This window comes from Lepidochelys olivacea (genome assembly GCF_965140295.1).
Source record: "Lepidochelys olivacea isolate rLepOli2 genome assembly, chromosome: 7".
In the NCBI taxonomy this organism is placed as follows: domain Eukaryota; kingdom Metazoa; phylum Chordata; order Testudines; family Cheloniidae; genus Lepidochelys; species Lepidochelys olivacea.
In genome coordinates, this window is record NC_140417.1 from 9,066,508 (window position 1) to 9,182,481 (window position 115,974).

The 115,974-nt window shown below is 41.2% G+C and overlaps 4 protein-coding genes across 5 annotated transcripts; 1 reads left to right on the forward strand and 3 right to left on the reverse strand.

The window, feature by feature from the left end:
- Nucleotides 1-4,134: 4,134 nt before the first annotated feature.
- On the reverse strand, nt 4,135-37,314 carry TMF1 (TATA element modulatory factor 1; the record flags this gene model as incomplete). The annotated part of the gene is made up of 17 exons (XM_084633468.1): nt 4,135-5,227; nt 6,998-7,123; nt 8,156-8,302; nt 9,029-9,148; nt 10,544-10,636; nt 10,721-10,790; nt 12,699-12,891; nt 13,852-14,008; nt 16,541-16,633; nt 17,285-17,441; nt 17,642-17,808; nt 22,255-22,397; nt 25,387-25,492; nt 27,315-27,441; nt 27,904-28,007; nt 31,003-32,246; nt 37,023-37,314. The coding sequence occupies 17 exons, from the start codon at nt 37,312-37,314 to the stop codon at nt 5,084-5,086; spliced, it is 3,483 nt and encodes a 1,160-aa protein (XP_084489594.1). The 3' UTR covers nt 4,135-5,083.
- A 2,127-nt stretch (nt 37,315-39,441) lies between these two features.
- Nucleotides 39,442-63,763, reverse strand: UBA3 (ubiquitin like modifier activating enzyme 3). 2 transcript variants are annotated; one of them, XM_084633469.1, is made up of 18 exons: nt 63,648-63,751; nt 63,492-63,533; nt 60,220-60,340; nt 58,316-58,396; nt 56,057-56,139; nt 54,249-54,329; nt 52,953-52,996; nt 52,604-52,668; nt 46,107-46,262; nt 45,881-45,983; nt 43,967-44,080; nt 43,648-43,701; nt 43,130-43,166; nt 42,973-43,054; nt 41,587-41,687; nt 41,387-41,450; nt 41,223-41,277; nt 39,442-40,283 (listed from the first exon to the last, which is right to left on the reverse strand). In XM_084633469.1, exons 1-18 carry the CDS (start codon nt 63,665-63,667, stop codon nt 40,195-40,197), a joined length of 1,392 nt encoding a protein of 463 aa, XP_084489595.1. In that variant the 5' UTR covers nt 63,668-63,751; the 3' UTR covers nt 39,442-40,194. The 2 variants fall into 2 exon arrangements, with proteins under 2 accessions (XP_084489595.1, XP_084489596.1); XM_084633470.1 differs by lacking the exon at nt 63,492-63,533 and having other exon boundaries at nt 63,648-63,763.
- A 3,138-nt stretch (nt 63,764-66,901) lies between these two features.
- Nucleotides 66,902-83,487, forward strand: ARL6IP5 (ARF like GTPase 6 interacting protein 5). The gene is made up of 3 exons (XM_084633472.1): nt 66,902-67,209; nt 80,936-81,153; nt 81,560-83,487. Exons 1-3 carry the CDS (start codon nt 67,034-67,036, stop codon nt 81,730-81,732), a joined length of 567 nt encoding a protein of 188 aa, XP_084489598.1. The 5' UTR covers nt 66,902-67,033; the 3' UTR covers nt 81,733-83,487.
- Nucleotides 83,488-87,424: 3,937 nt separating this feature from the next.
- LMOD3 (leiomodin 3) lies at nt 87,425-96,479 on the reverse strand. The gene is made up of 3 exons (XM_084633680.1): nt 95,617-96,479; nt 91,870-93,261; nt 87,425-87,778 (listed from the first exon to the last, which is right to left on the reverse strand). Exons 1-3 carry the CDS (start codon nt 95,905-95,907, stop codon nt 87,752-87,754), a joined length of 1,710 nt encoding a protein of 569 aa, XP_084489806.1. The 5' UTR covers nt 95,908-96,479; the 3' UTR covers nt 87,425-87,751.
- Nucleotides 96,480-115,974: the final 19,495 nt, after the last annotated feature.

Sequence of the window (115,974 nt, forward strand, 5' to 3'; positions counted from 1 at the left end):
CACCAGGTTTAAGGTGCGGTTTTTGTTGTTAGCGACAAAAGGGAAAATAGAATGTTGCTACCGAAGAAATGCCAGAAAACTTAGGAGTTGAGCCTGTCTTCAAGGAAACACATATTCATCAGAAGAAGAGACCGGTTGGTTATGAGGGCAGAGATGAAGTGATGGGAACCTTAGAAAAAAAGGTTTCAAGAGGGAGGTTTTTTGCTTGCTTATTGACACTGCTCAAGTGTCCATCAAAGAAAGGTTTGGACAAATAAAGCACCACAAAAAGACCTAGGGTTTTTTGTATGACCTTAGTAAGCTGCCGGCGGACAGGAAAACATTCTTGAACAATTGTGTGAATCTTCACCGGAGGCTGACGCATGGGGAATGTTTGGACGTCAATGATAAAGACCTCCGTGTTGAATTGGACAACATCCGTTACATTTTGCAACATGGAGTGGAGAGTGCTTCCCAAGTTTTCCCATTCATTCACAATGCAAAGCTGAAGGACACTTTTCCTAATGTGTGGATAGCTTTGGGGATTCTGCTCACACTGCCATTCACAGTAGCAAGCGGTGAGCACAGCTTTTTGAAGCTCAGGCTAATTAAAACATATCTTTGATTGACTATGGCGGACGAGAGAATGACATCACTTGCTATTTTATTGCTTGAAAATGCCATTGGCCAGTCTTTGGATCTCTCTGATGCTGTGCTTCAGTTTGGAAGGGCAAAGGCTAGAAAAGGGACCTTTGGAACTAAAGGACTAGGGTTAACATTCTAGGACTGTCACCTACAGTAACATTATTTAATACTGGTCCACCCAATGTTGGTGCACAGTTCAATTTATTGATGTTAGTACATTTCCGTTTTTCTTAAAATTAAAAAGTGTCTATAAGCTAAGAGGAAACAAAATTCCCATAGGAGCTGAACACCTCACATCCTTTTAATATATTATTGCAAGACCCCTGTGAGGTAGGAAAGTGCTATTATCCCCGTTTTACAGATGAGGTACCAAGGCCAAACCATTAAGTGATTTGTTCAGGGTCACACAGGAAATCTGTGGCACAGCAGGGAACTGACTCCAGCTCCTCCAAGTCACAGGCTAGCACCCTAACCACTGGACCATCTGTCTTCACATCTCTATTCAGCAAAGCACTTAAGCATAAATTTAAGTCCCATTAATTTTAATGGGTCATTTGATAGATATTTTACATTTACAGCCTAAAGGGAAGTTAGTCCAAATTCTGCATTATCTTAATCCTGTAACAGCATTAAAATTCAGAATTACATTTGGTAAGCCATCCTCTTGTGCCTAGATATTGGGGCACAAACAAAAATTGCAAGTGTTCAGAAACCCTGGTTCAATTCAATGTTCATTTTTTTGAGGGCTGCTTATTTAAATTAGCTAAGATATTTTCTTTGCAGGCTGCCATGTTGACATTTGCAAAGAATCATCTACCATCAGTTAGTTTTCAGTCTTCATTACAGAAAACTAGGAACACACTATTAGCATCCATTTTTATTTTACCCAACCCCTTTTTTATACAGGTTATTTACATTATTTTACAATCAGAATTGAAATATTCAATTTTCATAGTATATTAATCCACTTTCTGTCTTATATTCAAGATAGTTGTAGCCCTTTACATAACCATAACAAAAACTGTCTTATAACAGGACAAATTAACTTTTCTTTAGCAAAAATAAATTTTTTTACACACATACAGGTAGATGGTATTTGGAACATCTACTCCGGTTGTTCATTAAGGATGCAATGCAATGCTCATTAAAGTAAATGAGTGTTGGACTGAACCTTCATTTCTCCCTATTAGACATCCATGGAGCTAATCCAAAGCCAACAGGAGTCTTTCCCTTGCCTTCAGTGGGCTATAGAACAGGCCCCATTTGAAAAATGTACTTTGAGCAAGTCTTGAAATGGTAATGTTTCTTCACACTCATATAGTATTTATTACTGGAGACTGTAACAGATACAGACAAAACAGTTATTCTTTGGGTAATATTTTGATCTATTAATTTGAATAGAAGTTAGACCTTTCCAAAATCTTTTTATAATCCATTTTTCCCCAAAAAAATTTCTCTTACACAATCTCAAGAACAGCACTGCATCTAAGGGACACCGGTATATTAAAATGTTTTAAAGAAACAACTAACAATATTACACCCAAGATCATTAAAACAAAACTTTTAAAATGTAGTGGTGAAAATTTTACTTTTTACCATGTATGTTATTTACTTTTTATGTTTCACAAGGCTTTGATGATTAAAGTATATTAGACGGTTTCATTTTCTGAATTTACTGCACTAGTATAGTGAATGGTTTCACTGCAGGAGAATGGCTGAATTCAAAGTATTTATAAAATCTCTGTCAAGTTTTGTAAAACTTAAATTCTGGGCCTGAAGTACGTGACATATCACTTTATATCTAAAACCAATGAAGAAACAGTGAATGTAGAATGTACACTACTTTTTCCCATTTATTCACTCTCTTCAATACTGAAAAGAACATCTGAAAAATATTTGCAGTTATTAGTGAATAGAGCAGTTGCTATATCAGTTCTTTTGACTGAAAATTACCCCCTCATATTTTAAGCATGGAACAGTCTCTTAGAAAAGCACCTGCAATCATGTCAAATAAAAATGCCAAGCTAGATGCATCTCTCTCTTGGGAGTAGTCCTTGACTTGTCTACTAAGAATAAATCACTATTAGTTTATCTTCATTTTTTAGATACCTGTTCATTCTTTTTACTGGATGAGTGGCTGTCTCATTTGTAATGGGAAACTACTATGTGAAAACAATTCTTAATTGCTGCCCTAAACTAAGTTTAACTCTACTAGAACATTGGTTCCATTACAAATGGCTCAATTTTTAAATATTTACATATCAGAATTTAAACCGATTTAACCAACCCGTAGATGATTCACCCTCTGCAAAATAAGTGAACATTTTTAGTCTGTATTTTGTATTTACCAGCAATTGAATGTCATTTTAAGAAAGCAAAATCGTAGTTTGTCTTTTAGTATAAGAACTATATTAGTTTCCATGATGAAAAAGAAACTATAAGAATTCACTACCCACAAGACAAAACAGCTATTTTAAATTGTTTTAAACATTACTATAACAGATGCAGGCCTTTATAACTTTTAGCATCCTTACAATTCTCTATTGCTTTATTAGAATCCTCTAAATATTTCATTCTAAACCTTAGTGCTAACATTGGAGATTTTTTCCTGTCGTGCAGATCTCCAATCTAGAGATGTTATTCGTTTGAAAGTGTAAATTGCACCAGTGCAAACGCCGTTTTACACGTGAGTAGCTACATCAGTGCAGAAATACCTAGTGCAGGCAGACCCTGAGAAGAAAAGCCCTACTACAGAAGTATCTCTCTAGAAGAGGCTGATTCCTCAGGGCTTGTCTACAGTTAAAAGGTTGCAGTGGTGCAGCTGCACCGCTGTAGCGCTTCAGTGAAGATGCTACCTATGTCAACAGGAGGGCTCCCAAGCCCTCCCATCGACATAGTGCTGTCCACACAAGGAGTTAGGTTGGTATAACTGCATCGCTCAGAGGTGTGGATTTTCCACACCCCTAAGCGATGAAGTTATAACCAATATATGTTTCTAGTGTAGACCAAGCCTCAGTCAAGTCTCAATGTCCCATTAAGTCCAACTAATGCCGAGCTATAACACATTAGGGACTATTCTCTGACACTTAATATGCATTTGTAACTTAACAGGAAGAGAGAGAAATCTCTCAGATTGCAGGCAGTGGTATGATAAGCAGCTAATTTCATATGCAGCATAGTTCACACTGTAAGTATCCATCGTTGCTACAAATCTGAGATGTAATGAACTATTTGCTGTCTGGAATGCAAAGAGGAAGAAGGCAAGCTAATTCTCAGCACTCCCAAGGGTCTGATTCAGAAGTTCCCTCTGACACATGACCTGAAATGTAGCTCTTTATACACTAAGCTATGTGGTTGTTATCTGATTCCTAGCCAATGCCTTTCCTAAATGGGAGATCTTTTCTAACCACTTCAGGCTATCTTAAAAATTATACTACATCAGAATCCACTTTTAAAAATGTTTAAAGACAGACAGACTGACCAAGAATGGCTACAGAAGAGCAGCAGCAATTATTTTGTGTCAAGAGAATTTTATATACATGTTTTTTGTTTTTGTTTTTTTAAACAGTACTGTTAAAAAGCAGCACCCAAAATTACAAGAACCAAAAGAATTGTCTTGCTTATTGCAGTTGACATTAGTTCGATTTACAGTTACAGGCAAAACTGTCTCTAAATGGCCCCGTTATGCTTCAGGAATGCAGCACAAAGAGTATTCAAGATGGAGCAGTGGGTTTAAGAACAAGAGTAGCAGTCTTGAGTCAATCTCCTTGCTTTGGGGAGTGAAGATAAAAGATGTTATATGAAGATAAAATTTTGTCTACAAACATGAAATTGTTACTCTTGCATGTTCAAGATCCCCAAAGTAGAAATCAGAAATTTTCACTTAATAAAAAAAAGCTAAGCCTAAAATATCTACCCCCTTTAGTTTCACACAGCAAGTCATTGCTATTTATAGTCATGTTAAAAAAACAACTATTATTTGTACTATAAAATCATACAAAAAATGTTCAGGACATTAAAAAAATCCTCCAACATTAACTCTTATCTGTACACCCATGAAAGCGTGTAAAACAGTAATCTGCAAATTATCAGGGGCAGGTCTAATAAAGCCTCATGCTACATTATCCTTACGCCTTCCAGTGCTGTATGGTTAGGTAACATTACATTAGTCAAATAATCTCTGTGCTACTGTCTGTACATAATGGTCCACCTTTTGGTTAACCTTAAATAGAGAGGGATGGTTTTATTTAAACACATTTTAAATAATGCACAAATAATTTAACTGCCAACAGTACTAGACACTGTTAAAGCGTAATGATTTTTCCCCACAGAAGAACTCTACAATATAATCCCATTTTTATAGTACATTTTTTTACAAGGCATTTGAATTTTGCATTTACATAAACATCACTCTTTACAGTTTAATGTCATTGTTGGAAAGTTACAGTTTCAGCAGGAATTAGTTGTGTCTTTGTTTTAAAAGTTCATCTATTTGAGTCTTGTACATATTTTTCACATCTTCTAGATCCAGTCGAAGTTCTTCGGCCTCTTCTGCTTTCTCTCCATACATCTGAAGAATAGTATTGTATCTTTGATCCAAATCCTAGAATAACATGGGCTTTTGGTTATTTGGCTGTTTCCCCAATTTAAAAGCAGTGCCATATATTTGTTTTCATTATTTGTCTAACACATTGCCTATCATGCTTTAAGTATTAAAAAAGCTGAAAAGTTAAACTAATGCTAACCCATATAAACACATATTGCATTGTGTCCTGAATATCACCAAATGTGTGCTCTTGGGAACTGTGAAAGGAAGCAAATTCCAAAGGCAGGATTTTTAACTACAAAGAGCAAAAAGAGGTGAGGGAGTAAAATTTTCATAAATGACTCTGGCTTTAATGCCCAAGTCTCTATAGAAAATAGGCACTTTTTGCAAGTTCTCTCTGGTATATCAGATAACAGGCCCCAGACCACTAAGGGTTTTATAGAAGACCACTAAGCTCTTGAAATGTAACTGAAGGCTTAAACACAGAGGTTGGCTGCTCACAGCATTCCATTCAGCAGGTGGGCAGCTGTAGTTTCTATATGAATTTCAAAGTAAAATAATCTGGAAAGGTCCGCAAATCATCATCTAATGAAAAGGCATCTACTACATGATTCAGGTCACTTTAAATTACAATATTCAATTTTAAATCTCTCTCACATCACAGATTTTACAAGCGCTTGTACACATGAAAGCCAAAAACAGTTTCAGAAGTGCTTTTCCTTCATTTTTGCGTAGTACAAAGCAGTCTGAACATTGTGCAGTTGTTAATGTTCATAACTTACAATGAGTCAAGGAGAGAACATTCAGCAAACCATCACTAGATTTTGTTGTAGGAAGAAGCTTAGTGTCAAAAACTTTCTGGTTTGAAAATTTAACATGCTGCATGTATAAAAAAGAATGAATCATTTTCCAGAATGAGATAATTGCAATTCAAAAGATTTGCATGTGTGTGTTCTCTTTAAACAGAACAACAACAAAAAAGGACCCAAGAAGTTAAGTAATAAGAGTGGATTAAAAATGTGCAATATTTATTTTATTAGTTCCATGAGTATCATGATCAGACAGGATCAAACCTTTACTGTGATAGGTTATGTTTTGCTAAACTCATATGGAATACTCTAATTCTTATGCTGGCTCTCAAGACTTCCAATTCACTCAAAAATTATGAGCTCCAAGCCAGATGTTCGGAATGCTCTGAGCACAAAAATATGCATGCCTAATTTCAGTATACAATTATGACAACTGTGTGTGCAAGTGACTATATGGCTATGAAGTGGTCGTTTACACATGCAATTATACTGATGATGTGACATATTTTAGTATTCCTGACAGTGGGCATAATTATGAAATTATGGCTCTCTCTGCATATCACAATTCCTAACTCTTAACATGGATTCTTTTATAGGTATGCACACTCACTGAACTGTATGTTTACTAGCATAACAATTTGAAAATCAATTTGGAAAGTAACTGATAATTGCCATGCAATATAGCAAAATCTGCTGACAAAATCCATCCGTCTCTAAACTGCATCGTATGAAGTTACAAACCAATTTATCAGTTTTACTGTAAAAAGAGCACTTAATTTTCAAGTCTAAAATTGTATTACTTTGAGTTATTTTTCCACTGCCTAACTTTTAATAATTCAATATACTTTGTGATTCTTACCACATTTTCAACTTTAATGAAAAGAGATTTTGTATTAAGTATCACAATGGGCATCTACAGAGTTACATATTTATTTATGAATGATTAACTTAGTAAAAAGAGTTTTCATAAATCACATGTCAATCTCTCACCTGATTTATATAAATGAAAGCCACCTACCCTTAGCTGTGCACGTAGTTTCGGTATCTCCTTTACCTTTTCTTCAAATTCATCATTTTGATTTGTTAATTTAACCAGCTCTTCTGCCATTATTGATCGAGTTCTTTCAAGGTTTCCAATTTCCAGCTAAGATAACAGGCATTTAACAGTTAGAGCTTTGTGCTGGGAGTGACATACTAAGTTACTAACTTTGTTTTTCATTAAAAAAAAAATTAGAATGATTGATCTTGGAAGTCAATTTATTATACAGACCTGTGATACTCAAACCTCAGTGGTTCAAGAGCCAAAATAGCTATCAACATTACCCAAAAGAGAGAGAGTGCTGCAAAGAGCCACAGGAGACACATTAAAGATACACTTGCAGCTCGCAAGCCTCAGTCTGAGTATCACTGATATAGACAGTACCAAGCGGATGTCAGATTTATAAAGTAAGAAAATAATATAGTATAGGTAAGACAGTATTTGCTGTGGGGTAAGGTGTCAATTTAAAGAGCTCTTTCATACATAAAAATTGAAGCTCAAGGTTAATTTGCTAAACTGAGTACATACACCTTAAACATGAAAAAACACATTATTCAAGTTTAAGACAGGTTTACAATGACACACGTTTAAGTGGTTTCTTTATTTTCCAACCTGCATGCCACATAAATTCACATTAGTATTCCTTACGCTTCCACTATGTTAAGTCTTGGGGATTTTCACTCCCAGATCAGTAGAAACTAGAAGCAATCAAATCAGGTAACACAGAGATGGACAGGGGAAGGAACGTTGATATACTGCTTTTAAAGCATCTTCAATTAAGTGCCCTATGAAACAGCATTCAACACGAACTCCTCACCTTTTTCTTCACCTTTCCCTGGAACCCTGATCAATGTTGAGATAGCCAGGTAGAGTCTACTTGATCCACCTCATCCAAAAACTAGGTAATGCATGCTTACGTCTCTTGTGATGGCCCATTATGACTTTAACAGAACTGCCTGGGGGATGGGTGGGGAGGAGTGTCCCTACATCAGTGCAAGACAAAACCATTGTTTGCACATCCAGACCCTACACAGCTATCAGTAAAATAAACTTTGTAAAACAAACCAGTAAAGTAAAATCATGTTCATCTTTCTACTTATGACACACACAATAAACTTAAAGTGATTCTCACAGTACCTGTAGGTGAGAAATCTCTCCTTCCTTCAGTTTTAACTGCGACTGCAGGTTTTCAATTATACTTGAACCTGCTCCCATCCTTACAGCATCATAAAGATTGCTCCCACTTGTAGACATTGACCCAAATGAATGATCATGAGGGTCATCCTACAAATAAAAAGTGAACCAACCACAAGATCGGACATTGAGATTATTTCACGTTTGAAGACTTTAGCACTAGAAGCAAGAGCCTACTGATTCAATACAAACAGCAAATGAAGACCGTCATCATTAGAGTCAAAAGTTTCAATGCTTCAAATATATTCCTTCCAAACAAAAGCTCATTTTGAATAGCTAAACAAAGCTGCTTGCTGTCATGTCAAGTTTGCTTGCTGTCATGTCACCCTTACCACTGCCATTTGGCTAGCATAGATCTCTATATTCTCATAGATAAAGTCATCAGAAGCAACTGCCTTTGGACAGATTGCATCAAGACAGTGGCAGTGTGTCACGAGTGAGTGGTGCACTAAACTAGAATCACTGGATTAACAGTCGAGTCAACTTTAGATATAGTGTCAACTTATTTTATAAAGCACTTTGGAACGAATTACATGAATAGCACTTCAAGTTTATATTCTCCACATTATTCTACTATATTTTTTTAAATGTGCTCTCAGGCATCCTCGTTCAAATGCTATGCAAACCTAGACATTTTGTAGGTATGTTTAAGAAAGCAAAATAGCTGAAATCACTATTTTTTCAAAGCAGTTATTAGCTAGATAAAATTAACATGCCAATAAAACTATTTGAAGACTCCAACATAATTCATTGTAAACACACAAAAGGTAGCAAAATGGTTTATCAAAAAACATCAATTGATAAATGATACATTACCTGAGAGAGGAAGGATGCCTGAAGCCCTGCCATATCAACTCCACTTATAGAGCTTGAGCGTGACAATGTTGGAGTACTCGAAACAGTTTCCACTGTTGATAAGGTAAATGACTTGCGCTCCTTTGAAAAATACAACAGCTAGTTAAGAGAAAGTGAATACAAGGAACAAAGATTGTTGAGGAAGAAGACAACAAACAGACCTTTTTGCATATAATGGGGTCTCTTTTTTCACTCCCAAATGTAGAGCACAAATTCATTTTTTCTGTATATTAACTGAAGTTTAAACAGTGAAGTGGATTTAACAGTGTCACTAGTACATCTAGCCCAAGTTCAATTCCTTAGGTCAGTGGTGGGCAACCTGCAGCCCATCAGGGTAATCCACTGGCGGTCCACGAGACACTTGTTTATATTGACCAGCCCGCAGCTCACACTGGCTGGGAACGGTGAACTGCGGCCACTGGGAGCTGCGGGCGGCCATGCTTGCGGATGGTCCATGTAAACAAACCGTCTTGCGGCCCACCAGTAGATTACCCTGACAGGCTGCAGGTTTCCCACTACTGCCTTAGGCTTTCCTGGCTATGCAGAAACAGACGTTACTACCTACTGCAAAGGGAAGTGGTCTTTCAGTAGCCACACCGCAGAATGCTGGCCTAAGACCACAAAAGTACATGAGCCCTAGAGACAATTAAGTGTTTCGCTGAGCTCATGTGCCTCACAGAAATTACACCCTAAATAAAAAGTAGGTTCTTCCCTGGATGAAGGACAGTGAAGAGATTTTTTAAAAAGCGTTACAATGCTCAAACTCAGGATCTCTGAGGCTAAACTCTGTTACTGACGAGTTTTTCTAAATAGGCTGACATCCTCTGCAGTCAGCAACTGAATACATGTTGACTTAAGGATGAAGTAAATAACTTTGAACAGGACTTCGATTTCAGAACTGCAGCAACTAGGAGATTAACAGCGAGGACAGAGTGGTGTTAGAATATCAACTGCTGACTGGTAGTGACGGAAAGCTGTTGCCAACTGATGGGCATTTGGTAACCTATGCTAAACAAAGTGAGTCAGGGCCTATAGACCAGCATTCATATCACACAGACGCATCACAACTAGAATTAACCGGCACCTTGCTGGTAGTATCAGCAGAGGCAAGAGTTTTTCAGTGGCCCCAGACATTGAATGTCATGCCCCTCAAGGTAAGGACAAAGGCACACTGGTGCAACAGTGTGGATCAACCTATGCTGATACTATCCCTGTTTCATTTGTTCTGTGACTAAATAGAGGAATTATTCAGGACTGTCAATACAGTGCCTTTCACACAAGCATTGAATTCACAGGAAAAAAAAAAAGATGCAGAGAAGTCCCAGACACTTAGTTTCATGCCATTACCATGCTAGATCCTCTAAATCCTTGTTTGTTGTTTATATGACATTTTAGCATTCGAGACTTGCTCGGTCATCATGTGACCCAATAAGATTTTTGAAACACATGAATTAACATTAAAGCAAATTTAAATACCTTTTCCTTTGCTGTTTCTTGTACAAAAATTACTCTCTTTTTTTCTTGTTCAACTTTCATTTTCTCCATTTCCAGTTGAGTAGCTAACAGCGTCTAGAAGGAGGAAATGTGGATTTTTAATCCCTTGCAAACTCAGAATTTTATGATGAAGCAATGCAATATTGAATTAACCAATACCTTTTCTTTCTTTGCTTCATCAAGAGTTTTCATACACTCCTCTTTCAGGTTTTCTAATTCAACCTCATATCTATATTGAAAAAAGGGAAAAGTAATGTAATTTTATGAAAGACAATCTTCTCTTCATGTTTTTATTTTAGGTTCCCACAAAGAAAAATAATTTACTGAAACTGACAAAAGCATTATGCACAATATTTGTTTCCTATACAAATATATATCTATATTTAAGCTTAATATTTAACTGCATCAGGAACAGAATTGATTTGTATTACCAAATGGAGAACTAAAACTATTTCTCTACGATGTTAGAAAAATACCCTCACACTGATTTGTAAGTAGCATGTGGCTACTAGAATGTTTGCTAATCTTAAGAACCTCTGTTTAACCACTTGTTATATTTCCATGCAATATCCTCTTACGCTTTGTTTGTTGTGTGCATGCTGCTTTAATATTCTGGATACTTGGTCTACTATTGCATGAACCAATAATACTTACATTAACCTTAAAGCAACTTTCAATAACTTATCTTTAACTATTTCTCATACAAAAAAATAGCGTAAGCATACTACAGAAGTGGACATATGACTCCTCAAATTAACACAATTAAACTCAGAAACCAGGAGGCAAAACTATCCCAGGTGTCAGAATTTCTTAGGACCGGTAGATTGCCTGGGAAGAAACTGTAGTTGACTAGATAGGATGAAGTCTACTGAAAGATCACCAAAGTATTTTGATCCTCCCAATGTACCACCAGGATGCTGAAAAGGGAATTTCCTGATATGAACTGGAATCCCAATGCAGGAAAGCACACCTCCCCCCAGGAACAGCCCAGGGGGTTAAAAGGGAAACAAACACAGTTTGTTGGAGACATAGTCAAGAGGAAGAATTTCACAAGGGTAATTCATAGTTACTTAATATTTTTGCTACTGACTTCAGGTTTGCTTCTACAATAGTGTCTGTGCCGAGGCAGAGGTGGGAGGCCTGTATTGGATGTTGGTGGAAATGCATCAAAGCAGAAGTTCAGAAGGTGGTGGCGTGGAGCCACCAAAAAGCATTAGTCTTCAAGGGACATGTTTTCTTGTTTTTCTACTATTAAAAGCAGGAATATGTTTAAGAATATAGTCGTTGCCACAGTTCAACTTCTTAGCATGCGATAACTGATTGATTTAATTTCTTTTTGGAGAAGATGTTGGATGCTTTCTAATGTCCCAATCCTGCAAGCTGCTCTGTGCAGATGGACCCTTGTGCCTGCATGGAGGCTCACGGACTGCAACTACACAAAGCAGCTTGCAAGAGTAGGGCCAAAGAGATCATCATCATGGGTGGCACATGAACCAGAGGCTGGGGAAAGCTAGCCCTCAGCCCCACCCTTTCGACCCGAGGCCCCGCCCCTTCCCCCACTGCAGCCACCGGCTCCAGCCCCAGAGCACCGGGAGGGTGGGCGGCATGCGTAGACATAACCCCAGCCCCAGCCATGGCCAGTACTGGCTAGGGGACTGGAGGGGCGCATGCAGAATGGGAGGAAGCAGGGGGGGCAGGGCTAGGGGCAGAGCCACATCTGGCTGTTTGGGATGGCATAGCCTCCCCAAGCCTACGGTTCCTGCCACCAATGATCATTATTTAATATTCTTGTCAAAAGCAAATAAAGTAGGTGAGAGTGACTGGTCCTGGGTGAGGTGAGAGATTTAAGGCTCAATGCATAAGAAGTGCCTCTAGGAACCCTAAGGGTACATGGATAGCCCAGAAGAGCTGAAGTGACCTGAAAGTAGCAGGTATCAAATAAAGAAAAGGATCTCTGTATGTGTCTTCCTTCATAAAACTTGGCCGGCAACACAGTCAGTATTTTATATGGTAGTTATCAAATACATACAAAAGGGCAAGTCTTCCTATTCAAACACAAAAACTTGATAGTATATTCCTTTCATTTCCATATGAATCTAAAGAAACGTGTATGAGCCAAGAACTTAACCCAATTCACCTATTGTTTTCATTTTCCAGTTTCTTGAGTCTGGCTCTCTCTGCTTCTAGCTGAGCCTGAAGGCGACTGTTTTCCTGCCTCAAGAGGCTATTCTGTGATTCAGTGGAAGACACTTGAATTTTATTGGAAAGAAGTTCTTCTGTAGCAGCACGTTCTCTCTCAGCTGCTGCTGCCAGGAGGGCTTGAGATTCACCTAATTCCCAAGAAAGAGTAAATACACAATCCATTATAAAAAAACAAAACAACTGTTAGCTGACTTTTACGCCAAAATAGTCAGTCATCCAAAACTTGAGCCAACTATTTAGGTGTCTAATTGAAATGTTTGGCATATTTGCCAAATGTTTAGATGCAATTCAGATATTTTTCAAACATTATAAAGGTTTATTCTTGTACTATTTCCAGGCTTCACGAGAAATGTAGTCTTTTCAACAGCATTCAAAATATTGTAAGCAATTACATCTTGGCATTAGCCATGAGAAGCACGTAATAGCAGGGTAAAGGCCTCATTGTGGACGAGTAGATACAGCACTGTTTGAGAACTGATTGGTGGCAGTATGCCTGCCACCAAACAAGAATATACAATTGGCGGTAGAGAGGATTGCCAGGCAAGGAGGATTTGAGATTCTAGTTTTGAAGAGTACATAATTAAAGGAAACATTTACATACCCTACCTGTGGCTTTGGACATTTTATTCCATTGTCATTTTGTTCATCCAAGGGGCAACAGTTTTTCATTACAACCCTCAACGCAGCTGAAATATATTTGTTTCACAGCCTTGGACAGTCACACAGTAAATTATACTAGCTGAGCCCAGGTCATGGAATCCAAAAACCACATCTGACAATTCAAGATGTTGGTCCATTTTCACTCCTGCCCCTCTCCTTTAAAATTCTATATATACACATACAGTGCTCTTCACTTATATAAATCACTACTACCATACCATCTCAAGTCTTTTACAAATTCAGTAAATCACACCTCACAGCACCCTTGCAACACACCTATGTATCATCCTATATTACTGATACACATTTGAACCCAGATCTCCCATACTTTAGACATAAGTCTATGCTCTTCTCACTACATTACTGCCATCTAGTGTCTCCCCGACAGTCACACAATACATTAAAATCTACATACAAGCTAGACTTACCAAGTCTGTCAGAAAGGTTCTTTTCTAACTTTTCCCATGAAGAGGTTTGTGCTCCCAGTGTTGCTTGCAGATTTTCGATCTGCCGAAGAAGTGGCCTGGTGGCAGATGTAACACTGTGACTCAGTTCTTGGTTCCGATTCTCTGCTTCTTGGAGTCTCTGAATTATGAATTAGTTCAATGCCATTAAACCTTAACACGGCATGACAGTTTAAGTTTTACCACAAAATTCAGCTAAAAATGTAACTACAATCCTTACATGTTCTACAATAACTACTATTAAAACTGCACTTTTTTTTTTAATAAAGTAAAGTTAGAGGAGAATAATACATCATCAAGAGCTGGAGTGACTTTTTAGACAAGTCATTAGGAAACAGGTCTGGTGTTTAAAGTCAGACAGTAGAAGAAGATTTAATTGCCAAAGGACCCTTTTTCTGATGGTAGTGTTGTGTTAGTATATAACTGGAGTTTCCAGTATTAAGCAGAAGACAAGCCTCATCTAGCAGGCCTTAATACTTAGCTGACAGCATATTATGGTTTCAATTTTAAAAATTGAATTCAATTTTAAAAATGCCATTACTTGAGAAGAAAGAAGAGCACTCCATTCTGGGGGATTTCTCTCCCCTAATTAGTCCCTACCAAAAGTTCAAGTTTTGACTCTTTACTAACCACTTCACACCTCAACAGGATCTGCTATCAAGTTATTTCCCTCCTGGTGCTAACACATTCATTAGGCAATACTCTCTCCACAGGCCCCAGGAAGAGGCCACATTTAGACTAATCTCTGGACTATTCCTAAAAGAAAAGGATGAAAAAGTAATCCACTCTTCCAGGGAAGACAGGAAGGGATTTAAGTGTCCATTTGCTGTAAGTTTTACAGCATAATCACAACCTTAATGGCTAAATTTTGCTTCATACTAAAAAGATCCGTCATGCTTAAAAAGCTGGCATAATGATTTTCAAAGAAATATATTGGTTGAAAATCAAAGAACAACCAAAGGTTTTTCCTAACATTTGTTCCTAATGTTCTTCTGCACAAGACATGGCCTAAAAGGTATCTTGTGACCTATGAACTTTCAAGTTATTTTAGCATTTTGTATTCCCCTTTTAGAAGTCCCTCCCCTAAACAAATAACATAATCCTAGGTATGTAGTGTAGTTGTAGCCGTATCGGTCCCGGGGTGTTAAAGACACAAGTTGGGGAGATTAATATATTTTATTGGACCAATTCCTGTTTGTGAGAGACAAGCTTTTGAGCCACACAGAGCCCTTCTTCAGGTCCAGGAAAGGCACTCCCACAGTAACAACAAAATGTAAGCTGGAATGGTTTGTTTAGCATATGTAGTTAGCACATATAGTAAGGGACCATTCAAGGTAGAGTGGCTCGTTAACACCTCTGCAGTCATAGGACAAAAAGAGGGGGGTTAGTGGGTTACAGACTGTTTTAATAAACCATATATCCAGTATCTTGGTTCACATTTAGTGTCTAGCAGAGACATGAATTTAAACTCCTAGGCTCGTTTTTTTAAAGTGTTGTGCAGTTTCCTTCGAGGATGAGGACTGATAGGTCAGATATAGAGCGATCGATTTGTGAAAAGTGTCCATCCCACCGGTGATGGGGTGTTTTTCTCTCATAGCATTTTCCTTTGTGAGTTTGAGTGCGAAGTGATTGTCTGTTTTCACCCACATACCTTATTATTTGGGCATTTAGTGCACTGAATGAGGTATACCACACGTGATAGGCATGTGTAGAATCCATGGACCTTGAAATATGTATTGTGGGGGGTGTTGATAACTGTAGTAATGGAGATATGTCTGAAGCTTTTCCATCTGTTGGTCTGGCAGGGTCTGGTGCCACTTTGAGTGGCTGTATTTTGGTCTGTCAGGCACTTGCTTCTGATGATGAGCTTGGAGAGTTGTTTGAAGGCCAGAAGTGGGGGTTCAGAAAAGACACTGGATTTATGGCTTGTTACAACAATCTGTAACCCACTAATCCTCTCTTTTTGTCCTATGACAACAGAGGTGGTAAGGGGCCGCTCTACCTTGAATGGTCCCTTACACTATGTGCTAACTACGTATGCTAAACAATGTGTTCCACCTTGCATTGAGCTGTGACACTGGGATTTCCTTTCCCAGACCTGAAGAAGTGCACTGTGTGTCTCGAAAGCTTGTCTCTTTCACCAACAAACAGAGCTGGCGCTAAACATAAGCGGATTAAGCAATTGCTCAGGGCCCCGAGCAGCTCAAGGGGCCCTTTTATTCGCTTTTTTAGTATGAGCTGGGGCGGGGGGGTGGGCAGGCAGGGAGGGAGGGAACATTCCTGCTTAGGGTCCCCAATGGGTTATGGGTTAGCACTGTCACTGCCAACTGAAGTTGGTCCAATAAAAGACATTACCTCATCCACCTTGTCTATCTCGGTATAATCCTTGCATTTTTTATTTTGAACCAAACGAACACGGAGCAGCTAGAAATATCAATGAAACAAATGGGGGGGGGGAGAGACACGGATAGCTCAGTGGTTTGAGCATTGGCCTGCTAAACCCAGGGTTGTGAGTTCAATCCCTGAGGGGGTCATTTAGGGATCTGGGGCAAAAATTGGGGATTGGTCCTGCTTTGAGCAGGGGGTTGGACTAGATGACCTCCTGAGGTCCCTTCCAACCCTGATCATTCTATGATTCTAATTGTTACTGCACCTGTTGTAATTCACTGATTTCTTGGCGCAAATAGTCCTCCTTTCTTGCTGCTTGCTGCTCGGCTCGCTGAAGTGCCAGTCTCAAGTCTGCCACCTGTATCAGCAGGAAGTAGAGAATTACTATATTTCATTAATTCTGAATGAAGAATTCAGTTTCCACTTGTCACTGCTACAGCCACGTGTATTTGCATCAGTGAATATTGTACCTGGGGCCCCAGTTTATGAGTTTTACAGGTCAGCTATGCATACCCACACACAACATGTGCATAATAGTTTCACTAGTTTACCCACCCACTACTAGTTACACAGTGCCCAGTTCAAGGAAGTAACACTTAACATCATAACAAGAAAGGCACAAGCATGAACTGTGGCTTACCACCAAAATTATAATCACGAATTTAGACAAGATAAACATATTTAAAATAAAGATTACGACTTTGGACAAGTGGTTTAGTGCATTATGACATTTCTCCTCCTATGTTTTGCTCATTGTTAATTGAATTTATGACTTATCTGGTGTTCATACTATTTTCTATTTACTAGGTTACAAAACAGTCGTGCTAGATTTGTTAAGTATTTTTTTCAAGCTGTTTTTGGCAAAAGCTGTTTTTTGGAGGAATGGAGGAGAATTTTGACATCCAGCTTGTACAAAGCCTGGTTCCCTTCAGCAGAGCACATCATTCATAGCCCAAAGTGCACTCTCAAATTAGAGGAGAAAGCTTTAATCCCCAGGCTTAAAGCTCACCTGAATTGCTAAAGCCTCTTGCTGCTGGCGGGCCTCGTCTTGGGCCTTCTCCAGAGCTAATCCAAGTTCTTCCTTAGCTTTCATTTCACGACTTAATGCTGCTTCTTGTGCTTCACTATCCTTTGTAGCATTAGCTTTGTGAAGATCAGCAAGTTCCCTACAAACCAAGAATTAAAGGCACCGGAATTTTATATCATAAAATTCAAATTAAGTAGAAAAACTACAGTGATCTTCACAGTTTATACCATCTGACTTAACAAGTAATTTTTACTACATATTATAAACATTTCTCAGGCACCACACACAGGAGTTTCTAAGTGTAAACTTCTTGATTTTTACATGCAAGTATCCGCTTACTTGTATGCGCTGTCAAGTGCTGCTTGAACACTTCGGTTCCGTTCTTCAAGCTCCTCCATGTCGACCTGAAGTCTGCTGAGATCCTTCTCTTGTCGCTCTACCACACTGTTCAGTTGTTTAATGTTCTCTCGATGCTGCTTTTCAACCTCCTCCTTGCCATCAAGCACCTATTAGAGTGAAAAAAAATTGATAACAGTCTACCAAAATAACTGAAAAAACTCTTCAAATTTAAGATGGAGCATTTTATTAAGTCTTCCTGAGTTAAATTCCATTAAACCTGAAACGCCAGCTCCAAGACAACAACATTTTGCACTAGAATGGTGACAGCATACCTGTGAGTCAATACAGACACAGGCCTCTAGAGTGACATTTACTTCTAGGCACGGGCATAGACAACTGGTGACAATCAAGTTCAGGGCCAACAGAAAGCCTTGCTGCGCACTAACGTAAGTTTCAGTGAGTGAAATATCAAGAGCCCAAATAAGACTTACTAAGACCACTGAATAGTCTTTAAATTACTTTTGATGACTGAAAGCCTAAAATGTAAGATTCCTGGAATAGAGCTTTAACTGAAGTTGAAGAAAAAAGGGAGAGGAGTATGATGCTGATGTGATGGTGCCCCCCATAAGGCTTTATGGAGATATGCTTATGAATGTATATATGACATAACTAGAATATGTTTTATGCTACATATGCCATGTAACATCTCTCTGTAAAGGTTATGATCTAATGAATCTATTAATCCTATTTGTATGCATGTGTCATTTTTGTATTCGAAGTTATGAATATTGGCTGTGTACTGACTTGATTTTTAAGTAACCTTTGTAAAGCATTTGGTCAGCTTCTTAAGGAAGGAATGTGTAAATCAAGAAGCACTTGAAGTACAATAAGAAAAGGAGTACTTGTGGCACCTTAGAGACTAACAAATTTATTTGAGCATAAGCTTTCGTGAGCTACAGCTCCAATCCACATAAGAAGTCTACTTGAGGATGTTCAAGGTAGCATGTGACCCATGGCTGCTACCTGGTAAGAAACTGTGAGTCATGCATGGACACGTGACTTGCCCAGGTGACTCCAGAACTCCATCTTGGAGCTGGACTTTGCATAGGAGAGAGGAAGGGGACTCCACCCACAAGAGAAAGTCAATTTAAGCCCATGGGAGACCCCCTCCATTTGGTCTTCAGCTGGCTAAAGAGATAGCCTCTCCACCCCCAAGGATACCGGAAAGAAACTGGAACAAAAGACAGTAACTACAGGGGGTGTGAGCGATTGCTGGACCCAGACTAGAAGGAGATTAGTCTGTAAAAGGAAGCTTACTGGAACTGGTGAGGTTTCGTCTATATTCAGTTTTATTAGACATAGACTTGCAGGTTTTATTTTATTTTGCTTGGTAATTCACTTTGTTCTGTCTGTTACTACTTGGAACCACTTAAATCCTACTTTCTGTATTTAATAAAATAACTTAACTTATTAATTAACCCAGAGTATGTACTAATACTTGGGGGGGCGGGGGGAGGCAAACAACTGTGCATCTCTCTCTATCAGTGTTATGGGGGCGAACAATTTATAAGTTTACCCTGTATAAGCTTTATACAGGGTAAAACAGATTTATTTAGGGTTTAGACCCCATTGGGAGTTGGGCATCTGAGGGTTAAAGACAGGTACACTTTTGTAAGCTGCTTTCAGTTAAGCCCACAGCTGTTAGGGGATGTGGTTCAGACCTGGATCTGGGTTTGCAGCAGGCTAGCGGGTCTGAAGTCCTAAGCTGCCAGGGCAGGAAAGCAGGAGCAGAAGTTGACTTGGCACATCAGATGGCAGCTCCCAGGGGTTTCTGTGATCCAAGCCATCACAGCTGGGATGCCTAGTGAGATAAGGAAACTACCACCATGGGCGACTCGTGAACCTCTGGCTGGGGTAGGCTAGCCCCAGCCCCGCCCCTTCTGCCTGAGGCCCTGCCTATTCTGTGCGCCCCAGAACCCAGAGCCCCCCACACCGTAGCCACCAGCCCCCGCCCCAGACTGGCTAGTGCTTGCAGTCGCCCCACCAGCCCCAGAGCACCGGGAGGGAGAGCACGCAGTGGCACCGCTGCAGCCTCCTCAGCCCCAGGAAAGCGGGCGGCATGGCCCCAGCCTGGGACCCTAGGGGCGGAGTGTGGGTGGGGCCACGCCTGACCATTTGGGGAGTCTCAGCCTCCCCCACCCACTGCCCATGACTACCACTGTTGACTAGGTGGCAACTGTGACACTGGCAGACCAGGTGTCTGCACATGCCAAGGCTCCCAGGTCTCTGCTGAACACTGATGAATACATAGTTGGAACCCATCTGGCTCATCTGTGCGTTAGTACTATTAATATAAGTATTACAGTTATAAAAATGTGTTTTGTATTTAGACTTTATGAAATTCTTGTAAGTTGCTGCCTGCATTAATCTCACTTATAATACCTATATCCCACATTATAAGGTAATTCTTACGTGTTTGCTCTGTAACAGTAAATTACCAGACAGGACAGAAGCATTAACACGTGTGAAAAACTAGGCTTTGTCTACACTAGCATTTTTGTTGGTAAAACTTTTGATGGTTAGGGGCACAGGTGCTGACTTTGTCCTTTCCGGGGGAGGGAAGGGGGGGAAGAAGAGGGGGAGGTTTGTCCCCTACTCCGCCCCAGGCCGCGCCCCAACTCCACACCTTCCCGTAAGCCCCAACCCCTGCCCCACCTCTTCCCGCCCTTGCCCACCCCCTACCCCAAGGGCACCTCACCCTCTCTCCTCCCCCTCCCCATCAGCTCCTCCTGCTAAACGGTTGATCTGTGGCAGGCGAGAGGTGCTGGGGCTGCCAGTGGGTGCTGAGCAACCACCATTTTCCCCCCCCATCGGTGCTCCATGATTGTGGGGGACGGGGGAACACCCCTCAACTAACAAAAGCTCCAGCGTAGACAGCAGCATGTCGGCAGGAGAGCTTCTCCCACTGACATAGCTACTGCTGCTCGTTTGGGGTGGTTCAATTATGCCAGCGGGAGAGCTCTCTTGCCAGCATACACAGGAGATCTTACAGCGGCACAGTTGCAGCGGTAAGGCTATGCCCCTCCAACAAAAGATGGCCAATCAAACACAAGATGTACCACTGCAGAACATCAGAAGACAAAAGGTTTTGTGGATTGTTTCTCCCACCCCACGAAGAGGAGACATGCATCTGAATTCTTCCCAACAGTTGAATTTGCAACTTGAAGCAGAAGGGGGAAAGGAATAAAAAGCCCTAAAAACGAGAATTATCTTTTATGCTGCTTGGACTCTGAGGGGCAAGCATTACTAAGCATAAGCAAAAGATCCTCAGTGCTTGGCTTAGCCATAAATGACATACAGAGCTTGTTTATTATAGAAGCTTCTATTACCATTTGAAATTTAAGACAAACATATACACACACAAATGGTTAATCTGCTTTAACTTTGTAAATAACTGTTATTTCCTTTTCCTAGATAATAAATCTTTAGATAGTTTATCAGAGGATTGATGTGAGATCTAAGGTGCAACTGACGTGGGGTAAGTGACTGGTCCTTTGGGACTCAGAGTAACCTGAACATTCTTGTAATTTTTGGTATAAGGGACCATCTATCACTAAGGCAAGCTTGACTAAGTGACAAGATAGATCAGAGTATCCAAGAGGAATGTCTGTGACTCCATGATTAGGCTGTTACACTGCCTGAGGAGTTTACACTTGGTTGGTGAAATCTAAGAGCTGCATACCTCAGCCACTTTGGGGTTTGTGCCCTGCTTCCTGACAGTCAGCCCTGAGGTTGGTACTCATGCTACTGAGCCACCGCAGGAACGCTTGACAGCAACATCGACGAAGAACTACAATAATATCATCAAACTTCTCTGATTGCTCTAATATACCTCCACTCCAAAGTATGAGAATCAATAATGTCTTTAATGCAGATGACATACTAAAAAGAGCCCTTCATAGGAGTGCCATAAACCTAGGTCTGGAAAGCTAAACTGGGAATTTCACATCTGATCACCAAGGTTAAACTAGCTACCTGTTATGGCAGCCAAGAGGATATTAAGCTTCTGAAAACATGACGTGACATTTGTGTCCTGATCTTTCACAGCAAATCACAATAAAATAAACTAAGTCTGATCCTTGTAAGCGGGCATTAGAGATGGACGTTGTTCATTCAGGACAACATCTGCAACTACTGAAGTATTTCAACATCTCAACTAATGCAATAGTGAAACACCAATAAAAAATACAGTTATTTCAAGTGAAAGTTTTCTAGAAAGACCCCCATAATGAACTGTATAAAAAAACCTAACTACAGCTACATAAATTTATCCCCCAAAGGAAGACTGAGAAAGAGTGCAAACAAAGAAGAACTACAGAATTAGAAACAAATGATGAAGAACAGTTAATGTACTGAGTGAAAGCATCCAGAAACCATATGCCCCAAACTACTGAGAATCAGAAGAGGGACCACGATCTCCAAACCACAATGAAGTACAAGGGAACAAAAGCTATTATGAAACCTCTCAAAAAGACTACCTTCTATAGTCAGAGTTAAAGGCACCAATATCAGAATAAAGTGATTTACAGAATGTGACTGCAAATATATCTAACCTGTTTTAAATGCTGCAACTCCTCTTCTAACTCCTTAATCTTTTTGCTCTGTTTTGTATTAGTATTTTCATTTTCCTTCTCCTTCATTCTTAACTTCTTAATGATGTTGGAATTGTGTAGTTGCTGTTTTGAAAGCTTTTCTCCTTTAAAAAGAAAAATGTGTATAAAGTTAAGTATTAGCATGCCCTTCCATCCTCCAATGTAGTGCAAGATTTGTTTTCTCTAAGGAGTAACAGTATCACCAAGAAATATGATTTTACATTGACTTCTCTATAGTGCTTAATTTCAAATATTAGGGCACCATATAGCACCTATTGCCATAGTACCTGCATGTTACACTGTGCTATATTAAGGATAATTAATGCCACTGCCGTATGGACTACATTATTTACTATAAAAAGACATTGGAATCTACATAAATCATCTATTATTCCAGTATTAAACTAACAGTGAATCAGTGCTAAAGCTGCTTATTTTCTTCTCTCCCAATCACTTCAACCTATAGTATTTTTACACTGCTACTGACATGGCAGGCTTATAATGTTTTCTATTGTCAGTGGATTCTGGCCATCTTAAATGTATAGTCATCATTCCTCCAATCCCATTGGAACAGGCGTAGTGATGTCACAATGCCTGAAAACTTCCCTCTTAAGGGTATTTCTACAGTACAAAATTATGCTGACTGCCACCACAGTTATTAAATTGCTTTTTCATGTCCATACTACACTCCCTCTGTCAGCGGTGCGCATCCTCACCAGGAGTACTTGCACGTACTGTCAGGGTGCGACAGCTTCTGAAAGGCAGCAACAGTCAACGTAAGCAATGCGGTATCTACACTGAAAATGTGTTGACCTAACTACATCTACATTGACTCTACCCCTCTTGTGGAAGTGGAGTTAAGTTGGTGTAGTGGGCGAGTCACACCAGCAGAAGCAACATTTTAGTGTAGACACTTAGAGAGTTAGATCGACGTTAAATTGCCTTACATCAACCTAACTCTGTAATGTAGACCAGGCCTTAGTCCCCTTACTCTATAAAATACACATTTTTTAGTTTAGTGGGTTGGGGTTTTTTTACATGAAGTCAGCATACAATTATTTATGTGAATGAATACATAACCCCTAATAGTATTTCACAATCATTAATATATCCTCTACGTGGTAAGTAGGAACTCCCGTTAAACAGATAGGTTAGTAACTGAGGCATGTAAGCAAGTCACTTGATGCCCTAAGTCAACACAGCCAGGATTTGAACTCAAAAGAGTCCCAAGTCACAGTCCTATACTCTATCCGCTAGGCCACACTTCGATATGAATTATAACTGTTTCGCTATGTTGTGGATAGATAAAATAAATTAACTGATATACAAACTACACATCACTCCCAAACGGAAGGAGTCAGTGCATACTACAGAAATGTGTCAGGGTTGGTATGAACAAACTATCAAGAACTGTCAACATATGAATGGAGGACACTTGGAGATACAGTTGAAGACTAACACCTGTCTACATTAGGGACTTCTGCCGCCAGAATAGCTATGATCAGGAATGTGAAGAGGTGTGATCCCTGACCAACACAGCTGTGACAGCAGAAGTAGACTTAGCTATGCCAGTATCGCTTTTTTCGTTCATGGGGGGTAGTTTTACTATACCACTACAAAGCCCAGCTTTGCTGGTATAGCTGCATCCACACTAGGAGCACTTGGCCGGTATAATAAACTAGTAGTCCTACACCAGTAAAGCATTCCTAGCATAGACACAGCCCAACTCCCACCATGGGAGTTGGGCACCTAACCTGCTTAGGTAATTTTGAGAATCCCACTAAGCACCTATATGCATCTTCAGGCACCTAAATACCTCTGAGAATCTGGCCCATGTTGACAAATTGTTTCCTATCACTTCACTATCTACAGTTAATACTTGTTTGTTCAATAAATCAGTTTTAAATTCAAAACATGTTTTGATAAACTTGTTTTTCCTTCTTATGCACCCAGCACATTAAGGTAATTTTATTTAATCAATAAAAATGGTTTTAAAATGTTATTTATATTCACATAATTGAATTCCAATTTCAATCCAAATGCAGCTTGACAAAAATCCCAAGTAAAAAAATCACCTAGTAAACAAGAAATGCATCATTCACCATTTTCTAACGATAAAAAAAGCAAAAGGAAAGAATCTGAATAAACATATGTTAAGCTATATAACTGCTTAAATGAATATGTATAGATATAGTGGATCTTCCTGGCTTCACCAGATTTAGTGTAAATGCTGCATCTGGTTGCAATTCAACAAGTTTTAATAGTTACACCAACTAACAAAAATTAAACTTTAAGAAACGAACTAAAAAGTACAAATGCAAAACAATATTTAAATCAATTATTTAAATCAAAGTTTCCTGCTTACTGATTTAAATCATTATTAAAATTTGTGATTTAAACCACTAATCTAAATCAATCCACACTGGCAGGTGGGGACAGGTGAGTAGCTACACGCATGCCGTCAACAGCAGCAAGAATGCCAGGAACTTTTCAGGAGAAGGCACATCACCAGCATTGAAAATGGCTCTTTACAAGTAGCTCCATTCAGCTCTCAGCCTAACTTTTGTGACTCTTGCCCTAAGTCACTAAAAATAACTTCTTTGAACCCCATCAAGGGCTGTGAAAGACTAACAGTGAACCTGACAGAGGCCAACACGCATTCAAGCAAAAGGTACTAGACATTTTTCCAGGGGATCTGGAGGATAGAGAATTTGACACCTGCTGTGACAAATCTCATTTTCCTAATGTAGATGAATGTATCCCATGCTGCTGATCTAATTTTGTTTGTGACAGAACAAAATATTTACCATATCTACCTGTACAAGGCTTCTACACACAGAGTTCCCTGTCAAACCAGAACGTAGAGACAGGGGATGGAAATTCCCAAGTTCTCCCATCAAATTTGAGGTTTGCTATACCCACACTTTGATGTTTAAAAAAGTATGGATAGGAGTGAGACTCATTGCTTAAACATTTTCCACACGTAGAGGATATTTGAAATAACATGACATTGTCATGTAAAACCTAAAATAAGACAAAATGCATTAAGACACTTTTAAAATCTCTTTACTATAAGACATTTACCAACTTTACCTTCTTGCATTAGTCCTTTGATTTGTTCATCCTTCTCCTTCAATAGTTCAGCTGTTTCATTACAATTTAGTCTAGTTGCCAATTCTTCTTTAACATTCTTTACTTCCTGAAAAGGAGGAAATATTCTTAGTACTATTTATAAATGTTAGCCTTTTTTTAAAATACACATATGTTAAGTTACATGGAGCTTTTATCCACTGGAAAAATAGATATGGCCCCAAATATAGCATAGTTTCTCAGATTCCTAAAAAGACTTTAGACCAGTGGTTTTCAACTTTCTTTCATCTGCAAACCCCTAAAAAATTGCGAACTGAAGTGCAGACCCCTTTGGAAATCTTAAACATAGTTTGCGGACTCCCAGGGTCAACGGACCTCAGATTGAAAACTACTGCTTTAGACTTATTTTAGAATAAACCTGTAGTTAAAAGAATGAAAACAAATTCTTCTGCAAGAACTAGGCAATAAGTGTGTGAACTCAAAGATGCAGAAGGTGATAACTAGCCTTAAGTGTATATTTTATAAGTTCACTGACACCCCTATTATTTTTGGGGAGTTCTATAGTCTGTATTAAGCAGGAGGTCAGACTAGATGATCACAGTGGTCTCTTCTGGACTTGGAATCTATGAATATCCCTATTTTCTCTTTTCAACCAGAATTTTCTTTTGCCTTTACCTGGGGGAGATATGATTGTTCGGTATAAATATATCAGATGGATATATACCAGGGAGGGAGAGGAATTATTTAAGCTCAGTACCAATGTGGACACAAGAATGAATGGATATAAACTGGCCATCAGGAAGTTTAGACTTGAAATTAGACGAAGGTTTCTAACCATCAGAGGAGTGAAGTTCTGGAACAGCCTTCCAAGGGAAGCAGTGGGGGCAAAAGACATATCTGGCTTCAAGATTAAACTCGATAAGTTTATGGAGGAGATGGTATGATGGGTTAACATGATTTTGGCAATTAACTGATCTTTAACTATTCATGGTAAATAGGCCCAATGGCCTGTGATGGGATGGTTAGATGGGGCGGGATCAGAGTTATTACAGAGAATTCTTTCCTGGCTATCTGGCTGGTGAATCTTGCCCACAGGGTTCAGCTGATCGCCATATTTGGGGTGGGGAAGGAATTTTCCTCCAAGGCAGATTGGAAGAGGCCCTGGGGGGTTTTCGCCTTCCTCTGTATCATGGGGCATGGGTCACTTACTGGAGGATTCTCTGCACCTTGAAGTCTTTAAACCATGATTTGAGGACTTCAATAGCTCAGACATAGGTGAGAGGTTTATTGCAGGAGTGGGTGGACGAGATTCTGTGGCCTGCATTGTGCAGGAGGTCAGACTAGATGATCATAATGATCCCTTCTGACCTTAATATCTATGAATCTATTAATCCTATTTTAAACCTTTGTGACGTAGCAAAATAAACAAACCCAGAACTATTTAATTCATGCAAGTGAATATCACATGATGTGGGATTCTACTTCCTCCTAAAAAGAAGTACAACCCCAGCAGCTTCAACACACATTTATAGGGGCATTGACAAAACAACTTTTATAATAAAGCATTTTTTTAAATCTGAAATTTTTAAGAATGTTTTTCAATTATGCTGTTTAATTTACTTTTTGCAGAATGACTTTGAACAGATCACCCTAAGCAAAATGCTTGAGTGTTTGAGCAGTGAATGTTTAAATCCCAAAACCCTTTTCTTTTTTATAAAATCATGAAAACATCTCTATCAGGTCTTGTGGCGCTTGTCCCACCAAAACACAACACAAAAAAACCCCCAAACCTTTATATTGATATCTAGGTTACTTCACAGTGGCTCATGTAAATGTCATGTTTTCCTAACCTCCATTTTTATGATTTGCTCCTAAGGGAATCTGAGACTTTTTAGAGTTATAAATACTAATTTAGCTGGGAAGTTGATTACCTTTTTAGCTGCATCTCTCTCTTTGCATGCTAGCTGGACCTTCTTTTCAGCATCTGCTATTCGCTGAGTAAACTCCTCTTTAAGAGATGAAATGCTACTGCTCTCTTCTTTCACTCTAAACATTTCACTAGATTTAAGACATTTTAGAATAGTCCAATGGTTATGCTGACATTTCAAACTGCATTCAACAAGCTCTTATAATAAACTTTAACTAGCTAGACACAAAACATTGACACTCATCAGAAACACAGGTCTTTAGAAGATCTTCACGATTTAGTTAAGTAGTGCAACATAAGGTTGGCACTTCAATTATTTCATCGAAAACACATTATTCACTAATCAAGCTCTGCGAATGAATGGGTAAACATACAGCAGCAGTACAAGAAGAGTTACACTATGTAAAAGACAACTGTTTATTAAGTTATTTAATAAACAAAAAATCATGACTACTTCACAAATAAACAGTTGTTTGAATAAAAATGAAAAATATTTGTTTTATTGTATCACACACCTAAGTAGCCCCCATTTTTGTTGCAATAAGTCACAATTTAACACTTATAAGCAGAACTGTTGCTATTTTGATACTTACTCTTTCAGGTTATCGTAAGCTTCTTCCAGGCTTGCCTTCTCTTTACTAACACTTAATAATTGTGTTTCCCTCTTCTCCAGCTTCTCAGTTAACAAATCAATCATCTGAATAAAATTTTAGATATGAAGGTCAAAAACAGTTAAATGATGGAAATAGCATGTTTTTTTTTTCTTTAGTTGTGTTTTGAGGTTGGAATTCTTTTGATACTTTTAGGAACTTTTGTTTTAAAGTCAATGAAGAATGGCAAGAATGGCAATGGTAAGCTTTTACATCTAATTATATCAGAAACAGACTCTGGACCTTTTGAAGCTATTTACTTTTCTAAACTTTTAACAAAGGGAATTCCTGGCTCAGCTAAAGTTCCCATTAAATTCAATAGTAGCTCTGCCTGAGTAAAGTGTGCTAAATAGGACCAATAGTCTCCACTATTTTCCTATTTGCTTATTTTGTCAGATAAACTTGCAGATGACAGCTTACAATTGTGGCATCTGACAACTAAACTTTGAATCCTTTTTTCATGTTTCTAAGAGATAAAGATGTTATGTAACTGCGAGAGTAATTGCGTCCAAAATGCTTCATTTGTAACAGCTGTTTTAAGTTTTCACAATAGGGAGCAGAAGTTTCATTTTACAACTACTGGCCATAAGTACTAAACAAAAACTCAGACATTCATCAGCATGAAGTTAAGAAACAAGAAAAACAAGGCTCTACACTTTCTAGATTTTTAATAAATAAATGTACATGATTAAGCACTCCTTTATACTTCTCATTTCACAGTTTTGTGGCACTTTACCATAGAAGAGGCATGACAGAATGCAAATGGCATCTACAAACTATGTGTAACAAATATAAATCAAGTCAAATTCCAACAACAGGTAAAGTATGTGCACCAAACATGTCATACAATCTAATTTGGGCAAATGTAACTGAAAATCTGCCATATTTCATGAACAATAACAGGTTTCTAAATCAAAAAGTCTTACCTGTTCAATAAATATACAATTATCTAATTAAACATAATTATGTAACAGCCCATGACTGTATACTTTTCTGCAACATTTACATCATAATTCTGTACAATTTTACACAGACATTAAAGAGGAACATGCTTATTAATTTTCTTTGAAAAGTGAATTAACTAAAGGTGTTTCATAAACTCAGACACTTTTTTCCCATTGCTATTATTAATAGTAATATTACTGCTATGCTTACAGGCTCAAACCAAGACAGGGCCCAATTGTGCTAGGCACTGCAGGAACAGATTATCCACGACGAGCTGACAATTTAAAATAGACAAAGGCTGGGAGGGGAAAGAGGCACAAAGAAGGAAAGTGTCTTGCACAAGGTCACACAGCAGGTCAGTGGCAGAACTGGGAATAGAACCCAAGTCTCTGAATTTCCAGTCCAGTACCCTGAAGCTGGACCATGCTTCCTTTCTACATTTCTCCTTTTTGTATAATTAAGTTAGCTACCCAATTTATACTTATTTTAGTCAATACTCACTATCCTGTTTCTCTCCTTGACCTTAAAAACCTGGTTTACCTAGTCTTTCTAAAGTATCTGCTAGTGACAAAACCTAGGTCATTTGCATCTTTCGGGTGTAACACTTCTCTAGGAGAGGCAGTGGTGCTGGAACATGTTTTATAGTGGGGGTGATGAAAGTCATCAAAACTGTCGCCAAACTTTTTACCTTGTGTGCCTTACCCCACCCCTGTCTGTACCCCCCATGCCCTAGAACTGGGGCCAGGAGCAAGGCCGTGGCTCCAGAACCGGGGAACATGGACGGGGAAAAGGGGGCAGAGGCTGGGACCACAATTGGGGGTGGGCGTGGAGCGCCGGGAACCCGCAGGCAGGGCCTGGAGTCAAGCCCAGTTTAAAATCTGGGGGTGCAGCACCCCCATCCCCGTAGTTCCTGAGCCTATGAGGAGAGGGCTTTAAAATTGAAATAATGCTGATGCATTGTGTAAATTAAGATACTGTATAATGCAGAAAAAATGTTTTCAGCATGATTTCTGATTAATCAAAGTTGTTTCCCATTTCAGAAAATGAGTTACTACTAAATCTATATATTACAAAGCCAAATATATACACGCCTATGAAAGTGTATTAAAAATATTTTCAGGCTGATTCTATGGGTAATCAGTTTTACACAGCTTGCATATCTATACCTGCAAATTGATTGACTGTTGTAAAATTATCAGGAATTATCAGTAACCTTTAGTATTTCATCATAACATTTTCAAGGGGCTCCTTTCACTGTTCATCTGATAATCAGTCAAATTTACAACAAAACCGCTAGATGTATGTACACCTGACAAAAATACTTATTGAGGGCTTGTCTACACATACAGCATTACAGTGGTGCAGCTGCACTGGTGTGCTGTAGCACTTTACTGACGCTGCTACTATGATAACAGGAGAGCTTTTCCCGTCAGTATTACTAATCCACCTCCCCAAGAGGTGGTAGCTATGTTACTGGGAGAAGCTCTCCCATCAATATAGCACTGTCTACACAAGGGGTTAGGTCAGTAGAACTGCGTCTCTCAGGGCTGTGGATTTTTCACACCCCTGCGTGATGATGTTATACTGAGATAAGTCTGTAGTGTAGCCTGAGCCAGATTCTTGCTAGTAGGCCTCAAGACAATGCACTGAAAACAGCAGTATGGACATTGTGGCTCAGGGTCCCAAGCCTAGGGATCAGATGGGTTTAAGAACCCAAGCCACAATGTCCATACTATTATTTTTAGCATGCTAGCTCAAGCCCCACTAGCATAAGTGTCTACCTAGGCTGGGAGGTTCTCTCCAAGCTGCAGTGTAGACATACCCATTAAGGCCCCAGTCTTGCAGTCAGGTCCACACAGACTGATGCTTGCAACCACGCAAGCTCTAATGATTTCACTGGGATTCTGAACAGATGGAGCCTTACAATGCAGGATCAAAGAATTTTCCATTAGTACAGAATGATGCAGTATGGACTTATTTGGTCCAGATATAAGTCAATGCCTAGGGGTCAAGATCAATGTAGCTTCACTCATATCTGGGATGAATTTAGCCCACAGAATGCATGTTGTATGTTTGCGCAACATATTTTATAGTTACCTTGCAAAGCTCTTCCTTTTCGCAGTTCGCTGTAGGCAACTTTTCAGCACCTTGCTGGTGCATCAGAACCTCCTCTTTGACAGTCTGTCCTTCATCTGTTTGTACAGCAGCAATCAAAACATCTGGTTGCTCAGAGTTAACAGGGGTCGCACTTCTCCCACTTTCCTCCATTTCAGTTTCCTCTGTGTGTACGAGTGTCTCATTCAATTCTTCTTTAGATTTATTTTTCATGGGGTCAACCATCTCAGTCTTTGTTGTTAAAGGGCTGACTGTGAGAGATGCTGAAGCACAACCTCTGCCTGATAATTCATCATCTGAATTGATTTCACTTACACTTCGGCTGTCTAATGACTGCACACTAAATGAGTCAATTCTTTCAAAAGCATCAGAGGAGCTGCAACTCTCAGTCAGTTTCTGAAAGTCATCTAAACGATTATACTCAGCACAGGCAGATGTTGATAAGAGCTGAAAGGAAGTTTGCATGAGATGAAGACTGGATTTTGACTCTGTAGCCTCTTGTCTTGAACTTACCGAGCTCTCACTCATTACACTTTCATGGTCCAAAACTTCAATATCACTAGTTGTGGATGTCCCTGAGGAGAAAGTGCTAATAGGAGGTGAAGGTGTGTTGCTTTGTCTGTCCTCATTTTTCTGTTCCTTACTTTCCAAACCCAAGACCTTTGTCTCTGCAGTAAGAGATTGTGCAGGGCTGTCAGGAGCACTTCCTGGTCCATCATTTCCTGCATTAGATTTCGCATTAACAGCAACTTCCGGTACTTTGAGATCTGGAGTCGCCACCTTATCATCAGTGCCTTTGTTTGTATTCTCTTCATGCTTAGCATCAGTTTCAAGTGCAGAACTTTCTTCTAGTTTTTCCTGGGGAACATCAAGGTTTTCCAAGTCCACTAGCACAGATGCAGAGGAATCTTTTGCTTCGGTCTCAGTTTCTACTAGTGTTTCTGGCTGACTGCTGCATAGAGATTCCTTTAAAGTGCTTTTCACTTCTTCTTTGGGACGCTGTGATTTGGTTGGAGGTTTAGACACCACTGGACTCTGCTGTATACTCTGAATATCTGTTGTAGAGAGAAAGGCACTGAAGAAATTCTCAGATTCATCCACCACTGTCCTCCTAACTGGTTTGGTGATTGCTGTTGGTGATGATATTGACGGACTTTGAGGTTCTATATTTGAGTTTAATCCCCAGGTAGAAGTATCCCATCCTCCACTTGTAAGGGAATTTGTTCCTAAAACAAGAAGTAAAGAAAATCAGCCATATGAAAAACATCTAAAATATAAAAGTTATGGTTTTGCAGTACTGGCATTGTAAGATGCAACAATACAGAAAATGAACAAAAAAAGTTATATGATGTTGAACATACAGCATGAAAGAAGATATACAGATAGCTATAGTACCTTTTATTGTTATTGCAACCTTATATTTTTACAAGTAATTGTCATAGTTTAAAGGAGCCATAACGATTCAATGTACAGAAGGAACTCCAGAAAGGTAGAGCAACACAGATGAAAATGACTTTCTTCTTCCCAGCAACTGTGGAGCGTCATTGGTGGATAGAAAGGCAGACAAGAGTTATACCAAGATCTGAGAAACAGCTGAAAAAGGTGGATATGAGTATTAGAGAGAGAGAGTGTGGAATAGGTTCATACAGAGTTTTGAAAATCATAAAGGACTATTTCCAAGATGGAAAGGAAACTAATGAAGGGGATAGGGAATATAAGCCGCTTACTGTAGTGAGAGTAGGCTAGTCACAGTGATCTGGACACACTGAAGTTTAGAGTATTCACTCAGAGCACAAAAGAGCGAATTGCAATTATCAGGGTTTAAAAAAAATTACCTGTCATTGGCAAGTGGGAAACCAATTCTAACAACTCAGACAGTCTAAGCTTTCAGATTTTGAAGAATTTAGGACTAAAAGGTTCTAGCCTTTATGGTTGTGACAATAAACTTCCAAACACAAACCAATGGAACAAACTTTTTGAGGCAGCTGACAAACAACTCCAGTGCCTTGGGGGCTGTTCCGAACCTTCTCAGAAAGGGTAAAACCAAGACATTCCTTTATTTTCACTGTTGCTATGCCCAATCTTGTGGGGCAACAGTAAAACTAACAAGAATCCAGTTAGCTGCACTCTGCTCCTCAGTGCTGTCCCACAGCAGCAGACAGGGTACTGCAACTGTTTGCCTTGGATTTCCACTGCATCCCTCCCAGCCTCATCTCTCATATTAATCTCTGTTTGGATGGTTTTGTTCTTTGCCTAGTATATGTTGGGTAGGATGTGAAGAATTTCATTGTTAAATATTAGTAGTGTCATAAATGCAGTAACTGACAAGACAATACGGAACAGAAAACATTTGGAGTTCAAGAATAATTTCCAAGATATTTCTCACGTGTAATCAAACCACTGGGTATCTCACTACTTATTTCAGACTTATGTACAAAGAGATTTCCCAACAAATATTTAGTTAAGGCATACAATAGTACACTAACACAAAATCTGTAAGTTATAACACTCAATATCAATGGTTGCACTAGTACATTATTGACTACATCATACTTAGTAACATCAACATTTAAAGTTTGGGTAAGACACTAATGGCTTCATTGCCAAAAGTGCTGAGCACTAAAAACTCTTATTGCCTTTTGTGTGAAATGCGTGTGATTCAGCACATCTGAAGGTCTGGCAAGTTTGACAATACATATGCTTATTTTTAAAAAATAAGCCAAAATCACTAAAATGTGTTTTTATCTGGTCCACACAGAGTTTGTTCTAGTCCTCTGAATTACCTTTACTGATGTCCTTATGAATTTCATATTGTTATCACAAAAACTTAAATACAACTGACATTTTAAAATGATTTGGTATAATACTAAAAGAAGAAGGGATTGAGTTTTGTGTAACCTTTGTTCACACAAAACCCCCACTATTTAACTTATATTACACTGAAGCCATCTGACAGGTGGCTACTGCTTTTTACTAGAAATGCTTATATATTAAACTTTGTTTATACTTCACTATCAGCCTGGAAAACGCTCTCCAACTGTCCTTTGTTCGAGATTCAAGTTTACTCTGCCTCGTAAACATACTGTTATCTCTGTTTTACTGCTATATTATTCTAAAGATATACACAACATTTGTACTAAGGATATTGATTGACTATCATTACAGCTTCCTGAGTCTCTTCATCCTGCATCCCTAATTTTAAAATATTGTCACATATCAGGATTTCTTCATTTTGAAAAGTATAGCCTAGAAAGAAACTCAATACTATAATTTAAGATGAATTTTTCTTTCAAGTTCTGTATTAATGCTGTGCCTTATATGAAAAACAGACATCACCTCATCATATTTAGACTATGGCAAACTTTCTACAACCTAATTTCTTTAATAGACATTTGCAGGCAGGAATGTGCAGTAGTTCATTCTGTCACAGAATGCATTAACTTCCGCATGAAACTCCACTGAATTTCTATGAATTTCAGGGATTGATGCAGCAGACAGCTGTCATTCCCTACTTCCCCCAAACACTGATAGGAAAGGGCAAGATACCTTTATCAGAATTAGGCAAAGGAGTGGTGGAGAAATCATATTACTTAGCCCTGGTCTACACGGAGGGGGTGTGTATGTGTGTGGGGGGGGAGGATCGGGTGTCAATCTAAGTTATGCAACTTTAGCTACGTGAATAAAATAGCTGAAGTCAACGCACTTAGATTGACTTACCGTGGTGTCCTCACCGCGGTGAGTCGACTACTGCCGCTCCCCCGTCGATTCCGCCTCTCGCGGCAGTGGAGTACAGGAGTTGACGAGAGAGCGCTTGGGGGGTCGATTTATCACGTTTAGACTAGACGCAATAAATTGACCCCTGGTGGATCGATCACTGCCTGCCGATCCGACAGGTAGTGTAGACATCCCTTAGACATTTCTCTCTTCACACCTGTCATACTCATTGAGCAACAATGAATTAACAAGTTTCTTGAGTACATGAATTAAAAGTTTATCCTCAAGGCATAAGCATATTAACATTATTCAACATTGGGAGTATTACTGTCAGTCATCAATTGGAGTAGAGGAAAAAAAGACTAATATCAGTTCCAGCAATTCCTCATTTTACACCTTTGGGGAAAGCGCTAGACCTCTTTGTGCCTATTTTCCTTCACCTGTAATATGGTAAACATATTAGGAAGCTTAAGTAATTGTTTGCAAAGAGCTTTGAATACCTCCACTGGGGTTATATAATTGTAAAGTGTTGGAAAAAAAATACAGAAGAAGTTGTGAAAGAAGCAGAAAAAAAACTTGTTTTCAAGGCAGCCTCCTCAACACCTCCACAACAATAAATATGACAGCAGATGGTTCTGCCAGAGGGTCACGTTCTGTCCTCAAACACCACTCACTACAAGTGCGAACACTGGTAGGCAGAACCTGGCCTTCACACAGCACCTACCTCTGTGCTGCTGCCTAGATCAGTGGTTTTCAAACTTTTTTCCCATTCCCGAAAAATTTTGAAAGGAAGTGCAGACCCTTTTGGAAATCTTAGACATAGCCCTGGTCTACACTGGGTGGGAGGGGAGATATCGATCTAAGTTACACAACTTCAGCTATGTGAATAACGTAGCTAAAGTCAATATACTTAGATCTACCCACCATGGCATCTTCACTACGGTGAGTCGACTGCTGCCGCTCCCCCTGTCGACTCTGCCTGCGCCTCTCGTGGTGGCGGAGTACAGGAGCCAACGGAAGAGCGCTCGTGGGATCAATTTATCGCGTCTAGACTAGATGCGATAAATCAACCCCCGCTGGATCGATCGCTGCCCGCCGATCCAGCGGGTAGTGTAGATGCATACCCAAAGTCTAAGATTGAAAATCACTGTTCTATGGTAATGACAGAACCCTTAGACATAGTTTGCAGGCCCCCAAGGGTCCACAGACCACAGGTTGAAAACCACTGGCCTAGACTGTAAACATCTCAGAGCAGAGACCATATCATTTTCTATGTCTTCTACACCAGCAAGCCCCTTGCGAGCAACCATGAGCTCAGCAGCACCTGGGTACAAGGGGAAAAGTGGGGCATTGCTCCAATGCACTCAGACAGGGTTCCCCAAACTGCCTGCCCAGTTCAGATACCAAGGTGATAATCACAGCAGCATGTGGGTATCGGGGACAGTGTGTCACCACAGTGCAGTCAGACAAGGCACCCCACCCTTGTCTTCCCAGTTCAGATACCAAGGGGATGGACAGAGCAGTGCATGGGTAGCACATGGGTCGCACATGGGTCAATGTGCTACCCCAGGGCACTCAGAGAAGACGCTCCACACTGCCTGCCCAGTCCAGACACCCTGGTGATGGGCACAGCATAGCGGGGACAGTAGGGTTACCCCAGGGCACCCTGCGCTGCCTGCCTAGTTCTGACGCCCCGGTGACAGGCACAGCAAAGCAGGGGACCAGGGACAGCGGGGTTACCCCAGGGCGCTCAGAGAGGTCGTCCTGCGCTCCCTGCCCAGCTCAGACGCCCCGGTGAGGGGCACAGCAAAGCGGGGGACCAGAGAACAGTGGGGTTACTCCATGGCGCCCCGCACTGCACGCCCAGGTCAGACACCACAGGGATGGGCACAGCAGAGCACGGGGCCGGGGACAGCGGGGTTACCCCAGGGCGCTCAGAGAGGTCGTCCTGCGCTCCCTGCCCAGCTCAGACGCCCCGGTGAGGGGCACAGCACAGCGGGGGACCAGAGAACAGTGGGGTTACTCCATGGCGCCCCGCACTGCACGCCCAGGTCAGACACCACAGGGATGGGCACAGCAGAGCACGGGGCCGGGGACAGCGGGGTTACCCCAGGGCGCTCAGAGAGGTCGTCCTGCGCTCCCTGCCCAGCTCAGACACCCCGCTGAGGGGCCCAGCACAGCGGGGGCCCAGTGGGACAAGCCCCGGGCGCGGCCCGGACACCCCGCTGAGGGGGCGCGGCCCGGCCCGGCGGGGTCGGCCCCGGGCGCGGCCGCTCGCACACACCTACCGCCGCCGCGGTCGGGGATGACGGGCTGGGCCCAGGGGCTCTCCTCGGCCTGGATGTCCAGCACCCTGTCGATGGATTTCTGGGCCTGCGACAGCGCCTGCTTGGCGAAGCTCGAGAGCTGGGAGGCGTTGAACCAGCTCATGCCCCCGCCCGGCTCGGTCCCGGAGCCCGGGGGCGCCGCGGCCAGGCGGGGAACGCGGCGCGCGGGGCCCTCGATCCGCGGGAGGGCGCGGGCAGCCACGGGCGTAAGGCCGGCGGCACCACCCCGAGCCCGAGGGAGGGCCCCGCGCATGCGCACGTGGCGCAGCTCCACGTCGCAAACTCGTCAGCAAACCCAGCGCAGGCTCACGCGGCGCCTCAGCCGGCAGGTGCCCGGAGGGGTGTCATGTGACTGCGAGTCTTGCCGCCGCCATAGCTACCGCGGCACAACACACCTCCTTCCTGCAGCTCGAGCGACTTCCGCCTCGGGACCCTCACCTAGGCCGGGGGGGCCCGCCTCACTTCCGCCTGCGTATGTGTCATGGCGGACGGCAAGGTCGCGGCCTCGCTCTCACGCGAGACATTCCCACTCCTGATCGTCTCAGGTCCGCCTTGGGCCCGGTCAGGGCGAGGGACCACAGCTCCTGCGACTATGGGCTTTGTCTTATACGTGCAATTCTTCCTCCCGTCTCCTGCACTGGGGGGGAAGGGTCCTGATTTTTCACACCGGCTGTCTGGTCACCCTATCTTCCAGGACCCGGCCCCCGGCCACGACTGGGCAATTGCAGATGCAAGGATGGGGCAGGTAGCAGCGAGGATACCAAGAGAGCGATCGCACCTGCGGTGTATTTCTTCCGTCCTCATTCCTACAGGAAAAACAACGAGGAATACTTGGGGCCTCTGAGAGATTAACGAATGTATTTGGGCAGAAGCTTTCAGGGGCAAAAACCCACTTCATCAGGTGCATGCAACGGCTGAAGTGGGTTTTAGCCCACAAAAGCTTCCTCTGATGAAGTGGGTTTTAGCCCACAAAAGCTTATGCCCAAATAAATTTGTTAGTCTCTGAGGTGCCACAAGGACTCCTCATTGTTTTTGCTGATACAGACTAACAGGGATACCCCTCTGATTTCTACAGGAGTGATTACTCTCACTTTCACTTTTAAAAAAGGGCAAGCTTCTACTGCAGGTGCTTGCGGGGGAGGGAGGAGAGAATCTAAATACCCGAACCCAGTGTATGCTACAGACACAAAATGCCAAAAGGCAATTAATTTATTTATTTTTAAATAAAAGCATGTTTTTTGCAGCCTGACTGCTGATTTTTGAATGCTTGGAATTGGCAATACAACTCCAAAAGGCCAGGAAAATTTAGACTGGATATTTGATTATTTTGATCAGGAGTACAGAAAGGGCATTTTTTCATATGAGGGCAATTGGTCATTGTTTATTTACTATAAGAATCATGAAAGCAGGGAAGCTGGACCTACTTCTTATTTAGAAAGGTGTGTCAATTTTTAGAAAGTGTCAATTCTAAGAATGACAGGTTTCAGAGTAGCAGCCGTGTTAGTCTGTATTCGCAAAAAGAAAAGGAGTACTTGTGGCACCTTAGAGACTAACCAATTTATTTGAGCATGAGCTTTCGTGAGCTACAGCTCACTTCATCGGATGCTTATGCTCAAATAAATTTGTTAGTCTCTATAGTTCTAAGAATGACATACTATTCGAAGTAATTTACTCAAATAGCTAAAAATAGTTCTCTCTCTCTTTTGACTACAACTTATCAAAACTGGTAAAGATTTATGAAATTTTTCATCTAAGTCCCATATTTAAAAATATTTCAGCCAGCTTTAATTTTAATGTTTAAAATGGTTGTAAATGCAACCATATTTTGCAAGACATGTTCATGTCAGTGTTTTCAGTGTGTATGGTCTTCAGGTTCTTTCTACTTAGAATCATAGAATATCAGGGTTGGAAGGGACTCTGGTCCAAACTCCTGCTCAAAGCTGGACCAATCCCCAACTAAATCATCCCAGCCAAGGCTTTGCCAAGCCTGACCTTGAAAACCTCTAAGGAAGGAGATTCCACCGCCTCCCTAGGTAACCTATTCCAGGGCTTCACCACCCGCCTAGTGAAATTTTTTTTCCTAACATCCAACCTAAACAAACAATATATACCTTATACATCTCTAAAATCTGGGATGGGAGAAAATGTTTTAAGAAGAGAAAGGGAGGTATGTATCAAATAAAATAACAGATTTCAGATCCATTTGAGTTAATTTGTGCACAAATGACTCACTCTCTCACCTTTTGTACCCATTATGGTAACAGAAACAGCTCTTTTAATTGACGAAGTGATACCCCATCATCTTATGTTTTTACCTCTCTTACTTATGGTCACATATTGTCCTGAATTCCCATTGACATACTGCAGAACAAGTTATCTTTATATTTTTATTAATAAATACCTTGAGAGCATCAATGATAACCAAACATAACTCACCAATCCTGAACATCAGTGGACTTTTAACTGAACTATTGTGCATAGTAACCGCTAATCCACTGCAAATATAAACATGAAAAATACTTTGTTTTCATGCACAGATGTTCATTTAATATAATTACATTGTCTTTCCATATTTTGTAAACAAATTGAATTAACTCTCTGCAATACTTAATATCCGTTTAGCAGGTCAATAAAAATGAGTATTAAATAAAGGAGGAAACATACAATGCTTATTTTACTCTACTGCCCACAGGTTTTAATATAAGATTCAGCAAATGTATATGGGTTCTAAAATTTAATTTAAAATCATCATGGTTCTCCTTAAAGGATATTCTTTTGTAGATGTGGGTGTTCAAACGCAAGCAGAGAACAACTCCTTTGACCACCATAAAATGTCCAAGTGTAGGAAGGAGTGTTGGCATTATTTAACAATATCAACACATAAACCGAAAAAAATCATCACTGTACATCAAGTTCTGTACATTAAGGAGTATTTATACAAATACCATCCACCAAATATTGGCTTCTAAGGACAGTTCTAAAATAAGAGTGATTCACCTGGGATAATCTAACTTCCAGCAAGGCTAGTACTTAGAGACATTTTAGGTTACTCTGAACATCCACATAGAGCACAACATGTTTTACATGGTGTGCAGAATTCTCTCACTGTATGTGCAGATTAATGAGGCTTAAATTAAGTAGTAAAATGAAGCTTGAACAGCATAGTCTGTGGTGTAGTTACATCAGCAACTGCAAGTTCCTGACCATCCACGAGCCCCAGCTCTGAAATAGGAAAAAAAAGAAAGTTGTATGCAATAGATCTATGCTTAATAAAAAAACAAACAAACAGAGTTACAGTTCTACAAAGGCTTAAACAAAACTATCAGAATTCAGTTATATGTAATTCATTAGCTATAATAACCTCAGTGTTAATTCAACCAAAAAGATGACTAGCAGAAGATATTTGTCAAGAACAAAGAAAAAGTAGGTTTCACAGCATCCTTTGCTGACTCAAATATTTTTTCTAATGACATCTGCCCAAATAATGAATGCTATTAAAGGAGTTAATGTTCATCCCCAAAGTAATTTTAAGGACAAGCCTGACTGTATGAAAAGGGGTTAACCAAACTCTACTGCAGGAATTAGTGAGTGAGGAGGTGGGTTATTACCCTCTTCTAGGTTTATAGTGAATTAGAAGAGAACAGAAAATGAATATCAGCAGAACAGGAAGAGTGGAGGGGATGTAAGGAGAGGATAACCGAGAAAAATTCTCTACTCCCTCCGTCTTCTGCAATTTGGTTTTTCTTTCTATGGAAGCAGACAGCTAACTGCATCGAAAATCCTGTTCTGTGGTAGGTAATCCCTACAGTTCCTCCTTCAAAAAAATCCCAATTTAACCATTAGGGGAGAGGAATGGGGAATAATAATCCCAGATAAAAAATCAAATCCATTAGTTTTATGACAATCCAGCAATCTGCATATTTGCACATATTTTAAAATGACTTTGTCAGATACAAACCTAGCTCTCTAAAATTAGTCACATACTAATTTTATTTAATTTATATATAATTTTAAAGATTTGTTGCTTAAAGTGCTATTATTGCAAAACATGCAATATGTTATACAGAGGCGTTAAACAAAACAGCACTAAAACTCATGAGTTATCATATCTCTGATGTATATGTATGTCTTGATGTTCTGTGTGACTCAATTAGGCAATACCTTTCAGTGTCTTAGAAAGATTTGGCCTTGTTCGTTCTTCAATTGAAGCTACCGTCTGCAAAATAAATAAATAAATAAATAAAACTTTTTTTTTTTAAAATTAAATCAAGCCAAACTTAAATGAAAATGAGTTAACTAAGCAAAAGCAAGCAGATACTGATCACCTGTAAATACAGTGTTTTATTCCCTCCATACACAGTTGCTGTGATTGCTGGAGATTTCATTTGCCTGTATGCAAAACATGAAAGTAAAATATGAGAGCTTTCAGGATAAAATGCAGTTTGAAAAAATCTAATTTTAACATGCTGCAAACTTCAAATTTCTAAAAACTAAATCAAAGAAATCAGAATAGTTGCACACTTACAACGAAGCATTATTTGTCAAATAATCCAAGACCTCCTGCAGTTTAGCTGATGGAGGAAACTCTATATTTTGAGGGAGCTGGCTGCAGGCAGGACAATTCTCCTACCAAAAAAAAAAAAAAAAGTGTAGTAATCAAGCTTATACTAATAGACTTTTTCAAATATACTTATATCAGTATCAGTAATTATTCAAAATGTAGATCTTCGCTATTACAATTATTTGCAAAATTTATAAATGCGTGGATCTAGCAAAATTAATACTTCTGTGAAGATTAAGTACCCAATCCAATACTCCGTGAAATCAATGGGAACCTTTCCATCAACTTCAAAGGGCTCTGAATCAGGTTGTTAGTCACTAACATACAACAATCTATATAAAAAGGTGCAGTCAATCTGTATTTTGTTTGGTTTAAAGTTTAGGGTTAATCCTGTATGTTACTGAATTAACTATGTTGTCCTAACCTCTTAATGCCAACAGTTGCTGTTGTGTCCTTAAGGCTATGTACTTTGTTCTGTGAATTATGATTCTTGAGGTCAGAGGGTTAATATTTCCTTGATCCTGCTTTCCAGGCTCAGCTACTGTTTTCCTCCAGCTATATTAGCAAAAGCAATTGCCAGAGTTAGGGATTTAGTCACCTGGCTCACCTTTCTAGACAGGGATTGCAACTTTAAACACTGGATGCAGCAACAATGCCAACACAAATAGCTGGTGGAGAATCCTTCCTGCATGTGGAACTTCTTCCCCCAGCCATTGAGAAGTTTTGACTCAACAGATATAAATATTTCTTAAATAAGGCATCAGTATTTTGTATTTATTATATGATGGTTATTGGTAATTTGATGTGATAGGTGGATCCCAGGCCTACCCCAACTATCAAATAGTCCTCTTTCTAATGCAGTTGTTGCTGGACTGCTTGGCCCCAGCAGAGTAACACTGCTGATCACTGAGAATCTGGAGAACCAATGGAAAGATTTCTTCCCATAGTAACAGCACAGTGCCCAGGGTTGTCTAGTACCTAGTTGTCTAGTTGCCATATCCCAGATATCTGATGTACCCCCAGATCAGCAACAACTGACCTTAATTTACTCCCCTTGAAAGCTGAATAGTCTCCCTGATCTCTGTGAATCTAGCACATCACTGCCTACTAGGCCAATCCTCCCCCCAAAAATATCCTGTACACTCATCAGGCTACTCCTCCATGGGAAAGAAGTTAGACGTATTGTTACTTCTATTTCTAAATATTTCGGAGATATTTAGATACTACAGTGGTGGGGAACAGACACTGAATTTTAAGTTCAGCAAGTAAGTAGCTGCAATTGCAACAGGTGCTATAAAAATCAGGAAACAACCCAGCCAGCCCAAGAGGTTCTTCTGTAATAGTACTAACCTTTCTTTCAGCTTCAAATGTATATGTGTATAATCCATCTACATCATTGAACACCAAGTAGTTATTAAGAGGAATGTATGCACTGCAATGAGAAATGTGTTAATGTTTATACAAGTAAGTTTGTTAAAAATATTTATATTAAAAAACAACAAATTACCTTGTGGCTATTTTAAAAACTTCAGTGGCGCATACAGCTGGAAAAGGAAAAAAACAGTTGCTTTGTTCTCAATCTCAAAATATATCCAAACACACAATCAAAATGCCTACAGATCGAAAGGTTTCTCAGAGATTTAACTGGTAGTACTATACACTAATATGTGGTGGACTTAGTACTCATCTGAGACCGTCTTGGAGATCTACAATGTACTTTTTATCTTTACATTTTTGAGGTAGCAGTGCAACCTCCAAAACTTTTGCTTACTCTCAAGTCACAAAGTACTCAGAATTATGCAAGATCATGTGTAGCAGCCATGTAGAGAAAATGGTATAAAAAACCGAAAAATTAGCTAACTAGAAAACGCCTACGTGACCCACTCTCACCCGCCAGTCTTCAACTGCGGCCTCATGAAGAAGCTCATTACCCCTAATAGAAGGGCAAAGTGAAGGAAACTTGTACTCAGATGCCTGGGAACCTTCTAATGAAAGCCAAAGCTTTTCCTTTCAGCATTACTGTACCTGCAATGACGGCATTTGTAGAAGCCACAGCTGGAATGATCCGCTTAACAACCCCTGCAAAGACAAAACATACAGCATTAAGCCTTTTCCAAAACAGTTTCCCCATATAAAGGGCTATGTTACCCAAAATTTGTGCTTGTTTTGACTGCAGCACATTCTATGCTAAGTCACTTTACACCTTTTCCTATAGCGCCCATCACTGTAGTATCTAAACGCTGTTGAAGTACCTTGGTATTTTTCTTGGTATTTATTGTTGCCATTTGCAAGAGGTTACTGTCCACACACACTCACCGAAATGCCAACTGCTGCACTCTCTTACCTTGAGTAAGTCTGTATGTAACACCCTTAATATTGAATTGAGATGCTCTTTCTAAAGACTGTTGGTAAATCCATTGTATATGATCAGGGTCATCTCCATCCAAAGGAACACTCTCTACAGGAAAATTAAAGATATACAGACAAATTTATCTAAATTCATAATGGCTCTTCATCAACATTACTTTTTTTGTCTACAAATTCTAAAGTTTGTTTTAATCCACTAGTCTTGGTGAGAATTAGCACGGTCTTGGAGGTGGTGTTGGCAAAACAATTTAGTTATTAAAACTAATTTCCATATATTTTATGAGCCCTGATGCATAATTTATAAAATCTGCAAGGTCATGACATGGATGGCCATGACACGGTGCATAGGGGAGTCATGGGCAGGGAACTACATTGTGGGGTGGGGGAAGAATAGAACAGGGAGGGCTGGAGTGAACAGTAAGGGGAAAAAACTTATGTGGGAAGGTGGATCTGGTCTGGGGAGGATAAAGAATCCATTTACTGGCCTGGAGAGAAATCTCTCCAATTCAGTCCATTCTATATGGCCAATTTCCTCCAGGGGAATTGCCAGTAGACCGTATCTTGGGCTGGGGAGAAGTGGGGGCATTCCTCCAAAGCTAACAAGTTCTGGAGAGTTTAATATTTGAGATTTGCTCAATGCCTTTTTAAACCTCTAAAGGAAACTCCCAGGATTAAAACATTATTAAGCTAGAAATACCTACCATTTAGCTTAAAAGAGAAAAGGTATGATAATCAGTCTATTAACAAACATCGGGTAGTTGCATTAGATTGCTTCTCAATGATGGGCATTACATGAAGATAAGATTGTCTGATTTTTGTTTATTCTGTGGATAGTGGCCAGGGGGTAGAGTTAATGTTAACTAACCTTAAGTGTGCATTTTCATACTCCCCAGTATTAATTTTTAAGTGTAACTTTAACTTTAAATGTACAGTTTTGTTGCTGGAGGGAAAAAAAACCCTGCATGTTCTCAAGAGTTGAGACCATATAATATTTTTAAGGGCAATGTGAAGATTAGTAGACCAAATATTAGAACTACTTTTTTTATTAAATAATTACATGGACTTTGCAAGATTTGCATCTCTCTTCAACCCCCCTGAAAGTCTCAATACTTCCCCCTCCCCACAAGAAGCATGCAAATATAAGCAATCATAATCAAATGCAGCAGCAAATTTATAGGTATACACAAGGGAAACAAAAGTTCGGCAAAAATATTTAAGCTTTCAAGGGTTTATTATTAATGGCAAATTAATGCCAGTTTTAAAAATTATGAGATACTTTGACAGTGATATAGTATTAAACTCAAAGAATCTAAATAACCATTCAAAGTCAGTAAACCACTGTCATAGACTAAATTTACTATTACTGTAATAAGCAGTGAAAACCATAAGCTACCATCACGTGAATCAATACTGTATCAATTATTCAGCATAATAAAGGGGCATTTCTCAATGGAACCATTCACATGACAAATTCAGTCTGAAATTATACATCTGTGTATTTACATTAGTAACAGACAGTTTCATTATTGGCTTCTAACAATCACATCTGTTCTTTTTTCTGCTGATGGATTAGTAAAAAAGAAAATAAGCAACATGTGATGAACAAGAGATCAATAACTGTTTATTCAACATGATCAGTCTATTGTTTTCTTTCTAATGCAGTTGTAAAATATTTGCTTCAGGCTGAAAACTGACACGTAGGATTTTAATCCAAGAGTGAAGTTTGGCCAGTGGTTGTTGGTAAGGTAAAGTGCAAAATTAAAACAAACTGTTCACTGAATCGAAGTATGATTTTACACCTCTTACTTTGCTGTAAGTGTTTTGATCATTTAATAGTCACATTTTAAATCACTGATTTAAAAAATAAAATAAAATGCAGTGTACTGATTACCTCCAAAAGGATGTTCCTTGGGCCACTGCAATATCCTGACATATTCAATACAATGTTCTGGCAGCCTGGGCATAGATGCAATAGTACACATGGGAAAATTGATCTGATGAGGAAAGATCATAAAATGATTTAACATATATTCTGTGCAGGAGAGGAGAGGAAGGAGAAGGGATAAGTGGCAGAAACTGAACACACAGGGGAAAAAAATATCAATGCTTTTAGTTACCTGAGGTGGATAAAGTTCAAGTGTGCATTCAATACAAGCTGTCATTCCAGGAATAATCACACGAGCGTTTCCTTTAAAACCTTCTGTTCCTCCATCTATCAAGGGTATGATGGAACTTGGATCTAGCATGCCATCTTCATAGTTTAAAAATGACATCTGTTAAAATTACAAGTTTGCACAAGTTGCATAAAAAATTATACCAGATCCAAAGAGTGCCTTCTAAATCCTCTATTACTTAAAGATATAACACAACATGACATGCTAAGAAATATTCAGTGTTGTAATAATAATAATCTATACATCCTCCCACTTTTATATTTGTCATTAGATACTTAAGACTTAAACCTCAAATTCATTTCTCATGGAATGTTGTTCCTACAGTCAAGTAGAACAGCAACATTATTAAACCTGCAGAAATTTAAAAAAAAAAAAAAAAAAAGGCACCCACCATTGTATCTGACCAAAATACAAACTAGCCTGTTATTTAGGCTTAGATATAACTATTTCATAGCACGTAACTGTATACTGTACAGACATCAATGGAATATGCAGACCAAGATTCCTTCCTTATAAGTCCCATAAACTGTAGTATGCCTAAATACTTAGCACTTTACATCTGCAAAGCGCAATACAAACATCAGCCAGCCCAACCTCCCAAAACATATGTGGAGGTAGGTACATAATTTATCACCCTATTGTACAGATGAGGAAACAGACATAGAAAGCTTATGTATGGTAGGTAACCGAGCCATTTCAAGGTTAAACATAACAGCTAAACATTTCTAGTATTGTTTGTTTCTGAGAGAGTTCAGTGTGTGTTCACAACTGAATCTGCTTTGATAAAGTAGGTATAGTCTGCCCACACACTGAATTTCCTCCGTTACTGTCAAGATCCGTACAATCACAGGCTTTTTAAGCAAGAAAAGGGCTACAACTATGAACACAAACAGGCTTTCACCTACAACAGTTCTAGTTTTGTCACCTTTGTTTACAAGGAACCACACTCTGCTTAAAAGTCTATATTGCAGACATCTAGAAGAATACATTGCAAATCCACATAATGCAATTTCATCAATTGACTAGCTGTTGTTACGCTCCCTATTTTCAAACTCCCCACAAGCCAAACATCCATCAACAGTACAATGTCCAGCATCTATTCAAGGATCCTGCTGAAGCCGTGAAATACATGCAAGGATCACATATATAACCTCGGTATCCTCTCAGACAACATGGACATTTTCTGGAGTGGTATTCGTAATGCTATATTACATTCTGCTCCTGGAAAAATCAGTTTCAGACATTTGAGCAAGAATCCTTGGCTTTCTCAGGACGTTGCATCCACATTCATGCCTAGCTCAGGTGGCTGCCATCTTTTATTGACTGAGAAATATTTTTGGACCATGATATGTCCAATCACTTGTGAAACAGGGTTGTGCAAAAAAGCAGCGATGAGGAACAGTGGCTAGAACATCTCTAATGAAGGAGACTGTCTGTGTGTGTGTGTGTCTCTCTCTCTCTCACAGGACCTCATACCAACACACAAGTTCCAATCCACTCAAAGAGAAATCCACTTTCCTTGTGAAAGTTGGCAACTGTGGGCAACCACTGCTCACTGAGACACATGTGGGATTTGGAAAGTCCATAAAAGGGGGCCTTTGTGCTGGAGGGGTGTATCACAAAGATAAGTTTTACTGGGGAATTTGATCAACATAAAATGTCCCCAAAATTAAATTTCTTGAGATAGCTTTCCACTAACTGCATTAGAGCTATAGATGGCACCATTCTGTGTCCATTCAAGCAACGTAAGAGGATATTGAGTGAAAAAAGCTACTGACCTCATGGTGGATCATACAAACATACTGTTCAGCGTTAGGCTGGCCTGACAAAGTACATGATTGAGCTAATTTTCAAGAATTCTAGACTGCTCGGGAACATACAAAAATGCAGTCTCTTCGCCCTACGCCATAGACAAAAATTGTGTCTGCCCCAATTGTGATCCCGGGGGAGAGCGTGGCTAGCTTATGAAAGCTTACCTTGATTACTACATAGTGACAGGTGTTACTTCAACTACTTGGTTCAGCAAAGCCAGAACGGCTGCAGCCGTACAGCAAGATGGAGACACCTCCTGAAGAGACATTACACTTCTACTGAATAGGTCATTTGCTCACTTATTTTGCATTTATGAAAGCAAACAGGAAATGTTCACTAGTGAGTGGATAGAACAGGCAAATGCAGATTTGGCATTTCATCAGCCAGACCCAGATGCTTTGGTTAAGGACATCACAAAGCTGCCAGTAAGCAACATGCTAATATTAGGGATGCCCTCTGCTAGTATTCTGCAAGTGAAGCAAATGGGAATGACAATGCCGATAGTTATAATCACAGTCAATTTACTTCTTACACTAGTAACAGTTAATCAATGCTTTTCGATGGTGAACTTGAGAGGGGATATAAGTCCACTAAATCACTTGTACATGAAACAAAATCTCACACAATATGTATTTTAAAACAAGTTTTATTCAACTATAAAAAACCGAACACGTGCAAGGGCAAAGACAACCACCGTGTGTTTGCACAGTGCCCAAAGTCAGAGATCAAAATAACAAATAAGGGGTGGGAAGAAGAAAGTGGGCAGGTAGTAGAACTACAGATAGTGATGCTGGAAATTGGCTGAGGTCTAGGCTGTCTCCGCTGTCCTGCTGGAAGGCAAGCCAGGAAGTGCGTAACAGAGTAGTATTCCAGGGCAGCGGGAACACTCATGAAGCATCACTGCTAGAGGGGTATCTGCTGGAACAAGCCTGGTGGTAGACACGGTCGGGCTGAGAATGTCAGGCATTCGTTTTTTAAAAAGGCTCACCCTATTCCCCATCATCTGCTACATTGCCATGGAATGTTGCTCTATTTCCAGCCAGTTTATTTCCTTTTCGTGTTCCATATAGTTTTGCAGTCTCTGATCCTTCTCCTCCTACACTGTCAGATTTCCACATTCTAAGTTGTTCTCAATAAACAGCTAAATTTGTCAAGCTCACTTCTTCTGCCATCTCCTCTTCTTGGGCTCCAGCAATCAGGCTCCCTCTGTAACTTAGGGAAGCTATCAATCCTTGATTTCTTCTTGTAACGGTTGTTGAGCTGATCTTAACATTACACTCCTTTGTTCTTGCTAATGTATGCTGTCTCCTCCGCTTTCTAATAGCGACTTTTGAAAAAGAAATGAAAAGCAGAAGGGTTAACAGGGATATTTAATTTCTCTTAATCTGTCTCACTGGCAGCTGCCCACCACTAAAATAGGGAGAACTAAAATTTGAAGTAAGTGTCCTTTTTTCAAGAATAGAGGTAACTTTTGCCACTTTTGTGAGGAGAATAAGGAGGTGTTCAATTTAGCATGGGGTCTTACACACATTTACTGTTAAATCCACTGGTGAACACTGTGGTTCTGTATATCCTGAAATTAAAGTTCCTAGGTTACCTCAATAAAATGTGGATTAGTTTTTCAAGTTGATTATAAGTGCCAAGACCCTGGTTTAGGGAGGAGTCATGAAAGGCCAGTTTGCTAACAATCTCATTGCTGATCTACAGGAGCGAACAACCGAGTATTTCACTACTCTAACACCCAGAGATTGGAGAAAGACTGTAGCTAAAACAAACAGTTATCAGCATTAGTTACATAATCTGGTCCTATTGGACAGAGATTGGACTGATCCACTCAGGTCATGATGTCTACTAGCTACAAGATAGAGTAAGTGGATTTGGCTTTAATACCATCAATGGGTGTTTGAAACTTTCACTTTTTAATATCTTTTTCATGCTATTTTAGTGCTATTATACGGGGCACAGTACTCAAGGGGAAGCCTGGGATCACTGGAACTTCTATGCAGTATGACAACATAAGGTGGAGTTGTTGGTCCCAGGATATTAGAGAGACAACGTAGGTGAGGTAATATCTTATTAAACCAAATACTTGGTCCAATAAAAGTTATTACCTCAACAAACTTGTCTTTCTACCAGCAGAAAGAGCAAAAAGAGGGTTCTGGCAAAGGCAGGATCTGGCTACAAGAATGATGGTGGGGCGAGGGAACTGTGAAGGGCAGCATGCGCCATCATATTTTGGGGGGAGAAAGGGAAGAAAAATATCGGTCTTTTGGCCAAACAGCACTCGTAGGAGGGGCTCAATACTATTCTCACTTGCTCCCCATAGATGTGGAAAAAGTGAAGACTTCCAGCCTTAATGGCCGCAGCATCCATTCACACAACAACAGCGATGAATCACTAACATATGGACCACATTTCTCTCAACTCAAGCATACAGTTGTTATAAATAAACTACACCTTACCTGGAGTCTGCTCCTTCCTCTATTCCAACACTTAGCTGGGATCTACAACAGCAGATCCACAAAGTCCAGGTTCATGACCTGCCAATCCAATTTCCGCTTATCAATTCACTTCTCCTGCCCCACCAGATGCTGCTCCGTTGTCCAATGACATGGGAGGCTCAGTGAATGCCTTGGGCCCAAGACTATGTTTTAACATGTTGTAGACAGGGAAAGGTTTGCCTTCCTTCGAGAGACATTCGTGTGTTGTTCTGGATCCAAATGAACGACATTTTCACGCTCTTAATTTTATCCTAAAGTACTGCTTTGCATTATGCCTTATTCTAAGCTTGACCAGATGCTATGACATGTGGCATAAACAAAAGTGCCCTGGAATGAGAATCAGCTCAGAATGGATCCCCTCATCACTCCAGATATCGAGAGCAGCCCTAACACATTTGGCTCAGACCAGCAAGCCGCACAATCATAGGGCAACTGTTGCTGAAGGAATTTCCAAACCAAATGCAGAAGATAGCTAATTCAAGAACATAGTGATTGCACAGAAGTGAATGATTACAAGGTACATGTTTTGTTATGGCAGGTGAATGTAGAGCATTATATACAGGTATAAAACTTCATGTAGGATTGCCATGGTATGCACTCAGCATGGGACATAAATGCCAAGGAGCCCTGGTCTAGAGAGATCACTGAAGGATGAGCAAGAGCACTGTGGAATTGTGTTGGGAGGACTGATAAACTAGTGCAGCTGTAAACATCTCAGGTTTACACAGGTAATGAAATGGTGCTGTTAAAGGCTCATACAATATACTGGAGATGGTGCAATTAGACTCATACGGGATAGCTTGCTAAATTCTATGGGGTGTGGCTGCAGACATACTGTTATGCATATGCCAAGTGCCATAATTTGTTCTGAGGTCTGGAGAGGTTAAGTGAGTTATCAAAATGTTACACAAGTCAGTGGTAGAGGCAGGACTGAAATTTAGGCAACCTTGGTTCCCAGTCCCATGCTCAAGTCCACTAGACCTTGCTGCCTCAAAGGCATTATCTTAACTCAAGGAAGTCCCATACTAACAAAGAATTAGCTTTTGGGGACCAAATCCTGCTTGTTGTACACAACTTCTGTGATTACTCATGTTTACAAAGAGCAGGATGTGCCCTTAATATATTATTTTTACCTGGTACCACTAGAAAGCCATTGAAAAAAATCACAGTTGTCTCACTCATGTACTATTAAGTGCATAGTCCCCGAAATAAAGTGTCAGAAGGTTTTTGGTGTTTTGTTTTTTTTAAAGAATTTAAGAATAAAATCCAAAGTAATACAAGATAAATACAAAAAACTCACAGGAGCAAGAAAATTCAAAGAAACAGAGGCATCCCTACCTTTAATTCATCCCACTGAGGCAATGAATAAACACCAACACCAAGGAATAAAGTGGTGAGTAGTAATGGAAAAACAGTTTAACCTGAATTCCCTTATTTATATTAATTTAAAATTAGATCCTGCTTTTACTTATTTGTTTTGAAGTAAATGTAATGATCACTGAAGGTGTTGGATTGACAGCCCGGAAGACAAAGTTGTTTATTCACAGAGCACATTAGCACAGGCAGCAGCAAGGAAAACTTCTCCGTGCTGCCAGTCACTGTATCTCAACGCTGGCCTTGATGGACCAGTTCTAGGTATGAAAAGAGAGAGCTAAGTCTCTATGCTCATTTAATCCATGGCCCTTCAGAATGCAAAAAAAGGACCAAACTAGTGCCAATTACACTTGTGGATTTTGTGATGCAGATAGCTGTCCAGCAGGAACTGGAACTCATGACATGTAAGACACTCAAGAAAAAAGGATGAGCTGGTTTTAGTGGCATTAAAATCCATTCATAGTTTACAGGTAAACTGACATTTTTCACAAAATGTAATAAAATGGTATACATTTCATCATGATCCACAAGGAGTTAGAGGTTTAACATCTTACATCAAAATAAAAATATACTCAAATATGAAATATAACGGAAAATGTACATCTTTACTATTATCTTAACCAGTTTCACAATTCTCTTTTAACACCATTTGTTCCATACTACTGCTATATGTTGCATAAAGCTGTTTAAATTTCACTATCTATACTCAAATGATAATGATGAACTTTAGAAAGATTAAAATAAAGTCTTTACCAGCATGCCATTTATCCATCTTCTTGCAATTATAGAGTCCAGACCACATACAATAATATGAAATTCTAGAAGAAAAAATTTTATTTAAAATTTCAATGTGTTTTCCTTTAAATAATCAATATATTTTATTCACACAACAGGAATGAAGTTAACTTAACTGTGCTATATAGTTTATATGAAAGTTTCACTTAGAAGTTCTGGCTTTTAGTGAATAGTATTTTCTGCTCACTTGAAAGAAACAATAAAAAGTGAACACAACTGACTCAACCAAAAAATGGCAACCATCAACAACTACAGTGCTTTCCCAAAGCACAAGTGGAGAATTTGTATATTTGCAAATGCTACTTACGTCGATAGAAAGTTTCATCCATATCCTGAATTTTTTTAAAATGACTGAATGTATATGCAGTAAAGGAATATTATGGTAATTAGTACTTTTATAGTATTATAACCAAATCTAGATTAACAAATACAAAATCAGTAAATCAAAAGATCCAATGATGTATCAATATCATTTTATATAGCACTTTATTAATATTTATATTAAAGTAGTGATCAGAAGCCTCACAATGCCTGGAAATTTTTTGGACTGAAGTTTGGACTATGAAATCGTCGGCTATGAAGACAACAATAGTAGCCCCTCTGGAGAGTGCTGTCTAGTCCCTTCACTCTCATATTACTCTGAAGGCGATGAGGAGCATGGTCTGAGCTTAACTGCGTAGAAGAGCGGTGAAAGAAAGGGAACCTGGAGCAGACCTCAGACACCAGTGAAGTTGAACTGGGAGTCCCCTGACCCCAGGATCAGTCCTACCACAGTAAGGGATACATGAAAAGGGTAGCAGGGGAGAATTCCCTGTTGAAAACCAAACAAGAATATAAAAAGAGGAGGAGACAAGAGTCTGTACGAGACAAATCAGACTGGTGAATAAAAGGGTGGCACAAAGAGACAGGCTGGACACCAGAGATGACATCACTTTAGGTCCAAGAGTCAATGCTAGTGCAGTGCTGGTCACAATGCCAAGAGCAGCCATAGTCTAAAAAAGTCCACAGCAACACAGAAAAGCCTCAACTACCTTAATAATAATAAAACTATAATAATAAATAAAAACATTAAGCTTTCCAAAAAGGGGGCCAGTGGGAGTAACAATGGATTCTGCCAAGTTTCAACTTTCAATCGGAAGAAACTGAGTGGTGGGTAGAGGTGTGTCCCTTTACGCATGCTGACCAGAATGCAGAAGGATATAACTACAGAAGGTGTAACCACAACACATATGGCTATCTATCTATAAATAACTGGTAGGCCCAGGAGGTTCCATGCTGGCCATGCTCCTTTTACATTTTTCAAACATATTTCATTCTAGCTGATGAAGACGTTTATATTTATCACAGATTCTTACTACATACTGTAAGGAATAACACAATACATACACCAAAAACTACTTCGATGCCCATGTACACTTCTGCTGTTCTACAAACTAATGCCACAGTGGGAAAGAACTTAAGCCATCAGTCCAAATAGTAAGTTATTTTTTGAACAAATGAAAAGAAGTGAAGTTAGAGTCTTTAAAATTAAAAAGCCTGACCAAGTACAACAATCTTAAAAACACAATTAACTTCAATGGCTATTACTTCTCTGAAAGGATACGGTACAACAGCACAATTAGGAATTCGGTTGTTTAGAAATTCTGCTGCAACCTCTGCTTTAGGTCGTCCAACATCTTTGGGTCTGAAAAAAAAAAAAGTGCTTTTAAAATTCTGATTCTAATAGCAATCATTAACCTTTGAGAATTCACATCTTACAAATGATTTACACAAGATGAAATATTACTGTAGGAGAATCTAGTAACAGATACTATTAAGGAGTATTCCTGTCATTTGTTAAATGGTTTTTACTTATAACCTTCAGACATAAGACTAAACACATTTAAAGATCTTAATAACAGCTGCTGATACAAAATATTTGAAAATCTGGTGGATATTTTATTTTATTAGGAAGGAAAGTGGTATTTGTGAAGCTAATACTTTAATATGTATAAATTCTTCTATAGTATTACTTATTCCATTATCTTAAGTATCAATCAATTCACTGATGCCTATGTATTACTTGTTAACAGCTTTATTCTGTTTAATTAAAAAAGAAAGGCACCATACTTGTACCCAATAGAAAACTCCTTTTTGTATGCTGTTTAACAATACCTAATTTGATTTCAATTTAAAATTTAAGAAGGTATTAAACCAGAAGTCTGGGGTCAAAGTCTACTCTCAATTCGTCATATGCAACTCCCATCAAGAGCAACTGAGGACAGAACTAATAAAATGACTGGAGGGGTCTTAATGGGCAACTTCACCTCGAATGGTCTCTTGAAGTGTTCACTACTTATGCAAAACAATCTGTTCCACCTTGTATTTAGCTGTGGCAGTCTGAGTACATTTCCCAGACCTGAAGAAGACATCTGTGTAAGCTTGAAAGCTCGTCTCTCTCACCAATAGAAGATGTTACCTCACCTACCTGGGCTCTCTAGAACAGACAGAACACATGAGGATAGATCTTCGTTCTGAGATATTTAGAAAAGCTAACTTGACTTGTTACATTTAATTTGTTGTAGACATTGATCAAGACTACAACTAACAATATTTCAATTAGAACTTTGTTCAGCAAATTGTACAGTTAATTTGAGAAGCTCACTGCAAGTCCCTAGGCACTATATGCATTAACATTTTCTATATTTTCTACCATGCCAGCTATGACCACAATTGATTAGATTTTATCTTATTTTTTAATCTTGGAAAGCCACCAGATTTCCTCATAGAAATTAGAGACGGAAGACTTTCCTACCTAGACGCTCTAGTCTCTCCCTCAACCGATTCAAGACTGTTTTCTATAGGACATGCTCTAATAATTTACTTTTATGTATAGAGGATGTTTGGAAGTGTGCTGTCAAAAAAATCCCAACAATTACTTTTATACTTTTTAAAATAGTATTCAATGCTTATCCATGCCTGCAATAAGGTATTTAAGAAAGCATTCAAAGTTGGGAATAGGCAAGATTAAGATGCTTGCTATAGAGGCTAATATTTACAATAATTATCATCTTGCATATATTAACCAACATCTTTTAAGAGACGAGGGACTCTAATCTCCACTCTCTGTCTTGCATCTTATTTTGCCATTGAAACCTGTGAAAATTGAGTTCAACCTGGCTGTAAAACGCTACCAAATCAGAACAGTAAGAATTTCAGATTCACTTTGCATAGGTGCAAGACACTACAAAAAAAGGTGCAAGGCAGTACAGAATCAGGCCTCTGGTTTAGTTAAGAATAAGCATTCCCTTGATATGAAAAGCTAGTTAGCAATGTTGATGACATTCTACTGGACTAAACAGATACACAATCTAAACATATGCCTTTTGCTTTCAAATCTAAGAATATTTAAATGATGAAAATATTACTTACCGAAACAAAAATTGCCTATTCAGATTAGAAACATCTATCGTATCCATGTCAATAACATGGATTTGTCTAAAACCAGACAATGCCTGTGGAAATAAAGTGAAGCTTATAAGAGGAAGTGAGATCTTTATAGCTCTTCAATAACACATTCCAAGTGCTAAAGGGTTCATAAAAAGCCAGCATCTGAAGGAATCTATAAATGTGTTCAACTCCATATACAGATTGGCAAATGGACATAAATAACATGCAACCGGTTGACTTTTTTTCCCTGCAATAAACATTCTAACGTTAGACTAACTAAAAAAAAGTGCATGTCACAGATGTAGCCGGTGTATTCTGTAGTACTAAGGCTACGTCTACACTAGCACTTTTGTCAGTCTGGGGTGTGAAAAAACACACCCCCTGACCAATATAAGTTTTACTGACAGAAGCGCCAACATAGCTACCACCACTCGTTGGGGGTGGTTTAACGATGCTGACAGGAGAGCTGTCTTCCATCGGCATAGAGCAGCTACATGGGAGACCTTACAGTGGCTCAGCTGCAGCGGTAAAACTGTGCCACTGTAAGGTCTTCAGTGTAGACGTAGCCTAACACTTCATGCTTTAGGGACAGTTCATTTTAAAATTGGTTTTGCAAGAGTATGATGAGAAAGTGTCGGAAATATTAGTATTGTAATGCTTATGTGATCAGTGACTGGACATTAAAATGCATATTACATACATTTTATGTAAGTAATAAATTTGAATTTATGTGCAGTCATTTTCTGGTTAAAATACTTATTACAAAAGCTGGTATTTGGAAAAACTGGGTTAAATACATTAGAAATGGTCAAACTATGTTTTGAATTTAGGACACTTAAGATGAAGGAGACATTCACACTTAGGTGCTGTTGTTTTGTTTTAGCCCATCTTACTGCAGTACAAGGAAGATGGTAATATGCTGATTTACAGTATGAATGGTACCTGCACAACCACAGGGGATAGAATTTTTTTAAATAAGGTCAGACTTTGCAAAAGAGTAAACTCCGCAGAACTATCTTAATCTATTTATCCCTTGCCTACATGGTTCAGAAATGTTCAGGCAGAAAGTTAACGCCAATGCAATTTTAAATACTTTTAACAACCATTTCTGAGTTATGATAAATGCAGACTGGGACTTTCCATATCTGTGCTCAAATCACAGCTGACAATAACCATGAAGAACTTATAGTCAATACTGAAGTACAACCAGAAGTGCAAAATCACCTCATTATTTGACACAACTCAGCAGGCTTAATCTCTCTGCCACTGATGATCTGCCCAATCCTGTTGCTAGTCCAGCCCATCCTCAGTAATGAGGAATGGTACTACAGCACAATAATGTCTACAAAATTATTGTGGGGCTGATCCAATAGTTTAATGATAGTGCCCTGACACTATCACACAGAAGACTTGTCTGAATTGCAGTAAAAAGAATTGAAATGCTATGGAGACAAGCACACTGCCTCAGAGGAAGAAAATGCCTTGTGTTACTGGACAGCAACCCTCCTGCCATAATTATGGGTTCCAAGAAGATTTCAGTTCTGTCCCATAAACCAGCAAGGATACTGGGCTGCAACATGGCTTCTCAAAAATAAGCAACCATCAAGCAGAATAGGTAAAATCTGAAGAATCTGATGAAGAACCTTGTCCTCCAATTTCTTATAGGATTAATATTCAATATTCTCACACATATGAAACATTTATTATTTGACATCCAAGAATGAACACCAAGAAGCCATATTATATGTATTAACTCAAATAATACTGTATTCAAAGCACTAATTAAACAGAAATCAAAATCTATTTTTTTTAAAGTAAAAGCATGTGTTCTTAGGCAGCAGTAGCTAGTGAGAATTTAACAGTGGATATCTGAGTGCTGCATGTTCATCTTGTTTCACTGGATGATGCTCAGTTGTCATTTTAAGTTCATCCAAAAGTCGAAAGAAAATTAAGTTAGATTTTAAACTGAACCATCAATATTTATTTAACATACTTAAACAGTGTTCTGTATCAGCTGACTATTTCACTTGCTACCATGAATTTGATTTGAGATTAACTTGAAACTACAGCACTTCTTCTGATCCCTGAAAGAGGCTTTTCAGAGCAAAGAAACTGGCAGGACAACACTTAAGCGACCATCTTGCAAACATTTGCACACAAGAATAAGATGACAGAGCAAAAAAATCTCCTGAGGAAAGGAGTAGAATTCCAAGAAACAAAGAGGAAAATCAAAGTAATTACCAGATTTTTCAGGAGTTCACATCCTAATCCTCCTGCTCCAATAACTAGAACTTTACATGTGTTTAACAAAAAGTCGAGAGGCTGTAAAGAATTAAAAAGGATATTAATATTTTGAATAGGAGAAAACTAAGATTTCCCCATTGCATCACAAAACATACGATTAACTTACAACTTCTAAGCGCCTATAATACTTTTCTTTGATCTTGGACTTTAACAGGTGTTCGGTCCACACAATTCTTATATCTTGACTAACTTTAGTAAAAGATGTCTGCTGATTTCAATATTTCTTTCATTTTTCCTATTTTATTTTGCTTGTGAAATAAGCAATGTGCCCGCCATCTTCCCTGTCAGACACAAAATAATTAATTTGAAGATATTACGGTTCCTTTCTCCCGCTGAAAAGGTTTGCTGCCACACAATACAAAATGAAAGTAAACCTAGAGACAGAAAATATTGTTGGCCTAAAGGGTAGTGAAATACTCGCAGCATTGGGTAATTGCTCTCTGTGGACTATTCCACCAGATATTTATCTTGAACTGGAAACTGATGGAACAGTACACTAATGATAAAAAGGAATAAAACAAATATTCTTGATAACAAACAAGAATAAACTGTGAAATGCACTGAAAAAAGGAGAGAGAAAAACAAAAATAAATGAAAAACAGAAAACCTCTTAAAAAGAACACCTTGAGAAAAGTTTTTGTTTTGCTTTTTAACATAAAGCAAGAGTGCATTAAAAATAGGGACGACAAAAGCACAGGCTGACAATCCAGAATAAAATGGAAAGTAGGAAAAGGAAGAAAAGCGGTAAGAGATAAGAATTTTTATAAAGTGAAAAATCAATGTAGGAAAAACAATGAGAAACGATCAGGTGAAAAGGAACTAGGAAACTGTTCATAAAGAAAAAAGTGGGAGCAATACAGAAAGGAGGGAACAAAAGTTAGTGGGGAAAAAAGCAAAATAAATCAAAAGTACTCACTTATTTTGCTATTTACTTTTTAATTTTTTGTAATTGCCAAGGCTAGCTTATACATATCAGAATTGATATGAGTGTGACACATAGACTCATATCAGCAGTTCAAATAGTTATCCCACCTTCATTTATTGAGTTTTGCTCATTCCCATTAAAAATCTCCTCCCTTCCCAATACAGTAGAACCTCAGGAATTACAAACACCAGAGTTATGAACTGACCAGTCAACCACACATCTCATTTGGTACTCAATCAGGCAGCAGCAGAGACAACAAAAACAAAAAAAACCACAAATACAGTACAGTACTGTGTTAAACATAAACTACTAAAAAAATAAAGGGAAACTTTAAAAAAAGATTTGACAAGGCAATGAAACTGTGCTTGTTTAATTTAAATTAAGATGGCTAAAAGCAGCCTTTTTCTTCTGCATTGTAAAGTTTCAAAGCTGTATTAAGTCAATATTCAGCTGTAAACTTTTGAAAGAACCAGAACGTTTCGTTCAGAGTTACGAACAACCTTCATTCCCGAGGTGTTTGTAACTCTGAGGTTCAACTGTACTGTGACTACTTATGATTAGCTTAATTCCTTGTTTATCTGGGAGATAATTTCTTACTGCACCCAAAATTACTTAAAACCAGTAGAAAGTTACTATTTTCCAGTTCGAACTTCAGGAAATAACCCACACGCACTGTACAATTTATGCATATATTACCGAGAAAGCTTGTAGCTGACAAAGAAGTGTGAAAATGTAGTAGTCTATTTACAACACTGTATTTTATTCTAAAATCATACAATTCAACTGATTCACTTTAAACACACACATGCATTTTTAGTTATCGTGCATTGCTGGATGGTACACCAATAAATGTGTGTTCACATTAGTTCGCAACACAACACTACAAACATTTTTATTTAAAATAAACGTTTCTCACTTGAGTGCCTGGCTCGAAATCAGGGTGTGTGAATGGTCCAGATCGCTCGAGGAACTTCTTTACATGGTTCCAGCGACCTTCCCAGTCTCCAGTGTCCCCACACCCACCATCAACAGCCATTCTGCACAGAACATAGTAAATTCAGCTGCAAAAATCAGTAAAGAAAATGCCATACCTCTACAGCTTGTTTTCCATCAGTTGTGCTAAAAGAAAACCAAACTATGGTCTAATCCTGAAAACATGTCCACATCTGTTAACTTTACTCCAGTTCTGGTTAAGCACATGTGTAAAGGTTTGCAGGACTGTGGCAGCTAGAGAGTGTTTTTGACACTACAGAGTAATACTATTAACTACACACCAAAGTCAAAGACAAATATACACTTGAAAATAATCTGGCTAATTACCTATAATCAGCTAAAGGTGATCTGGAAAGAAAAAGTGAGTGCGCTCTTATGGTGGTTGTTTGTTTCTGATGTACAAAGAATGCCTGAAGGAGTTTTTTCTCAGCTCTTTTCCTTAGAACTATCAGGAATGTCAATGTATTCTTGTATTTCTTTTCTATGTCAGACTGCTTAGGTGAGTCAGATAAGCATCTTAGGTGCTCTCAGCACTTAGCAGGGGTGGAGTGTTAACAGTTTCCCTTCCATGCATTTTAAAAAGACATTAACAAAAATGCCAACTGTCTGAATAAAAGTAATTTCTTCTCAATTAACGAGGTGCCACTTTCATTGTACCTATTTGCCAGTTAAGCATAGAGTATTCCAGGGCAGACAATATAAAATTATTTGTGTTGTTAATTTTCTTTAAAATTAATTTAATTATGAACTACTAAAAGTGACCTGTAAAGGGAGGAAAAATGTGTTATGGCCTCTTTTTGCTTTATGATGTAAAAGAATTCCTTAAAATTTTAATTTTATATCTCAAAATATCTTTTTGGAATACTTCAGAACTGGCTTACTCACTTCAATATTGCTTTTAATTTAAGATCACTCATCTCTTTTAAATTAATCCATACACGGAACAAATAATCTTTCCCTGAAAGAGCATGTCCCATTAAAAAATTTAGTTCAACTCAGCCTCTATAATTACTGTTCAGTGTTAGAAAGAGCTGCGTAAATTAAAAAATAGTTTTCCAGTCTTGGGCATGCACACCCAACTTTGACATATGCAAGATATGTAGTTTGTTTTCTACTACAGATGTTCTTTATATTTCTCATGCAATATAAGATTAATTCATTAATTGCTAGGATATATTTGTCTCCCTCCTCCTCACTTGTCAAAAAACAGGGAACACCAGCTATAGTGGCAAGACACTGCATACCCTTTTTTCAAAATTCAAAACATGGACAATAGGGTTAACTCCATTATAATTTTATTTGATGCATTTTTTAAAAATAAGCTATAACCCTGCAAAAGACTTTCTATAATTTGGGAACAAAAACTTGTAGTAAATAAAGTGTTAAAAAAACCCTACCCTCAAACTGGATTTGTCTGAATATTTCACAAGCTGTCAATATTTTGACTATTTTTAGACAGTTTGCTGAAATATCCCTGGGGGGTAACTATCAATTCTATGGAGTTACACCAGTTACTAATTTATGAAGGGCTTAATAACAAGAACTACAGCACAAAAATCTCTTTTGTAATTGAAACTTGCTTCACTTTCTTCTGCAGTATGTACAATTCACACTCCCCTCTCTGACTCTTGGATCTATGGATCCTCCTGTTGTACATTGGTTCTTAGCATGCATGGCTACTAAAGAAATGCAAATCTCACAGATGTTTTTAACTTATTTTATTTGCACCACAAACATTAATCTGTATCCTGTGTACTGTAATTTAAAAGTTCTGCTGGAAATAAATGTAGAGCCGTGCTTGGTGGTGTTAAGAACTGATTTCTGTGCTTTTTACATAGAATCTAAATGTATCCATTATCCAACTGTACTTTTTTTCATGGGGGGAGGGGAGAGAGAAGAGGACTATATTGTTCTTAATTTACAGTTAACTGTAGGCAGTAAGATTTGGTTTTGAGTTAGACACTTTGGAGACCTGCCAAATCTGTTGTTTGAAGTGAGGTGTTTTTTATTTTTAAAGTCTTCACTTTTGCAGCACCATGGCATTAGCAATTCTCTGTGTAATTACATTTTGATTAAGGATCTTAGAATGTATTTCAACTAACTGTTTCAATTTCTCATTTTTAATTTTCAATGTCATTTTAACTGTCACTGTATCACAGTCCTGATGATGTCCCAGGTCCCACTCTTTCCTTCTCCCTCCCAGCTCCCAAAGCTCCACGCTTCTGAGGGGCCCTGTCATCAGCATGCAGCCAATATGCCCAAGAACCTCTGTGACCCCATCCCAAACATACACATGCAATGCCTGTGAGCCTACCTCCCAGGCTAAGTAGCTACATCTGTTCTGTGGTCTTTAGGGAGAGGGTTGCAAGCAGAAGGAAGGATACAGCTTGAGGGTTCCCACATGTTACTTCTTGGGGAGTGAGGGGAGGTGCATAGAGTCTGGGGTTTTAATAAGCCAAGGCAGCTCTTCTGTAGCCTGGATCTTTAATTCTCAGCAGCTAAAACAGCCACCACCTCAGGCCTCTGCCCAGCAGCACCGCCTCTCCCAGCACTGCCAGGCCATACTCATGCCAAGCCTCCAGCACCCCAAGCACCAACCCCCTCTCCGCAGGAGATTCCTCTTCTCCAATCCATTGCCCAAACCCCTTAACACCCAGGAGCACACACTAACCCATCCCATAGCAACTTCCTCCAGTCCCATAGCTCCACCTCCTGCCAGCCTGCCTCGCGCTGCCCCGTCCCACAGCAGCTTCCTCCCACCCCATAGCTCCACTTCCTCCGACCCCACCCCACCCCACAGAAGCTAACCTGTGCCTGCAGCCCCCTCAACCCTAGCTCACTACACCAGGCCCAGCAGGCTCCCAAAGCCCCAGGATCTAACTCCCGACACCCGCCCCCCCCCATAACCCACCTGCTAGTAACTGCCCCACCCCTCCCCCCTCAGGCCCCACACTAACCCACCCGCCAGCTCCACCCTACCTGACCTCGCACTAACCCCCACCCCCCGGTAGCAACGTCCTCCGGCCCCCCTTTCCCCAGCCTCGCACTAACCTCCCGCCGGCAGCCGCCCCGCCGGCCCCGCCCTACCCCCCTCCCAGGCAGGCCTGACGCTACCCCAGCAGCCCGGCCCTACACTGCCCGCCCCGCCGAGGCCCCACCACCGCACTAGGCCCCGCAGCCCGGCCCCACACTAACCCATCCGCCAGCAGCTCCTCTATCCTCCTTCTTTTCTTCTCCCTAAAAGAGAGAGAATAAAAGAAGGGTCAGTCTCGCGCTACCGAGCCCGGGGGGAGGGAGCCCGGGGCCCACCGAGGCCCGAGGGAAGGGGGGACCACACACACAGCTACTTACGGCTCCTCGCCATCCGCCATATTTCCCTCTGCTTCCCACAATGCCCCGCTGCCAAACCGCCGCGGCCCTTCGGGCCGAGCCGGCCAACGGCAGCGCAGCGCCTCTATGGGCGCAGCTCAGCTAGAGCGCCAAGGCGGGCGGAAAGACCATAGAGAGCAGCTGGGAGGAGAGAGCGCCCCACCCGGCGGGGCGACGTAGTTCCTAGGGGGGGGGGGTGGAGGGAGGGAGGGAGAGAGAGAGGGCGCGCGCATGACACGTGCTTCCAATAGAGGGCTAGTGTAGAACTCAGCTCCACAGCAATAATGTAGGGAATGGACCCTCTCTAAGGCAGTGCTTCTCAAGCTATCTGATGTGGGGGACTGGCAATTTTTTTTTCCCAATGTGCGCGCAGACCGGCAGCCGATGGCTCGCGGACCGGCAGCCAATGGCTCGCGGACCGGCACCGGTCCCTCGCGGACCACCTCTTTGAGTCGCACTGCTCAAAGGGACTCCACAACCTTAATCGGCCCCCATAGAACTCATCCCTCTAGCCACAGTGCAGGGTATAGTCCCCTATAGGTCATCACAGAGCCAGCATCCCAGGGAAAAGCCCACAGCACATCTCGCTTGATTGCCAAACTGTAGGGCATAGGTCTCCAAAAAACATCCCCCCTTGCCCAAATGAAGGGTATAAGCCTCTGCAGAGTTCATTCCATAATACAAGGTGTAAGCCCGATAGAATTCCCCTTCACACATAGGTAGGTCTCTGATCTGATTGGGGGGAGGGATAGCTCAGTGGTTTGAGCATTGGCCTGCTAAACCCAGGGTTGTGAGTTCAATTCTTGAGGGGGCCATTTAGGGATCTGGGGCAAAAATTGGGGATTGGTCCTGCTTTGAGCAGGGGGTTGGACTAGATGACCTCCTGAGGTCCCTTCCAACCCTGATAGTCTATGAGTCTATGATCTGATTTCCTAAAGCCACTATTTATGCCCACAATGCATAGGAGGCCCTGTCACTCAGCCTTATGTCAATAATGCAGTGTATAAGAGTCTATAACTCACTCCTACAGTCACAGCAAGGGAGAGCATAGGCTGATGAAAGCTGGAGTTTCCTCTGAAATTCATATTACCGTTTCTATACAGGCTTGAGGGATCACTGTCAAGCTCTGAGAGATTCACAATCTGTGTTCACTGCACTTTGAACTCCTACAGCCTCATGGAGTAAGAAACCAGATTTCAAAACGGCCTCTTGCCTATTTAATGCAGAGCAATAATCATACAGCCATCTGACCAGCACATCTTCTTTATGTATTTTATATGTTTTTTGTTTTAGTTTTTTTCTTTTCTTTTTTTTATTAGGGAAAGTGTGAAGGTGGTACCAATTATAGAAAAACTGAGGAATCCAGGATGGTTTGGGCATGTGAAAAGAAGACTGGAAGAATATATGGGAAACGGTATTAATTTAGAAGTGGGAAAGTAAGAGAAGTGTTGGAAAAGAACTAGATGGATGGATGTTATACAAAATGATCTGATTAGCTGTGGAGTTTATGAAGCACTGCTTCAAGACAGACTGGAATGAAGAAGGACTTGAAGAGCCAACCCCATATAGATGGGACTAAGGCTAGAAGAAGAAGAAGAAGAAATGTATGTTTTATCTTATCAGTGTTATCTGTAATTGGCCTTCTGCCTGAACAGAGGCTGGTACGGACAATCTCATAAACACTAATGGATTGAGTAATAACAAATATGAGTAGTCCCATTGTATCCAAAGGAGCTGCTCATGTGTGTCAAGTTACTTACTCCTATTAGTTTTTGTGATATTGATGCCTAGGGAGGTTTCTGTGAGGTTAAATGGAGTGGGGAATGATAGGATGTTTTTGCAGTTCACCTCCCTCCATTAGAATTTAGGGTGATGGAGAGAAGCTTTCCATTCTTTTCATCCCAAAGCAAAAAGCAGAGGGAATGAGATGGTCCAAAGACTGCAAACACAACATATGTGGAAAGTAATCTCAAAGACTACTGAGCGACATTGCACAAACCCCTTTGACAACTACATCCTGACAGGTAGAAGCACACACAGATCATTAATATATTTAAAATAAGAATTCGTGAACACCCTCTACACAATGTAGGCATCATTTTTGTTGAAACCAGGGCTAAAGTGAGGCCTGATCCAACTCCCCTTAAAGTGAATGGAAGTGGGATTAGGCTCAAAAAGAACAAGATAACACTAAGGTACCCTTCCCCGTTCAAAATGATTAATCTGTATTTCTTGCTGAAGTTTCCCTGAGTATTACATTGATTGAGTGCTGCTCTGCATTTTGTGTAGCTGCTTACACTACTATTTGATTTAATACATGGATTTTCCCCTCATTTTGCAATGGGGTAAATGACATAGCAACAGTGGGTTGTGCCCTTAGTGCACGCTTTATTATTTCTCCTAACAAGATTTGATGGAATCGGCCTTTGCTGCTGTACTGATGGCTGGAACTAGCCATCATCATTACTTGAATCACATTGACTTCAAACACATTTCTGCAACACGAATAGTTTAGAATTCATGAAGTGATTTCCATTAAAATAGTATGTTAATTTCAATGTTGATGGTTACAGTTTATTGAACAAAGGGAACAAGCACGTGGCAGTGGCCTGTATGTGCTATAAAACATCAAATGCACTGATGTAAAATATTTTATGAAACATCATAAGCATTTCACATCTTACATTAATATGATTCCACATTTGCTTTATATGTATTTATCTGATCCTTTTGTAAAAATTTCGTGTCAATTTAATACATATATATATATATATATATATATATAAACTAATGCTCCTCCCTCCCCATTTTCAGTAAGTACAATAATGTACACAATTAGCCCTAGACTCTTAATCATCTGACCTGATTGTAGATTTCTCCTGGGTTTGACCAGCAGTAAAAAGGCCTGCAACAATTCTCCAATAGGCTCATTCATGTCATTTTATTAAATTACTGAGCGTCTCTGCCTGTGACGAGATTCGCCCAGCTGCTACGATCTCATCCACCGAACCGCAGGCCCATTTGGGATTATCGCGAAAGACTGTTTTGCGACCTCCACAAAAAAACAAAAACAAACCCCAGACCTCGAGGGGGAAGACTCCTTGTCGAAAATGCGGCATTTAACGGACCGCTCTCGGGTGCTTGCCACATCGCGTCTCCTTCGCGCTGCCCCAGCCAGCCACCCCCCTGCAATCCGCGGAGCGGAGGAAGTGGAGGCGTGCAGAAGGGAAAACAAACCCCTCCTGCTGCCGCGGTGCATTGGCGGCGCGGGGAGCAGCTGAGCCCGGCCGGCTGCGCGGATTCGCTGCCGGGAGCTCTTTAACCCTGCCCAGCTGACGGGCCGCCGCCGCCGCCGGCTGGGGAGCGCGATGGAGGTGCAGGTTGCGCCCCGGAGAGCCTGGGACGACTTCTTCCCCGGCGTCGAGCGCTTCGCCCGGCCGGATTTCAGAGACGTGTCCAAATGGAACAACAGGGTGGTCAGCAACCTGCTCTATTACCAGACCAATTACCTGCTGCTGGCTGCCGCGGTCATCTCCATCGTGGGGTGAGTCTGCCTCTCCTGCGCGGGAGGGGTGGGTAGCAAAAGGGGCGCCCCCTTCCTCCCCCCGCTTCCCCCCCCCCATCTGCGCTGCCAGGGGCGGAGCTCAGGGTTTGGCCTCCTGGGACTTGCAAAGGGCTGGGCTGGGCTGGGCCGGGGGGGGGGGTCCCGGCTGGATGCTGGGTCCTGCAGGCTATGGAGGCCGCTGCTCCCTGGGCCGCTGTGTGGACAGACGCGGTCGCAAAGCGGGCTGTAGGGTCAGGACGCTGGCGGCCGTGCCCGTGTGTCCCCCACGCCGCGCCGGCAGCTCCCTGCCTGGGCAGGGCTGGCCGCCCAGGTGTCCGGGCCCCAGCGCCGTTCTGGGCGGTTTCTGAGATCCGGCTCTTATTCCCCACCCGGTGGGCCTGCGACAGCCGCCGGAGCAGCGGAGGCGAAATGGACCGTGCAAGGACTGGGCTGTGTTGAGGGAGGGAGCAAACCTCCTTGGGTTTCAAATTTAAACCAGCAGAGTTGGTTCTGTTCACCTGGAATAGCTGAGAAAGGGTGTAAGTCAGTGGAAGGTGTGGCTTCCTTTTTACAGCACAGTTATGTGGTAGGAGTCCTAAAACAGCTCCTCCCTCTGCTCCGCACCCCCCAATCTCCCCTTTCTGGGGGTGCTGCTGTGTGGGTGGGGGGGGTAGAGAGCGAGAGGCTTGTTTGGGAGACCTAAATCGTTTAAATTTTTTGTTTTATGTTAAGTTTTAATGTGCTCAGTCTCAAAAAACAACACTGAGTTTAGGAACTGGCTGCTGTGTAGCTCTCGGCTTAACTCTCTGCTTTTCCTCTTAAAAATAAAACCACTTCCTCTGCAGTGATGTGCTTTCTGCTTAAAGGGTTACCAGCCAGAGAGCAGAATCAAAGTTGAAATGTAGAAAGTGTGGTTGGCTGTTGATAGGCTTTTTGCGTGTGTTTGTTTTTTCGTCTCTTCTCTTCCGCCCTCCCTCCCCCCAAACTTCAGGGGACCAATTTTGTTCAGTCATGGTATTGCATCTGCTGTGTCTGAGGTCAGGATAGGACTCCAGGTCTGTGGAGGTGGAGCAGGATCAGTTCCTGGAGCAGTCAGTGCTGGAAGTCTGATGATAAGAGCAGGATTGTTTTGCACATGGGGGGGGTCTCATTCGGGTATCGGTGTACTCTCTGAGCACAACTGCACCATGGTGCCCTTCTGCTCCTGGAGAAAGTCTGGAGACTAAACATTTTACCCCTTTCTGATGGGGATCTGGCGTGGCTCCCTCTCGAGTATTGCTGTAAGACTTGTGTTAAGGTGTTTTAGAAGCAGATGCAGAAAATAGTGATAATGGGGGTGGGGACCTCTTAATCTTCCAACCAAACCATTTGCAATTATCATGTCCAGGCAGGTAAAATAGCGACACTTATCTGAATCCAGAGCACTTAAACAGTGAATTGGGGGTGGTGAGGATCATCTGTTTTGTCTGAATCAGGTCTGACTTGAAGCCTATGAGCCAGGGCACCATCTCATTTATATAGCATGTTGTAAAGATGCCAGCTTGTTCATTTAAAACATTAAACCAGAATGAAAACTTGCTAACGCGAAGAACCTACATCCAGTCAGACTCCTTGAGGCCATTAACACACACGGCCTAATCTGAAGCCCCCTGAAAGCTGACAATACATTTTTTTTCAATTGACATCAATTAACTTTGGATCAGACTTTGAGAGGTGAAGTACTCTTCATAAGTGGGTGATATTTCTACTCTGTATACTAGCTATGGAACTGGCACCATGGGATAGAATATCTTTTTCTTCTGCCTGCTCTAAGCTTGAAGGCTGCTGGTAACTGGGAGTAGAGGGGTGTTGTATGGCCAAGAGATTAGAACATGGGACTGGTAGGTAGGCAGGACTCCTGGGTTGTTTTCCCAGCTCTGTCACCTTGAGCAAGCTACTTGGTGCTTCTTTAAACACAAAGTTGCACTGGCTTACTCCGCTTTAGTCTACCCTTAACTATTGTCAGCATTCTTGCATAGTGATAATAGACAAGTAGTTTTAGTTTAGACTGGTGCAACATCTCACCGTTAGGTAAATCAGTGTAACTTTGTGTGTTGGCCAGGTGTGAGTTCTTCTCTACCTCAGGTTGCTAACTAATGTTCAGTTCTGAAAGACAGATAACACACTAGTCAGAATGTACTTTGCAGCCAAGGATCTCAAAAGCACTATAAACTGTTGCCAACTCAACTTGAACCTGTTTGGTCTCCTCAATCATTTCCCTACCAGATATACAATACTCAAATCCTCAATCTTCTAGAGTAAGGATTATCTACGTGTAACTGGGGGGAAAAAAATATTACCAATTTTTCTGGCTGTGTGTGTGTATGTGTTGAATCTGCCAATAAAAAACACCAGCATGCATGGTGCACAGATCCAGAACAGTTCATGTTATGGATGTTTAGTTTTCAAAAATAATTCCTGAAGTGAAAACACCAGGATAAGGCACATCTGGCGTCTGAGATCTTCTTGCTCCTGAGTTATGATCCGTACTGTGTGAAGACTTTGCGTCCTAGGAGTGCTGATGCTGCTGCCATTGAATGGAATAGCAAAAGTCCCTTATTTTAGCAAAGATCAAGCCCTAATGGGGAAACGTCCATACTTCTGGGTGTGTATTACATAAAGCTGACCTTTTTAATGGGGGACAGATTGTGGCTGACTTCACCAATTCAAATACTGAGTGTGCTGAGCGGGGAAACTAAAGAAAGCTCTGCCGATAAGTCATAGACTTAGTCATTTGTCTAAATTCTCCATGCTTAACTGTTCACTGGGCAGCAATCCAGTACTGCATCATGGCTCTACATCTTCTAGAAAACCCTCTCGAATATGAGATTTAACTTATAAAAACACTTGTGTAAGGCCGCAGCGACAGGATTCTGCAAAAAGGCCATTGTAGTGTGCCAAATTCTTTCTCTCTCAACAAGGCTAAATTTGCCCCATGGTCAGCTCTGTTTTAGAGTAGCCTAACTCATCTCATTCAAGCTGGGTGTGTCTTGTAACCCTGGGCTGTCTGACTTCTACACTGTAATAGTTTGGCAGTTGTGGTGGTAGTGTTGGGCAACGTGATCAGCATTACTTAGGAATTGTGTGTCTTACACATTGCTAGTAAGACCATAAAACCCCTCTTTTATGGTTGTAAATTGAATCTGACAAGATGGAAACTCATTAGACTTCCAACCACAAGTGAAAACAACGAGGAGTCCTTGTGGCACCTCCAAGACTAATTTATTGGGACATACAAGCCAAGCAAGCCCTAAGATACAACTGCATTTGCTCCAATCCCTCAGACAGAGACAAACACATACAGGATCTCTATCAAGCATTCTTAAAACTACAGTACCCACCTCGGGAAGTGAAGAAACAGATTGACAGAGCCAGAAGGGTACCCAGAAGTCACCTACTACAGGACAGGCTCAACAAAGAAAGTAACAGAAGGCCACTAGCCATTGCCTACAGCCCCCAACTAAAACCTCTTCAGCACATCATCAGGAATTGACCACTGATCCTGGAGGATGATCCCTCACTCTTACAGACCTTGGGAGACAGGTCAGGCCTTGCTGGGAGACAGGCCAGTCTTCGCTTAAAGACAGCCCCCCCCAACCTGAAGCAGATACTCACCAGCAACTACACCCCACACAACAGAAACACTAACCCAGGTACCAATCCCTGCAACAAAACCCGTTGCCAACTCTGTCCATATATCTATTCAAGGGACGCCATCATTGGACCTAACCACATCAGCCATGCCATCAGGGGCTCATTCACCTGCACATCTACCAATGTGATATGTGCAATCGTGTCAGCAATGCCCCTCTACCGTGTACATTGGCCAAACCGGACACTCTCTAAGCAAAAGAATAAATGGACACAAATCAGACATCAAGAATTAACATTCAAAAACAAGTAGAAGAGCATTTCAATCTCCCTGGACACTCAATAACAGACTTAAGTGGCCATTCTTCAACAAAAAAACAGACTTCAGTGAGAAACTGCAGAACTGGAATTAATTTGCAAACTTGACACCATCAAATTAGGCCTGAATAAAGACTGGGAGTGGCTGGGTCACTACAAAATAATTTTCCCTCGGATATTCACCCCTTCTTATCAACTGTTGGGAATGGGCCACATCCACCCTGATTTGAATTGGCCTAGTTAGCACTGACCCCCCACTTGGTAAGGCAACTCCCATCTTTTCATGTGCTGTATACTTATACCTGCCTACTGTATTTTTCACTCCATGCATCTGATGAAGTGGGTTTTAGCCCACAAAGCTTATGCCCAAATAAATTTGTTAGTCTCTAAAGTGCCACAAGGACGCCTCATTGTTTTTGCTGATACAGACGAACATGGCTACCCCTCTGAAATATCCAGTGAGTACAGGATACCTCTACCTGCGATAAGGAGCTGTATATATTTGTATCCCTTATGCTGAGCACACTGTGTAAAACTGCAATATTACCTCTGTATAGCTTTCCCCTAGTTTAATAGAGAATTCATGTGGTACTGAACCATCTGAACACTAATCCTATTCCATAAAAGCTACCACTGTGTGTGTGGTAGTCCCAGATGGCAAAGTATAAAGGCCACTAAGTAATCAGCCTATTATATGGGCACACCCTGTGTGACATTTAAAAAGAAAAATCCTGCGACCAACATGGCTACAACAACACTGCATTTAAAAACAAAAAAATCCTTCATGTGTGAGGTCTCCCCCTCCCCCCCCTCCTCCCGGACTAAATAGAAAATTGTGAATCCAGAAACTAGAAGCTAACATTTCTTGGCTGTAGTTGTTGTTTACGTGTACAATAAAAGTGCCAGTGGGAATGAATCACAGTGCTGTTCTGTGTTAAAACACATTGTAGACAGTAACTTGATTTTTCAAGGCTGGACTTACACAGCAACATAGCTCCATATTAAGACTCTCTCTCTCCCACTGAATCCCTGTAGCTATTCCAAGATATTAAATATCCCATTAGTGTTCCAAAATCAATAGGAATTGGGTGCTTAACTGTCCTTTGTTGTTAATTTGTATTTCAGCAGGAGCTCCAGGGCCCCGTTGTTTTAGGTGCTTTACAAACAGACCAAAAAAATAACCCCAAAGATCTAAAAGTATCTTCTAAAACATTCAACTATAGATCGGTCCTATCATGAAGATTGTAGAGTGTTCGTTTTATTCTGATCAGAGTTATAGAAATATAGGGCTGAAAGGGACCTCAAAGAGGTCATTTATTCCATCCCTGTGCACTGAGGCAGGATCAGGTATACCTAGACAATCCCTGCATCCTAGTGGAGGACTCCCACTCTGGCAGGAGAATGGAATCTTGCCTAATAGATTTCTATGCCTTACTGATGCTGCTTTACTAAAAGTCAAATCACTGCATATTCAGATAAACTTGCACAGTATTTTGGAACTTGTTTGCCATGCACATCAAATGCTTAAATTTTAACTACTAGAGCCTTCCCAGTGTAAAAATTGCTATAAAAGCTGATCGTGTAAAATGAGCTAGGCATCCCAGAGTCCCTCCTGTGTTAGTCAACAGCTATCTCCGTTCTGTTGTAGCTGTGTGTCCCAGGATATGGGACAAGGTGGGTAAGGTAATATCTTTTTAGTGGACCAGCTTCTGTTTGTGGGAGAGAGAGACTAGTTTTCCAGCTACGTAGAGCTCTTCTTCAGATCTGGGAAATGTATTTACCTGTGACACTTAGTACAAGATCAAACAGCACATACTTTAGCATAAGAAGTTAGAATATTTGTTTTCATCTTAGTACATTTCCCAAATTCCAGACCCGACAAAGAGCTCTGTGGAGCTTGAAAACTTGTCTTGCTCACCAACAGACGCTGGTCCAAGAAAATATATTACCTCACCCACCTTGTCTCTCTGTTCTGATATGGCTTAATCGTCTGCTTACCTGCAGCCTCATGTTGTGATTTTACCACCTCCATCCCCCAGTTCTTTGATTCTTCTTTTTTTTCCCCTTCCATTAGCTTACTGCACAGTCATTCAAATTGACAAACAGCTTTATTCTTCTCTCCCCCTGCCCCACATTAGTTGATTGATTTATAGTTGGAATAATTCCCTGTGTAAGATGATCACTCCAAAGTGGCAAAATTAACTTGGGCTTAGATAGAGACTGGGAGTGGATGGGTCATTGTGCAGAGGGAAACTATTTCCCCATGTTTATTTCCCGCCCCTACCCTCTTGGCTGTTCCTTGGGTGTTCTTGTCAGCTGCTGGAGGTGGCCCACCTTGATTATCACCACAAGGTTTTTTTCCCCCACCCTCCTGCTGGTGATGGCTCACCTTGGGTGATCGCTCTCCTTGCATTGTGTATGGTAACACCCATTGTTTCACGTTCTGTGTCTATAAAATCTCCCCACTGTATTTTCCTCTGAAGGCATCAGATGAGGTGAGCTGTAGCTCATGAAAACTTATGCTCAAATGTTAGCCTCTAAGGTGCCACAAGTCCTCCTTTTTCTTTTTGCAAATACAGACTAACATGGCTGCTACTCTGAAACCTGACTTTATTTTTAATGGCTTGGAGGAGTTGGGCTATTAATAAATTAAAAAAAAAACTGGAATGGCAAAAACAGCGAGGGTGAGCAACACTTCCATTTTGTTGCTTTAAAAAATAAATAGATCCGTATTCAATAGAGTTAGCTGCCTCTATGACAAAGCAAAATTTGGGAAGCATTGGAGGGAATGGTGTCTAGTGGCCCTAGCAGAGGGATATTGGAAGCTGGTCTCCTGGATTCTGTTCCTAGATGGTGTTTCAGTAGCGGTTTCATGTTTGTGAAGCTTTGAGATCTCAGGATGCTAGTGGTTACTGAAATGCTAAATAGACTTAGTTCACCCAGGAGTAACACATCTGTGGTAACTCATAAAGGTTGGAAACGTACTATCTCTGTTCTCATGCTTGCTTATAGGGTTGCCAACTTTCTCCTCGCACAAAACTGAACACCTCTGCCCCGCCCCCCACTCACTCCATCTCCACCTCCCTCTATCACTCGCTGCCCACCCTCCCTTACTCTCTCATTTTCACTGGGCTAGCTCAGGGGGTTGGGGTGTGGGAAGGGGGTGAGGGCTTCAGCTGGGGATCAGGGATTTGGGGTGCAGGAAAGGGCTCCAGGCTGGGGGAGCCAAGGAGTTCAGTATATGAGGGGGTCTGGGCTGAAGTAGAAGGTTGGGTGAGGGAGGGGTTGCAGACTCTGGGCAGGGGGTGTGGGTTCCAGGGTGGGGCTAGAAATGAGGGGTTCAGGGTGCAGGAGGGGGCTCCAGACTGGGGCAGAGGGTGGGGGGAGAGATGAGAGCTCTGGCTGGGGGTGCAGACTCAGGGGTGGGGCTGGGGATTTGGGGTGCAGGAGGGTGCTCAAGGCAGGGACTGAGGGGTTCAGAGGGTGAGGGAGCTCAGGGCAGGGGGTTGGGGTGTGGGGCTGGGGTCAGGGGTACGGGTTCTGGGCAGCGCTTACCTCAAGCAGCTCCCAGAAGCAGCAGCATGTCCCCCCTCTGGCTCCTACGCTGTGGCACAGCCAGGTGGCTCTGCATGCTGTCCCGGTCGCATGTGCCACCCCTGCAGCTCTCATTAACTGCAGTTCCTGGCCAATGGGAGCAACAGAGCTGGCACTTTGGGCGAGGGCACTGCTTGGAGATCCCTGGCTGCCTCTACACCTTAGGAGCCAGAGGGAGTACATGCCACTGCTTCTGGGAGCCACATGGATCTCAGGTAGGCAAGGAGCCTGCCAGCCCTGCTGCACCACCGACCGGATTTTTAACAGCCCGGTCAGCAGTGTTGACCAGAGCTGCCAGGGTCCCTTTTTGACCGGGCGTTCAGGTCAGACACCTGGCAACCCTACTTTCTTAAATGTACAGGACCAAATTTTGCCATCAGTTAAACCTATGCAAACTGTACTGGCTTCAGTGAGACTGCATAGATGTAACTGAGGGAAGAATTTGATCTGTGCAGTCTTGAAATAACTCATAAGTGAGTAAAGCAGCACTATGCCTGCTCATTTACTGGAATGTGGGTCGGGGGGAGAACACAGGCATAACTTCCTTGGGCCTCTAGAGAAAGGGTGTGTATCTCTCATGTATTCCCTCTAAACAAATATATTCTGTTGAGGGTGAGCCTAGTCAGTCATGAGGCAGTTAACAAAAAGCTCTGCTACGCAATAAGAAACACAGGTTCTGCCAGCATTTTAATAGAGACTTTCCTGCAGTAAGGTAGCATGTAAAACAAAACAAGCTGACAGGCGTGACCGCTACAAAGTAAAGCACAGGCTCAATCTAGCTCTGTTCTTAAAGCATCCCCCCTTTAAAACTTGACCGAGGGCCACCTCTTGAACTGTCCTCGGCCTAGACTCATGTAAAAGAGGAAACTCACTGGAGCACTGTCTGCCATCCTTAATTTCGAAACCATGCTGGTGCTAGCCCACTGGGGGCCATCAGCAGGAATATTTTTGCCCCCAACACATACTAATAATTAACGGGGGCCTTAAGCAATTGTTTAGTCTGCTTATACCTAGTGCCGAGTCTTCTTACAAAAGGACTGTTGGAACTCTTAGCCCAGCTGGCTAGTTTTTTTCAGTTGTTTTTTTTCTATTCCCTCTCCCTTGCAATACTGCTTGACTTCCTTCCTTGCCCTTCACCCAATCAGGCCTACCAGCCTGTCAGCACAAATAAAGTCAATTCCCATATCTGTTTCCTTGCATTTCTTACTGCAGCTTCTATGAAAGCAAACACTGTCTCAGAAAGAAGGCAGAGGGGTACTTCCTGTAATGATGAGACTACAGAGAGATTCCATCTCTAAATGGCTGGCTTTTCCCAACTGATTTGTTCCATTCTCTGCTGGACCCAGACCTCTGGCTCACTCCTCCTTCATCCTAGAAAGGAATGCAACATCCACTTGGCATGCTGTTGGTTCTGGGCTCTTTGTACTTCCTCTTGACACTGTGTGTTATTCCTGCCTTAATTTCTCTGTGGGAAACAAGAACTAGTTGTTGCCTTCTACCCAAGCTTCTGGTTTTCAAGTTGTCTGAGCAACCTAAAACTCATTGCCACAGTGCTGCTGCCCTATTAGATGCCTTTTAAAATGTTTGAGATGCCTAATAAACCTTTCAAAGGAGAACTGTATTTAGAAAGTATCTAGTCTCTGCAAGTTTGGAAGACTTCAATCTAGGCTTCAAACTTGAGGTCTGGGAAGTCACTATCAGACTGTGATAAGAGATATATATTTAAGCAAGGCCACAACAGTACTTCCTGTGCTGTTGAAGGGAAACTTCCAGGACACCACTTTAAGAGACTGCACATGGGTCAATATATCGCCTATTCTCAGATACAAGCACAAAAGCATGCAGTACCTGGTGCTCTAGTCTCTCCCTCATTACCTTAATCATGAACTGCTTATCATTCACTTGCGCAGCCCATGCTCTGCTGAGTGTTGGGGTGTGATACTGCTTTGGCACGCTGCTGCCATTCTACAGACAGACAAGCAGTGGGTTGGTGTAGCTCATCCCAGAGACGGATTCTGATGATTTTCTTAAAGATAGCCCTGACATGAGAGGAGATGCTTCAGATTTACAATGATGTAAAAAAAAAAATCTGGCCCTTCGGAAAGCAATTCTGAACCTCACAATCTACAGAACTAATTGTTCTACTTTGGGATGGGAGGCAGTATTCTCAAAGAATACTTATTACCCAATCACTGGTATTGGATAAATGCTGCAAAGAACTCAAACCTATGCTCCAGAACGCAATATCTAGGTTTAACCTAATGAGCAGCAGCTCCACTGCACGTTGTTGGCATCTGTAACAGGATCCTCCTGTCACTTACTCTGCTATTTTGGACTAAGCTGAAAACCTGACTGTTCACACGTTCAGAGGCAAAATATTCTACCTGGAAAACTAGGATTGTCCTGTTCCGTCTTCCCTTAAATCAGGGGGTGCATTAAATATAGCAGATATCTAGAAAGAGTGATCACAAGTCTGACTTACACTCTCAGGTAGCAGAAGGCAGCCTTGGTGAAATATGCCAGCATTTGATGACTCCTCTCTGATGGAATTTATTTATTGTGAGGGTGATCCTGTTGTAGCACTGTGTGGGCAGGAAGCAGTAGTGCATAATGCAGATGGCTTTCAGAAACTGTTACAGGGAAAATGGCATAAAAGAGACATCCAAGATTGAATTCAGCAGTATTGGGGAATCTGAACCACATGGCTCACAACATGAATATTCATGTTCTTTGGACAGCTTACTACTAATCTGCCTTTATGTGGCTCTGAATGATCTCATTTGATAGTTACACTTACTGCTTCTTTGTACTCTGCAATTCATCCCACTTCAGAAAGCATGTACTTCAGATTAACGCTTTCCTTGGGAAAGCTGTCTTTTTTGGGATCACTTGCAGCAGTCTTTGCATCTGAGGAAGTTCAACTGCACAAACTCCCTAGAATACAATTTTAAAACATGTAGAGATTTGGTATGAACTACCTGTCAATATGGAGAAAAATATTCTTCCATTTAATGTTTGGACAAACTATTTATACAAACCCCCAATTCCTAAACTGGAAAAATAAATAAAAGCCTCTGAATGTTGAAGTGGAACAAATCAACTTTGCTACAAATGTTTAACTTGGGACAAGGCTCTACCTCCTGCACCCAAATCTAGTGACCGGCTACTGGCAAACTATTAAACAGACTAGGTCATGTCTCATAGAAGTTAACAAGGTTAATCCTCCTTGTGGAGGGGGAAAGGAGGTGTATTTAGACTTTTTTAAAAAAAAAAAAAAAATATATATATATATATACACACACAAGCACTTTGGTTCTGAAACATATAGTAGCAGTACTAGTGTTGTCTGATCAGAAATCCTGCTGCAGCAGAGCACAGACTTAAAATAACTTCTGCCTGGAGTAATGCTGGTCACTTTTTCCAGCCTGGGAGCTTGAGACCATTTTAACCTAAATATAGTCTGTGGTTGACTGCAAGACAAATGACTCAAATGTTGCAAACAGGCCTTCCCTATCAGAGTTCCTGTGTGCCTTGCTGGAGCTCAGACATGAATAACAGAAGCAGGTGGGCAGCTAACTTGCGTTTTTTATCTTTCAATCCAGTTGTCCCATCCTTGTTGGGACAGCTGACCTACAGAGGAAACTGGAGACGAGTTGTTTCAAACCAAAGTGATTTAGTTTTCCCCTTTCCCACGGAACCCTTTGTCAGAGTAGTGGATACAAATATTGCCAATGTAACTAGATAATGTGTACGAAATGGCTCTTCATTTTTGTTGGACATTAAGGACAGACTGTAAATGCTACCATATGCTACTGCAGTTGTCCAACGGGATGAGCCAAGCTTAGTGCTGATGTAAGTGTGGGCAGGTCACCTAGCTTTAGTGTTGCATCTGGTTATGTCTGAGATGAATTATGGCCTGAAATACTGGAATTGTTATAGTAGGGATGACGCCCATTTGACAGTGGCAAATCAGGATCATCTTGGTCATAAGAACTGTTCTGTTTGTAACTGTGGGCTTAAAACAAACAAAGTACTTCACACAATGCACAGTCAACCTGTGGAAGTCATTCCCAGGGGATGTTTTGAAGGCCAAAAGTATAAATGGCTCAAAAAAGAATTAGCCATTGATGGACCTATCCTCCATAAGCTTACCTATTAGCCAAGATGGTCAGGGATTCAACACCATATTCCAGGTGAACCATAACCTCCAACTGATGGAAGCTGAGACTGGATGATTGCCCTGTTCTGTTCATTCCCTCTGAAGCATCTGGCACTGGCCAATGTACTGGACAAGATAGTACATTGGTCTGACCTAGTGTGGTCATTCTTATGCATTAATAGACTAAGAGATTGCACTTCATAAGCAAAAATTAGTAGCAGGCTAAGCAAGTTATGGTTAGGGGAGGGGCAGAAAAAATGGCCTACACATAACTGAAGAGTGGTGAGAGCAGGTGGAGTTCCCACCCTACTCCAGATACTCCTAAACTCACTCCCATCCTGGAGTTTTGGTTGTCTAGTTGTCAAAGTTCAGGACAACTGCATCTGTTTTTTTCCTCTATAGCCCAGCAAGGACACCCACTCTCAGGCAATGGCCAGGGAGCAAGAAGCCCTTCTTTGGAGACCCATGTCTCTCTCCATCCTGAGCAGAGCATTTCCAGGCTAAACAGTTCCACTGCCTTCACTGTGTTGTTCCAGCAAAAGACAGTCTGCCTAAGCACACCTGCTTTGTCTTTCTCCTCACTGTTATGGGGTAATTGCTCTGGATATGGTACCATAGCACTAACTGTGCAAGCCTATTTATTCTTGGGATGTAAGATTATGGAGAAAACATAGTAAACAATACAAAAACCTACACACATGCTAATAAGTTTACCAGCAATTCCCCTGCCCACCAAATGTCTCTAACATGTGACCACAAAAGACCCCTCATACCAGTGCCCAAGTTCTTAAGTCTCACCTTGGAACTAACGCTGTCTTATGGGGCCTCAGTAGGCCAAAGTTCTTCCAATCCTTCTCTAAGGACTGGGGTCCTGTCTGTTTGCAGCACCAGATAAAAGGCCCTGAGCCAGTTTAAAACCAGGCCATTTATCCAAAAATTCTTTTGTTTGGAGAATCTAGTTGGAACAACAATATACAAACCTCTCGGGGGTTCTTCAAAGGGCTGATAACCAGAGAAAGTGCATGAACGTACCCAAAGTTGCATAGACTCACAACATACAAGCAATTGCATTTTAAATACAATAGGGCTTCAAAGGATTGAATTTAATTTAGTAATGTTAATTAAGGTCTGTCCAGTGTGTCTCCTCTATCACACGATCTGAAGTTGAATGTTCTGTTTCCAGTCTTGGCTTTCTTGCTGAACTGGGCTGTTTCTAGAACTTCCCTGCAGGACCTCTGTCCTAGACCCTAGTTCCTTCTGACCCTGAGACGCACTTGCTACCTGCAGTTTGCTGATGAAAGTAATTGCCCTACCTAGGGATACACACCACCTTGATTTGACACACGTGATATCTCTGCATCTCTTTTACTTAGACTATATCTGAAGATTTAGAATACAAATAGAAGTCAAAGTCCCATTCTGCATAATATGGGGGGGGGGGAACAGGTTTAATTTACATTCCCCATCTGAAGCTCAAGGCAGTACAGTAGGTCATCACTAGCGTCTTCAGGAGGTGAAAAACTAGGTTAGATCCTGTTCTAAGCCACAAATGGAGAAGACTGGTCCCAGCAAGTACTAGATCATCACGCTATCTGGCATGACTGTCCGTCTGCTGCTGCTCAGCAAAGGCCCAGGAGTGAAATGGGTGGGTGGCGTTGAGATGTGCTGATGCCTTCAGGATTCTTTTTAGCCAGATGTGAGTTCCTTGCTTTCATGAGCACTGAACTCCTCCAAAAACCAGGGCAGGGGGAGAATAGTGTGTGTAAATACACATGAGAACAATACTAATTAAGCACATCGCTTACCAATGGCTTGCGGTCTCTGCATGACAACGTTATGGCTAACAAAACGCGACATGTGAATGTCCGAAGCTGGCTGATAAGGGTTCTGAAGCACTGAAGCATAAGCCTTGTCAACTGTCTCCATCTTCTTAATCATGCAATAGGGAGACACTCAAGCTGAATGCGTAACTCATATGTTATAAAATGAAGATGTTGGTCAAACTTTCCCTCACTTTCTCCCCAGATTTCTGAGCCCACTGAACATGATCCTTGGTGGCACCATAGTGGTGCTGGTGTTCACAGGCTTTGTGTGGGCATCACACAACAAGGACATCCTTCGCAAGTTCAAGAAGCAGTACCCAACTGCGTTTGTGGTAGCCATCCTGCTGTCTAGTTACTTCTTGATATCCTATTTTGGAGGTGTCATGGTGTTCATATTTGGGATAACATTTCCTCTACTGTGTAAGTATAGCTTTTCTCCCTCCCCTCCCCCCCCTTAATGACTAAAACTAAAAGCTCAAGTCTCTTCACTCTGAATTAACCCTTGGCTCCACTTAGTATATGAAATTTGAGGTTTTAAAAATGGTCCCAAAACAAATTTTATACAATTGACTTTCAAGGCTGCTAGCAAGTGAAACTTGAAGGAATCTAATGTTTTCCTTTTAAGAAATAAACTATACTGGAGGTAGACATATACTTACATGACTTCTTAAGCAGACCATATCAGTACATATGTGTTAGACTTTCAGCTTCCTACTTTTGGATGTCCGCTCATTTACAAAGTCATTCAAAGTGCTTTGAGAGATACTGAAGAGCTAAGTATTCAATGGGGGTATGTCAGTTAACAAACATGTATTTCTGTTCTTAGTGATATTTATCCATGCATCTCTGAGGCTTCGGAGCATAAAGAACAAACTGGAGAATAAAATGGAAGGAATAGGTTTGAAGAAGACCCCTATGGGCATAGTACTTGATGCCCTTGAACAGCAGGAAGAGAACATCAACAAACTGGCTGACTACATTGCTAAAGTGAAGGAATAAGATGCACATAATATGGCATTCTTACCTGTTGCAGGAATTTAGTTTCTATTTACTTTTGTCAAAGCTTGCTTTCAATTTGTCTGAGATGCACATACTGTATAGATTGAAAATGGCAAGATACAGGTATACAAAGCTATGCAGGGCTCCTCTAAGGTTGGGGAGGAGAGATTCACCTTTCTAGAGTATGGTAAAATGTCTTGGTATTGCATACATATGCACCAACTGTTTTTAAAGCACTTGTTTTCTGGCGGGGGAAACAAACATGAATTGCAGTCTCTGAACCTGTTCTTGGTAGCCAGTGTCATGTCTAAGTATTTATAATGCACTTCATTGGAGGAATGATATAGGGGTGGGGCTGTTTAGTGCACTACCAGTTGGCTAAAAATGTCACCAGACAAAAATCTGGCAGTCAGGACTGGCTGAAAGCTCTGCCAATAATTTTTTTTTTTCATTCCTTCTCCTTCTTCCCCCCCGACCCCCCAAAAAAAAACCCCTCTAGGGGGTGTCCTCCTGTCAGCTTACCTTTTCAAGCAGGTTATAGTCAAGCCATCTTATTATCTGAAGTAGCAAATGGAAAGAATAAATTGACCAGAGCACACAAGTCACCTCGCATGCTCCTAGTCTGTTCATAAAATGTAATATTTCTTATAGCAGGAGATCCAAGTCTAAATGGGCAACATATGTAAACTATATAGCTCCCTTGTCCAGCTCTGCCTACAAAGCACGGATGCAGATTTGACTGAATTCAGTAGGAGAGGCACATTTGTCTCTGAAGGTTATTATGAGCCTTAAATGTCTCTGACATCTTTGGCTCTCTTGAGGTCCATGAAAGCTTTTTTGCAATTGCCTTCAATAGAGCCACAATTTCACACTTACAAGGTGTGGGGTTTTGCAATTGGTTTCTTCTTTCTTTTAATACTTAAAAAAAAAAAAAAAAAACCTGTGGACTGTAAGAATAGCTAGGAGACTATCTTATTTGGAGTTCTGGTTTTGTGTTTTTTTTGTTTTAAAACTGTCCCTTGAGATTTTAGGACTTACCTCATTGTCCAAATTGTGCTCTGACTCTTCCTGTTTAAAGAAGACACTGGCTAAAACATACATCTTGCTAATTTATTCCACTTGTGGCTCTATTCAAGGGAAATAAGACCAGATTTCAGACTTGTAAATAAAAACAAATTACATGTTCTTAAAACCATTTCCAAATTCATGTAAGCAATTATTTTCAAGAGCTATTGTTACAAATAGCTTCAGTAAACTTCAGCTTGACTGCAGTCTGTGCTACCTAAACCATATGCATGGAAAAACTTATGCAGATTAACATAGTGTGTAACCATCAGTCTTGCATCTCTCCTCCCTTTTTTTATGAAGTATTTATCTGTAACTGACTTGATTTACATGGCAGGTACAGCAGATATCCCAAAAACCTCTTCAAAGTTCATGTGTATAAGACACGTGTGTGCACGTGCGCACACACTTGGGGTCTCTTCCAAATGAATTGTTTTGGAGTCTGAACACCTCATTCCATGCAAATGTTCCAGAGTGATCAGTATTTATTAGAAGCTTCTTTACGTGTATATTCCAGGGTAAGAAGCCATGACCTGCTCCTTTATTATAGTACATTGTCTTAGCTTTCGATGAGTAATTCTTGCTACACTTACAGAAGAGATACTAGCCTATGACTTCATGAATATATGGTTACATTGTAGAATTTTAAAAATTAGTTGTGAAGAATAAAGTTTAACCATTGTTAAAACAGAGTGCATTTATTGCATTTTTTTTAACTAATGATGCAGAAAAGTGACTTTAATCAAGATCACACTACTCTACAATAATATGATTCAGTTTAAATGACCAACTTTTTTTGTTTTTTGAACTATAGTCACTACTTTACATATAACAAAAGCACAACACAATGCACTGTGGGTCGTCTTTCCTTTTTAAAAAGGGAATGGATTTGGAACATGCCATAGTGAGTCATTGCAGTAGAGCACTAAGGTTATTTGTATCCTTCTAGGTGAATGGGTTTCTAGGTGGAGGAGAGTAGGGACGGCAGCCTCTTTGGACTACTTTGAGAAATGGTATGCTTACCAAGCTAGGTGGTGTACAGTTGGTTTTTGTTGTTAAACAAAATTTTCCAGTGTTTGGATGTCTGACCTTTTTTTAAAGCCTTTAGCATACCAAATAGCACAAAAACTCCAAAGTGCTTGTACAGAGCACAGCTACCTTATATGAATAATTTTCAGTTTCCCCCCCACCTAACTAAATTTGTACTTTAGATACGGCTTGAAGGGAGAAGATTTCTGCCTTCATTTCCCAACTTAAAAACAACACCTCTCCAAAACCTCAAACTAAGTGGGAGGAAATCAGTACACTATATGCAGCGGGGTGGAGCCTGATTTGTATTTGTACACACGCAGCTTCTGCAATAGAAAGAGGTAAACTGCTATATGTCTTCAAAGGAAATTGAAGCAAAGGGGGACACCTTCCTATATAAGATAACAGATTGTACCTTTACAATAACAATAATCCCAGTTAGTATCTGCTACTGGGTTTTGTGGGGGATGGGGCACACAGCCTAGAGCAACCCCTTATCCTTGAAGTTTGATCCTATTTCTGGCCTTAGCAGAATCCATTGGGACCTTGAAGTACAGAAGGCAAGAGTGAGGCATGTATTGTTGGATTTCTTTTTTTAAGAAGCTATGCCCCACCCAAATATGCTTGGCAGGAACTATAAGTGGCCATCAGAAAAGGGTGGGAGATGGGTTCAGTTACCTTTTTCCAACCCTATTGAAGATGAGGAGTCTGCAGAGGTATTTGCAGTGGAAAAAGTAGTGCAATCCTATTAGGGTTGAGGTAGGAGACTGCAAGTAGCTGATGTGGTAGTGTGTGTGTGTGTGTGTGTGTGTATAACTCATTGAAGGAAAAGGATCATGATGTGATCCGCATCCCCAAAACCACCCTTCAGACCTGGGTGAAGGTCTGTGAAATAGCATGACACCAGACATGACCACACTAACTGTAGAAACCTACAAGGCACTAATAGATCTGCATACCATGAGGCTCAGTCCAATGTGGATAAACTTCAATGGTAAGTGAGTGTCTACTCTGAAACAAACCAGTCCTCCTGTGGAGCAGGGCTTGAATGGGGGTAGTGCTGTAAGCCTCCAGGTGTTTGCTTTTGCATGCTTTCTGACAGGGTGAGAGATGGGATCTTTTCCTGATGCACATTCCTCTTACAGTAGGAACTGATGGCTGTGAAAAGTAGCCAACTTGTTTTGGCAGCCTGCCCTTGTGCCTTTTCAGAAGGCACCATTTTTGTGTGGCCCTTTCCTAGATTCCACCTACCTTTCCTTTGGCCACACCTTCCCCTGAACTCTCTTGCACTTACAAGCAAGGGTTGTGTTGATGCCACTGAGATGCATGTTCCAGTCGCTTCTCCATATAGGTCCCTTCTGCATCTTTAATCGATGGTGCCAATTCCTGCCTGAATGTGGCCTGCATGCCATATTAGCATATGGTCCCACCTGTGATTACACATAAGGTAGTGATGGGCTTTTGCTTGCTTTTCCTTCCCTCAGAGGAAGGGATGGGGTTGCCCTATTTTCTTCCAAACACTTAGCCACCCTTCCATGTTGTAAGAGTGCAGAGCAGCTCCTATCGCTCATTTGCTTCCCTCTCTTTGTTACTACACAGTGTAGACATTAGGAGCACACTGAAAATTTTACATGAACATGATAAGCCTGATTCACTAGAATGATCAGCCATAAAATCACCTTAACCGGCCCTGGGAGCATTCCCTTCATGTAGGGATCGGCTGATGGCATAGGGTCACTGCAGCAGCTCTGTCATCCCTCACACCCTCTCTGGCTGTCGTTGGTGAAGGCGCACGCTTCCCTCCAGACGGACCCTTGAAAAGCCGCTCAACTTAGGCTGAGTCCTGAATCGGCTCTGGGAACAGAGCTGAATAAGAGTGGCTCAAAGCCACTTTGGCTCTTCCTGACCATGCTTCTTTTTCTGCTAGTCGTTCAATTGGAAGAGAGAGACTACAACACTGGCACATCCCAGTTACAATATTCTCTTCATGTGACAGCTGTAAATGAGAAATAAAGTAAAACTAGGTTTTCCTCTCAACATTTGCACAAGCAATGTTGAATCATAGTTTAAAAAATTCCTTTGTACTGTAAATTCATACAGTACCTTATAAACAATAAATTGAGCTCCCTGCCTGCATGTGCCTCCCCCGCAAGAGCCTTAAAGGGAATCAGACAGCAGGGGGAGGGGAACTGAACGAAGTTGGACAGGTGGGTTTGAAAGGAGAGGGTTGATGGCATGAAGAAGGCAACTGTTCCCTATGTGGAAGCAGCAGGATATGAAGCTGTGAGAAGGAGAAAAGCGGTTTGGGAAGGGAGTATGGATTGTGTAAGAGAAATGCAAGCTGGCGGGCAGAAGATTTTGTAGATCTTTGGTGATATTGAGCAAGAAGGGAAGGATGAGGAGAAACCAAAGGAACGGCAGAAAGAAGAAGTCAGATTATTGAATGGCCAAGGACATACAGACAAGAAAAGGAGGAACTGAGCAGCAGTAGTAGGCAGACCAAGAAGGGAATAAAGAGCAAGACCCAGCCCTGTGTCTTAGCTACGAGAGGCAGAGTAGGCCATTAATGGACTTGGTGAGGCTGGTTTGCGTGGAGTGAAATTTTGTGGGGTGCAAGAGGAGAGAGTAACCAACAAGAGAGAGAGAATGGATAGGCTGGTACAAACAGACTGAAATAGGGGGTCTACAACAGCATGCCTGGTAGCAAAGGGCAAGCATCCAGAAAAGAGAGATTCCTTAAAGATGAGAGAAACTCAGGGGGATTTCACACGCTTAGTCTCTTTGACCATTTAAAACATTTTTCCCCATCGGAATATTTCAAAACAGTTAAGTTGTGCAAGGATGGGTGAGTGCAGTTACCTCCATCTAGAGCTCTGCACTGGCCTTGCCATGCAAGCGAGACATTCAGTTCCTTCCTCAAACTGGCAGGCAGTTTGAGTCCCAAGCAGAGGGAAGAGGGCAAGGGCCCAACAATACTCAGTAGCAGCAACTGTGGCCAGTTAATCAGGAGTATTGAAGGACATCTGAAACAGTCCTGTTCTATTCTCAGAAGGTGACTGCAATGTGTGGCTTGAAGCCTGGGGGTGGTGAAACAGTTCAGGGTTATAGCAAGGATAGAGAGAATCTGCCAGGAGAACAATGATTGCACAGCTCCCAATACAGCTCATGGTTTCATGTTTTAAATGCTAACCAGACAGAATACTTGCCAGAACACATTCTATGGAGTATGAAGTTTGAAACTGTTACGACTTTCTTTTTTTCCCTGTGTACTGTGCCTTTAAGTTTCTAAGAACTCTGCCTGTTTGCAGAGATGGCAGCCATTTTGTTCTCAGAACTACTGCAGTTTGTCATGGAAGAAATGCACACTGTGCTCTCTCCTAGACAGGGCATTTTTGCTCTTTTTTTGTGTGTAATGTTTCCTCAGTCTAAAAATGAAAATTCTGGACTGAAAATATAAGTTGTGTAGATAGAAATCATGTGTTCTTAGTTTAAAAAAAAAAGGCAGTGACATACAACAGTGTGAAAAAGGAAAGTCACAATAGGGCACTATGTGTTGCAGGAGAATTTAACAGAAGAAAGTATCATGTAAGCAATAGAGTTCATTGACTGAATCTGTAAAACCTGTTAAGTTATTGCTGTTGCTGGGCAAATACCTCTGGACAAACTGGAGACTAGAATCCAACTGGAAGACAGATTATACCAGGGCATCATGGTTACTTAATGGCTGATGGAAATTCTTTTCGCATTGACTTGTTCCATTCCACCCTGTTTCATCATCGTATCAACAGACTGCGTATTACAAGCATTGTTCCCGCGTGTTCGTATCTACCCCTTGGCTTCTGAAGAAAGCATCCTTTGAAACCATTGTAAGTGAAACTTGAATAGTCTTTATTTCAAGTTGTTTCTTTCAGGAGACTCTGGTGTTTCACTCTAGCTCTTTTGGTACTGGCACCTGTACAAGACCAAGAAGAAGACACGTTAATAGCAGGAAAATCTGGCTTTTTCCCTCTTCTCTCCAAAAATAAGTGTGCTGCTTGGAATCAGACAGTAACATCAAAGTACTGAAAATGTAACTGAAAATTCTGTGGCTATAATGGTTAAATTCTTGACATGTTGTTCTTTCTTAGAATTCACAGAGCTGATGGTTATTGCTTGATAAATCAACAACACCATTTAGCCCAGACACAGCACTTTCCCATAGCTCTCAGAGTGCTCTACAAGGTGAGAGGGCATTCTTATCCCCCATATGACAGTTGGGGAAAGACCCTCTGGAAAGGGTTTAAGTGATGTGCCAAGATCACACAGTGAGTCAGTGGCAGAGTTGAGAACAGAGCCTATGTGTCTTGAACCCAAGTCCAGTGGGCTGTCCACTGCAGGTATTTTACCTCTAGACAGCATGACAGGATCTAAGATACAACACTTATACGCCAATGTAAAAGGTCAGAAGTCCTGAAGACTGCCTTTCTTTGCAGCTAAATCAGTCTTTAAATAATCCTTGCCACTGTAGTAGTAACAACAAAAATACCCCAGTGATGTGAGTTAGAGACACAGTGGCAGCATTAACTTTGAATTTACAGGCGGGGTCATTTTAAGATCTCTCATCTTCTTTAACATTTCAGGCCAAACTCTTGTCTCCGTTACACCTATGTGTAACACCATTGACAACCATGAGTTTGTACAAATGTAAATGGAACCAAAATAAGGCCTTTCAATTAATACATTGAAAAAAATTCAGACAAAGTTATGAAGCAAGTGTCAATTACTTGAGAAATTGGAATGGTACCTTTTGGCAATATACTTTTTAGACTGGACCCTCCACACTCTTGCTCATGGGAGTATTCCTTAATCACAAAAGCAATTCCATTTGGATGATTATTTTCACAGAATTTAATGGGCCTGATCACTTATGTAAGGACTACGGGGGTCAGTTTTAGCTCTTAGAAGAACAGAACGTTAAACACAGTGGCCATGATTTTGAGTGCCCAACCTGAGCCTTCTGAAAGGGGCCTGGTTTCCAGAGGTTGAGGGCTCACTACTTTCTGAAAATCATCCTCCTTAAAGTATTTCAAGTTGGATACACAAAAATGAAAACATCCAAAATCATTAGTCCTTTTCATAATTTTGCTCTATATTTTGTAAAAAAATGCATAACAGACCCAGATCCTACTCCTATTGTTGCCAAGAATTTTGCCATTGACTTAAATGGGAACAGGACCGAGTCCAGTCACTACAGTGATCTACACAGATCCAGGGCCTATATATTATTTTGTTAAATGCTTGCTCACTGTTAACATTTCACACATACAAAACCAAATTCACCACTGATGTAAAAGGGCATATCTCCATTGATTTCATTCCAGGTATACTTGCTCATGCCAGAAGTGAATTTAAGCCATGGTCTTTCTTGTTTGGTTTTGTCTATTTATTAAAAACTTTATTTTTAATTAAAATATTATTGAAGGCATTATATGTGCCCTGCAGACCAAAACAACACGTTAGAGGCCATTTGATTTTCTACTCAGGTAATTTTAAAAATGTGTCCTAGACCAGGTAGACCAAAGCAGCTCAGGAAAAGCCACTTCTGCCTGTCTAGCAAATTATTAATTCAAAGTCATGGCATATGCACTAAGTATACCTTCAACATTATTGAATATACAGTCATAGATTAAGGTCCATTCGCAATGTCACCACTTGTATTGTCATCATGATAATTTCAGACAAAGTAAGGAAGAGCTGCTGTCAAACAAACAAAGAAACTTACTCCTCTCCCCACTAAAACAAGAACACAGTCTCATATGAGATCTTATGGGGCTTTCACCACTCAGAAGAACTTTAGAATATCCACTTATTCATAAATGACCTGGAAAAAGGGGTAAACAGTGAGATGGCAAAATTTGCAGATGATAAAAAACTACTCAAGATAGTTAAGTCCCAGGCAGACTGCGAAGAGCTACAAAAGGATCTCTCAAAACTGGGTGACTGGGCAAACAAAATGGCAGATGAAATTCAATGTTGATAAATGCAAAGTAATGCACGTTGGAAAACATAATCCCAACTCTACATATAAAATGAGGGGGTCTAAATTAGCTGTGACTACTCAAGAAAGAGATCTGGGAGTCACTGTGGATAGTTTTCTGAAAACATCTGCTCAGCATAAAGTGACAGTCAAAAAAGCAAACAGAATGTTGGGAATCATCAGGAAAGGGATAGATCATAAGACAGAAAATATCATATTGCCTCTATATAAATCCATGATACGCCCACATCTTGAATACTGTGTGCAGATGTGGTCGCCCCATCTCAAAAAAGATATATCGACTTGGAAAAGGTTCAGAAAAGGGCAACAAAAATTATTAGGGGTATGGAATGGCTGCCATATTAGGAAAGATTAATAAGACTGGGCCTTTTCAGCTTGGAAAAGAGAAGACTAAAGGGGGATATGATAGAGGTCTATAAAATCATGGCTGGTGTGGAGAAAGTAAATGAGGAAGTGTTATTTACTCCTTCTCATAACACAAGAACTAGGGGTCAACAAATGAAACTAATATGCAGCAGGTTTAAAAGGAAGTATTTTTTCACACAACGCACAGTCAACCTGTGGAACTCCTTGCCAGAGGATGTTGTGAAGACCAAGAATATAACAGAACTAGATACATTCAAAAAAGAACTAGATAAATTCATGGAGGATAGGTTCACCAATGGTTATTAGCCAGGATGGGCAGGGATAGTGTCCCTAGCCTCTGTTTGCCAGAAGTTGGGAATGGGCAATGGGATGGATCATTTGATGATTACCTGTTCTGTTCATTCCCTCTGGGGCACCTGGCATTGGCCACTGTCAGAAGATAGGATACTGGGCTAGATGGACCTCTGGTCTGACCCAGTATGGCCGTTCTTATGTTAAGGCTAGGGCACTGAACAGGGGACTAAGTAGACATAGGTTCAGTTTCTGGCCCTGCCACTGGTTTGCTAGGTAATCTTTGGGCAAGTCACTTCATCTCCCTCAGCCTCACTTTCCCAATCTGTGAAATGGGCATAATGATACTCCATTTGTAAGGGGCTTTGAGATCTATGGATGAAAAGTGCTAGATAAGTGTTATTATGGGAACCTCATAGGATTGACCATACATTGTATGATGTTTGGAGGATTAGTAATAAATCATTCATGCAACTATTTGCACCTTAAAAGAAACAGATTTTTACACACACACACAGATTTTCTTCTAATTTTTTTGCTTATCTATTGAGTTGAATCCTTTTCTTTTACCTTTATGATTGTGGGCATACAAAGGTTTGAAATCTCCCTTTAGGACTTTGCGTCAGTGGGACCATTTCACTGACTATTATTTAGAGGGGCTTATGATTTGTCTAGTTATAAGACATAGAAATAATATATATATTATTATTATATTATATATTATATTATAATATTATAATATAATAGAAATTAGGCATGAAAATCTCACTCTAGGGGGAAATAATGGTCTGGGTCTTGCCATCCTTGCTCAAAGAACATGAAGTCCTTATATAGGAAAAGCTCCCACTGAAAGTTGGGCTTAATATTTACCACATTTGAAGTAAAACTGTTGTTGGTCATTATTGAGATGTAAGGTGTGAATTAAAGTATGACTTCATCTAACAGCTCATAACAGCCCATCAGCCAACTAACAAACCCTTTATCAAAATTCCATAACATAAATGTACTTAATTTTAAAATGATGATGAATCTATCCATAAAGCATAGCAGCCAAATCTTCACCAAGCGTTAACAATTGCACATGCAAAATTTGTGGTTGTATTAATTTGCCTGTGCAAAATTCTGCATTTGTGCATATAGAAACACGTGACTAATGCTCAAAATCTGTTCACAAAAATGCCAACTTGCATACAATAAACATGTTTATGTGCCTGAAAATGAATATGCCCACAGTTTTTGAAGATGCTTTTGTGGAAGCCTTTAAAATAGAATATTACATTTGATTTGCATTAAATTACAGAGATGGAATTATTTCCCTGTTGCTACCATTCTGTTTCATATACACTTACCGGTTTAAGATAGGCGACATTACTCTGACGAATGTCATTTAAGAGCTTTTCTCTTGGGGTTATCTCAACCAGAGGAGGTAGTCGTTTTTTTGGAACTGGTTTGAGAGTCTTGATCACATCTTTGAGACTTGTTTTTTCAGCTGGTTCTACATATTCTGGTATAGTGGGCTTGCGCTGAGTTCTCTTGAGTTTGACCATTTTGAAGGAGGCAGGTTCCTCACTGCTCTTTTCTTCTGGGGCTGGCTTTCTTGCATGTTCATTTTTCCTGCTCATGGGCATAGTTTTAGGGACAGGTGGAGGCTTGGGGGCTTGTATTGAGCTATACATCCTTGAATCAGGCATTGGTCCCCCTAGCATTTCCCAAATCCCAGGAGGCAACCCTAGTCCATTTTCTAACATGGCTATTAACTCTCTCTGCTCTTTTAATTGCTGCTGTTTTTGCTCCTCCTGCCTTTTTTGTCTTTGTCTGTCAAGATTTCTGCTGAGCAGATTGGTAACAACCATCCTGGGGCCTGGAAGTTCAAAGTGATAGCCCATCTTCAGCAGCTTAGGGTTGGCTTTGAGAAGCCTGGCAATTTCCATTTCAGCTTGATGGCCCAACATGTTCCTCTGATTGTGAAAACGCAGTTCAGTTAACGTCTCATTATACTGCAGACATCTCATGATCGCAACAATTCCCTTGCCTGAGATAAAATTTGAATCAATATTTAGAGTAGTGATGCTCCTGTTTTCACGTAACATGTTGGCCACAGCAAAAGCTACGTTGTCATCAGCTCCCACATTGGCTAAACTAAATGTTTTTACATGCTTATTTTTTTTCATGGCGTTCACAAAGTCCACCAGCATTTCCTTTGGGATGTTCTCAATGTTGTTCAGATTGAGTTCCTTCACATCTGGATCGTTTTTCTGGACCTTCTGCAAGTTCTCATCTAAATTGGTTTGGTTTCCTGAAGGTCTTGCACTTAACTTAATAAAGCTAGTATCTACAGCTAACTTCTTTGGAATTTGTAGTTTTGATACTTTCTTTTCATTGTTTTCTTGGTTTTCTGGATTTCCCCCTGATTTTGTACATGGCTTCTTAGTTACCTGATCACTGTTGATGTTTTCGTCTCCATATGGCTTCTTCATTCTTGATTCTTCATCCTCCTCCTCCTCGTCGTCGTCGTCGTCGTCATCATCTTCCTCCTCCTCCTCATCTTCTGTCTCTTTGTAGCTTCTCTCTTCATTTGTTTCTCCTGATTGTTGTGCTGAACCAGGTTTGGCCTGTTCGACATGTTCGTTTTTGTAATATGTTTCTTTTCTGTCTGCTTCTGTAGTATCTTCTGCCATTTTTTTCTTAGCAATATCGTCCATATCCCCAGCATTTTCTTCAAACTTCTCTGCAATGTGTCTCTAAAGAAGACAAAATGCTAATAGCTGAAATAATTTAAAATGGTTTTGTTACATTAATTATGCGCTGAAATAAAAATATAGCGAACGGCTTTAATGTATCTCTGTTTTTCCTCACATTATATTCTAGAGAATGCTTTTTGAAAAAAAGAAAGTGTTCATAGTACTTCTGGCCTAAATGTGAATGAACAATAATTCCTTATTTAAATACTGTTATACAGCAATCTCTCATATAAACTTTCCAAGAATGCCAATAACTTCTTTCACATTCCTGATCAAAAGTCTGTTGATGTCGAGAGAAATCTATTTACATCAATGGTAGATCAGCCCTAATTTTCTCTGATATAACAATGTGTTGTCCATCGCATTTCTAGGAGACCTTTGTTTTTCATGTAGCCAAAAAAACGGAGATACATTTCTAGATATTGGCTCTGTGGCTCAGTCTAATTAAGACCAAAGAGGAGAATGTCATAGTAACGGGTAGAACTGTTAGTGTCCAAGCCTTAGGAGTTTGGGCTTCTGTGTAAAGCATTAGCATTAAGGGGGCACCACTGGGGACGTAGGTGAATATTAGTTCAATTTACTTTTGTGTTCTGTGATGGGAATGTGGTTTCTGAACACTGCTTGATGGAAGGACTGTGCTTTTAGCATCAGTAATGACATCATATTGGCCGCTGCTCAGTTCCTGCCAGGAAACATAGCCACTTTCCCTGAAGGTCTATTTCATGTACAATTTAATTTTCTTGCCCCTCTCTCATGATGGGTAAGAACTGGATTTTACTACTCAGGACCCATTTCACTTTGTCTGCAGCTTGCTATTAGTAAGCAACTAGACGGAAGGCCTGATCTTAGAGTCCACGTCCAGCTTAAAACTCCCATGGACTCCAGTGAGAGTTTATATATAAATAAGGAGTGCACGATCAGGCCCTTTGAAAGTACAAAAGTAAGGGATGCAGATGGTGGTGGTGGTTCTGCCCCACTGAGATCAGGATTGGGACCACAGTGACACTTAACTGCACTTCTCCTTTGTACCAGTGGAGGTTGCTATTTGTCAAGTTCTGAAGTGACAAAATAGAGGATGCTGAAATATAAATAAATCATATCTGTTTGCTGTATTAATGAAACCCTTGGAGTTTTTGTATGGATTTAACTTGACACGGAGCTGGGAATGAACCACACAACCCCCACCTTTGGAATAGTTCAAATCTGGATCCAAACTGTGCAACTCAGGCCCATCTCTACTTTGTACAATAGAGGTTAAAGAAACCCCAACAACTTTCAACATCCCAAAGTATAAAAGGAAACACATTTATATACAAACCTCTTAAAGGCCAAGAATGATCAAGCGACAACTTATCTTCTTTGTAAACAGCTACTGGGACACAAACTTTTACTGGAATTCAAGGATATACAGTACTGATGTACTAGAATACAACCATATTATATAAGGTTGGACTGATGGTAAAAAGTCATACTGCGTTTCTTAATTGAGTCGTTTAAAATTCCTACACGTCCTAATCCTGATGTATTTCCACAGGCACATCTCCCCTTGTATTCAGTAAGAGTTTGGCCTGCATAAAGACTATGGCCCCAATTCAGCAAAGCATTTAAGTACGTGCCTAACTTTAAGTCAATGGGACTTAGGAATGTGCTTAAGTGCATTGCTGAATAGGGTTGGACTCTTGAATCAGAGCCCACAAAAAGACATACAACTGGATCCCCAGCTGGTGTAAATCAGCACAGTTCCATTAACTTGGCTGATTTACATTTGCTGAGTATTTGGCCCATGAAGTTTGGACTCATAGTCATTAGTGACTTTAACTCAGTCAAAAAGACAGACATTTTCAATGTGACATTAAGTTCTATTAATGATTACTATTATTATTATCATTTAATTTTAGAGTTTATTAAGCCCTTCTAATTATATTAAGGTTATATGGGAAAATCACGCTAGCCAATATTTATATTCTTATATATATTATGGAGAAATAAAAAGCTTGACTTCTATTTTGTGATTTGCTTTTATATGGTCTTTTTTCAATCAGAGGTTTTGATGAAATAAAAATGTCATTTTCTTACATTTGAAAATGTAGTTAACAATTTAGGGCAAAAAGTAAAAATCTTTTACTGGGGTGATCTTTCAAGTTAGATCCTATAGTTATAGAAAATTTTGAAACAAGATTTGACTGAGTTTAAATTCATTCACTATACTGTGCTTTAATTTGCAGAAGGAACTGACAGAGAGGAAGACAAAAGCATCAAACCTATTATTATGAAGGCCCTGATCTTTGGCAATATACTGTTACAATAAGTCTTATAGCAGATGCATAAAAAACAGTTGTGATTCTCGCTTATTACCTCAGATGGCAAGAGGTTGACAGGAACTCTCTCATCCTCTAGCATGCGTCTTGATGCCTTCTGCCAATACAGGTAATCAACAAGAGATCTGTGGTCAAAGTTTCCTGTTGGAGGTTTTTCAGTCTGATCTTTCTGTATCATTCCAACTGGGACTCTTGGGTCTGGAGCCATGACTTCCATTTCACACTGGAGCTCCCTCAGCTCTTCAGGGGATAAGTTTCCTAAGATTTCATCTTCATCAATGTCCTCGATTCTGACTTCCTGGTCAGAATTTTGGCTGAATTCAGACATTTTTTTAAACCTGAAGAAAACAATTTATAAAACACTGTGCTACTAACAGTATTACACGCTGTTAAATCCCCACATTCGTGTTTTTGTCATGATCTGTGGCAGTGCTTGATCTCAATGTGTGAGAGAGACAGTGGGACTGAAGCTTTTACTAAGTCTATATTAAGCTGCTGCACTTGGCTAGATCAAGAGAATTTATGGAGATGTTGCCATGCTCCGTTTTCAGCAACTTGTCAGCTGTGCAAACCCTTCTGACATTTCAGTACAGCTGGTATGTCTCTGATTGAGTAATAGAGAAGACGATAGTTTTCTAGAGGATTCCCTTCAGAGGATAACTTTTAAGTCTCATCATATTGACGAATCTGCTATATATACAGGATGAAATTCACATTTGTGCAGAGAATCAACACACAAGTTTTCTTGGAACTGGAAAGGGTTCAGAGAAGGACAACAAAGACAATCAAAGGTATGGAAGTATTACAAGGAACTAAAAAGATTAGGGGTCTTCAGTTTAGAAAAGAGACAACGAAGAGGGGCTATGATAGAAGTCTATCAAATCGTGTAGTGTGGAGAAAGTGAATAGAGAAGTGTTATTTATTTTTTCACACAATACAAAAAACAAGCGTCCCAATGAAATTAATAGACAGTAGGTTTAATACAAACTAGAGGAAGTATTTTTTCACAGAACGCACAACTAACCAGTGGAACTCATTGTCATGGGATATTGTGATGGCCAAAAATATAATTGGGTTCAAAAAAATAACTGGATAATTTCATGGAGGATAGGTTCATCAAGATCAACCCCATGCTTAGGGCAACGTTGAACCTCTGACTACCAGAAGCCAGGAGTGGAAGACGGGGATGGATCACTCCAAAAATGCCCTGTTCTGTACACTTCCCCTGAAGTTCTGGTACAGGCTACTGCTGGAGACAGCAAACTAGACAAGATGGACCATGGTCTGACCCAGTATGGCAGTTCTTATGCATAATGTATGTCTCGCTGAAGGCTCAGCACAGGGTTTAGGTGTTGCATAGGCCTTGGACTGGCCCTTTACATAGGAGTGAATTTCACACTGTATTCATAGTCTTTCCTAAGCTTTCAAAAATGACTGAATTCTGAGGGCAGCTTTGCTTCACGTTCAAATGCTGAATATCAGCTTGTAATAGCCCCGGTCACATGAGCAGTTGAAATGGCAACTGTGCTTTGGATAAAATCATGGAAGATTGGGCAAGATAGGTTGAAAAAATCAGAACCATAAAATATGTCATAATAAGGTGCACTTGTTACTACTACCAGGGTCCTGGGCCATGACAGGGGGTCCTAGGTGCTAATAACAACCTGAATCTAAAGAACCAGGTGTGTAGTGAATGTTACCTCTGTAAAGTCCTTATTCATAAGGCCTCTCTACCACATAATAAGCCTCATCCTAGGAGTGGGACATCAGTCCTTGTGCAGGCATGGGTGAAATTCACCAGTAGTGTTTCTCCTGGAGTTTACCATATCATTTTCACACCCATTGTCTAATGTTAGGATATTGTGGTTATTGTTTACAACTAAGGATGTCATGCAAGTTTAAAACAAACTACTGGGCCCATTCACCACATATACTGAACACCATCATGAAGCTTTAGTCTTTATTTAGATTTCCCCTACACTATGTGCGTTGAAGAAAGCTAAAGAGACTTTTGTCTTTCTGGGTTTGTATCCCAGTAGACATGTGTTCTCAATTTTTTTTCCCCCTAGAAAGAGTATCTTGTGTATACAGTTCCTGCTTATTAAATATAGAGCATTACTTGTGATTATAGGTATTTTACAATGCACTGAGATTACAGATCCAAAAATAAGACCCTATTTAACATCCTACTGTGCTCGTGTAAGGAACTAGCTTGGTCTGTAGTACATGATATATTGGTAGAAGTTAACCCTTCTCACAAGAGGTTCACAGCTAAGAAGCAGTGCACTAATCTGCTGCATATCTGTGAATATAATTGGTTTTATGAGACCTAATAAGTACTATATTTGCATCCGTCTAGGCAATAGTGCACCAAAGGGAAACAAAAACATTCCACTGAAGTACCTTGTTACCAAATATCCATGAATGACTGGGACACTCTTGTTTATTATTACCATTTACTGTCCCCTTCCATTTCACTATCAAACCATCTTAGATCAGAATCTCTGCCAGCCTTCTGGACTGTAGTGTGCTCACACAGATGTCAGGTCAGAATCTGGGCTCTGCCTCTGGAACCTGGTTAGGAATTATTTTCCACTAACGGTCTATCTCAAAAAGTTTTATTTTTTCCATCATATGGTTAGGGTGGGCCACCGGCAGCCTGTAATAAGTGGGTGAAACCTCCTTGGGAATCTCTGGGATACATTTGGCAGTGACGTACACAGTAGCGTAAAACAGACAATGGGAGTAAGTTGTGTGACTTAGACTCGTGTGGCATTTAGTGAGTGTGGAAAATGAGTGGCACTTAGTCATTTATGAGGTAAAGAGGAGGACAGGGCAGCCCCAACAGTTTCCGTTGACTCCAGAGTTGAAGCTCCAGGGCACAGCACTACTTTAAGGCTACGGCTATATTAGGAGGCTTTTAGCGACACGGCTGTGCTGTTAAAAACCATGCAGCGTAGCTGCTGTTTGTAGGCAGGAGAGAGTTCTCCTGCCAACAAACAACTTCCACCCCCTCCATGAGCGGCAGTGGCTTTGTCGGCAGGAAAGCACTCCCGCTCTTCACACCTGGCGGTTTTCGTCAGTAAAACTTTTTTGGGGGTGGGGAGGGGTTTGCTGACAAAGTGCCAGTGTAGACATACCCTACCTGTCCCATGGTTTTATTCCAGGGCTTCTCTCGCTTCACAGTGTTCCTGGTTCTCCTGGAAACTCAACAACAATCCAAGTCCTAAAGCTGGACTGAGTGCTCTCACATTCGACTTCAGTCCTGGGCCCGGTTGGCGGAAGGTTGGCAGGCCAGGCTGCCAAGTGCCATGTGCTGGGCAAGTTTTGACACTCATTGCATTTGCCTCTCCCCGCACACATTCCTGCAGCCTTTTGGGATTCTCCAGCCCGTGGCCTGTGTTAGGGGAGTGCCCCAGTTGTTGGTCCTGGGGCTGGTTTTATTCAACATCTTTATTAATGACTTGGATGATGGGATGGACTGCACCCTCAGCAAGTTCACAGATGACACTAAGCTGGGGGGAGAGGTAGATACACTGGAGGGTAGGGATAGGGTCCAGAGTGACCTAGACAAATTGGAGGATTGGGCCAAAAGAAATCTGATGAGGTTCAACAAAGATAAATGCAGAATCCTTCCTTAGGAAGGAACGATGCCATGCACTGCTATAGGCTGGGGACCGACTGGCTAAGCAGCAGTTCTGCAAAAAAGGACCTAGGGGTTATAGTGGACGAGAAGCTGGATAGGAGTCAACAGTGTGCCCTTGTTGCCAAGAAGGCCAACGGCATATTGGGCTGCATTAGTAGGAGCATTGCCAGCAGATCGAGGGACGTGATTATTCCCCTCTATTCGGCACTGGGGAGGCCACATCTGGAATATTGCGTCCAGTTTTGGCCCCCCCACTACAGAGGAGATGTGGACAAACTGGAGAGAGTCCAGTGGAGGGCAACGGAAATGATTAGGGGGCTGGGGCACATGACTTACAAGGAGAGGCTGAGGGAACTGGGGCTATTTAGTGTGCAGAAGAGAAGATTAGATCACTGTTGTACAAGCCATTGTACCAACAAATGACAAAAAGACGCTCCCAGCAACAGACTGGGATTTAGCTAGTGCACAGCAAGTAACAGACATAAAGGAGAAAAGATGGTAGAAGGATAAGATCCCAGTGGACACACAATGCGCAGCTGCATTAGTTAACAGATGTTATAATTCCCATCTACAACCTTTAAAACATCTGATTTCAAATTTCCTTGCACAGTAACTTCTTTAATACCAAGATCACTACTTAATTCAGAATACATTGAGTTAGGATACTCCTTTGACACCTACCACCCTGTTTGGAATTGAAGGAGGAGTAGACAGTGTAACTTTCCTCCCTAGGTTACTCGGGAGCAGGTAACTCTCCCCTGTGTGCCCAGGCACCTGATGATGTTGATTGTAAAGGAGATGCTGAGTATCCCGTTGGTGCTGTTGGATAGGTGGGGAATAGAGGATCCACCCCTCTGCTGCAGTCCCTTTACTCCTAAAGGAAATTAAAATTGGCAGTGCCTTCACCTGCCTGGGCCCTGCACACACTCGACGGTGTGCTGGGGAGCCTCCAGGAATACACCTGGGGTGATCTGTGCAATGGGTCTAACTCAAAAATACCAATGATAAACAATATACACTTAGACTGGAGTTAACACACCTTTACTTAACAACGTTGAGAAACATGGTATAACAGACTGAGATTGAATGTCACTACTAATTTATTTATTTGAGCATACGCTTTCGTGAGCTACAGCTCACTTCATCGGATGCTGTAGCTCACGAAAGCTCATGCTCAAATAAATTGGTTAGTCTCTAAGGTGCCACAAGTACTCCTTTTCTTTTTGCGAATACAGACTAACACGGCTGTTACTCTGAAACTACTAATTTAAATCAGCAAGGGGCTGTTCAATAAATCAATTTACAAATACAGTTTAGAGTAGTAAACAAAATTTATCTAACTTGCATTTACACTGCCACCATTTACCCCACCCCTGAATATACACTCCTCTGGATTTCAGAATCCTAGACACTTGCTTGCGTGGGCACGCTTGAAGATCTTGAACCTGGGGCCAGCGCTCTGTTGGTCCAGTGATTCAGTCCAGCCAAGGCAACAAGGGGCAGAACAATTCTAATTTGGGAGCATTCCAGGATGCATGACCCCTCTGAAGACTGGAGATGGTTTAACCAGAGGTCAGCAACCCTGGACAAGACCCTCTCTGCCTCTTCTCAGACAACCCATTAGAGGCTCTTCGCTGTTCCCTGTCCCTTGCAAGCACCTTCCCAAACAAGGGTGGTGGTTACTCACACTGCCCTCACTGCAAGGCCCACCTCAGTCAGCTCTGGGCACAGCAACGGTCTCTGCCCTGGCTCCAGTGAAGCCACCAACAGCCTCTCAGGCTCCCTGCTGATTTTTTTGTGGCTTTACACTCACAGGGCCCTGTTTTAAAAAATGTTTTTCTCTCCCCTGTTGTGAGATTAACACAACAGGGAACGAGCTGCCTCTACAAGTAGAAAGGGAAGCTGGCCAGATATAAAATGATGTGAAGTGTACAAAGTAAATGGACCACACTGGTGAGTGTGTCTTACCAGTCTCCCCCACTTCTGTGCCAGTCCACAGAGATTCTGAGTTGTTACAGCCCTGAGCTATAGAAGTTTGGCTCGTTAGTTGATGCATTTAGTGCTGGAGGTCCTCGCTTCAATCCACAGTGTGGCAGCCAAGACTCACATAAACAAATCAAAAAAAGGGATTTTTTCCCCCCCTTCAATCCCTACCAGATTCCATTATTTTAGGTGTTACCTGTAACAGGGAGTAAAAAAATTCAAACAGATGGGTGAGTTTTTGTCAGCAATGTCCCTTTAAGTACAACAATGTGTCACTCTAAGTGTTGTGCTCATTCAATGGAGACCTTCAACTGACAGTGTCACGTACACACCCAGGTCACGATGGATTCTCCATCACTGGAAACTTTTAAATCACAATTCGATTTAAAAAAATATATATATATATGCTCTATTTCAAAAGGAATTATTCTGGGGGAGTTCTCTGGCCTGTGTTATATAGGAGATCAGACAAGGCCTTCTGACCTTGATATCTATGAATAACTTGTCTTGGAGCATCTGAAGTTACATGTTTTATATTTTAGGCTTAAAACTTAATATTCAAACTTTAGGCCCCATTAATCTAGGGCTCTGGGCAGGTGCATGGCTCTGTCTGTGTGCCACAAGTGGCAGGATTAGGGTCTGAGACATATTTTTCCTTCCAAAAAGGGGTGTATTATGTTCACAACTATTATTTGTTATCATAGTTTTACTGACTGAAGCATTTGTAGGTCGTGCTCATATTGCATCAAAGTGCAGCATACAGGGATCTGTAGAGGAAGATATTTTAAAGAAGGAAACTGCCAACATTTTTATTTTTATTAAGCTGATGCTAACAATCTTTAAAGCCAACTGCATCACATCCCCTATCCCATCTTCCAGCCAATGATTAACAACTTGTTTTGAAAGCTTGGCCATCTCACGCAATTCTCCTAGTCTGACTGACATGGATGATTAATGGCTGTCAAAGAGTCACAATAATAGTACTGAGTAAACACCATGTTAATGATTTCCCACGTGGTAGAAAAATAATGACCTTTTTGCCTTCACTGCAGAGCTGGCATAGATAATTGAAGTGCAAGTTACACAGCCACTAATAAAAACCAAAGTGTATGTTTTATGGCACTCTATAAAGCTGAAGAACTTAGTTATTTTTTCAAAGAGGCACACAGAGCTCTGAGAGTTTTGCATGAATTGATCTGAATACATTGAGTTAAAAACTCCATACTTGTACAGAAAACTGCAAATAGTAGTAAGCATTAGATCCCAACTAAGTGTTAATTCCTTCTGTTAATTATTCCTTATTATTAAGGTGGCATTTTTGAATATGGAACCCAAAATATGGATGAGAAAAAAGTCACTTTAACTGAACACGAGCCTGTTTAATATAGGGAATAATGATGAGCTGGTTCCAATGGCTACAATTCTAACGGTCATGTTGACTAGGTACTTTACAAGCGCTGAATACGAGCAGTTAAGGAATAAGCGTTAACTGTGCTGAGAGATGAAACATGCCTATAGAAATCAAATGACCGATTAATACTTAGTGCTCATTGTTTCTAAGGCAAGTACTTAGAGCATGAACATTTGTTTGAAACCCAGAACATTTGGGTACTGTATTGTTTCACTTAAATTGATTTCTCTTTCAAGTATTTGCTTCAGAAGCTCCACTCCTTCAATCCGTCTAGAAAGTAAAAGCAGCAACAAGCTTTTAACTTGAATAGAGGAGACGACTTGTTCACCAACTTCTCTCCATGCGTCACCATGCGACTCCAAGGTAGCAGATCATCAAAACATGCTTCAAGTGCCTAAAACGTTCAATGGGTTCTATTTTTAAGATAACTGATAGGGACATGTGCTGACTCCAAGTCCTTTATAAAGCAAATTCTGTACTGTTGGATTTCATTTTTGTTGATAAAAACCCACCCATTTATTGCCTTCTACCAATACATGCCATTACCAAGTGCCAAAGCATTAACTGGAAAAAGGCTGGAGAATGTGTCCATGTAACATAACCTGGCATCACTTGTAAAATACTTGTAAGGGTGATGGGGCAGTCTAAAATTGAAAAACACAGACCGGTTCTGAGTATGTCCAGCAGTTCCCAGTAATGCCATATGGGGATTATCAAGGGTCAGATGATGGCTTTTTAATAATAAGAACCACCAAGTAACTAGAGGGATCATAAAGAGAGATCCTATGGTAAAGCCAGTAATCTTCCGGAAAAAAACAATACATGTTTGCTCTGATTGGTTGTTAGGCAGCTCCCCTGAGAAATGACTTTATCATCTGTTAAAGTCACATGACAGAAAGAATGGTATTGATGTAAAGGTCTGATCCTCTGCCCAGTGGCCTGGGCTAACCGGCTGGTGTGGGGAATTCCTGGGTGACAGACACTGGAGAAGCTGGCCCTACACTACTGCCTCACATACTTCATCTTAGGGAACATGGACAGAGGGAAGCAATATGGGCAGATGGGTGCTAGATTAAAGAGGCTGGGACTTTTCAGCTTGGAAAAGAGGAGACTAAGGGGGGATATGATAGAGGTATATAAAATCATGAGTGGTGTGGAGAAAGTGAATAAGGAAAAGTCGTTATTTACTTGTTCCCATAATATAAGAACTACGGGCTACCAAATGAAATTAATGGGCAGCAGGTTTAAAACAAATAAAAGGAAGTTCTTCACTCAGTGCACAGTTAACCTGTGGAACTCCTTGCCTGAGGAGGTTGTGAAGGCTAGGACTATAACAGGGTTTAAAAGAGAACTGGATAAATTCATGGAGGTTAAGTCCATTAATGGCTATTAGCCAGGATAGGTAAGGAATGGTTTGTTTGTCAGAGGGTGGAGAGGGATGGCAGGAGAGAGATCACTTGATGATTACCTGTTAGGTTCACTCCCTCCGGGGCACCTGGCATTGGCCACTGTCGGTAGACAGGATACTGGGCTGGATGGTCTGACCCAGTATGGCCATTCTTATGTTCTTATGTGCTTTGCTCCAGCAATCCCCAATGGCAGGCCCCAGAACTGGGAGAGCCCCAAAAGTTGCATAAATCCATCTTTGTCCCCTTCCCTTCCTCGGCTCTGCAACAAACAGAGCTCAGCTGGACCTGAGGATTGGGGACTAGAGTGTTCATTGTACTCAGATTGGAGCTCTGCCACTGATTTCAATGAGAGCGGGAACAGGCTCTAAATGGCATGTGGGTATAACAGACTAAAGACCAAAATTCACTTTCATTGGGATTTCCATTCCCAGTACAGTCTCAAGAAGCCTAGGAATGCCACAAGTCAACAGCCCATTAACAAGGTCTCACCAAACCAATATCTACCTCAGATCTCAGCATTTAGGTTCCTTGTCATGGCAAAAAGAATGGGAAAAGCCAGTTTTGTCATGGTAAAAAATGAAGTCATAATTTTAGTCCACGTAAGAGTAATGACAGAACATGTTAATTCATGTGAAGTGGCTTGTCAGGGACAATTATGAGATGAGTCAAATGAAATAAAGGATATTTACAATCAAAACCATTAAAACCCATTTCATAATGTTGAATTAATGATTTAAAACCATTAAAGCGCCCCGCACTCCATCATACCTGAGAGAATGAGAACCAATTTTGTAATCACCAGAATCTAGCTGAGCAGTGAGCCGTAAGAGACCAGATCCTCAGCTTGTGTAATTCAGCATACCTCTACTGACTTCAGCAGAGCTATGTCCATTTATATCAGATGAGGATCAGGTTTTATTTAATGAATGAGTTTTTTAATGATTTTTTTTTAATGAACCCCTTCCGCCGTAAAAGGGACATATTTTGCCACAGAAGTTATGGCTCTGACAAACACTTAAACCTAGTCAGTGGTGTCCCACATTTGTCTAGCTCCTCACATGCATGACTTATTTTAATTGCACAGTTAAGCTTATTGTTACTTATATGGCCCAGCCTTTGTTAAAATCCTGTTTAAATACAAGGTACACATTGTTCAAAGCAAATGAAGCAATGCTGCTTAATTGACATTCATGAGAAACAAGAGAACCTGCCTTTGTTTGAAGCTTGTTTGTAGGCTCTTTGGTATGGGTAACAGCTGAGCTGAATATTTCTCAGGCATTCATAAAAGATGGACTATATTCCAGTTATATATATAGGTGGGGACTATTCCTTGCTCTCAATTACTGTATGACCTTGGTAAAATCGTGTAACTGATCCATGTCTCAGAGTATCTATCTGTTAAATAGACTTAGTATTACATACTCAGCTCGTGAAATTTAATTAGTGTTTTGTAAAGCACTTTGAAATACTTGGATGAAAGATGCAAGATGAGTGTAAAATGTTAGCTGTGCACAGTGGATCTTTGCTAGTACTCCAGCTGGACAGGGTTAACAGTTCACGAATAAATGACAAGCACAACCAGTGATGAAAATAAACGAGTGCTGTGGATTAGACCATAGGCAATTCATTTCCCACAGCTCTTTTAGGGGAAAGAATCAGGGAAATCGTTACGGGATAGGGGAGTCTTTCCCCTCAGTTCTTTTCATCAGCCCTAAACACACAGCGGCATAAAGGGGCTATGAAGCTGACCTGTTTGGCCAGCTGCAGGTTTCTCTGGTTTGGTGTAGGGATGCCTGGGGGAAGGGAGCCTGGCCCGAGGACGGTTGTGCTCAGGCAAACCACCGCTTCTGAATCAACTTAGAACAACCCTCAGGCATTGGAGGCTGAAGGGATTTTTAGCAGGCTGCAGGGTTGGGGAGCGGGGTTTAATGGGAGCACCAAGGCACTTTTTTCCTGTCATACTGGGTCCTGTGCCTGGCAGAGCTCAGCTGGACCTGAGAATTAGTCCCAGGCCCATAGATTCCCAGAGGTCCTTTGTTCTTTCCAGAACTTCCCCCATCCGTCTGCCTCACTTCATGGCGGCTGCTTTTATCTTCCACTGTTTTTAGGGGGGTTACTTTGTGCCCACTGGATATCTTGGCCCTTAGATACCTACCCCATTACTATGATACCTTTGGGGTCATTCCTGGCTGCTCCTTCCCGCCTGATAAGTGCCCACTGAAAAGATTGAAAACTCTGAGGAGGACTTTGATTCAGGGTTGCGCTATGGGGCTAAAAAGACCAGCACGAAATAGCTGGAGCCTGAGCTCTGAGGCCTCCCCTGTCTCCAGGTTTCAGAGCCCGGGCTCCAGCCTGAGCAGGAACATTTACACTGCTTGTTTTAGCCTGGTAGCGTGAGCCTGAGTCAGTTGACCCAGGTACCGAGACTTGCTGCTGTGTGATAAAAGACCTGTGGGGCAGCTGACTCCGGCTCATGGGGCTCGGAGGGCTATAAAACTGCAGGGTAGATGTCCAGGTTTGGGCTGGAGAGGGCCCAGAACCCAGGTTCCAGCCCCCCTCCAGACATCTACACCTGTAGCCTAACCTCCACAAGCCTGAGTCTGCGGAGCTGGGACCTGAGACTTAGTGCCCGTGACTTTTAATCACAGTGTAGACATACCCAGAAGCAAGAGGGAAGGTCTGTGGCAGACTCAGGATCGCAACCCAGATTGCTTGAGTCTAGTGTCTTCACCATACGACCATGCTTCCTCTCAGTAGCCTACCTCCACCTTCCTTTTTGGGGCACATAGAAGCCCCAGCGGCTACCCCCAGAGATTGTAGTAGTGACAGCAGTGAGGCCATGCTTGCCAAGCTGCTGGAGTAGATGGAGAAGATTTTTTCCCCCCAGCCTCCCTTCATTCCCCCCTGTGCAAAGACCCTATTTACTTGCACGTTTGCTGGGGAGGAGGCTGGCTGATGCCCAAAATCTTCCGAGTCCTGGGCACAGTTTTGATTCCCTTCCCCCAGTTCTCATCTTTGCTTTCCTCTCCTTGCTCTGCTGTCTCGCTTTGCTGCCCATTGGATGGCTCCAGCCTGTGTTCCTCTAGCCTTGCCCCAGCCCCCAAGTATTGTTATCCCTGTCTCCTTCCATTCTCCTTCTGCATCGCTGCTGACCCCTTGCTCTTTCCCTGCGCTGATGAGGTCTGCTTTCCTCCAGCTTCACCCTTGGAACCTATTCATGTTTGCAGAGCTTGCACACGGTTTGTCTTGAGCTTCTCAGCCAAGGACGAGGGGCTGAATCAGAGTTTGCCAGACATGCTGTAAACGTCTCCCCCAATCACTTTATAAGGACCTCGTGGGGTTCCTGTCCACAATGATCTTTTGTGGAACAAGGATGTTGCCCATGATAGCAATAATTAATGAATGCAGAATTCTGGGCAACACTTTTCTGTATTTTTCACTTTTTCAATGTTGAAAATCATCTGCATTTCAGTGTGTGCAGAAATACATGCCCCCAACATTTACCCACACTATTCCCAGCCACTCCTTAATTTGGATTAGTCACCCTGCTCCACAATGCCAAGCAGCTTTAATCCTTCTTCAAAACTCTCTCCCCATTCTCAGCTTAGCCTTTCAGCAGTCTCTGGTTTGATGCTATCTGCTCCTTTTTGGGCTTGATCTTTAGCCCTGTGTATTGTATTCAGGTGGGTTAGCTTGTAAGGTCCTCAGAACAAAGACCTCATCTTTCTGTATACCATTACGTTGTGTCTTGATATGTGGAATCACTGTCCTTCTTGAATATTTAAAAACAACCACCAGAAACTAGATACACAAACATGCTTTCACACAGCTTGAGGTCTAGCTTTGCATCACTTGTTTACCAGGGACCACTCTCTGTCTGGACCTCTATAGAGTAAACAGAGACATCTTACAAGTAAACAGTGCAATTAACAATACCGGTATTTCAGATCACTGAATTTCATCTGCCATTTTGTTGCCCAGTCAACCAGTTTTGTGAGATCCTTTTGTAATTCCTCACAGTCTGCTTTGGACTTAACTATCTTGAGTGATTTTGTATCATCTGCAGACTTTGTCACCCTTTTTCCAGATCATTTATGAAGACATTGAACAGCACTGAACAGACATTGCACAGACTCCTGTGGGACACTGCTCTTTACCTCTCTCCATTCTGAAAACTGACCATTTATTCCTACCCTTTGTTTCCTGTTTTTTAACCAGTTACTGATCCATGTCAGGACCTTTCCTCTTATCCCATGACAGCTTACTTTGCTTAGGAACCTTTGGTGAGGGACCTTGTCAAAGGCTTTCTGAAAGTCCAAGTGCACTACATCCACTGGATCATCCTTGTCCGCATGTTTGTTGACCCCTCCCCGCCCCCCGCAAATAATTTTAATAGACTAGTGAGGCATGATTTCCCTTTACAAAAACAGTGTTCACTCTTCCCCAACAAATCATACTCACCTGTGTCTGATAAATCTGGTTTTTTACTACTGTTTCAACCAATTTGCCTGGTACTGAAGTTAGGCTTACTGGCCTGTAATTGCCAGGATCACCTCTGGAGCCTTTTTTAAAAATTGGCATCACATTAGCTACCCTCTTAGTCAGCTGGTACAGAGGCTGATTTAAGCGATGTTATATACCATAGGTAGTAGTTCTGTAACTTCATATTCAAGTTCCTTCAGAATACCATCTGGTCCAGGTGATTTATTACTGTTTAGTTTATCAGTTTGTTCCAAAACCACCTCTGTTGACACTTCAATCTGGGATAGTTTCTCAGATTTGTTACCTAAAAAGAATGGCTCAGGTGTGGGAATCTCCCTCACATCCTCTGCAGTGAAGACCAATGCAAAAAAGTCATTTAGCTTCTCTGCACAGGCCTGGTCTTTCTTTAGTGCTCCTTTTAGCATCTTAATCGTCCATTGGCCTCACTAATTGGCAGACTTCTGGCTTCTGATGTACTTAAAAATATTTTTGGTGTTGGTTTTTGAGTCTTTGGCTAGTTGCTCTTCAAATTCTTTTTTGGTGTTGCCTAATTATACTTTTACACTTGACTTGCCAGAGTTTATGCTCCTTTCTGTTTTCCTCAGTAGGATTTTTAATTTTTACACGGTGCCTTTTTGCCTTTAATGGCCTCTTTTACGCTGTTGTTTAGTCACAGTGGCATTTTTTTTAGTCATCTTACTATTTTTTTAAATTTGAGGTATACACTTAATTTCAGTCTCTGGTATGGTGTTTTTAAAAAGTTTCCATGCAGTTTGCAGGCATTTCACTCCTGTGACTATTCCTTTTAATTTCTGGTTAACTAGCCTCCTCATTTTTGTGTCATTCCCCTTTCTGAAGTTAAATATGACTGTTTTGGGCTTCTTGGCTATTTCCCCCCCTACTATTTAATTATTTTATGGTCGCTATTACTGAGCAGTTCAGCTATACTCACATCCTGGAGCAGATGCTATGCTCCACTTAGGACTAAATCAAGAATTGCCTCTCCCCTTGTGGGTTCCAGGACTAGCTGCTCCAAGAAGCAATTATTAATGGGGTCTAGAAACTTTATCTCTGCATCCTGTCCTGAGGTGACATGTACCCAGTCAACGTGAGGACAGGTGAAATCCCACATTACTGAGTTTTCTATTTTGATAGCCTCTCTAATCTCCTTGACCATTTCACAGTCATTGCCACCATCCTGATCAGGTGGTTGGTACAGGTAGTAGAGTCCTGCTGCTATACTCTTATTATTTAAGCATGGAATTTCAATCCACAGAGACTCTGTGGTACAGTTTGATTCACTTAGGATTTTTTCTTTATTTGACCCTATGCTTTCTTTCACATAGAGTGTCACTCCCCCACCAGCATGACCCACTCTGTCTTTCCTATATATTTGTACCTTGCTATTACAGCGTCCCGTTGATTGTCATCATTCCACCAAGTTTCTGTGATGCCTATTATATAAATATCTCATTTAATACAAGGCACTGAAGTTTACCCCTCTTAGTATTTAGACTTCTCTCATTAGTATACAAGCACTTATTACTTTTTACTCTTTTGCGTTCATATGATCTAATTCAATGAGACTCATTTTCATTTGACTGTTTCTCTTCAATTCCTACCTGTACTTTTTCAACGTCTATCCTCTTTACTAGGACAAAGAATCTCTATTAATAGATCCTCTCTTAAGGGATAGGTTTCAGAGTAGCAGCCGTGTTAGTCTGTATTCGCAAATAGAAAAGGAGTACTTGTGGCACCTTAGAGACGAACAAATTTATTTGAGCATAAGCTTTCGTGAGCTACGGCTCACTTCATCCACTGCATGCAACTGATGACGTGAGCTGTAGCTCACGAAAGCTTACGCTCAAATAAATTTGTTAGTCTCCAAGGTGCCACAAGTCCTCCTTTTCTTTCTCCTGAGGGATGACTCTGTATGAACTGCGGGCTCCTCTGCTCCTGTCGGCTTTACGGGCCTTCACACCTGGGCAAAGTCCTGTGACTGAGTTTCTTACCCTAAGAACTTGTTAAAGATGACAAGAAAGTATAAAACAAATTAGGAGCCATGTGGAGTGTGGAAATCTTCACATGAGGATATTAGCTAGCCTGTCTAGAAAGTGGAGTGCAAGCATTGATACTGTTTTGTTCTCTGAAGCTGAAGAATCATCATGTACAATGACACAATTTCTGGAGACCTGAAGAAGAGCTCTGTGTAGCACGAAAGCTTCTCTCTTTCACCAGCAGAAGTTGATCCAATAAAAGATGCTTATCTCATCCACCTTGTCTCGCTTGCAATCATTTTACATGATCAGGAGAGGGCACTAAGTAGCTGTTTGAAGAAGGCCCTCATTACCTGGCACGTATATTTAAATGTGCTGGGCCAGATACCTGGACAATGGAAATGATGCCAATTTACACCAGTTGAGGATCTGCCCCACTGTATATTGGAGCTCAGAGCACCTTAGCTGTTTTGCTGCGTACAAGTTTGGATGGCTGTTCTGATCTCCATAGCCCCAATGTTTCATTTTGACTTTGTTCAATCTCAAATCAAACCTGAGTGGAAATGATTGAGTTTTGCACTGAACCCACATGGACTGGCAAATTTCACATTATTTCTGTTCAAATCCATAAATGAGCCCAGGTGAGCTCTAAAGATCTATGAACCTCAGAGAATGTTACAACAAACATGATCTGAATTTTGGGTTTGGAATAAACTCCGAATTCAGAGTGTTTCATATGGGTTTGGGTGTTTGTCAGGCATGGCCCTTTTACGTACATATTTCAGACTATAGTAATCCTTTCACCCGGTTATCTCTGAATCTCTAGGTCACAGGTGCTACCTGTCACTGCCAAGCAGAGAATTCTAAGCGGAGGGGGGGCTGCAAGCAGGTTTCAGGGGGCCGCCAAACAGGGCCAGCATTAGACTTGCTGGGGCCCATGGCAGAAAGCCAAAGCCCCATGGCATGGGGCTGAAGTCTGGGGCCCTGAGCCCTGCCACTTGGGGCTGAAACCAAAGCCTGAGCAATGTAGCTTCATGGGGGTCCCCTGGGGCACAGGGCATTTGCCCTGCTTGCTACCCCCAAATGCCGGCCCTGGCTTTTTTATGCTGAAAACCCAGTTATTGTGGCACAGTGGGCTTTGGAGTTTATAAAACAATCCACGCAGTAAATTCACAAAGAACTGAGTTCTGCAAGGTTTCTTCCAAATGTACATATCAGGGCTGAAGGTGCAGGGGGAAGTCACCCTTGTGCAGAGGGTCAGCACAAGGCCTATGCACCACTTAAATCCATTTAAATTCTCACAATAGGGCTTAAGTGAGATGCAAATGATGCCTAGGCCTGGCTCTGGCCCTCTGTACGGAGCTCTTTTGAGAACTAGGTGAATATTCATCTTCCCTGAGACTAGAGAGAGCAAAGTCTTGTGCTGGGCTAATGCTGAGATTTTGTAATATTTACTAGGGAGCATGCCCTGCTGCTGAGAATTAATGCTCTTTTAAGCCCTCAACCATAGGATAAGCTCATCTGTGCAGGAGACAAGAGCTCTCCTCAGAGGCTGGACCCAGACTAGAATGAACTCCACCCCAGGAACGATGGACTATCACAAACCTTCCCCGTTTCACTCCAAGTGCTAAGTATCAGCTGCACATCTTCCACTTGCCTTCACTAACATAAAAACAGAGCAGTGTGTATTTTAAAAAAGCCACAACACCAACAAAACCCTCCACTGCACACACTATTCTTCCTCTGGGGAGAAGACCAGAGAAAGAACAAGCCTCCTGTGACAGATGTTAGTCACATCGTTTAATGTGCTAGTGGAAGATATTTAGGTACTACAGCAATGAGGGTGGCATAAGAACCTGTACAGAAGAGACTTGAAGAGAATACCTCATGCACAGCTGAATTTTTACAAGCTCGTCCTGCCACGCTAAGGAGGAATGTAAGTTTGTGTTGTTAACAGAACAGAAAAAAATATGTAACAATAACAACTCAGAGATCGGATTACTTACTTTAGCAAAGTGTTTTCCAATTAATTTTTGTTGTTTCATTTTTGCTCGTTTAATATATTTAAACGAAATCACTCTAAAAATTATTATTTCCTTTTCTAAATTCTCTAGGCAATTGTGGTGTTCTGATTAATGTAGGACCCAATCTGACCCTGTTCTGCGGATTTTTGTTGTTATATCTTTATATGTTCTCTCTTAGCTTCTGTTCTGTCTCTCAATATGTATTATGTTGTGGAAATATGAGAAATAAAATATTCCCAAATAAAAGGCAGAAGGATTTGAGCTAATGAAAGGTGAGAAAGTTCTTACCTGCAATGATCCTGATCAGACACTAGATGTCCTTGCCGTTCCTGCTCAAGAAAGGTGGGTGAGACGTTGCTCAGACAGCCTATGTGAAATAACAATCCATTGATGACAAATATGATTTCCCATTTCAGTTCTTTTCAAATGATCATAATTATAAATATACTATTAATGACTCCTGTTCAAGTCCATTAGGCTGTACAGGTTACCGTGGTTGTTCACAACTACTGAAGTGGAACATCGCTAAAGAAATATCCTGGTTCGATAGTTAAATAAGAAACTAGAGATTCCCAAAAGTTCAGAGCCAGAACCAGATGGAATTTGTTCACATGCCCGGGGATGTTGGATTTGGGGTTTTGCTTCAAACCCACAAGAAACCACACACACGTATCCCAGGAGTGCTGCGCTTTGCAGCACAGACCTCTGGAGAGTAATTGGGAACATCAGAGTTCAGGCAAGCTGTGCCTCCCCAGATGGAAAGCATCAGCGGCCCTCGTCATCCTGATGCTCGGCTGGGTGTGAAATCTGCAAGTTCTTCCCTTCTTCTCTTATCCCCATTGTGATTGGCGATATATTCCAGTTCTCCCCGATCTATACTCGCTGAGCTCTTTGGGGAGTGGACGTTTTAATTCCATGTTCTCAGCCCCTTTCAGAGTTGGAGAGACCTCCCCCCTTGCTTCTGTTTTTCCACTTTATTTCGTTTACCCTAAAATAGGGCTGGATGCACAGTGCCCTCAGCCCTCTCTCACCGCAGCAGCCCAGGGCCGGGAGAGAGGCAACTCTTCCCAGCCGTGGCAGCTCCGGGGCTGGGGGAGAGGTGTCTCTTGCTGGCCATGGCAGCTCCGGGACAGGGGCTGGGGCCTGGGAATAAGTGCCTCTTGCCAGCCATGGCAGCTCCAGGGCTGGGGCCAGGGGAGAGGTGCCTCTTGCCGGCCACTGCAGCTCTGGGGCTCGGCTGGGTCGGGGGAGAGGCGCCTCTCCCAACCTGCGTGGCCCTTGATAGCCTGCTGCACAGCAGTGCAGCTTAGAGGGAACTTACCCTGGCAATTCGTTCCAAAGGTTGACTGTGCGTTGTGTGAAGAAGTACCTCCTTTTGTTTGTTTTTAAACTGTTGCCTATCAATTTCATTGAGTGACTCCTGGTTCGTGTGTTACGTGAAGGGTAAATAACACTTGTTCCCTTTCTTCTCACCAGTCCTGATTTTACAAGCCTCTATCATATCCCTCCCTCAATAGTCTCTTTTCCAAGCTGATCAGTTCCAATAGTTTTTAGTCTCTCCTCACATAGAAGCTGTTCCATACCCCTCGTCATTTTTGTTGCAACCAGAACTGCACACAGTATTCAAGGTGTGGGTGTGCCAGGTACAATGCATGATGACATTTTCTGGCACTATTATCTATTCTTTTCCTAATGGTTCCAAACATTCCATTAGCTTTTTTGACTGCTGCTGAACACTGAGCCGATGTGTTCAGAGAACTATCCATTCTAGCTACCGGTAGACCAGCAGGTGATCCTCAAGGGGAGCATGTTTTACTCCCAGGCCTTCTGACATTTAGAGACTAGAACTGGAATTTTGAGGCCTAACATCTCTAAATGTCAGAAAAATTCTGACCCAAACTTTGCAGATCGGGCTCATCTGTTTTTAAAATGTCACCAAATTCACTGAGTTTAATTCTCTCACTGCACATTCAAGATAATCTTGGATTACAGGGGGAATTCCCTAAGACTAGATGAGTGCTAATGTTGTATCAATATTCAGAAAGGGCAAGTAGGATGGGTAACAATAGGCCAGTCATCAATCCCAGGCTACAAGGATTGGAAAAGCTGAGACGGGAGTCAGTTGATAAAAGAATTAAAGGATAGGAATCTAATTAGTACCAGTCAACATGGTTTTCTGGAAAGGAGATCTTGACAAACAAACCTGATTTCATTCTTTGATGAGATCACAAGCTTGGTTGATAAAAGGTAACCGCATAGATGTAAGATACTTAGATTTTTGTAAGGCATTAGTATTGCATGACATTCTGATTAAAAAAATTAGCAAGATCAATATAGTATCAATAGAGCACCTGTTACATTGAGTAGAAAAATGTAACCGACAGATTTCAAAAACTAGTTAATGGGGAATCATCATCAAAAGAGGGTATTTTTCCGCAGGGATTGGCACTAGGCCTGATGGTATTTAACATTTTCTATCAATGATGTGGAAATAAATATAAAATCACTGCTGATAAAATTGGTGGATGACTGTGACGGGGCACTCTACTCACCGCTGGACAGCGCCTCCTTCTGGCGGTTCTAGGGATTAGCTCCACCAGGTCGACGCCCCTTCCTGCAGTTGCATGCTGTCTCTCTGCCAGGGTCTGCCTCACTCTCGGTGTTGCAGCTTCCTCTTCGTGACTCAGCAGCCTCCCTTTCCAGAGTGGTCTTTCAAAGTGTCTGCACCAGCAGCACCAGGCAGTCCTCACATATCTTCATATCCACTGTTCCATGCAATGCCACTCTGCAATGGATGGTAGGGGAACTGAGGCCCACCCTCTACTCAGGGTTCCAGTCCGGGGCCCTGTAGTGAACAGTTAAGGTCGGCATGTATGTCCCTTTACTGCTCTCACCCCTGCACTCCTTCCTACCGGGCTGCTTTTCCTCCTTCTCCCCGACCTCAGGGAGATGGACAGCAGGCTTCCTCCCTGCTACTCCCCACCACTGTTGCTGGCCTCCTGGCTTTATAGAAGCCCCTGCCTGTTCCCTCACAGGTGAGCTTCTTTCTAATTAGCTCCCTCCACACAGCCTAAATCTCTCCCATTTGCAGTTTAATTGGCTGATTGGGCCCACTTGGCCTAATTCAGCTCGTGCAGGGCCGATGTGGGCAGTACAGCCCATCACAATGATATAAAGATTGGTTGAGTGGTAAATAATGTTGAGGACAGGGCAGTTCTACAGAGCAATCCAATCGCTTGGTAACTTGGGCCTAAACTAAATTTATTTTAATCCAGCCAAATGTGAAGTTATTCAAGTAGGAACAAGGAATGCTGTGCCTTTTGAATGGGGGACAGCGTCCCGGAAAGCAGTGACTAGCCAAAGGATTTAGGAGTCATAGTGGCAATCTCCTGAACGTGTGTGATGCTGCGGTAAAGGGGTTTATTGTGATCCTTGGGTGTAGA

Bases quoted from the DNA above. Each gene is read 5' to 3' on its own strand.
- UBA3 (XM_084633469.1), bottom strand. From the start codon at position 63,667: ATGGCGGATGGCGAGGAGCC. The intron at 46,263-52,603 runs GTAAAGACTTTA...TAATTTTAACAG, and splicing joins GATGGATAAATGGCATGCTG to ATGTCATTTTTAAACTATGA. The intron at 40,284-41,222 runs GTATTGCCTAAT...TTCCTATTTCAG, and splicing joins TCTTTCTAAGACACTGAAAG to AGCTGGGGCTCGTGGATGGT.
- ARL6IP5 (XM_084633472.1), top strand. From the start codon at position 67,034: ATGGAGGTGCAGGTTGCGCCCCGGAGAGCCTGGGACGACTTCTTCCCC. The intron at 67,210-80,935 runs GTGAGTCTGCCT...CTTTCTCCCCAG, and splicing joins GCGGTCATCTCCATCGTGGG to ATTTCTGAGCCCACTGAACA. The intron at 81,154-81,559 runs GTAAGTATAGCT...TTCTGTTCTTAG, and splicing joins GATAACATTTCCTCTACTGT to TGATATTTATCCATGCATCT.
- LMOD3 (XM_084633680.1), bottom strand. From the start codon at position 95,907: ATGTCTGAATTCAGCCAAAATTCTGACCAGGAAGTCAGAATCGAGGAC. The intron at 93,262-95,616 runs GTAATAAGCGAG...TGTCTTCTTTAG, and splicing joins TCAACCTCTTGCCATCTGAG to AGACACATTGCAGAGAAGTT. The intron at 87,779-91,869 runs GTAAGTGTATAT...GGTCTTGTACAG, and splicing joins ATGTCGCCTATCTTAAACCG to GTGCCAGTACCAAAAGAGCT.